Raw genomic sequence first — 144,179 nt, 5'->3', positions numbered from 1 at the left:
ATTTTCCAAACATACACTGACAATAATTTTTGAAGCAAACAACAAAAAGCAGTTTTTTGCATTATTTTGTATTATACATCTGGCTGGGGATATACCTGGGAAATCTCCGTAATTATTTCTGCTGGTTTCTGCAGTAATTTAAGTTACCAGAAGAATTGCCTTTCATCCGAAGAGGTTAACAAACTCGGTGTATTAAGTCAGACAATGTATGTAATTTAAACGCAGGATCTGAAAGCTATTGATTATCTTGTGTTTTTTTGTGTGGGTGGGTGGGTGCATTTATTGCTTTGTGTGTAGAGGAAGAGGAACAAGTACCCTTGGAACTAAAACACTCTTCTCTTTCCTATTTCTTCATTGCAAACCTCCCAGCTTTCTTAAATATCAAAAGAGCCCCAGAACCATACCTGAAATAAAAACTGTTTCCCTTTTTTGTAATTTTCAAGGGGATTTTAGAGTATCTTTCCCCAATGATTACAGGGTATTTCCATATAAGCTGTCATTTTAAGGTGAAAAATTTGCAAGGACAGTCACACCATCTGTCATCAACTGGGTTCCCTGACACCCAGAGCCGCTCTGAAATGGCCAGCGGCCGCCTGCATAACAAAGACCGTGCCCCTTGGCATTGTTCCTTCCTTGACCTGTGCTGAGAATCCTTCAAAGGGGGCTTTACTGCAACCTTTAAAGAGCTGCTTTTCAGGGGCAGTGTTTCCAAAAGAAAAAAAAAATTATTTATGCATATAGGAAATTTGAGATGCTCTGGCCTTACATTTGAGCTGCTAAGAATAAACCCTAGAAGTTTTGGCATTAGCTTTGTGTCTGTGATCCCTGAATGAAAACCTACTTAGCATTATTTTTTTCTGTTTCTGCTTTTAAAGTTTCTTTAAGATATAATTTGGGTGTTAAGCAATCCCTACATAAAGCTAGCATGCGCTGGTTAAATGTAACTAAACCACTCAAACACAGAAGCTCTGTCATACAAACTGAGAAACACACCTCCCAGCCAACAAAACCTCAGTGCCTCTCACAGTGGAAGGTACAGACAAGCTATTCTCATTGTCATGCCAAGCACCACTTATGACTTCTAAACACAATGCAGTACAATCACACTGTAGGTCACTTGTGCCCAGAAAAGGATTACAGCTGTAGCTCACAATATTTATAAAAGAAACATACAGAATGAGAGAGAGAGAGAAAATGCCAACTATTGTGAAACACTTTTACTAAGAAATGTATACTTTCATATGCCTGACATATAAAGACATATAGCTGAGGCTTCCCTTTTAAAAATGTACCATGGCAGTAAAATGTGTGTTCCTCAGTTTAGGGAAATCTAAGTTTTGAAAATTGGGCAGATCGTTGTTAAAAGAAGCTCTAGCCATTTTGAGGAATGAATGAATAAACACAAAAGGATATTCCCTCTGTCAGCATAATTAATGGCAAAATTTTATGAGCTTCATTTAGTCCCCAAGACATAGTTATACACAATACATGGAGTGTGTGTTTATGTGCACCACAGTATAAATATGTAAAAGTCACACCATTAAATCTTTCCTATGTCTGTATTCATAATACACAAAGCTGTTTTTAAATTATTTAAAAATCTATTCTCTCTTCCATATACATTAATACTAATAGGAGCTGCCGTCAACATCAAAAGCAAATTAGACCCCTAATTAGAGTTCTGATCTGCCCTGAGAATCACATTGCAGAGCCAAAAAATGTGGAATGAGTTGACCAGTCCTCCTTCTCAATTTCTGATTACTGGAAGATTCCAATATTTTCTTAACAATAAAATACAATCACTTTCCATCACAATTTATAAACATAAAATGTCACATGAACAATGTCCAAATTAAAACATAATAGAACAAAGCTCTCTTGTCTCCATATATTAGGCTATGGAATGGTTGTAAGATCTAGAAATTTTAAGTGGGTCTAAATTTTACAAATTATGTATGATACTGCCTAGTTTTCTTTTACTGTACCTTTTTATTATCATTTTGACCATACACATGTGGTTTTTCAAATGATAAATACCCTATTAAAAATCTGATTGCATAGGATGCTGGCATTAAAGATATAAGCCATTTATTTTTTAAAAATGTTAAGGAGAACTCCCTACATACCAGAAGTTTTGCTAGGTGCTAAAATACAAAAACAACAACAATAGCAAAAACATCTGTTCTCTTGTTGTTAAAGGGTTAAAATAAAACAACTAAACAGACATAGAATTAAGTATATGAAATATGATGAAAGCTATTTCTGAGTATCAGAGTAATATGTCCATATGCTTAAGGATCTCAAATTTAAAAAAATGTACTCTGACTTTGACTCCTACTGTAGTTTTCCTGTCCTGGATAGACTCTCAAAATTATCATTATGAAAAATTTCATGCATATACATAAAAGAAGTAATAGTATAATGAATTTGCTTTTACATCACCAGTTGTCCCAAAATCAACTCACCACCAGTCTTGTTTATCTATATCTTCTTCCATGTTATTTTTAAGAAAATCTCAGTTACCTTATTATTACATCCATAAATATTTCAGCATATATCTCTAAAGATAGCCACAATATTATATCACTCTTGAAATTAATAATAATTCATTAATATCATCAAATATTTTATTCAGGTCTAAATTGATCTTCAAATGTCATATTTAAAATTTATTGAGGTAATGACCAAAGAAGACTCTCACTGAGTTTGGTAGGTCAGCACCTAAATCTTTTTGTTCCCACTCCTGCTCTATTTTCTTTTTTACCTCTTTTAATTTAGTAGTTAAAAAACTGGAAATTTCATTTGACATATTTTTCCTATAGCCTGAATTTTGTTCATTTCACCCTTGTGGTCACTTTTTGAAATTGCTAGGGCACCGGTCGCTATTCTGAGAATTATTAAACACATAGAATATCATCAATTTATCTTGCCTTTCTGACAATAAACATTTTATCATGGAAAATTGTTTTTTAAAGAAGGATTGCAGTTAATGTATAAAAAGAGATAGCAGAAAAAAATGTTATTTTGAAACCTCTATTCAAATCTAAGTTGCAGTGATCAATGGCTATTAAAATCATTCCCTAAGAAGTTAATAGGGGACTTTATAATGGATAGATGAGACTGAACCCACTATTAATTTTAACATCACCAAACTGGGACGAGAGAGTCCATGCTTTATGACTTGAAGCAAAGAATTACACAGCATTATCCATGAAGTATTCTGTCGATAAATAATTAGCCAGATTGAATCAAGTCTCTAGGACCACAACCATTCTACAGAAATACAAGGGATAGTGGAGCATGTTAAATAGCATCATATAAAGATATCCTGAGCATCTCTAGAATGTGGAAGATGTTATAGAAAATAAAATAATTCAGTTTATTCAACTAAGAAATGCTTTGAAAGGTAAAAGGTGAGGAGTAACTGTTTGATCAAAACATACTTAAGAGACAGGTCAACCAAAATCAACGTAGGACCTTTGTGATTTCCTCATTCAAATATGATCTCACCTTTAACTGGAACATAATCAACAAAAGAAAAAAGCAAACAAAATATAACCAGAGACATTGAAATTAAGAACATTGTAACAATAGCCACAGGGGAGTGGGGAGGGGATAGTGGGGAGAGGGGTCTATAGGAGTTACTGTAAAGGACACAAGGACAAAATCAAGGGGGAGGCTGGAGGTGGGGGAGGCAGGTGGGACTGGCTGGGGTGGGGTGGAGGGAAGAGGAGAAAATGCAGACAATTGTAACTGAATACAAATAAATAAATAAATTTTTAAAAAATGAATTCACTGTGAAAATACATTTTTTAGACAGTTAGCAATTCCGACCTTATGATAATGGCCCTATTTTTTTTAATCTGTATTTGTTAGAGATATACATTGAAGTATTTATGGACAAAATTATAAATATGTGAAGATATCTTTAAAATACTCCAGTGATAGCAGTACAGTGAGGAGGTCAGCAATAGCTGATGAAACAAAATTGCAAAATATGATAATTATCAAAATTGGATGATGAGGAGAATATGAGGTTTCATCTTCATATTTGAACATTTTCATGTTAAATTATATTTTAAAAAGATAAAAATTCACTTTCTAATTAGAAGTATCTTTGAATGTTTATCTACCATGAAATTGAGAATGAAGTTGACCAGATTTTAAGCACAAGTTTTCTTTGAGAAATTCCTTCATGTTTTAGAGAAAGAGGTGCACACATCCCATTGAAAAGTCATATAATAGGGCCCCAATTTTGTGACTCAAAGTATAGTCAGTGGACCAACAGCACTACCGACAACTGAGTGCTTGTTAGAAGTGTAGAACGTCTGGCCCCACCTTTGCCCTAATGAATCAGAGTCTGGGTTTTATACAAGATCCCCAGGTAATTCCTGTGCTTGTTAAAGTTTAAGAAGCGGTGTTCGAAATCCCATGCATCTCATGGATTTTTTTCCCAATATTTATTATCTTAATTTATGTTCAATCCTTCTTTTTCAGTAGCTCCTTCTAAACTGCACATAAACAAGTTTGGTTTTTTCTCATTTTAAACAAAATAAAATAAATTAACAAATAAAACAAATTAATGAACCTACTTCCAGTTCATCATTAACCTAGAACTGTTGGCTTCCATGAAAAACATATGTACCCTTAACACAAATCCTCTTCTTTTTTACTTAAGCTTACTCTAGCAGGGTTCTGTTGTCTGCTACCAACGAAACTGAATTTATTATCTCCTTCATGAAACTTTTTTCTTAAAGCATGTTCACTATTAGTTTATAACAGCATCAACTACTCAGTCCCCCTAGTCTGAAAACTAAGTCATATTTGACCCAACACTTATATTATCACTGTAGTTCAAACCCTAACCATCTCTCACTCAGATTAATCAACTCATTCTGATGATGGTTAATTTTATGTGTCAACTTAAAGGGTATTTTTATATGAGAATAACATTTAAATCAGATTTAGGCAGATTGCTCTATATATTGTGAGTGAGCCTTATCCAGTTGATGCCCTGAATACAACCAAAGATCAGTAGACTGACTTTGAACTTCATTTGCACCATCAGCAATTCTGGGTCTTGAGCTGCAGATTTAGACCTGACAGCTGTCCTACATACAGAAGCCAAATCTCAATAAAAATATCTGTCTGTCTATCTATCTATCTATTTATCTATCATCTATCTATCCCATTGGCTGTTTCTTGGGATGACTCTGACTAATAAATATTTTAGTACCAAGAAGTGCTGTCAGTAACAAATATCTAAAAATGTGGAAGTGGCTCCGCATTTGGGTAATAAGTAGAGTCTGGAAGAGCTTGGGGGAACATGTTAGAAAAAGCCTAGATTGTTCTGAAGAGACTGTTGGTAGGCATATGGACGTAACATTGATTCTGCAGAAACATTACTTGGAAATGAGGAACATGTTGGAAAATGTAGGAAAGTTGATCCTTGTTATAAAGTGGCAGAGAATTTGGCTGAAGTGTGCTCCTGTGTTTTGTGGAAAGTAGAAGTTAAAAGTGATAAACTTAGACATGTAGCTAAGGAAATTCCTGAGCAAAATGTTAAAGGTATGGTCTGCTCCATCGTTACTGCTTGAAGAAATTGTTAAGCAAAAAGATACAAGAATTTGAAGATAGGAATGTTTTCAACTTATCTATATTGCAAAGAGAGAGAGAGAGAGAAGGTTTGTTCTGAAGAGAACATCAATGATGTGGCTGGGCAAACACTCCATAAAGAGATTGCCCATGGGTTTAATTGGTCATAGCAGCATAGCTAGGAATAGAAATACAATTATACCAGCAAAGAAGAGACGCTTCTGGGTTGGACTAAAGGGGATAGAGATGAAACAAAATAAAAGAAAGCTTTTGTACTTTTGAGATTCTATAAGACAAGGTGTTAGAGCCGTCTAGCTGCAAACATGTCACATCCTTCAAGAAAAGAAAGAATGACTCAGAGGGGACCACTGCCCATGGGGCAAGACTGTCACCTCTTCAGTTTCAAAGGGTGAGGCCATATTCTCCTAGGTTTTGCAGGGTGAAGCTATCTCCCCTCAGGTTTCAGTGCCTCAAAGCAAGTCTGCCACCCAGAACCAAGGAACAGAGCCACTTTCTGGGACTGTGGGGACATTGCTGCTGCCCCACTGGGCCACAAGAACAGAACATCAAGCCAAAGATTATTCTCAAACCTTAAAATCTAAGAGAATTTGCCCTGCTAGGTTTCAGACCCGCTTGGAACCTTTGACTTCTTTCTTCTTCCCAATTTCTCCATTTTGCAATGGAAATGCCTGTCCTATGCTTGTCCCGCCACCGTATTTGGGAAGCACACAAATTTATTGGTTTCACAAGTTCACACCGGAAAGGAATTCTGCCTTAGGTGTAATCAGTGACCTCAAGGATCACTGATACCTGATTTAGATATTTAGATAAGACCTTGTACTGAGGGTTGATGCTGAAATGAGTTAAGACTTTGGGATGTTTGGGATAAGGTAAACTTATTTTACATGTGAAAAAAAAACATGAATTTTGAAAGTCCAGAGAGTGTAATGTCATGGCATGAATTTCGCCCACCCCAAATTCATGTGTTGAAGCCCTAACCCCAATGTGACTGTATTTAGAGGTAGGATCTTTAAGGAAGTCATCAAGGTTACACGAGATCATAAGGGTGGTATGTTGTTGGCTGTCTATTTATCAATGGCAACTATTTACTGGTTGAAAATGGAAAGCAATATATTCATCTGGCCAGTTTTCTCTTAAAGCCATTTCCATGGTGATGGTAGGACACAATTCTATTTTTTATTTCAGGCATGCCTGATAAACAACAAATTTGAAGAAATAAAAAATATCTGAAATATATTTTAAAAAATAAGGATGGAGCTCTAGTCAAATAGGACTGGTGTCTTTATAAGAAGAAACAGCAGGGCTGTGAATACACAGAGAAAAGGCCATGTGAAGATACAGAGAAGGGGGCCATCTGTAAGCCAAGAAGAGAGGCCTCAGGAGAATCCAGACTTAATCTTGGACACCTTAATCTTGGACTTTTACCCTCTAGAATTATGAGAAATTAAATTATGCTGTTTACGTCACACTGTCTGTGGCATTCTGTCCTGGCAGGGCTCAGCAGACGAATACGATTTCCAAAGAGACTCCTTGATTTTCATCTCACCATTTGGATAACTAACCCCCAGTGTTTATAAGTCCGTCTTCCTGAAAGGTAAACTAGACAAATTTTCTGCGAGCTGCAAACATTTCAATGTCCATCCTGTCCACTGGATAACACTGAGTATCTGGCATGACACACCAGACACCGTGGTCCCTGCTTGACTCTCCAGTGTCATTCCCTGTCAAACGCTGGCAAACAGCCAACGTTCTAGAAAGACAAACCCCCCCACTTGCAATTCTCCGCAGTTGTCCTGCTGATTCATAGAGCATAAGGTTGCAGGTCATGGACTGTCCCCTTCCCCAGACCACCTGGCAAACTGCTACTCATCCTCAATAATCCACACGAAGGTATTCCCCTCAATGAGATGTCTGACCTCCCTGGACTATGCTGATTATACAGTTCTTTGTACTATTGCTGTTCGACCTCATTATACCTCTAAAACAACCCTTTAATTACTTGTTTACAACCGCTGCCTTTGGAGACTATGTACTCTTTGAAAACTACACCTGTATATCCTCTGTCCTTGTCCCATAGACTACTCAGTTACTAACTGAAAGATGCAAAGAACTAATTTATTGACTAATTAATAAGGCATATTAAGTAACCTTTACTGGGTACAGATAATCTCTAATCTAGATCTATAATAGATCAAATTGGAAAAAAATATTCTAAAAACAGAAAGAATGCTGAGATTTGAGAAGCCAAGGGAGCAAGGAATAAATTATTGATTATTGTAATTCAATATTGGTCTCTCCAGACTCTTAATATCTGTGTTATAACACATTCATACTAAAATTCACTTTATTATGCTTAATATAGTTATTTATTATCATATCAATCACTTTACACACTTCTAAAACAAGGTAGAAAGAAGAGTGAGGGGGAAAACCAAGAAAAAAATAATACCTAAACTGATTTCCCAGGTTTTGTAGCTTAAAAATAAATGCCTGCAGCTATACAGGTGTGATGCTGGGCATAATGAAGACAAAATGTCTATTTTATTGTTTTAAAATACTATTTATATATCATAATGGAGGTGACTATCACATATTTTCCGAAAGACTTATTTTCAGAGAATAGATTATTCAGCTTTAATTTTCTACCTATATTTCCCATCAATTTATTAGTCTGAATATTTAGGACTTACAGGTGCCTCCATCTAGGGAGAAACAAACAAATATTCAAGAGGCAAGATTCTCTTGAGACCTCCACAAGGTAAGGGAACTCGTGTCCAAGTGAAAGAAATTTATATGAAAACACTCCCTTTAGCAGTAAGATACACTAGTAAGGGTACTTTAAGATCTCAATGTCATTAATCATCAGAGAGATGCAAATTGAAACCACAATGAGGTATCACCTTATACCTGCCAGAATGACTACCATCAATAAATCAACATAGTTAAATGCTGAGAGGATGTGGAGAAAATGGACCCCTAGTGCACTTGGTAGGAATGCAGCCTGGTGCAGCCACCGTAAAATACAGTATGGGGTTTCCTTAAAAAATTAAAAATGAAACTGCCTTTTGACCCAGTGATCCCATTTTTGGGAATGTAACCTAAGCACCCCTATGTTCATAGCAGCATTATTTACAATAGCAAAGAACGATCTGGAAACATCCCCAGTGGCCATCAATAGAAAAAGCTGTGGTACATTTACACAATGGAATACTATATGGCCATAAAAAAGAAGGAAATCTTATTTTTTGCAACATCATGGATGGCCCTGGATAATATTATGTTAAGTAAAATAAGCCAGTCAGAGAAAAATAAATACCATACGATCTCACTTACATGTGGAATCTAATGAATAAACTGACAAAATACAAAAACAAAATAGAAACAGAGGCATGGACATATGGAACAGACTGACAGCTGTCAGAGTGGAGGGGATGGGGGAGTACAGGAAAGAAGGTGAAGGGATTAAGCAAAGAACATAATGCAAGGTCCATGGACATGAACAGTAGTGTGGCCATGCCCAGAGGGAAAGGGGGTGGGGGCTGGGTGTAGGTGAACAAATGGGGGAAAATGGGACATCTGTATTAGTGTCAACAATAAGAAAAATCTTGTTAAGAGCAGATAGAAAGCATAGCATCATTACTGTTCGTGGAACATATTCTAACATTGTAAATATAAAAATCTAGTGGAAATAAATTTTCCAAATTCAGTACAACAAATTATTGTTGGTGGAGTAGTGGAATTGATTGGGGACTATTTTTTCTGAAGGATAACTGCCTCTGCTTAAGTAAATAATTCGCTACCTAACAAATAAATAGGAGATACTTATGTTTGTTACTAAATATCTTCTGTAAAGTACGTGTCTCTTAATATAGCAGGTTATACTAAACAGTGATACATGTAAAAAGTGTTTTTGAAAGATTATTTATTATGTGTGGAGAGTATGAGAATGGAAGCACTTTAGAACATGCTGCAGCTTCCTTCCAAGTGAACTAATGCTTTCTCTTCAGTGGAAGGCTTAAACTACTTTTCTAATACAAGTGTGGAGTTAGGGTGCCACCTAAACCTCCCTGTTAGATTAGGTGAGAGGGGTTTTGGACTCCCAATTCTCCTGAAGACCAGAAACATTGTCTTATTCTTTAAAATGAAGTATTTTTACAGCTATTACTTATATCTTGGGAGTCTTGATTTGATCTAAAAATATTTGGCCAGAGACACAATAATCTGCAAATACAGAAGAAAATGAAAGAGTAAATTATGATAGTAGAGAAGCCAAATAATTGTTCCTGGCACAAATAAGTTTAAAAAGAAATGATTATTATGATTATTGGTGTTATTATTGGATAATTATGTAATATTCTAAGTAGAATAATTTCTTCAGATTATCATAGTTTGCTTACTATATTAAAATAATTTTAAATGTTTCTCTTCCTTTTAAGACATTTGAGAGTAAAATAAAGAATCACTCAAAAATTTTGACCGATTTTTGACAATTTTTTAAAAGAAACTAGGAAAAATATTATTTTCTAAAGTTCCAAATGTTAAGATAATGATCAAAATGGTATTACTTTTCTTTATTAATGTTTATTATTTATTTGATTGGTACTATGAATTATGGGTCAAATTATCAAGCATTAGAATTTATTTCTAATCTTATAGGTACATTTTATTGGGCATTAGAGCCCATTTTATAAATAATATGTACTGAAGATTTATGCCCTTTTTATTGAACTAGCAGTTATTTTTATGTTTTCGCATTATTATAGAGGTTTATAGTTGCATTATAGTTGCTTTTATGACATATTATGTATAAAATTTATGATTTGTTCGGTACTGATTAAGTATCTGATTAAGGATAAAACTATGCTTATAACCTTCTGATGAGGATGCATTATCCAGTTTTGGAGAAGCACCGCTCCCCGGCATGTATTATTGAGTGAAAAGGGATCAGTGTGTTTATTAAGTGAGGCACAAATTATGCCAAAACTCACATTCTACAGTACTTTTCCTGGTAACACAGGTATTTCATATAAACACCTGGCAACTAACAATGACTTTTGATGAGTCAAAATTGAACAAGATTATTTGAAATTTTATTCTCTTAAGTATCTTCCATGATTTCATAATGGGACAAGTTTTTCTTCCTAATCCCCTTACCTCACCACTATCATCTCCCCCCCCAACCCCACCATGTACTCCCACACAAACACACTCATAACTACATCTTTCTAGATCTGACATAACACAGGGAGTCTTATGTCATAAAACTCCACAGTGGGAGGGAGACAGAGAATTATTAGCCCAATCAGGTAGAGGAGCTTTACTATCAAAACAATAAATACAACAGTTTGCTTATTTTTAAAAACTTTCCCCATGGCTTAGACTGTTGAGAGGTCTCATCTTCCTGTACTCTTGACCTTGGGACCTCAATCTCCTCTTCTCTTCTTGGTCAGCAGTGCAACTAGCTAGAAGCTAGAATGACTAGGGGTGGGGATGGGGCAGATTAAGAGGGCTAGGGACTATGGAGTAGAAGAGAAGGCCTAAGGAAGACCCCCAGGAGAGAACACAGGATATACCTCTGGGACATAGCAGAAAAGCTGTATCTGTGCATTGAACTTGAAGAAAGATTGAGTGGAATTATGAAGCCGCCCCAGATCATGTCTACCCTATGAGTTCACTCTAAATTGGTCTACATTACTGAAGCTGAACTTAAAAAACATAAACAAAATTGACTGCAAAACCTTCAGAATTCCCTATGAATTTTTGTGTAGACAAAGATAAGCCATAAAAACAAATGAAGGATACCCAAAGTGAAATAAAGCAAAATATTCAGGGAACCAACAGTGACAGGAAGGAAATCAGGAGTCAAAGCAACAATTTGGAACAAAAGGGAAGAATAAACATCCAACCAGAATAATGAAGGAACAAGATTTCAAAAAAGTGAAGAGAGTCTTACAAAACTCTGGGACAACCTGAAATGTTCTAATATCCGAATTATAGGGCTGCCAGAAGGAAGACCAACAGTAAGAAATTGAAACCTTATTTGAAAAAAAAATGAAGGAAAAATTTCCTTCTCCCCAATCTGGATAAGGAAATAGACTTCCAGGACATCCAGGAAGCCCCAGATAGTCCTAAAGAAGTTGGACCCAAAGAGGAACACACCAAGGTACATCATCATTAAGTTACCCAAGATTAAATATAGAGAGAATCCTGAAAGAAGCTAGAGGAAAGGAGAGAGTTACCTACAAAGGAGTGTCCATAAGACTATCAGCTGATTTCTTAAAAGAAACCTTGCAAGCAAGAAGGGGCTAGAAAGAAGTATTTGAAGTCATGAAAGGCAAGGACCTATATCCAAGATTACTATATACAGAATAGCTTTCATTTAGAATGGAAGGGCAGATCAAGTGCTTCCCAGATAAGGTCAAGTTAAAGGAGTTCATCATTACCAAGCCATTATTACATGAAATGTTAAAGGGACTTATCTAAGAAAAAGAAGATAAAAAATATGAACAGTAAAATGACAACAAACTCACAACTATCAACAAATGAACCTAAAAGAAAAGAAAAACAATGAAAACAAAAGCTAAGCAAACAACTAGAACAGGAACAGAATCAGAGAAATGAACATCACATGGAGGGATTTCAGGGAAGGGAGGAATTGGGGGGAAGGTACAGGGAGGAAGAATCATAATTAGTAGGCATAAAATAGATGGGGAGAGATAAAAAGTGGTATAGGAAACAGAGGACTCAAAGAACTTATGTGTACAACCCATGGACATGAACTAAGGGCAGGGGGAAAGCTGGAGGGTTGGGGGGACGGGGAGGAGGGAGGATAAAGGGGGAGAGGTTGGGAAAACTGTAATAGCACAATCAATAAAAAATACTTAAAAAAATATAAGCCATACTTTCATTCTTCCCTCCCCTTCTTCTCTTGCAATTACCAATGGACATCTAGGTTTCTACATTGTGACTGGCAAGAAGAAAACAAAAAATCATAGGCTGGACCAACCAAAAAGCTTGTTATTGACTGTATTTTCCTTTAAATAATGGTGATCCACTTAAATGTATGAACTATCTAAAAATTGGACCTTAACAGACCATGAGACATCATCTTTGCTATTCAGTATTTATTTAGCAACTTAAGTTTGGTCATAGATTTAGTGTCTAATATATTTTTTAAAGATTTTATTTATTTATTTTTAGAGAGAGGGGAAGGAAGGGAGAAAGAGAGGGAGAGGAACAACGATGTGCTAAGGAAACATCAATGGGTCGCCTCTCACTCCCCCGCAACTGGGGGCCTGGCTCACAACCCAGGCGTGCGCCCTGACTGGGGATTGAACCACCAGCAAAGTTTTGGTTTGCGGGATGATCCTCAGCCCACTGAGCTACACCAGTAAAGGGTTTTGATACTTTTCTTAAAGATTTAAACTTCCTATGTACCTAGTCACTTTTTAAGGTTTACTAAATAGTAGATTCCACATTCTTGCTGGCATTTTCTGAAGTCCAACAATAAATTTTTCAAGAACTATTTAAATATGCTTATGTCCAGGAAAGTGTATAAGCAAATTCAAAAGTTACTAGCAGTGATTAGAGTTAGTAGATTTATTTGAGACCCTTTGAGTGTGTTACAATATATTGAGAGAGTTGCCATAAGCCAAGTTAGAGATAAGTACAGGTCAAACTATAAAGCAGCTTTTTGAAGAGAAATAAGTCATTAGCCAAAGTTAGAGCTACTTAATACTACCTTTTAAAACCTCCTCTCTAGACCCAGCTGTTGCCTTAATTACATAATCAGGTCAACTGTGATGCTTATTTGTAACTTTGTTATCAGGTATGGCCAGATGTTTCATTTAACCTCCAATGTACATAAAACACCTGATAAAGTTTTGCAATGCCTTTGTGAACAGCTGTTTGATCTGGAAACTTACTGCTGAAGCAGCTCCACTGATCTGGTCATTCTCTCTACATTATGTCAAAGTAATTGTCTTGATCCTTGGGAAAACTGCTGCCGTAGGTGTTAGGAAGCCTTTCATTAGAGCATGTTAGATCTCTCTCAAATGGCTAATGTCTAGTCAACACATGTTTAGTCTACCTGACAAGAATTTATGAGGTACATTTAAAATGTACAAAGAAATTGTCGGTCTATTTCTTGGAGTGTGACAATGCAAGTCGAGAGCATTGTTAAGGCAATTTTATTATACACTTAACATTATAAAATAATGTTTGAGTAGACCTTCCTCTATGGGCATTGAGTTAACAACACTTGTATTCTTTTTCTGGTTTATTAAATACATCTAAGAATAATACTCTTTAAATACTCATATTTTATTACTTGGTTAACATAGGCATATTTCCAATATTAGTAATTATTTCATGTGATTAAAATAATTAATAGGATGATAAAGAGTTGATGCTTAAGTTGGTTAAAATTAAATTAAGATAATGTTTTAGATATGTATAAAATATTCAACATTTCTAGAAGGACAAATATGTAATCTAAAATAAATAAGCTGGCATATACCAAAATCTTACTAGATGAGTATTTATGGTCTATTCTAATGAAAATTGACCAAGCCCTCTTGTTGTAGATTTCTTGTTTACTGACTTGAAGGTTGAGGTGTTATGCAAAATAAGCTGCATGCAAAAAGGAAAAATTATTATAATATTAAATAATTCAGATATTTTGCTCAGTATTTGAAAAATCAAGATATTTTGTTTAGATATTTGTTGGTTTGATGAATAATCCATATTTTTATCATGTAAATTTTCCAAATACACATTCCTGAAAATCTTTATATTTTGAGGTCTATAATTTTTTTCAACCTAAATTGGTAGCCTTTGTGCCCACATTTTTATTGTTTGTATGCACAACACTAAACAAAAAGCACTTGATTACAATGCTTTACAAGATACAATACTTAAATATACTTCGCTTCCTGTTTTGAAAACCGTTGAGCTATTATTCCTCCTGGGGGAAAGTTCATCCGTGCACCCTGTAAGGAAGCGGAATTTTCTAGGTGATGGCATAGCCAGGCCTCAACCTCCTGACAAACTTGCCTAGCTATCTCTTGATGTACAAGAGTTTCTGTACTGGGCCTTAATATTTAGAGACTTCTAGATTGTTATATCCAGGGACACAATGTTGCCTAAGTTATATTAAGCTATGGCACATGATTGAAGATGAATTTAAAGGCAATGGGGAACTGATGCATTATCCACCAGCAATGAGTCAGAGTGAGGGCACTCTCTAAAATGCAGATTTTGCTTGGATGACACTGGACGTGAATTAGATAAAGAGTAACATTATGGAGCAGCAGAAGCCAGAAGGACTGCTTAATCGTACTAGGCAAGAAGTGTGAAGTCATTAGAGCTCTATGTACATGCATGTATGCATGCATATATGTGTGAGCATGCGCTATATTTTAGCCAATGGGGAAAATCCATCTTTGGCTTAGATCTTATTTAGTAACTTACTCTTTTTACCAAAATAAGTAGATTAAAAACATTCCTTTCATCACTACCTCATAGGCCTACCATAACCCACGTGGGGTGAAAACAGACCCAGAGGTTAAAGCTACACAAACATAAACAACAGCCATTCCCTGAAAACAAGCACACAGCAGTAGGCATGTCAAAGAGTAGAAGTAAGCAAGGCCCCCCACATCATTCTATTTACATCATCCTGCACTTGAGATGAGCTTTGGAGAAGTCATAATTAGAAAAGAGCAAGGTTGAATGAAGGAACCAGACCAAAACAGCATGGCTGGGAACAGTCACCCAGAACACATTTAACAGGATGTGAACAATTGAAGAAAAATGTGAACCAGACCAGAATATTTCTCATAACTATCCTTGGCTAAGAAATATTTTTCACTGACTCTCAATGTGGGAATATTGGAAATACTTCAGAATCCTCAAGTATCATTATGGCTTGTTGTACATTATACTTAAATCAATTATGCCTGGTTATCTTTCCAGACTATGGATTCACTAGTTCAAACCTAATTATTTTGTTAATGTTTGGATACAAGAAGTCCTCCAGGTAAGGTTGTAAATAAACCACCGAAGCCAACATTTTGGTGCCCATTGTGATACCAAAGAAGTAGCCCCCCTGCCAAACCGAATGGGACAACATGCTGCCCACTACCCCTGCAGCTCTGTGGACGGACTGCAGAGCGATGACCTTGAGAAGACGTGCATGGTTTTGAAGAACTACGGCATTGCCCAGGCCATGCTGGGAGATCTCTTAAGGGTTTGCTTTCAGAGTTCCTGCTGTATGTTTTTGACTTTTATGAAGACATTATTTTCTTTTGAGAGTATGTTAAATTAGAGAAGGTAACTAAATGGCATTCGGAACCAATTCCAATGAAACCACTTTGATCATACTAGAAAAGGTACTAATTTGAATAGGAAAATTCTATCATGTTTGCAAAACATCAGTCATATTACCTTGCAGACACAATTGTGACCATGTCTGACTACAAAGAGTGTGGCCTAGCAAGAAAGATTAAAGTTATTAAAATCATAATATTCATTTCCATTTGATTAGTGGCTTTTTAGAATACAGCGGTACCTTGGTACTCATTGTTAATTTGTTCCAGAACTTGGGACAAGTGCCAAAACTGAGAGTACTGAACAAATTTTTCCCATAAGAAATAATAAAATTAGAAATAACTTATGAAATTTCCTCAGAATTTTCATGTTTTACTGGGCTAATATTAAGTAATGAGGTTGTTTTGTAATATAGAACCTTAAAACTAAACAGGCATGGATTTAAAAAAAAAACAATTAATTACACAAAACTAAAATAAAATTTAACCTCATGTTATCTGTACTGAGAAGAGTTCCTGACATAATGGGATGGTGGGGAGGCTAGAGGAAGAGGAAGGGAGGAGTTAACTGTTAGAAGAGGAATCCTCTTCCAGGACAATGTAAGGCAATTTCTCAGGGTTTTTTTCTGTTTTCTATCTCTTGGCTTCACTGAACACTGTTGGAGACTAAGATTTTGGGAGTTTCACTAAAAACCTATCAAAAGAAACTTGTTTCTGTCTATGTTTCTAAATTGTGATATTGTCTGTTCATTAAACAGGTCCACATTTCAGCTTGCTAAAGCTTTGTCTGGGTGATACTTTTTCCCTAAGGTTTGAACTTCAACCCATTTTCCACAAATTTCTTTTATCAGCGCAATAGGTGCTTCCTCCCTTCCCTCCTCCTCTCCGAAGAAATTTCCTCAAACACTCTCTGTTGCTGCTCCTTTTGAAGTTCCTGCAGCTCCTCAGTGCTGAGCCCTGCTCTGTGCTCCTCCACTCACCCTTCAACATCTTCATCACTGACCTCCAGGCCCATGGACTTGCCCAGAGACAAACTATGCTCCCCTATTGGGCTACCAGGATCACCCTCAAAGCCTTCAAAGTCCCTTGGAGTTATAGGTTCTGGCCACAGCTTCTTCCAGGCAGAGTTCATGGTCTTGTAAGAGATCTCACACCAGGCCTCATCTATGAGAGTAACATAGTGGAGGATATTAAAATGGTCCTTCCAGAACTCTCTGAGTGTCAACTGTGCATCTGAGGTTACTTCAAAACACCCCTGGAAGAGGACCTTCTTATACAGGTTTTTGAAGTTAGAAATGACCTGCTGGTCCAGGGGCTGGAGCAGAGGAGTTGTGTTAGGGAGGAAGAACTTCACGGTTATGAAGCTGAACTCCTCCAGTAAGTCATCTGCTGACCCTGGAGGGTGAGCAGGAGCACTGTCCATAACTAACAAAGCCCTCAGAGGCAGTTTGTTTCCTGCAAATATTTTTTCACACTGGGGCCAAACACTTTGTTCATCCACTCTATAAAGAATTGCCTCATCACCCAAGCTTTAGCATAGGCCCTCCACATCACACTTAACTTGCTTGTTATCACATCCTCTCTCTTGAAAACTCATGGTTTTTCACTGTGATGCACCAGTAGAGGCTTAAGTTTTAAATCCCCGGTAGCATTCCCGTTCAGCAACAGAGTTAGCCTGTTCTTCATCAGCCTATGCCCTGGCAATGCCTTCTCCTCTTGAGAGATGTAGGTTCTGTTAGGCATTTTCTTCAGAACAAACCAGTCTTGTAGCAGTTAAACACTTGTTGGGGGACCAAACCCTCAGTCTCTACATTCTCCCTAAACCTGGTAACATAGGCTTCAGTAGGTTTAGGGAGAATGTAGAGGCTTTGTTGGCACTGGCTGCCTCTCTGAACCTCACCACACAAGGAATGCCAGTTCTCTTTTAAAATCTCTCAAACCATCCATGACTGGCTTTCAGCAACTCAGTGCTCTCACCACGTGTTCCAGGCTTGTCTTTTAACAGACCAGCATGCAATTGCCTAGCTTTCTTGCAAATTTTTGCCTCAGATATACTATCACATGTTATTTTTCATTAATCCAGATGTAAAGCAATTTTCCAGCTTGTTCCAATGTCTGTGAACGTTGCTTACTCACAGACTTACACCTTACCAACATTTGATGCTTTAATTACTTCCTTATTTCTCACTTTCATCAAGATCGTCGTTCTCCTATGTTGAACATAAGAGTGATATCAGTCACACCTATAGAAATCTCATTCTTAGCTACAATCTCTTTTTTCCTTTTCAATTGTGGTTCTTATTAACTGTCTTTTAGGCTTAGTGGTATCACTCTCAACCTTTTTTGTGACCCATGATTAGCATTTAAGATGCACAAAAGTACAAGGCAGTAATGATGAATATGTGGGGATTCTGCCTGTTCCTGAGCTACCGTGAGACTGTTTCATTGAGAGAGAGGGTCGCTGACTGGGGCCCAAGGGATGAGTGAGGAAGCATTTTTTCTTGCAGGAGGCAGCATCGTGCCTCATACAAATATTAATGATCAGTCCCAAGCAAGCACCACGTGTTGAGATATTTTTTTTTCTCACCAAAATGTGACGAGTACAGGGTTTGACGAATTCTGAAGCTGATGAGTAGTACCAAAGTTTGACTGTATTAATAATCAAAGTATATCCAAAAAACAAAACAAGAAGTGTTCCCAAAACAAAGCTTAATAACAGAGAGAAGTCATTTAAAATTCAGAATGAGGATTTCACAATAAAAGCACTGGCAGGCGCCTCAAACCCTCAGCCCCATAATCTACCCAACTGTATTTTATAATAAATGCATTTGAATCCTCCTGAAGGACTTTGGCTCTAAAATGTTTTTCAGAACTGCCTAGAGAGTGAACCTGCACTGTGGAGCCAGAGTTCAAACCACATCTCTGCATCTTCCTAGCTATGTGACTTGGAGTACCTTATTTAACTTCTGTGCCTCAGTTCTCTCATTTTAAAATGAGGGAATAATGGCATCTCATTGTTATAAGAATTAAATACATTAATAAATGTACAAGCACTTAGAAGATGGCTTGGCACTAATAATAATAATGTCTTATTATTATTAGATAATAAAAACCAGCCTCATTTCTTTGTAGCAGTAGTTATTTGTTTCTTTTTGTTAAAATCCAAAATGTTCATTGGAAGCAACCATTGTGTTCAATAGTTTGGGGCTCCATAGGTCGTAAGTATTACATAAATACATTTTATTTTTGGAAGATTAAGATCTGTGAAGAATACCTTCTATTCTTGAATAGCAGTTGCCAAGTAGACATCTTAGAAAGTTTGAGCCATGGTGGACACATCATCATAGCTGTCACATTAATTAGTATGATTGCTTAAAAATTATAATATTACTATATAGACACCCTGCACAGTAGAAATTCTCTATGTATTTTATTGTTAATATATACATTTCCATTAATAACATGTGTAGTAGGCAGGATAATAGCTCCCTAAAGTTGCCCACATCCTTATCCCCAGTACTTGGCAAAGGGACTTTGAAGATGTGATTGAGTTGAAGATCTCAAGGTGGAAAGATTATACCTTATTATCTGGATTGGTCAAATATAATCACATGGGTCCTTATAAGAAGGAGGCAGGTATTTCAAAGTCAGAGGAGATGTGATGACAGAAGCAGAGGTTGGAGTGATATGACCATAAATCAAGCTAAGAAATGGCAGCAGCTTCTAGAAGTTGGAGGGGCAACAAATGGATTCTCTCCTAACACTTCCAGAAAGAACACACACCCACTGACAGACTTCAGCCCATTGATGATGAAGTTAAGACCACAAGTTGGAATTTCATTTGTCCATTTGTTTCTGTGAGGTTCTATGACATGGACTGCTCTCCAAATTCCCAACAATCAAGAAGCCTCTTGATTATTTAAGATCTATTATTCTTCCTGCATGTGTTCCCTTAGTATAGTGCTTTGCACAAAACAGACAGTGAATGAGCATTTGTGGAATGAATAAATGTACCTCATATATGTGAAACCCTTGACCTAAGGCAGGGATGTCAAACTCATTTTCACTGGGGCCACATCAGCCTCGTGGTTGCCTTCAAAGGGTTGAATGTCATTTTAGGACTGTGTAAATGTAACTACTCCTAACAGTTAAGTGAGAGCTCAGCACTGCCACTGGGTAGAAACAAGGTGCCAGACCAGATAAAACAAGGTGGAGGGCCGGATTCAGCCCACGGGCCTTGTATTTACCACCTGTGCCATAAAGGAATGACTAAGAGGCTCAAATCAACCATATCTATTTTACCCAGTAGTCAATAAATGCATGAATGTGTTATCAATATATTTATAGAGCCTACTACAACATAGGAGACTAAAGTAATGAAATCATTCAACATAAAGTTGTAAATTAGAAGATTAAAAATCATTTAGTACCAGTCCCTCCTTTCATAAACATTGTAACTGAGGCCTAGACACGTGAAAGTAATTCTTTCTGAATGGGCTGTGTATCTGAGAGGACCGTGAATTCTAGATTGTGGCTGCTTTCATGCATCTTTGGTTAAAAAAAAGTCTTCACAGACTTTGTTATTTTGATGACCAAGTAATATTGAAACAATTGAAACATCTTCAAAGGAAAACTTTGAAGATGTCTTCTGACCCTCAGAAATTAACTAACAGAATTCAGCATAGAAATCAGTATTCCATAGAAATGTATCTCCATCTCTCAAGAAGTAATAAAGTCAGAATAGGTGGCCCACACCTTCTCTGTATTTGATGATAACAGCATCAGTGGTACAGCCCAGTATCACCTCAAACCAAAATTGGGAGCCTTCACAAAAAGCATTATTTAAACCTCTGTAAACAACTAGGAATCTGAGTAAGAATAGAAATCACATTTTGCTCTCCTTTCACAAAGCAGCTGAAGAATATTATGTTGCTATTTCAATAAGAATAACACTACACTGATAACAGATTCTATTCAAAATTTAATAAAGCATTAGTCCCTTAATCAAAACACAGCTATGAAGCTCGGACTGAAGCTGGAAAGCAGAGTAACATGAACAAAAGGGAAATGGAATTGTGTCTGAGTACCAGCTCTGCAAACAAATAACGTTTCATTACACATGCAGCAATTAAAGACGGAACTTCAAAGCCGTTCACAATTTATCTTTGTCAAGCTCATGACCAAGGAAAAGTTTGAATCATGAAATCAAAGCAGGTATGAGGTAAATATCAATCAATCAAATGCCATACACATATGTGACTATGTATGTGTATTTTTTTGCTTAGGCTGAAGACATTATCTACATTATATAAAATTATGTCCAAAGCACACAGATTATAAATATATATGTATGAAATAGTTACCAAACCTTGCAATTACAAGTGTAAGTAAAATAAGCACTGATTTTAAATTGTATATGTATCTGGTAGAAAACAACTTTTTCCTCTAATTCTACGTATGTCATGGCTATAGAAACTTTTTCTGGAGTCAGACTTCCTAGGTCTAATTCATGACACTACCACTTATGGATTCAGGGCAAGATATTCAAACAGATTTCTCATGGATAAAATTGAAATAATTATAGTGACTACCTCACAGAGTTGTAAATATTTAATGAAGTAATACTTAAAACTTTTGCTATTCATAAAATGGAATTAACTGAAAACTTAAAAATTAAACCCACCTGAGAAAGCTTTATTCCCTTGATAAATATATCACAATAGTTCCCCAAACTGAACTTGGTTATTTTGATTTATTTTAATCCCTGAATAATGATTTGTAAAAGCCATTTACAACTTGAGTCCTGAAATCTGTGAGCGTATTTATACAGGTTCAATCAGGTTTTAATAATACCATGATAGCCTTCAGTTTAAAAATACAAATATATAGTTGTAATGTAGAGTTGTGTTTTGATAGTTATACAATATCAAAGAGGTGATTTTGAAATGTTTTTGGCTTTGATTTTTTTCTAAAATTAAGTTTCTTTTAATTTCTGGGGCCGTTCCCCTTAGATGTCAATGTGCTGGTTAGTGGCTTTATGATTTCCCTGTCCTCTGGACTTTCCTTAGGACCTGGGCAAAGACCGGAAGACCTAATACCAAAAGCTGGAATTTCAGCCTTTGATATTAGGGCCAATGAAAAGCAGGGTTTGAATTACATTAGGCAAGGATCAGATAGCAAGGAGTCAAAGTGGAAAAATACAAACACCAGCAGAGCAAATCCTGCCAGGTATATAGGATACATAAAGTTTGTGAGGCAAGTGGGCCTAAGAGGTCAGATTTAAGCAAGGATTGGGGCATTCTCACTTCATAAAAGAAAGAGGGCCTGAGCATCTGAATGTGACAGATGGATAGGCTGCATTCAAAAGGGAGATCTGGCCCTCAGAGCAGCCAGAATTGAAGGGTATTTTGCAGGAGATATCTGTGGAGTCTTCCTTCTCCTTCCTGCCAGTTTCCCTAATTGAACAGACTGTCCCTTACTTGCTTCAATCTCACAGGAAGACAACCACATTATATTTTCAACTCTGTGGTCATAGTTGTTCAATGATATGGTGATAGTTGTTCTGTCTCCACGTCTCCTCACTAGACTTTTCAAATTCCATTAACCATTTGACCCAATAGCATCCCTTCTCTGGATTTCACTGTTCTTTCCTAGGCAGAGTTCTATAAAGTTCCTTTTTTCAAAGTTAACCCTGTCCATGTTCTACTTTTTCTGGGTTTGTTGTTTGTAAGATGATTCATCCATTTAACCATTCAGTCAGTCAGTCCTTCATCCACCCATTTATTCAATAAAAAATGCATAGCCCTATAGGCCAGTCACTTCTTTGAGTGCTGAAGATGTACAGAGAACAACACAACATCCCTACTCTGTCATGGTTGCTTTCCAGTGACAAGACAACACAACAGAGAAAGTGAAGGGCTGCTTACCTTGAGTGATTAGGAAAGGCCACATTGCGGAGGCTTATTCTTTTGCTAGGGCTATCATGACAAAATACAGCACATTGGGTGGCACAAACAACAGAAGTACTTTTTCTCACAATTCTGGAGGTAAAAAGTCTAAGGTCAAGGTGTTTGGCAGGGTTGGTTCTTCTGAGGTTTCTCTCCTTGGCTTGTAGACAGCTGTCTTCTCAGTGTCTCCCCTCCGTGTATGTCTGTGTCCTAATCTTCTCTTCTTATAAGCACACCAATCCTATTTGATTAGGACCCACCATAATGACCTCCTTTTAACTTAATAACCTTTCAAAGACCCCTATCTACAATATATTCAATGTTATAGATTAAATTGTCCCCTCAAAATTTAAACATCAAAGTCCTAACCCACAATGTGACTATTTGTGAAGATAGGGTTTTTAAGAAGACAATTAAGATTAAATAAATCATAAGATTAGGACCCTAATCCAATAGGCTGGTGTGCTTATAAAAAGAGGAAGGACACTAAGGATGTGCACACACAGAGGAAAGCCACGTGAGGACACAGTAAGAATATGGTTGTCTTCAAGCCGAAGGTGTCAGGAGAAACCAAACTTACTTACCATGTTTTTCGGACTATAAAACATACCAGACTATAAGACATACCTAGGTTTTAGAGGAGGAAAATAGGGGAAAAAATGCCTGCTCCACCACCACACCTCCCCCAAGCAAGCCAAGTAAGCTACATTCAGACTATAAGATGCACCCTTCTTTTCCTCCCAAATTTGGGGGGGGTGTCTTATAGTCCAAAAAATACAGTACATCTTGATCTTGGACTTCTAGCTTTCATAACTGTGAAAAAACAAATTCATGTTGTTTAAACCACCCAGTCCATGGAATTTTATTAAGGAACTCCTAACAAAGTAACACAGTTAGTTCTAAGGTACTGGGGATTAGGATTTCAACACATGAATTTGAGGGAAGCAAAATTCAGACCCTAACAGGTAGTTATATGTAAACTAATGAGGAAGCAAAACCAGCCTGACAAAGAATTCCAAAACCAGTCTGACAAATATCACACAGTACATAAAGGTTCTGAAGGCAGGTGTGAGTACCCCTCAAAAGCAAGATGGTCCAACTAGAAATCTAGTGTTTCTAGAGCTAAATAAATAAGGGGGGAATGGCAAGTAAGAGGGTCAAGTTGGAAGGCAAAGCCAGATCATAAAGAACCATACACAGCATGGCAATAAGTTTGAATCTCATTGAAACGGTGGGCCATCTTAGATGGCTTTCAATAGATGAGTGACTCTGAGTGACTTACCTGATTTGTTCCTCGTTTGTACTTTTTGTGCATAGCATGGAATGTAGATAGTCTAAATAGAAAATGCCAAGAATAGTTAGGAAGGAATGGGAAAAAAACTACATGACATATAATGTATTATGAGAAAGAATAGAGATAAAAAGAAATAGATGGACTTAAGATATCTTTTGGAGAAAGAACCCTAAGAATTTGCCCACCAGTTTTCCTGGGTTTCAGCTTTCAGATACATTTTGTGAGGCTCCTCAACCTTTATAATCATGTGAGACTATATATATGTTTGCATCTATATATCTGGAGAACCCTGACTAATAGATGGGAGTGAAAGTAATTAATTATTTTGAACAAGATGAGCTTGAAGTGTTTGTGGATGTCCAAGAGGAGATGATGCTAGAATCTTATGAAAGAGGTCAAAACTAGAGAAACAAACTTAGGATTCACTGGCCATAATCAGTAGCTGAATCCCTATCAATGTGAGATTGTCAGGAGAGGTCAAGAAGAGTTAGAAGAACACAGGGCTAAAGAATGTGGGAAAACATCAACATTTAAGTGGTGAGCCAGAAACAGCAAAACATCTGGAGCTACTTTTTTGTCTATAAATATGACACATATAATATAGAATTTCAATGAATGAACTTTCATAATAGAAGATTTATAAAATAGAGAGGGGGAAAACTTTGCAATACAAAACCTGAAGATTCTAGAAGCATGATTTAGCAGAAATTGCTATTGTTTTCAAGGAAATTTTATTCTATCTTGGTTCGAACATCAGCCCGAAAATCCATAGTATTCTAATGCTGCTGGAGTAAAAGAACACACACACACACACACACACACACACACACACTGCCGGAGCAGGGTCAACAAGTATCTAAAACTCTGCAGCAAGGGTTTACCTTCACTAATATCATTATGGTCATTTTTAAAATGTGGTTCAGTGCAAAATTCTTCAAGGTGCTTTGTGCATAGACCATTAGTAATCGAATCACCTAGAGTATACAGGAATCTGCAAGTTTCCGGACAAGAAACAATTAAGCAGTTTTGTTAACATATAGTTAACAATTTGGAATGTAAGACTATGATGTCTACAAAAATTGCCAAATGTATTTAATAATCATTCATTATTAAGTGTTGTGCATGCACTTTCAAAGACTGTGCTGGTATTTATTTTTAATCTTGGAAAACATGTTTTTTTCTCACTATTTACATGACATATTAGTTGGTTTTTTATTTTTCTTCCTATTACTAGGTTTCTTTAAATTCTTGATTCCCAAAACTAAAGTAATGCTTCAAAACTGATTCACTGAAACATTAAAAAGTATTCATGAAATAATAATGTAATATAATTACTCAGGTTAATGTTTTACAAGTAATTGTAAACAGAACTCTAACAAAAATATAAAATGTGAATATGCAAATATGATTATTTCATACAGGCATCCAAAAATAAGAGTGCAATAAGAAAATTAAGATAATAAATACCTGAGACTTTCTTGTTTTACTTCTGGCATGTAGATCATTGTCCGTTATAAAACTGTGACAATTGTGGCATGAAGCTATTAGAGCTTCATGCTATTTTCGGAGGAAGCATTGTTACTCTTCTAGTAAATCAGGTTTTTTTAAATAAATGAGTATGAAACAATGCTAATATTTGGAACTATTGTATAAAAAACAAGTGTAAGTCATTAATTTTGATAAATTTGTAAGAACAGTCACAAAGATTGCAACAAGTGATATGTTCAAGAAAATGTATAAGAATCTGTTGTCATGGGAGGAGCTGGGGGACAAACTGCTCGAAGTCCCAGTTTGTGAGCAGAGGCTTGGCTCACGCAGATGGAGCACAATGGGAAGGATCACAACAGAAGAACAAGCCCAGTATTCAGTTTTAAGTGGAAGCAATTGTTCCCACCTGGGGACTTTCTTCTGAATCCAGGTCCTGCAGATTAACACTTGATGAAGAAACCAGGAAGATGGACTTCCATTTGCATTACCTTAAACAGAAGCAACTTATCGTAAAGACTGAATGACAACATGTGTCAAATGACTTCAGGGAATAGGGAACTCCAAAACACTGTCCCCTCCACACAAGTAGGAAATAAACTGGTAATAACAGTTAAAATTAAACATATGAGAAATCTGTAAGCTAATCAAAAGTTTACACCAACCAGGTGAATGATTAAACGAGAACAAAAGAGTTGAATCTCTGTTTTAAAGTGAAATTCTGTCAAATCATTAGCTGTTTATCAAGCTAACAGGAAAGAAATGTAAATGGCCATACAAAACAAACAATATAGACTTTAGAAAATTAGTTCATAAAAACTACTAAACAAATAAACAGCAACTACTCCAACAACCAGTAACATAAAAGATCTAGGAAGGAGTAAAAATTTAATCTCTAGATTTACCACATTATAATATTCAAAATGTTTAATGTTAGAAAAATATAATGCATACAAAAATATGGCTCACACACAGGAAAAAATAAATAGAAAATGTCCCTGAGGAATCCCAGATATTGGACTTAATAAACAAAGACTTAGAATGAAGTATTTTAAGTGTACTCAAAGAGTTAGAAGAGACCGTGTACAAATAACTAAAGAAAACCATGTAAATTCTGTGTCAGCAAATAAAGAATATCAATAGATATATATGATAAGAAAGAATGAAATACAGATCCTAGAGCTAAAAAGTATAATAACTGAAATAAGAATTTCACTAGAGAGGTTCACTCTTGAATTTGAGCAGGCAAAAAATAATCAGTATACTTGAACTAGGTCAATTGAGGTTAGTCAGTCTGAGAAACAAAAAGATAAAAGCATGAGTAAAATCAACAGGACCTAAGAGACAGGCAGGACCTCATAAAGTGTGTCATCATAAGAATAATGGAGACCTTAGTGGAAGAGATAAGGGAAAATACATTTGAAGAATAATTGCTGAAAACTTCCTAAATATGATGAACTATATAAACCTATACACCTAATAAGGTCAATGAATCCAAATATGAGAAACTTAAAAATATCCATAATAAGACAAATTTTAATCAAACCATCAAATCCAAACACAAAGAAAGAATCTGGAAAGAAGCAAGAAAAAAAAATTCATCATGTGCAAGGGATCTTTGATTAGAATAACAGCTGACTTCCAATCAGAAACCATGGAGGATAGGAGGCTGTGTGATGACATATTCAAAGTCATGAAAGAAAAAAAAAACCTGTTAATTAATAATTCTATATCCAGCAAAACTATCCTTTAAAAACTGAAGAGATATCCCCAAGTAAACAAAAAAAAATGGAAAAGTTCACCACTAGTAGCCTTTCCTCAGGAGAAATACTAATATAAGTCTTTCAGGCTGACAAAGCTTGAATCCTTTTGAAGAAATAAAGAAAGTCATAAAGATAACTATATAAGTAAATATAAAATCACTAGTGATTTTCATATCTTCTAAGATAACATTCCATAGTCTATGTGTCAAGGAGTAATTCCAACTTTTGAGTCTTATTACTTAAAAATCCATTTTATAAGGCTATAGCTGCTATAGATAGTGATTCCTCTGAGGGGCCAGGGCAAAGTCAGTTGAAAACCTCTGGAGTGCTTGCTTTGACAGCACATATACTAAAATTGGAACGATGCAGAGAAGATTAGCATGGCCCCTGCACAAGGATGACACCCAAATTCGTGAAGTGTTCCATATTAAAAAAAAAAACAAACAACAACAACAACAACAAAACCACACTTTTGGAAAGGATTCACCATTCTAGATGACATTAAGAATACTTGTGATTCATGGGAAGAGGTCAAAATCTCAAAGTTAACAGGAGTTTGGAAGAAGTTGATTCGAGCCCTCATGGATAACTGAGCATCTCAAGACTTCAGTGTAGGAAGTAACTGCAGATGTTGTGGGAAGAGCAAGAGAACTAGAATTAAAAGTGGATCCCAGCCCTGGCTGGTGTAGTTCAGTGAATTGAGTGTGGCCTGTGAACCAAAGTGTCACCAGTTCAATTCCCAGTCAGGGCACAGGGCGAGGTTCCCAGTGGAGGGCATGCAGGAGGCAACCACACACTGATGTTTCTCTCCCTCTCTTTCTCCTTCCCTTCCCCTCTCTCTAAAACTAAATAAATAAAATCTTTAAAGAAAAGAAAAAAAGAATACATAAGAGTATTAAAAAAAAGCGGAGCCTGAAGATGTGACTGAATTGCTACAATGTTATGATAAAACTTGTACAGATGAGAAATTTCTTATGGATGAGCGAAAGAAGTGGTTTCTTATGATGGAATCCATACCTGGTGATGATGCTGTGAAGATCATTGTAATGACAACAAGGGACTTAGAATATTACACAAATTCAGTTGATACAGCAGTGGCAGGGTTTAAGAGGATTGGCTTCAATTTTGAAATCAGTTTTACTGTGGGTAAAATGCTATGAAAGAGCATCACAAGCTACAGAGAAATCTGTCCTGAAAGGAAGTGTCGATCAGTGCAGCAAACTTTATTATCTTAACTGTAAGAGATTGCCACAGCCATCCAACCTTCAGCAACCACCATGGACCATCAGCAACCATCAACATCCAGGCAAGACCCTACTCCAGCAAAGATATTACAGCTCACTGAAGGTTCAGATAATGGTTAACATTTTTTAGAAATGAAATATTTTTTACTTTAGGTATGTTCATTTTTTAGACATAATACGATTACATGCTTAATAAACTACAGTTTAAATATAACTTTTCTGTGTACTGAGAAACAAAAAAACTTGTGTGATTTGTTTTATTGCAATATTTGATTTATGCCAGTAGTCTAAAACCCAGCCCAATATATCTCCAAGGTATGCCTGTATTTGCTTATTCTAAATATATGCTAAAGATATATCTTCAATAATGAAATTAGAGTTCAGGTAAAAACTTTAATTTCTTAATAAGCTTACTTAATTTCATGGGTGTGTGTGTCTAGTGGTATCATAAATTTGCTACTAATTCCTCTATTCACATCTGCTCCAACCATGTCCATATCCTCTACTGTCTCTTTCTAGTTAAGAAATCATCATAAAATAGATGGGGAGAAGTTAAGAATGGTATAGGAAACAAAGAAGTCAAAGAACTAATATGTACAACCCATGGACATGCACTAAGGAGGGGGAGAATGCTAGAGAGTTGGAGGGTGCAGGGCAGAGGGTGAGTAAAGGGGAAAAATTGGGAAAACTAATAGCATAATAATAAAATATACTTTTTTAAAAAGTCCCAAACTGGAAACCATGCAAATGCCCATCGGCACTGGAGTGGATAAATACGGTGTAGCCTATTCCCATAGCTGAAGAGTCTGCAGTCATGAGAATGATCAGCCACACCCAACAACAACAACAAAAGAAATAGTCATTCAAAACAAACATATAACTTTCTTCACTATCTTTTGTGATGATCTTTTACCATCCCAGACTCCTACTAACTTCCAATTTCTGTTTTCATTCTTAGATGCTGTCTCAAACTATATTATTTACCATTCTCCATATTTTAATTTTTTAGATATTATCTTTTCTTTCTTTTACCCATTTTCCTTTTTTACCATCAAATGCTTTAACCACTAAACTGATGTTTTTAAAAGCTTAACTTTGATTAAGATATAAATCATTTTTTCAAGTAATAATAATCTTTTAGTTTTGCACAATGCCTTACAGTTAATAAAATGTTACCATACATTGTACCATTTATGACTTAAAACAAACCTGTGAAATACAGAGAAAAGATACTTGACTTGAATAACAGCTTAAGAGCCACGATACAGTTTATTTCATTAGAGAAAGGGGCAAATACAGATCATCAGCCATAAAAAGAGAAAACACAACTGCCAACCATGCACTTTGGAAATGCTATCAAATAGTACCAATTAAGGGAGGGACAATGCAATTATTAACAAGTTTATTTTAAAAACTTAACCTCAATAAAAAGTATTCAAACATAAAGCATTGAGAACTCTGCATTGAGAACTCAAGATTAAAACTTTGCTTGAAGACTGGAAAATCAAAACGTCAAAGAGAACATATATAGCAAACAATAAAAAGAATGCTAAAACACCAAACATACCATTCGAGATAACTAAGGGTTTGTCCCAAGATGAAGGAATTGCAAATCAATAACAATTCCTGGAGATTCAACAAAGCGGTACATTTCCACAAAGGGATGACTTTACAAAAACCTTGCAAAATGATGCAAAAAGATCTAAAAGTCAGAAACTAGATAAAAGCACTAGAAAAAAGAAAGACGCTCAGATACTCTGAACTAATAGCTCAATTTATACCCTTCAAAACAACCCCTAAGAATTGGAACTGTTATTACTGTGAACTTACGGCCTTAAATAGATATTCCTTCACTGTTGTATTTTGATTATGATTAGAAATTGTGACTAGAAAGGGAAAGATGAAATAAAGAAGGGGGAGTAAATGAAAGAAAAGAAGGAAGGAAGGGAGGGAGGGAAACAGGAAGGGAAGGAAAGAAAGCAAAGGGAAAGGGCAAAAAGAGAACACTTTAACAATAAGGAAATAAATGACACCAAACCAACTTTCCTTGAAAAAGAATGAGGTAAAAGTAAATCACAGAAGTCAGAATTTATGTGAGAAGAACACAGTGGGAACAGTAACGGGTTTTCATAATGACATCAAAACTAGAAATCACTCTTGAAAAAAAGAATGTCTAAGTAACTCAATTTGTAGTCTCATGGTGTCCTGTTGAGACTTCTTACAGGGTACAGCACAAAAATGCCCTCAGCAGTTGAGATGGCCCTTAGCCTTGTGGGGGTCAGTCCCAGGTACTCCTTGGAACCCCCATTATCAAAGTAATTCTAGGCTATGTGTCTTTTCAGTGGCCATTATGGTATATCACTGGCATGTTGAGAAGATTTAGGATTTGTTTTCTAACAGCTCATACACTTTCACTCAGTTCAAGTAAACCCTTGATGATGTCAAAAAGATCTAATAACATTCAACTAAGATTCCAAAGCAACTTCTACATGCAATCCATAATTTATCAAAGAATCAAGTACTTGACAAATCAAAGAATTCTCCTTTTCAGTAAAGCTAAATAAATAATATTCAGTGACCAGTGCTCCGTTTGTCCAAAAAAAAAATGTGAACTGAAAGAACTAGTCAAAAATATAATTGTTTGTTTGTTTATTTGTTTGTACTTCAGTTTTCCAGCTTTCTTTAGTCATGCAAATAAAACCATGTTGTTATTTCAGTAAAAGTGTCTACAGTAAAGGCGTTAGGAAATTTGCAAACTTTATAAGAAGAAATTGTTCTATTTGGAAGTAGAGCTTTGGTCGAAATTGTAACATTAAATAAAAGTTTGACTTTTTAAGAACCAGAATTAAAATTAACTCAGATTTATTATTATGAAGATATTAAAAGCAAAATTTTACCCAGGTGATGTCTGAATTGAAATTTTACCCTTATATTCAAAAGCTTATCTGAGTACCATTTATATTTCTCTGAGAATCATTCACATTTCTATCTGAAAATCTTTTTTTCATATACATACATTCCATAAATACATTTTCATATACATTCCATTAATTTTGATCATCCCACACAAAGCTTTCAGTTTACCTTTCATTAGCCTATAGTTCTCTTAGCGATTACAGATACTGAGAACTCCATTTTGGTTTTGTTGCTGTTCACGTTTTTCATAAAAGACTGTGTACAGGCTGATGTTATGCCTGATTGCAAACATGGACTTAAAGTTCTCAACCCTGGTGCACACCAGAGTCATCTGGGAACTTTGTAACACATCACCCCCAGATCCCATGCCAAACTTCCTGTAATTATAATTGGTCTGCAGTAAAATCTGAGCATCGATAGTACTTGAACTTCTTCAAATGATATTATATTGCATCTAAGACTGAGAAACACTGGTTAAGAAAATCCAGGTCTACAAGTCCCTTTTTTTCCAGGATGATAATTACCAAAAGAAAAAAGGAATATTTTAGTTTGGAAAAAAGTAGAACTCAGGGCTTTAAATTGTGTAAGTCTTAAGAAGCACACAACTAAAAAGCAGGACACTATTGTAAGTAGGTAACTACTCACACATAAAATTTTCCATATGTAAAACAACTCTTGGTGGATTCAGATGCTTTGGTTTAGACTTCATCTACAGAGACCAATGACAGCTAGCTCTGAACAAAATTGTGAAATGGACAAAGTAAGTCTTTAATGCCCTACTCTTCACTTTCTTCAATTTACATTTACATTTTTTTCTGAATTTTCAATGCCTGCTTTATCACACAGACTTCTCTATGGAACTAAGGTCAAAGAAAAAATTTTCAGTAAAAAACACAAATTATTCCTTATTTGGAGTCAGTTTCTTTTGTTGTAGTTTAAGTACTTCTGATGACATAATAACAATAACCATGCAAACAAGTAGGAATGTAATGAACAAGAACATGTTAGTACATAAAATAGCTGTGCTTACTTTTAAATGTGGACACATCTCTCTTGTGGCACCATGTCCATGAGTTTCCTTGCAGGCACTTTTTGGCTACAAAAGAAAAAAAAATCTTTTTAGTTTTTCTGTGAGGCAATAACATTGTTTGAGATTTGACCGTGTCACTTTATGACTCTAGGAAAGACACTTAACCTTTCTAGCCCTCAAATGTACAATGGGAAGTAATAAAATATAAATATTAGATAGAATAAGGCATGCAGTGTGAATAGTATATGGAACATTTCAATAAATATTAGCTGTTATGATAAAATTGTAATTTTTAGTTCCATCATTTTCTTAAGAAATCATTCTTTTATCTTAAGATTACATGGAAAGTTGTTTTATATGCTTCTTTGTTTTTCCAAAGCACTTCTACCCATATAATTTTATATTATACTTGGAGAAGACAGTCATCGGAAACAATAGCAATTTGCTTACAGCATAATCATTTTATCCTCTATAGTACATAGTGATCAAAATAAGACATGTGAGGGGAAGTTTTAAAATGTTTATTAAAGAATCACCTCATCAGAATCACTTAGAAAACGCTTTAAATCACAAATTCCTTTCCTGCCCATAAATCAACCCAACACCAATCTCATGGGGACCTTAAGCCGCTGAAGTTCTCATGAAAATAGATGCTTTAGGAAGACACTTGACACAGTGTACTGAAAATTGCTTACATTCATGATTGTCCAATATGAGTAGAATAGCTATGGTGCAGAAACTGGGGAGCATCTTTAAGCATAGAAAGGATGACTGAGCTGGGATGAACTAAGATCAAGTCCCCTTTTAACACAGAGATTCAATTTCAAACAAAGTTTTAAGCACCACCTTTGGATTAGGAATTTCCATAAATATTACACATAATTCATTTAAACAGTCTGCCTGAGATATATTTATCTGAGAAAAATAAATTCATACAGGATACTTTTTTGTCCAAGATGGTATCCCACCCTTAGCTTCTCACTCCAAATAAAGTGTTGTTTCTGCCACTCCACAGCACCCTGCTGGGCACAAAAGCACTTCCTTCTCTTGATGTGTCTATTTCTCATTAGTAATCTCATCTACTGAGTCTCAAAGGCACGTGTTATTATCTAGCACTTCTTGAGATAGAATTACATCATTGCTGCCCCTTCTTTGGCCCCGTTTTTAATCAGTCATAATAGCCTATTGATTTCACTTCCAAAATTGCTCTCTCATATTTCTTTCTCCTTGCCTTCCTAATTCCATAACTCCAGACCAAGTTCTATTAACTAATGCATAAACCTCTTCCCCAGCCAATCCATTATATCCATAACCACCAAATTAACCTTCGTAATGAAAAATCTAGAGTATGCTACTTCCTTGATTAAATATGCTAAATACTCTCTCACTACTTATCAAAAACAAACAAACAAACAAAAAAAAACCCTAGTCTGGCACTTTTAGCATTCAAGGATTTTGTGCCAATGCTTTCATCTGTTTGGGGGGCGGGGCGGGGGGGGGGGTTTCTTTCACACTAAGCCTTTTCTTCAAGTGTGATTTCCAACCAAAATGGAACAATGGTTTTCCCATGAGCATAGCTCTCATTTCTTGGCTTCTTTTTGATTCCCCAGATTTATGTCCTCTTGTCTGACTACATGTGCTAGGCACATGGAAGTTGAGAACTGTGGTGTCCCAGGTGCTCAGAAGCAAAAGCAGAAGCAGAAGCAGGAGCAAGTGGGGGTGGCAAAGTTTTGAAAAGAAAGGTCACCAAAAGTTTAGAGGGAATATTATCAATCTAAATGGGTTAAATAGAAACAGAGCACTCTTGTAGAGAGAAACGGGATAGCTACCTGGCCAGAAGAGAATAAATGTCTACAGTGCAGTGTAGAGGATAAAAACTGGAGAAATTCCCCAAGTCATACCCTAGGATTTTCACTGGCTATTTTGACCTCAAACTGGGTGGGAAGAAGGAGCTATATGACATTGATATTATCATACAGCTATCCAGAAGCAGATAGAACCAGTATGTGGAATCTAACGAGGCTGTTCGAACATCCAGCCTCCCTTCTTTAATTCACCAAAACAGTTCAAGAATAGGTGAGGCCAAAAAAGTTATTTGATGAAGAGTGAGTCTGAGTAAAATGCTTCTGGAACATAATGGATATAGACAGGTCTGCTGTCCAGCTAAGCAGTTATGCATCACTAGGCAACTTCTAAGCCTTTCTTTTTTGTTTAAAAATTAAATGAGATACTGCATTAAAAGTGTTCAGTTTTTTAGAGGGCATCTAATTGATAAACAAATGTTTAAAGTTACTGTTATTGGATTCTACCCATTCCGCTCCTGCACAACACAAAATATCCTTTTTCACCATGGTTTTGTATTTATTTTAAATGATCTTAAATTAATATCTAATTATATGCCATATAGATCACTTAATGTGCTACACAATTTACTACTATCTTCATTCATTCCATTTGTCAAAGTCCTGCATATCCTGGAGAGCCAATGGCAAGTCCCAAGTCTTTCTCGTGACTTTCTTAAATTTCACCAGTTGGCATTGATCTCTCTCCCTCTCCTTGTCTCTCTCCTTGCCCCTCTCCCTCTTTTTCCCCCTCTCCCCGTCTATGTCTTCCCCTCTCTCTCTCAGAGAATTCCATAGCATTTATGTCAGGCTTTATTGTGAGGTAGCTTTCTCTTTCATTAGATTCTGAGATCATATAACCCTGAAGAACAATGCCAGTATACTATTATTCCCTACAGTACTTCATATACTAGTTATGTAATAAAAGTTTGTTGAATTGCATATAAATTGTGCATAATTTGTATATAAAAAGAGCATTAACATGCTGTGCATCAATAATATCTCATTTTCACAAATAAATTATTGTTTTCTGATGAGAAAGTACCATATTTTATAATGTTTTTGTGTCTGATAGTAGCTGGCATCATAAGAAGAAATAAATATTAACTGGGTGATACAATAATTTGATATTTATTACATCCATGAGTACCTAAAAGGCTCTTATCATTGGCTTGTAATTATATTCTTTTTCCCAAGTTATTTGGCTTCCCCACATAATAATTTTACACTTTCTCCTCTTAAATCTTCAGCAGAACCTTTATTCTTCTTATGCTCAGCACCTGTCCTCACTCCCTCTTTCTCTCAGAAAATAGAAGCATTCCAAATGTTCATGAATGCATCCTTCATCTCCCTATAATTGCACCCTCCATTCTGCCTTCTGTCTTGTTACTGGGGATGAGCTATCTGCACCCCCAAACAATCCCCTTCGCCATGAATTAGAACCTATGCTCTTGTCTACTCAAGAACATTGTTCCAGAAATTATTTCTCTCTCTTTGGTAAAAACATCTTTCCCTTCCTATTGGATATAAACATGCTATATTTCTTTCCCCTTCAGAAAAAAACTACTTAGCCCCATTTCTCTTACTACCTAAGACCTATTTCTACACCCTACTAAACTGAATTTTTTTTAATTTATGTATTTTTCTCTTGAACAAACTCCAATGAGGATTTTATCTCTAACCTTCTTCTGAAAGTCTATAATGTGACATCAGAACTCATTACACTTGATTTCTCCTCCTTGAAACACTTTCATCCCTTGGCTTCATGTGCTCCAACCTCACCTTCTAACTTGCTGACACTTCTCGTCCACCTCCTTCTCAGATTCCTCACCATCTCTGACCATTGGAGTAGATCAAGTTCAGTTCTTGGTTGTTTTTACTTCACTATCTAGAGTCATAACATAGCTTCTTCCACCTAATGTCAAGACTTCATGTAGCATTCAGGGTCTGCACCACACTCTAATAACTGCCAAATTTATGTATTCAGTCCAGCCTCTCCTGAATTCCAGACTCTTATATCCAAACTGCTCACATATTTTTTTCTTGATGGCCAAATGACATCTCAAACTAAACATGGCAAAAATAATCTCCCTCTACTCCCAAACCTGCTTTTCCCACAGTCTATATCAGTTGAGGGCAATCTAATATTATGATGTAGTTGCTAAGTCCAAACATCTTGGAGAGTTATTTTTTATTTATTATTTTTTCTTACGCCACACATCGAATCCATTAGTTCTGTCAGTGGTACATTTAAAATATATCAATCTCTTACCATCTTCATGCTACAACCCTTATCCATGCTGTCATCATTTCTCACCTGGATTATTCCCATACTGTCAAACAGGTATTTTTGTCTCCATTATATCCCCTAAAATTTACTATCAAATCAGCAGCAACTAATCCTGAAGGATGCAATAAATTGTGTCACTCTTCTGCTCAAAGTCCTCCCATGACTTACTATGTCAATGAAAGTAAAAGCCACAGATCTTACAATGGCCTATAAGGTCCATGTGATTTCTGCCACCTTGCCCCCCACCTCTGTCCTCTGACCCAATCATTTACCACCCACACCCCTCTGCTTCAATTATCCTGACCTTCTCATGTCCCTCCCACCCCACAGGCTGCCCTACTCCAGAGCTTCACCTGTCACTCACACAACAGCTTGGCCAGCTCCTTCACATGTTTTAAGTATTTAGTAAACACCATGTTGTAAGTTAGGCCATCTTTGGCCACTCTGCCCTAGAGCATGCTTCCCATGATGCTCCTGCTTATTTCTCCATGCCATTTAACACCTGATAACATATCGTACCATTGCCTTATTTATTGTGTTTATTGAACCTCTCCCCATCTACAATGCAAGTTTCAAGAGAGCAAACTTGGAATTTAGGGAGATGGTGGCCAAGTAAGTAGAAGCTGAGTCCACTTGCTCTAGCCTCCAACTCAGATTCTCGGCTGATCTTCCAACAAAAAACCTGAATGATCAATGGAATCCTAGCTGATATGAAGTTTTGAGCCAAGGAGTACAGAAGACCCTTCACAATGGGCAGTAAGGAGATTTTAAAAGTTGAAGGGGAAATACTCCATGTGCGGTTCCTGTAGATGTGGAAAGATTGATCAGAAATCACAGCTTTATGGCTCCCATCCCTCCCAGGGCAGGGGGCCCCAGTCCCCAGTAAGGAGCCCACAAACCCAGGCCAGGAGTGACTTGGGAGGTTGTGCAAGGTCACACACAGTGAACAGCTCATCATCCATAGCTTCAGTGCCAAACACCAACTGGGAGAGTGCCAGAGAGAGAGAGGGAGGGACTCCATCTGCACCTGAGTCAGGTGGAGGCAGACTGCAGCCAGTCGAGCCATGAAAGAATTCCGGCTTTGTGGAGAGGTGGTGTGGGCAGAAAGCCACACAGTCACTTGGTGCTGCAGAAGATGTGCCACAGAAAGGCTTTTTAAAAGGGGAGCTGAAGCGTGCTGGGCAGGGACCCCTTATGAAGCTGCCTTGCCAACAGAGGGACAAGGTTGAAAGTGCGGTTTGCTCCCACTGAATACAGCTGGGCAGGGAGATCAGAAAATTGCACAGCAAAGGGATTTCTGGTCCCAGCCCAACATGACCAGCAAGCAGGGGGCTATGCAAAATGGAGAGTTCAGGACTGTGTCTACTATGAGGGCAGTGGACTGGGAATTAAGTGGGCAAGAGTGGACTGCCTGAGATTATCTGCAGCCAGGCAGAACCCGTTCCCTGGCAGGAATCAAACCCCTGGAAAGGAAAGGACTACCCAGCCACCACATCCTGCAGGATTGGTAGGACAGGCTAAAGAACCCCCTGCAGAGTGCATATCTGTAGGAGAAATGCAGGAAGAATATCTCCTAAAGGACCCATTTTTAACTTTTCTCAGGGAGACAAAATACACTGGTTCCTACAGCCCTGTTCCACTGAGGCAGGCAAAGCAGGGAGATCAGAAATCACTACAGCAAGGGGGAATCAGGACCCTGCTCAGACTCCGCTTTCACACAGAGCTGCCAACAACACCAAGCAGGAAAGATCTGACCTTCTTACACAGACTGGCCCCTCCCTTGAAACAGACGGCTAGTTCACCAGAAACTACGCATTATTGGAAATAAGCTGGGACGGACCAAGATGAGTGGTGCAGGGGCAAGGGGAACACACACACAATTTTCCCAGAGGACTGAACAGTGCCTCCCAGGTGAGGCCCAGGGGTCCCACCCTCACAATAACAATAGAAGTCCCCCGCAGAGGCAGGTCAAGGTGTTAGATGTGGTGGCTAGAAATCGAACGGCCTACCCTGGGACCTCGAACTGATAAAAAGCCAGAGGCAGATCTAGAAGAAGACAGAAGGCAAACATCGAAGTCTACGGAGACAAATTCCACCTTGCTCTTCTTCAGAATTTGTGTTACTTTTTTCTCTCGCATAGCCCTTTAACATTACTTTGTTTTTTCAAGAGTATTCCAACTATTCACTATTTTTTGTCTTTTATTTTTCATCCTTTTTATTTATATTTCTATGTTTTTTATTTTATTTTTATTTAAAATCTCTCATAGTAGCTTTCCTTGTTTTCACTCCATTTTGCCTTCTTCCGGCCTTTTCTTATTTTCTTTGTAAATTTTATTTTCCCTCTCTTTATGCCTTGTTCCTCTTCCTTATCTTACTATTTCTCCTCCTTCTAGCCTCTCAAAATCATTCTTCCTGCCTTTAGTCAGCTCCCAGTCTTTTTCCGTTTCCTATAATATTCTTATTTTCTTTCCATCTCTATTCATTGTGATTTGTTTGGCATAGATATTGTGGTTATTGCTGTTTTTCTTCAGTTGTATTCCTATTTGTTCACTATTTTTTTATTTCAAATTTCAGGTTGTTTCCCCATGTTTTACTCCATTTTGCTTTCCTCTGGCTCTTGCTTATTGGAGTCTGGAATTTTTTTCCCCTTCTTAGCTTGTATTCTATTCTTTACCCTTATTATTTATCCTCCCTCTATCCTCTCGAAATCATTTTTCTTCACTGTAGATATCTCATATTCTCTTTTTAATAATATTATTATTTTCTTTCCGTCTTTATTAATCTTTGCTCATCTGTCATTATTATTCACCCTGTTGTAGTTTATCTTCAAGATTTTGTCCCTTTTGGTTCACTACTTTTTAATTAAAACCTCATATTATACTCTTCCTTTTCCTTACTCCATTTTGTGATCACCCTTCCTTTTTTACTTATGATTTTATTTTCTCCCTTTCTTCACCTTGTTTCTATTCCCTACTCTTATTATTTCTCTTCCCTCCTCTCTCTCAAAATCAATTTTCTCTCCTTTATGAATCTAATTTGTTTTTTCTATCTTACAATATTCTTAATCTCTTTCCACCTTTATTAATCTTCGCTTGTTTGCTGTTGATATTGCTGATGTGGTAGGGGGTATTTTTGCTGGCCTGGATTTGGTTTTCTGGGTAGTATTGTAGGTTAACCAGCACCTGTACAACAGCATACCAGATGTGGCAGGGGTTAGGACTCCCAGTCAGGAGCTGGAGGGGAGAACCCACCAACGACTGAGCCACCAATAATCAAAGCCCAAGTACAACAACATAACCCACATACGCTGAATAAAGGGCATCCTTAGGGCATCCAGAGCAAGAGATCAAAGAGACTATACCACTGAGTTCCACAGAATTCCTACCACAGAAGACCATCCCATTAAGACAGGCAGGCAAATCAGGATAAACTGAGATGCAGAAACAAACTAAAAGAGTCATCTAAAATGGAGAGACAAGGAAATTATCCTCAATCAAAAGGTCTCAAATAAGACGAACCCAAAGAGGCCTACTCTGAGACACATAATCAAAATGGCAAAATTTAAAGACAAAGAGAGAATCTTAAAAGGAGCCAGGAGAAACAACTAGTGACATACTAGGGAGCTCTGATAAGGCTATCCCCTGATTCCTCAACAGAAACACTGCAAGGGATTGACACGAAATAACACAAGTAGTGAAAAGCAGAGACCTACAACCAAGACCACTCTATCTGTCAAGGCCCTCATTTAAAATGGAAGGTGAAATAAAGAGCTTCCCAGACAAAAGAAAGCTAAAAGAGTACATCTCCACCAAGCCAGCACTGCAAGAGCTGCTAAAGGGACTGCTATAAGGAGGAGAAGAAATAGAGGGGAGTGTGGGGAACACAGGTATAGAATAAATTGCAATGAATAAATACTTATCAATAATAACCTTAAATGTAAATAGATTAAGTGCTGTAATCAAAAGACATAGGGTAGCTGAATAGATAAGAAAACATGGCCCATATATATGCTGTTTACATGAGACCCACCTCAGAACAAAACATCTACACAGACTGAAAGTGAAGGGTTGGAAAAAAACGTTCCAAGAAAACAGACATGAAAAAAAAATCAGGGGTAGCTATACTTATATCAGAAAAACTAGACTTAAAAACAAAGTCCATTAAAAGAGACAAAGAAGGTCACTACATAATACTTAAGGGAGTAGTCCATCAAGAGGATATAACCCTTGTAAACATATATGCACCCAACATAGGAACACCCATATATAAAAAGCTTCTATAGAGCTAAAGAAACCATTATAAAAATGAAAAGGGAACTGACCATATGGGAGAACATATTTGCCAATGATACATTGGACAAAGGTTTGATCTCCAAAATATATAAAGAACTTATACAACTCAACACAAGGAAGACAATCCAATTAAAAAATGGGCAAAGGACCCATCCAAGGAGGACATACAGAGGGCACATAAACATATGAAAAGATGCTCAGCATCACTAGTCATCAGAGAAATGCAAATTAAAACTAGAATGAGATATCACCTACCAGTCAGAATGGCCATCATTATTAAATCTAAAAACAATAAGTGCTAGTGAGGATGTGTAGAAAAGGGAACCCTAGTGCACTCTTGGTGGGAATGCAGACTGTGTAGCCACTATGGAAAACAGTATGGAATTTCCTCAAAAAAATAAAAATGGACTGCCTTTTGACCCAGTGATTTTGGTGCTGAGAATATACCAATTCAAAAGAAGTTATGCACCACTATACTCATAGCAGCACTATTTACAACAGCCAAGTTCTAGAAATAGCTTAAGTGCCTGTCAGGATTAAAAGCTGTGGTATATTTACACAATGGAATACTACACAGCAGAAAAAAGAAAGAACTCCTACAATTTGCAACAGCATGGATAGAACTGGAGATTATTACACTAAGTGAAGTAAACCAGGAGGTGAAAGCAAATACCATATCGTCTCACCCATAAGAGGAATCTAATGAACAAAATAAAGTAATGAACGAAATAGAACCACAGGCATGAAAACATGGAACAAACTAACAGTGACTGGAGAGAGGGGAGAGGAGGATAATCGTGGAAAGAAGGGGAAGAGAGTAGCTAAAGAACATGTACGAATGACCCATGGACATGCACAACAGTGTGGGAATTGACTATCAGAGTGGGGAGTGGGGTGGGTGGAGGGGACAACTGTAATAGAATAATGATTTTAAAAATCTTTAAAAGAAAAGAAAAGAAAGCAAAACTGGTGCCTGTCTTGTTCAGTGCCTGGCAAGTTTGTTGAAAGTTTACTTGCCTTTTAGTAAAATGGGTATTCCCACAAATTTAAAATGTTCAACAGTGAGATTTGTATTGTAATAATGTCTAGGATAGAAAATAATAGCCAAGATGGAGTTCCAATTTATCTTATTAATTAAAAATGTAGAGCAAATAGAACTGGATTGGGGATAAATTATCCTGGTGTTTAGATTCAGTTCTGCCAGTAAAAACTCTATGATTTCTGAACTTCAGTTTCCTGTTGTGAAATATAGGACTGAAAAACTGAATTTCTCAGAGAATAAAATGAGACAATTCTTTCATATTCTTATTCAAGTGCAACCGACATTGTTCAAGTCATTCATATGAAAGCATTTTGTAAACATGGCAAATCCAATGAAAATATTTTTTCAATTTTTTATTGTATTTATTTCCATTACCATTTAGTACCCTGTCCTCTTATACCCCCTTTTTCTTGCAATCACCACGCCATCGTCCATGTCCATGTATCCTTTTTCCTTTTTGCTCCATCCTTCTACCCTTTACCCTCCACCCCCCTTGCTGTTATCCTGCTCTCTATGTATGAGTCTGTCTCTATTTTCCTTGTTAGTTCAGTTTGTTCATCAGATTCTACATATGAGTGAAATTATGTGGTATTTGTCTTTCTCAGACTGGCTTTTTCACTTAACATAATGTTCTCCAGTTCCATCCATACTGTTGCAAAGGGTAAAACTTTCTTCTTTTTTATAGCTCAGTAGCATTCCATTGTTTAAATGTCCCATGGTTGTTTTTTCCTCTCATCTACTGATGGACACTTGAGCTGCTTCCATATCTTGGTAATTGTAAATAGCACTGCAATGAACATAGGGCTGGTGCTTATGTTCTTTCAAATTACCATTTTGGATTCTTTTAGGTATATTCCCAGAAATGGAACCATTGGTCAAAAGGCAGAACCATTTTTGTGGGATTTATTCCAGGAATGCAAAGTCAGTACAACACTCAAAAATTTAAAAAAATGTGATTCATCACATAAACAAAAGAAAGATAAAAACCACATGATCATATTAACAGATTAGGAAAAAGTATTTTATAAAATCTAGTACCCAATTATGATTAAAACTCTTAGCAAAGTGGGAATAGAGGAAACATAACTAAACAAAATAAAGGCCATAGGTGACAAACCTACTGCCAACATCAAACTCAATGTGCAAAAACTACAAGCATTCCTCTTAAGATAGGGAACAACACAGGGACATCCACTCTCACCTCCCTTATTCAACACAGTACTGGAAGTCCTAGCTACAGCAATGAGACAAGAAGAAGAAATAAAAGGCATCCAAATTGGAAAGGCAGAAGTAAACCTGTCTTTATTTGCAGGTGACATGAGACTGTACATAAAGAACCCCAAAGATTCCACCAAGAACCTACTAGAACTGATCAATGAATTCAGCAAAGTAGCAGGATACAAAATTAATACCCAGAAATCAGTTTCATTTTTATGCAAATGAACTAACAGAAAGGGAAATTAAGAAAACAATCCCATTCACAATTGCCTCAAAAAAAAAAAAAACCCTAGAAATAAACCTTACCAAAGATATAAAAGACTTGTACTAAGAAAATTATAAGACACTGAAGAAATTGGAGAAGACACAAAGAAGTGGAAGCACTATCATGTTCATGGATAAGAAGAATTAACATCGTTGAAATGTCCATACCGTCTAAAGGAATCTGTAGATTCAACACAATTCCTATCAAGATTCCAATGACATATTTCACAGAACTAGAACAAATATTTCAAAAATGTACATGGAACTACAAAAGGCCCCACATAGCAACAGTGATGCTGAGAACGAAGAACATAATTGGAAGATTCACACTACCTCATATCAGACTATACTATAAGGCCATAGTAATCAAAACAGCATCACACTGGCTTTAAAACAGACAGATAGATCAATGGAACAGAATAGAGAGCCCAGAAATAAGCCCATACCTTTATTTTACAGAGGAAGCAAGTACATAGAATGGGCTAAAGATAGTTTATTCAATAAATAGTACTGGATAAATTAGACAGATATGTGCAGAAAAATGAAACTACATTGCCTTCTTATACCACATGCAAGAATAAATTTAAAATGGAGCAAAGACTTAAATGTTAGACCTGAAACCATACAAATCCTAGAAGAAAACAGCAAAATCTCAGACATTGCTTGTAGCAATATTTTATCAGATCTATCTCTGCAGGCAAGGGAAACAGAAGAAAAAAAATAAACAAATGGGACTACATCAAACTAAAAAGTTTTCACAGCAAAGGAACCAATCAACAAAATAAAAAGACAGTCCACAGAATGGGAGAATATATTTGCCATTACATCTGATAAGGGGTTAATATCCAATACCTATAAAGAACTTACAAAACTCAACACCACCCCAAAAAACAAAATTAAAAAATTTGCAAAGTACCTGAATAGACACTTCTCCAAACAGGACATACTGATGACCAGTAGACATATGAAAAGATGCTCAATGTCACTAATCATCAGAGAAATGCAGATTAAAGCCACAATGAGATATCATCTTACATCTGTCAGAATGGCTATCATCAATAAATCTACAAATAACAGGTGCTGGCAAGAGTGTGGAGAAAGGGGAACCTCTGGGACCACTATTGGTAGGAATGCAGATTGGTGCAGCCACTGTGGGAAGCAGCATGGAGATACCCGGAGTAAGTTAAAAAATGTTATTTTCAATAGATAAAGTTTTCTTTTGAGTAATTCTGAATAGCAATGAATATACAAAAATTTTACAAATATATATACAGCATGACTCCAACTGTACAAGTTGAATCTAAAGCTTTTATTAATGAAATCTTATTCAACTTTTGAAAATATTCTATAAAACTATGAGAACAAGTGATTTAAGGGGTGTTTTACTCACTAAAATAAAGCTTTATTAAATTGGCAACTTTTTTTACTTAGCTAAATTATCAACTAAACTTAAAAGCCAACACACATTATTAATGTGACATAAAACAACAAAATAAACTGATGGTTCTCTTAAACAGAAAAATCTGAATTGTGTGTAAATCTATTTTTTTAAAGGATCAGATGTATGCCCTTGATCATACAACTGTGGGAAGAATCCTATAGTACGTGAATCTGGCCCATTATTTTCCAACCCCACACTGAATCTGAAAGACTTACAAGACCATCCCGAGCCCCTTTCGCACTTTTGTATTATTTGGTTCAAACAGGATGGATGTCAGAAGTATGCGATCTTTTAAGTTTGTCTAAAAATCAACTCAATTGAACCTATTTTGCTTTCCTACCTTCCATTATTGTTATGACTTGAAATAACCTTTGTGGATTTGAAACAATTCCTTAAGTGATTATATTAAAATTGAATTTTTACAATGATATTTCTACACTAGTGATATGTCTGCTTATGATGCTGTTTCATTTATTATTTACATAGAGAAATAGAAAATGTTAAGGCCTTTAACTAAAACATTAAGTTCTGGAATTGAATTTAAAAAAAAAAAGAATGAGGGAAAACTTTAAAAAAATCCCTCTGTGAAATTCACACATGATTTCAAGGAAATAAAATTTTCACCATTTTTTTAAGTTTATATCATATAGGTATACTAGATCCATTGCCTTCTTTTTTACATGTAACATTATATGAGGCAATGTTTATTAATCTTTAAACATTTATAAATGTTTCTATTCAAGTTATTAAACAAAATGAAAAAGAATACAGCAAAACTGAATAACCTTGAACATTATTTTGAATAGTTGCCAATTAGCAGGTAACAAAATTTTCATTAAAGGAGCCACCTATAAATCAGATGAAGAGAAGTTTAAAGTGCTTTGTTATGTAGTTAGAAAAAAGATAACACTTCGTAAGAGAAGGAGTAATTTTTGAGTCCCTGTTCATACTTAAGGTACTAAGAAGGCTTAAAACGGGGCAGCAACAGTTGGTCACATTCCCTAGACGTTGGGTATTGATAGGTCCTAGTACGGTGCCATGTGACCCTGTAGGTACTCAGTAAAAAGTAATTGAATTGAGCTGAATTTTATGGCTTCTTGAAAAAACAGGTCTTTGATTATAGACAATAAAGTGCTATTTTCTAAACAGGACAGATTTCCTGTCCTTTCCTCCATTTTGGTGACTGTTGTGAGAAAAATAAATAAATATGTAAATATATTACAGTAGTTTGACCAAATACAAGCATCCTTTTGACTGACCAGCAGGAGTGACAGGCTCCCCAGCTTCTGTAACAAAGTAAGTGGAATAAATTCAGAAGTCAGCTTTGCTGACACTCTTGAAAGGACAATACAGTTAGGGACTGATTTTTCAGGAAGTTCATTAACTCTAATAACTAAACCAAGAGCATAATTCAAATATCACCTGACTGAAGGATATATGTGTGTGTGTGTGTGTGTGTGTGTGAATAAATAAAGTAATCCAAAAATAATGGACTCAGGTAAACCCATGAGATATTCTTGTAGATCACCTTGTAGGCGGGGCCTCAGCATCTCACAAGCTCTATCCTGGATGGAGACGTGGAGGTGGAGACACAGGTATTTGTAAAAGGGGAACAAGTAGAATCTCATATGAAACCACATCATCTTTTATAAATTCTTTTATGTCCCACAAAGAAGCATTTTTTTTTACTTTTGTTTCACTAAGAAGAACTTGAGTGTAAAAGGCTTAAAACTAGTTCTACCTGTTGAAGAACAAAGAATATCATAACTTTGACATTGTGGGATCCAAAGTAATTAAAACAATAGTGCCTTCCCTTTTACTTTGACCTTTCTTTTGCCATCCCTGAAGTCTGACAAAATTCCCAGATACCCAGGAGAAAATGGTAATTCCTCTTGCATAGGCCATTTATATACACCAAGGACTTATTTCAGGTTAAACAGAATACTACAGGAAAAATTTTAAGGAGGAGTTAATTCCACCCATTGCGCCATCCATCCATACAAACACTTGCCCCTCCTTTACTGCAGGAGCAATAAAGTCAGTCTACTCATAGCTTTTCCATGTGAGTGAGAAAAATAGACATTGCTGAGTAAGAAAAAGAAATGATTCCTAGAGTCACAGATAAAGGCAGGAGTAAAAGGCCTCTGCTCCCTTGGGGTAAGTGCCACCAGGTGACAGGAAGCTTCTCACTCTGTGGCATTCCAAATGATTTGGTCTCTGCCTGAAAATAACAGCTGCTACGACCCAACTGTATCCTTCCGTGTCTGGTGAGCACCGATACACAACTAATTTCCATTCACTTCGTAACCTGCATGATTCTAGACAGTGAATATAGAAATGGTTTCAATACATTAGATGGTGCTTTGTCAGACAGCCACATATTAATGAACTATATACGTATATGAATATGCATACACATGTCTACATATCTATATGCACACATATAAATATATCAGATGTTATTCTAGAAATGGTTTAAGGCAGCTAAAGTAGCGGTGAATTTCTATTTTCACTTTCATAAGTCTAATTCACCTACAGACAAAGCTCAGACACATTTCCATGAAAAAGTTCCTGTGAATCGCAGAAATAGGAAATATGACTATTCTTTTATCTGTTTTCTCTCTCAAGTAAGAAAAGTAGCAAGTGTTTCTGCTATCAAATCTCTATCTTAATAAATAAGGGAGTTGTGTTTTTGTTAGTTTGTTTGCTTGCTTTTTAAAATCTTAAGTCCATAGAGGAAGACCAAATCCTTTCCAAGAACTGGATCCTGGTTTTCTCTGCCAAATAATCCTAAATTCAAATCCTTCCTTCCTAAAACTGCAAACACTCTCTGCCTAGCCCAGGCCCTTTCTCTCACTCTCGTGTGCACTGCAGTGACATGTCCTCCCTGCTGTGCGTCATGCTAGCCTGCTGGCTCCTATCACTGTCACTGCCGAGTACCGTGTGGAAGCTCCTGGCCACTCACAGGCTCGGGTGTCTCCACGGAGCTCAAGCAGGTTGTTAAGATCTAGGTTGCTGGGAGCCGGATGATGTCACATTGGCACCTGAAGTCAGCCATGGTGGGGGCATTTCCACCATGGAAATCAGCATATGCTACAAATCAGAATTTTATGTTTCTTTTTAGACAGCCAATTTACCAATTCTTAACTGACAAATCTTTCTTCCCAACTGTGACTGTATCAGATTATACTGCCTGTTCTTGAATCAGATTACCTGGGTCTAAAGACCCATTTTACTATGTAACATTGACTAAGGTACTCAACTTTCCCCAACAGTTTTATTGTAAGGAGGTAATACTGGCACCCATCTCATAGGGGTCTCGTGGAGATGAAATGAGATAATATATATGAATGAACATAGTACCCAATAAATGCTAGTAGCTATTATTGTTAATGTTATTAGTATTATTTTAATTTTAATTTTTAATAAAATTGATTTCTGTATTCATTCCCCTTCTCACTTGCACACAAATTCCCACATTTGTCATTCAATACATGTAAAAATGGTACTTTTATGCAACTTAATAATAAATCAACCCGGTAGCGTGGAATCAATTCATGAACACCAGTAAAATTATTGATTTTAGGAAGCAAGAGAGCAAGAGGCTATTTCATGTGCGGTTCTGACCTCTCTCTTCCATCCCAGTGAAAGGCCCTGAGTGCTACATAGATATATACCATTTCTCCACATACTTCTACTCCAGCAGCAGCAGAAGAAAAAAAATCACAGAACTCAGTTCAATCTAGAAGAAAGTGTTTAACATGGGGTCATTCATTTGTTCATTTACATGTTTAGCATTTATTACATTTATAAATGCTCACAATCTTGAGGAAATAAAAGAATAACAACTAAAATGAATTAAATACTCACAATGTGCCAGGCACAATTTTAAGTATTGTACAGTGTGTCATTAGGTACAACTATTTTAATAGTCCTATCCCTTTCTTTTGAGAGAAAAGAAAGTAAATACAGAGGAATTTCTTTCAAAATACACCGGAGAAGAAGGAATACAGTCTATACAACATGTAATATACACTAGAGTATCATTTCAAGTACTCCTACTAAAATTCTAAAGAGCTATGTGTAAAAGAGAAGGTCAGGATTACATGCCGATTAACTCACCCATGTTCGTCTCTTCAACGAAAGTGATGGGGGCGGGGGCAAGTTATCTGCCAGCCTTCCAGTCAAGTGTTTGGTGAGGAGGACCAGACAAATTCAATCCCTGCCTTCAGAGGACTTACAGGTTGAGTGTTCGAGTAGCCACACAAATAAACAACAAAATATTGAAGTGAGGCTTCAGAGCCTTGTTACGCCAAGTGTGGTCCCAGGATAGTTGAAGTCAACAAATGTTCCTTATGTACCAGTCACAAAAAATTAATGCAATATATCAATGTTATAAAGGAGGTCATGTAATATAATAGGATTACAAGCACTGAAAATCAGCAAAGCATATGATAATTGGGCAGAGGTACTTTTTAGCAAGAAGAATAAAAACAGCAACATGTGAGACTTTTAGAAGTTGTTGGAGGAGCTGTCTAGGAAGAGGTATCATTGACACCAGACTGTATTTGACCCCAAATGGGCAATCTACTTCTGGGCTGCTGGAAACAAATACAGTGCTCTAAGAACCTAGATGTCCATTTGGACACGGTCCTGGAGGTACTCAGCATGTTCACCCAAATCTATCCCCCACTGGACCCTATGGATCAAGCAAACACCTGGGTTAGACCAAACTTTCCTAAACCAGGCAAAGGCAGGATGTAACTAAATTCACCTGGGAGCACATGAGCCTTCTTTCAAGGTTTCTAAGTTTTAAGTAGGCATCATAAAGATATAACAGAACAGGGATATTCCATCACTTTTATTTAACTATGTGGCAAGAACATTCAAATTTTGGACTTAATTTCACTGCATTTCAGTTACATTGTGACAATAGGCTGAAATTAAATAGATCCTGAAGTTCTTTGACTTTGAAGATTTTTATCATTGACCAAAAAAACAGAAAATGCTAATAGATAAATGAATGAGCAAATGAATGAATATGTGGCTCAGGTACTTCTGAGATGAGTCAAAGTTCTGAAAGCCTTTTCTGAGGTACATGCCAAGGCTCAACTCCAAAATGGGCATGGACCTTGTTCTCTCCTTCCACCCCTCCTTAGCTTCATCTATTCTTTCTTATTATGTCCTTCCCCTGACCATAGGCTTCGGTGTATTTAGGTTTTAAGGATTATCTTCAGTCTGACTTAAATACACTAGATATTCCTGAAACTAAATGAATTACCAAAAGGTTAGTGGCCCGATTTAGAAAATTTGGTTCATCTTCCACACTCCCAGATTCAGATTTTTCCCTTTCATTTTCCATTAAAGAAAGAAGGGAATTGGGGATTCTATCACTTAGAGATCTGTGTATTTAGTTTTTATTTGTGTCCCTCATTATCATGTTATCACCATGAGAGTGGGACTCAGTCTATCTTCACAGCTGTGCTACCTGCAACGTCTACCACATTGCATGGCACATAGTAAATGATATTTACTAGAAAATACGTCAGTGTCTATCCTACCCACTCATAATCTCAACAAAATACCCTTAAATATTTCTAATTCCATAAAAAAAGGAAGGAAAAAAGAAAAACTACGTAAGCATTAAGTGGACACTAAAAAGCTTCAGCTAGTATACAAGCCTTCAAGATGGCCACTGGAATTCCACTTACTACCCTGGAATACTGTAGTGTGGGACTAAGGATGGAAGACTCCAGAACAGTGCTAGCTGTAAGTTTTTACAGTTCTTCGAAATGTTCTCTATCTGCACTGTCCAATAGCCTAGACACTGAGGACATGTGGCTATTGATCACTTAACAAAGCTCAATTAAGTAATCCAGTTTATATCATTTCCATTCACCTAGATGAGGATTAAATTGCTCCATGTGATTAGAGATGACCATATTAGCCAGAAAGGCTCCACCTTAAAAACTGGCACTGGACCACACACTGACACGGAGGGAGGCCGCGGGTGCCAGAGAGGTTCTGCAGTCATCCCAAACTAACAGTGCTATTGCTAAGGGAAAACCATGCTAACTAACATTTTAACAAAAGTATTCTTAATCTCTTGTGACTAGAGGATAGAATATTATCTTCTGAAAAGTAATTCTTTTGAATTCAAGTCTTTAATTCGTGTAAACAATAACCTTCAAGCTAAATTATTTAAACCTCTTTAAAATTTCTCAAAGGCCCTTACAGTCCCACCTTCTTGTCATGTCAGTGATGGGGTTCAGCACACACTTTCCCAAAATATGGTGCCTTGGCATACTGGATATTTTCAGCTGAAGGATTGAGAAATGACACATATTGGAAGGACTCTCTGACCTTCCACACCTCCCCTGAAGCAGGTCAAAGGCCCTTCTATGAGAAGTACCTACCTCACACCTGGAGGAAAGAAGCATCCTTGTCTCTAAGACAGAGAGGGGTCCAAACACACAGGCCTTGGTATGTTCCCCCAGTTTACTACCCTCAGCTCATACCCTTGTGTCTTATCACATTTTTCAATGACTTTCTCCTCTTTATCAAACCTAGTACAAAAATGCTGAGCTTGAATCGTTTCTTTGGGGATTTATTTTATTATAAAGGCTCCCATGTCATGTACAACTTATATTAAATAAATGTAAATGCTCTTCTATTGTTAATCTGTCTTTGTCAGTTTAATTTTCAGGACAAGCCAGGGACCCAACAAGGGGTCCAGGAAAATTATTTCCTCCCCTCACCAGCAGTACAGGACACGGATGAAAGAAGGGTGGTGTGGTCTATGACAATGGCATGGAAGTGACAGCCAGAGTTGTACCAATGATCAGGAAATGTTGAGAGGAAGTGAGAAAATGCAGTGACAAATGGGAGCATGAGACATAAAAGTGTATAAAACAGATGTTTGGGCGACCATAGCAGATATAACAACATGAATGACGTGCAGTGTTGACAAATCAGAAGTAAAATTTTTAAACTTCTTCTCACGCTTGGATAAGTTTATTAACATTAAGCCCTACTGCTATCATACTAGTCTTCTTACCATCATTACACAGGGCTGGTGATGGGTCAGCACAAATTGTAGGGATAGAAGATCCCGTGGAGGTAAAAGAGCCTTAGGGCTTCCTGGCAAGCCTGCCTGGAGGAAAGGCAACTCTACAGCCCATTGTCATTAGCTAAGCGGTGTGGGTGTTTGAATGTGAAGTAGTCACTCTAATTTAAAACTGCATTTGCTCCCTATTTCCTGTTTTTTAGTAGGAGGTTTGCAGCCTGTTCAAAGGTAACAATACTCCAAACACAAAGAGGTATTTCCAAGTCTCTCCTGAAAGTGGCAGAGCCAGAGCCCTCCCGCAGGGCTGGGCTCCCCGTGCCTACCATTATTCATGGGCAGGCTGCTGGGGACCACTCGCACCATCTGCCTCCAGCTGTGTTGGCATAACAGTAAGTCCACCGTGCCGCAACAAGCTCCAACCCTAAATTTAGTGTAAAAGCCACCATTTCTGTTTCATTTGGCTAGTAAACAACCTCACACTATTAGGATGGTTAATTATAAATGACAGTCTAGCCTTTTTTAATTGAAATCTACATTTATTTAGAGCCTTTTCATGAGTCTAGAATTAACAAACAAGAAGCATTAGGAATGAATAGAAATGGACTACACTATTGAAATAAAAAAAATCTCAAACACTAAGCATTGAAGTACCTCTAAAAAATAATAATACTTTCCACTTTAGCAGAAATTTTCCTCTCCTGTTCTCAGGCAGCATTGTTAATGTTAAAACTTCCACTGTTCTGAACTGAAGCAGGTTCAATGTCATTTTGACACTAAAGTCTACCTGCAGAAATATGTACACCTGATGGCGCATGGGGGTGTTTTAAAACAAATGAGGAAATTCCCTGAATGCCAGTCTTTCATTAAAAGTATTTATTTATTGCTTATTTATGTACAAATAACTGAGCTAAATGCTATAGGGCAATGATTTTTGGAATTTTGATTGTAAGAAACATATTTTATGACACAGTATATGCTTACAAATATGTTTATGTGACTTAATATTTTATGAAATAATATTTAACCTTAATATGTGTGATATATCCTGATATTTTCTACCTATTCTAATTAATCATTTATAGTAATGATCTATTTCATAAAAATAATTAAACCACTGAATTAACTTTAAAACCCACTAATGGGTTGAAATCTGCAGTTTGAAACAAGAATGAAAAAGATATCAAGATAAGCAATATTCTACTTCCTGCCATTAAGGTCAAACAGCAAAGATAAAACAAAATAAATGAATAAATAAATAAGAATAAAAGGAAGAGATAAAGAAGCAGCCCGAGAATTTACTTGAAGGAAAGATTATAATAAAAGAATATTAGAGGCATCATGAAAATTGTAAAAGGAGATGACAAGAGGAAGGTTTAATGGAGAAGCTGATGTTAATGATGGAACTTGAAAGCTGGTAGAATTTTGAGAGACAAATGCAAAGAGGAGAAAGAACATTCCAGATGAAGTTCGAAGCATGGGACAAGGTGCAGACAAACAGGGAGGGGAGGGGTGGGCTTAGGAAACAGTGAATTATCTATTTGGCTGGAGAATAATGTGTAATCTTAAGTAATAGAAGAGAATGTTGGCGGGGGAAGGACCTTGGCTGTCAGAGTAAACATTATTTTAAATTCAGTAGGCAGTGAGGAAAAATTTAAAATTGTCCATCTATCCATCCAGACAGACAGACAGACAGCAGCAATTTATTAAGCAGCAACAGGCATGTTCTTCTACAAGGTACAGGAGAAAATGGTTAAGAAACAACTCCTGCCCCTTTACTTCTTATACTCTTCCAAAAAGAAGAAAAAAAAACACACAAAACTATTAAACAATTAGTAATAACACAAAACAAAGCCTTTTTAGAAAATTAATCTGGCAACCTCTTGAAGAACTTCAAGCTGTAAGAGACTGAAAATAGGGAAGGCCAATTTATGAAATGGAAAATACTAATTGTCTAGTAAGTTCAAAGGTGAAATGCAACCGTTTCTGTAGGTTTGCATGTTCTAGCTCTGCCAGTCAGACCTCCTTTCACTGAGAAATTTGTATAACGTTGGCAGCGAAACATAGTCCAGGCCAGTTCAGCATCCCTCAGCCGTGAAGCACTTACAGAACTGTCTTCCTTCCTCTTCCACTTATTTATGCAGGCAGCATGCGTGATACAGTTACAGAGGCCTCTTTTGCCTGACAGGTTTCATTTTCATATCATTATTAGCATCATTTTTGCCAATCTTGAGTTCAGCCTCAGCTAAAGGTAACACACTCTCCCTCTTGTCTGTATTTATCTTGTTTCATTTTTTCTGTCATGATGGATTTTATTACACAAAAGGAAGGGTATGAAATTGTTATTAATCAGATTCTTTTAGGCTCGCTTCCCCATTACATACAGCCAACATGTGCCTTGTATTTCTAAAGGCTATAGATGTTACCGTTACCCATGTTCTTCTAGCACTAAGGAAAGGTAACCTTAGTTTTTAGCTGCATGATGTATGTATGTGATGAATATCTAATTTTATCTCTTTTTTCAAATCTAATATATGATTTTTCTCTTTTTTAACTTAAAACAAATACTTTCATCCCTTTTTACTTAGGGTAGTTGCATTCAGTTATAAAAGGAGCCACTTAATATCAGAACCCCCTCACATAGTTGCCTAATAATCCCCTTTAAGTAATCTGGACGTTGTTAATGGCTTTTTTTTTTTAAACCAGTCATACACTTAGAATCAAAATTAGCATCTAAATGAGGATGTTTTAAAACGCATGCCTAGGGGTTGCTGGCTTCACCTTTTTTATAGTTTGCCATGTTAAATTATGTAAAATAGAAATGGTATTTTAGTATTTAATGAGCTAATGCAGAACCTATTGAGACTGCCTCCCATCCCCACCTTTTCCCTTATACAGCCCACAAAATGCTTTTGAAGGTATGAGAAATAGCCGTGAATTTTAAAGCACGCGTCAGAATGCAGAGGACAGTTACCTTCGCAACAACTACCCTACATCCAAAGCAAGGTATTACTAGGGAACATGCTAGGTGTTGAAAATCTTGCTTTAAAATCAAACATTTATATCTGATGTTGCCATGCACAATGCAGTCAATTGTTAGCAATGATTTTTTTTTGAGAAACGTACCATGGTTTACATAATATAGTGCCAATTCGATTAGCAGAAAAGTATTTCATTCGTTAAATCAAGAAATAATGACAAAAGCAGAAGAAAATGAAATATCCATTCAAAGAATATCAAAAATATGTTTAAAGATACAAATATTATGAAGAAAGGTATAACAAAGTCAGGAGTTGTAATTAAAGACCAGTGTATTTCAGCTGGACATCACAAACATTTCCAGAAAATTAGATCTATTGTCTGGTTGGATCTCAACTGTTTAAGTCATTTAGAAATAGATGACATAGATGACACCAAATGATAAGGACGGAGGTATAGAAGCGGAAAGGAGGGAATGACTGGATGAGCTCAAAAATTGGTTCTTTCCATAATTCCAAAGATCCAGTTTTGTAGTGTAGAAAATTTAGGTAGAAGAATTTCTATGTGGGGTTTGCTAAAGATGATGATGATGATGATGATTTCTGCTTAAATAATAAAGGAATCTTAAGTGGAAAGATCCTAGGGAAAAATACATATACCCAAACCACAAGAGGTCTGCAAGTGATAAATGCTAAACTATCAACAGCACTCTGGCCTTTCCAAGCACTGGGATCTGAGGTGACTCTTGTCTCCTATTTCTCTTTTGTTTCCTGGGTGGTTTTTGTCTCCCTCCCACCAGCCACTCCCTCAACTCCAACACCATCTCTTCACTTACGTTTAAACCAACTTCTTCTTCACTTTGCAAGGCTACATTCACTCTCATTTAATGTTTTTGTTTTTTGCTAATGCCATCTTCTTAGGAAAATCACATTTTGACTAATTTTTGTTTAAAATATATTTCTTTTTATGGTATTTCAATATGTGATTATGTCACACTCATTTTTTTTTAAATGGACAAAAATATGCAGCTGTTTCTAAGTAGAAACTAAGATTTCCATTCTGCCTATATCACTAACCACTCCTTAGAACTGGCTATTAACAACATTTTGATACATATTGGATGTTCCTACAAATATTACCATTATACATGAGTGTGTATACTATTTGTTATCTTTATAGAGTCAAATTTATTGCCCCCTTTGCATTTATGATTTTTATTTTTCATGTCATGCCCACAAAGATTTTCCTTGACATAATGTTTTAATTTACAAGAGAATCACTTTGTTCCCATTGCTCCTGTAGTACTACCTTCTACAGGACCAGCAGGTTGTGCTGTAATTAACTGTTTCCATCACTACACTGTGGGCTTTAACAGGGCAGTGACCATTGGTTTTTATATTCCTGTCAGTAGAGAAGCCAAAATACAGCATGACATATAAATAATAGCCGGTAAATGAATATAAATATAAAGGAATTAGTGAATGAATTAATAAGATTTGAAGTTTAGCATCAGCATGATTACCATAAAATTAACTCATAACTGTGTTATGGAATTAAACACTTTCATGTAAAAAATCATAAAGTTTCAATTTCTAAATTAACCATTATTTAATAATGTTCTACAGTACAGTTTTTTTAATTTTTCACTAATTTTTTTCTATATTGTCAACTGCAATATCTTTTTGCTCATTTCTTTTATATTGTAATTATTTTTCTCATTTTTTAAGTTATATAGTCTTATACTCATCTTCTTTTGGTTTTAGCAGTCATAGTATTTTATTAGTCAAAATGCTTTGCTAGCAAGTTGAACTAGCTTTAAAAAAAATGATGAATGCTGTGTCTAACTAAATTTAGTCCTACCCAAAGTAGTTAAAAGAGGACACAGTTACCTTAGGAGCAACAGAAATCAATTATGGGAACCCAGTAGTACTCAGTCTGCTCCACCTCCTCAGCTGTCAGTTCATTCCCACACTTGCTTGTCCCCAGCACTGAAAACATAGCCATGTACAGCTTTGGGATTCAGTATTAGCATCCAGAGTTTTAGCATATTATTAGCATAAAGATTATTGCCTTCCAGCTCTGTATTAAAGTAATAATAATAATAATAATAATAAAATAAGAGAATTATTACTTGGCCACGCACAGGTCAGATAGACAACTCTTGGAATAATTGCTGTAGCTGTAGTGATGATATTCAGTGATTGGGAGATTATGGCCCTTTGACTAATTAAGAATAGATTCTGTTATCCAAAAAAGGTAAATGAAAATCACAAATGTCTCAGCAAGTATACTGGTTATAACCTACGGACCTGAAGTCAGACAGACCTGCATCTTGCAATGCCTTGTGACTTAACCTTTCTGAGCTTCAGTTTTTTCATCTGTAAATTCAGATAACAAAAGGATGTACTATAAAGAAGTGTTATAAGAGGTCACTGACCTAAGTAAAGTGTTTTGCAGGTTACTTTTCAATAAATCTTAGTTATCATCGTCATCCTCAGCTTCCTTTGTATCATCACTGCTGAATACTCTGAAAGAATTTTTAAAAACAGGGGAACATTTCTTAAAGGAAAAATAATTGAGAAAATAAAAACGAGAGTGGTGGATTATATTGGCAAAAATAATGTAAAGTATAAAATGTAAATGCTCAAATACTTTAGATACCGCAGAGCCTAACTACAGCAGCTATGAATCATTAGTCCACAGCATCGTGCTAAGAGCTTTATAGATACGACCTCATTTAATCTCACAATTCTGGGAGGCTCTTCTTTTACAAATAAAAAAAATGAAGCTCATAAAGATGAATAACTTATTAGAAGCACTTATATTACCAAGTTAAACCAAGTAGTTGTACGACCATGGGATGCAATATTCAGGAAAACTGTGCTCTGATTCTGAGCCTGCCTCCAGTAACTGTATGGATATAAATGTTTAACTTTTCTGAGATTTTCATTCTGTATTTGTCATATCAAAATAATACCAGGCTCTAATGGGGGAGAAAAGTGCAATACTCTGAGTGCTTGATGTACCCACAACACCCTTCTGCACAGGAGCTGGAAACAAATTCTTCTTCCTGCTATCTCTGTGTTAGGAATTCATGCCTCACGTGAAGTCAACACAAAAAGGCTGATCCAATGTTCATGGACATAGAGAACTCACAGGTATTAGGACAGACTGAATTCAAAAGAAACACAGAGAGAAGACAATGAGCAAACCCTACAAATTGGATGGAAATCATGAGTCAGCAGGAACATGAAGTTCAAAGTATTGTGGAAAAGAGTAAATCCAGAGGCAGAGAGACACTGGGAAAGTGTAAATAGAAGACTATACCTTCCATCAAGACTATCAAGAAGAAAAAAAACCCCTGCTTTAAACATACTGTCCAAAGTACATTAAATAAACTACGTAAATTTTGAAATCTAAGATCTCTGACTTTTGCCTACAAGCTTGTTGGAATGGTTTCTTTTTCATTTCCCTATTGATCCCTACCACGCCCATTAGTTTAAGTAATCTGATCATGCTTCGTGAATTGAAACCAAAAAGTCTGACAAGCAGCCCTATGAGTATCAAATGAGGATAAAAATTAAATATGAAAATACTTTAAAATATAAAAAACTATACAAAAGAGGGTATTTTATTGTAGAGAGATATGACTGCATGTGTCTTAAAGAGATCAAATTTCAGTAAAGATCATTACTTACAGTGAATAGAAAAAAATAATTATGTTGTTTATATTTATAAAAGGATGAATATAAAATGTATTAGAAAGGAATTTTTAAGGCTCTGATTTTCTTCAGAGTTCCAATGAGGACAACTGTCAGGATATGTTCTCCCTCTCAAAAAAAAAATTAGCCAGAACATTTTTCATTTAAAATATCTCAATTTCTCCATACTGTTCCTTGAGAAACGATTGTGATTGAGAAATGATTCCAAACTCCTTCACTTGGACTACAGACTGGAAAACATCATTAAAAGATGCTGGAGGGAACTAGCCTATACTTCTACCCTGGGGATGGAAGAGTTGAATAGAAGTTCTTTCATCTTTATTTTAGACTCTTCTGTAATATATTTCCTCTCTGGGAAGGAATTTATCTCCGTTCAACAACATGCTGGGAAAATGGCAATACCAAACTATATCGTAACGCAATAATCTATGTAATTAAATTATTTCATGGATCAATAGGAATGTGCAAATTGTGAAAAACTGTGAAATGTAATAATGTAACTGACATTATAATTTCCAATGGCTTATTTATTCTTCAAGAGCTTTATACATTGATGCTCATTTGATTTCCCTGAACAAAGAAATGTTTCCAGGTCTGCTTTGGTTCTTCATTACTTAGACAAATATATGTAGAGAGCACATTCTGTGTAAGGCATTGTGTGTTAAGTGCTGTAGGGGACAAGATGAGAAAATAGCGTCTCTCTCTTTAAGGAGTCTACATTTTAGTACAGACAGGCTGCATGTTACAGTGGAGAGCAGACGCTGGGAACACACACACATGGGGTTCAGATTCCATCTCTGCCCCTCGCCAGCTGGGTCACTGGCTCTTTATGTGTTAAATCGGAATAAAAGTGCCTTTCTGAGGTGACTGTCACGAGAATGGGGAGATAAGGCACAGAAAGTACCTAGTAAAATATTGGTATTCAATGTGGCTTTCCTTACTCTTTAAAGCAAAGAACTATCATCAGGGTAATATACGCTGAAGGTATAAACCAATTACCAGAGAATTTGGAGCTTTTCTACATCTATTTCAGTATAGTGGCTGTGAACTAGGAGAATGAGATATCAGAAACATCTGGGAAGCTTTTTAACAGCCCCCTCATCACCACCATCCAAACTACCCCTCAACTACCCCCACTTCCAACAACACACATACATCTTAAGATGTTTCAGAATCAGGTGGAGAGTAGATCAAGAAAACAGAGTAATACTGACTTTTGCCACTTACTGCTTTTGGCTGATTCATTCAACCTCTCTACGTTTTAGTTTAGGGACAATACCATGATTGAAAAGGCTTTCCATCCCCAGTAACCAACCTTATGTTAGTGTCCCAGCATGTTCCCCAGTTGACTAAATAAACTGAGAAATTAGGAGAGTCATAACTATATTACAGTATTACTGTGAGAATACACCTCACAAGACAACCTCAGTGTTGACATATGTAACAGCAGTAATCACGGGGTGTGGGGCATTGAAGAAAAACACCTCAGAAGAAACAATATTGAAGAGAGAGGATTCTGACAGGCCAGGGAGTAGAACAGGCTAACTTGGAGAGCTTGGTGGAAGGGTTGCATCGTGTTCAGGAACAGTGGAAAAGCTAGTTTGGCTGTGAGCCGTATGAGCAGAGAGTGGCAGAGGCTGCTCCAAAGTAGATTGTGGTCAATTTGATGTTGTGCAGATTTTATTATGTCTATAGTGCAAGGAGAAGAAAGTGAAGGTTGCTAGACAAAAGAGTGGCATGATCAGAATATCATCTTCCGAGGATTCATTTGGCACTTCTGTTTAGGATGGGAAGGAACCCAGTGAGAGCTCTGAACTGCAGCCCAGGGCACTGGTAGCAAGAGCCTTTAAATAATTGCTGAGGCTTTAAGGAAGGGACGCATCAAGAGACGTTTCAGAAAGAGAATCAACAGAACTTGATAAAATGGTGTGGTGAAGAAAGGAGAGACTGCTCTAGAATTAAGTCACGGTTTGTTCATTATGATGATGACCATTTCATTTACAAAAGCAGCACTCTCAACAGGAGAAACTGTTGGAAAGGGAGAATATTTGTTTAACAAAAAACCATTAAGCATTATAATTTAGTTCTGAACTTGCTGCATTTCAGGTATCAGGGAGGTATCTAGGAAAAATTTGGAGACTAGAGCAAAGATACTTTTTAATAATGATTCCAACAGAAATAAAGAGACCTCTTCAAGAAGGCTTAAGGATAGAGCATCAGAAAACATTCATCTTTCAGGGACAAGGGAGAAAAATAAGCTTGTCTATTTTGCTAAAATAAAATTGTTACAGTACCATAATCAGTTAAGACTTTGCCTTGGACTTGATTTAAATATCCATTTAGGACATTACAGTTCTATTATGGGAGATTAAAAAACTACTGATTACTTCTATTCTCAATAAAACTTTTTATTAATTGTCTAAAACTTATTTTTCAGGAAGCTGACTTAATTTGTGTAGGAATGAGTCTCTAAATGGTCCTAGACAGGTTTCCAGTTTACATACCTCCAGGAACCCTGCATTTATTTTCTTTATTTTAGTGGGGGTTTTTGGGGGGGTTGCCACCCATATGGGTTCTTGGAAGAGGAACAATTCATAACAATTAAAACTCAGTTTGCGATGGAATTATAGACCTTGGAGACAGAAAGGGACCTGCATAATCTATCATAAAGCCAGGTTTCTTTTATCCATTAGAAGTTTGACTTCAATATTAAATTTAGCATTTAGTTAATAAAGATTGCCTTACACAGAATCACACATAAATGATGCATATTAATCCCAACATTTCAGTAAGTTATGATAACAGGTACTTTGTGGTATATTTGAAAGCACAGCCACGCCTGGTGGTGACTCAGTCCAACTTCTCCAGATATTTTATTTCCGGGATAAGCTGAAAAAGAGTGCTTAAGGAATTTGGAGGATGAAAGTTGAATAATGAGATTGGTGTGTGATTTGAATTAATTAATTAAGCAAATATCAGTTAAGCCCTAGAGTGGCAATGCTGAGCAATATTTCTGCCTTCACAGAGCTTTCCGAGGAGAAGAAAGGCTGACATACCCAAATCAGGCACAGGGATGAAGACGTGTGCTCCTGATGGGGGAGGACAAAGGTGTCACAGGGCCTGCCTGGGAACAGCTACTTAGCTCAGAGGTATTCGTAAATGTTCCCTGTAGCGAAGGGAGCTTTCAACTGTGGCTAAAAGAATAAATAGGTGTTGTTTAGAGGAAAGAGGGGAAAGGAAGTGTAGCAAAGCACTTTGCCCCCCTCTGACAAGTTCATCATCTATGAATTAGAGAATGCAGACCTAATGGTCTGTAAAACCTTTTCTAGGTATAAAACCCAATGCCCCGTTTTAATAGGCTCTTCTCTGTACCCAAATGCTCTTTTCTCACAGACCCTTCTTTGCCTGGACTGCCTGGTTAATTCTATATGTCCTTAGAGATGCCAACTCAAGGCATCTTTAAGCTTCTTCTTGAGTCTTAAGAATCCCTTTACTATCACAGGCGGAGCTGGTTTTTCCTCCCTAGTGTCACCTCTGTCACTTTTCTTTTGTCCATTTCCCCGTCTAGATGGGGAGCTCACTGGGGGCAATGACTGAGTCCTACTTACCTAATACCCCAGCATCTGTCAGCATCTAGCATATAATAGGGGTTCGGTAAATCTTGGACGAGCAAATACATGATTTAAGAACTCTCAAAAAACTTTTTCCAGAAAGCATGTGTACTTTAAAATCTTTTCTAAGTCCTATACACATGAAGAACTCAGTGGAAAGCAATAATAATATTCTTTTGACAATTGATAATTATGTCAAGACAGTCTTTCAATATTAGGGCAAAATTTAGAGTTTGACAAGAAGCCACTGGTGCTTTGGTAAAATCCAAATCTTTATCAGACCCCACAGTGGTCACTTTTTAAGGATTACTGTGCTTAAAAGCATAATTATCTGTTTGGGATAAATTACTTTTCCTTATCTTTATACTGCACCTTTATTTTTGTCATGGAACCACCTTATTATTCATAATGGTTTTAAAATCAAACATGCTGATATAGCAACAATCGATCATTAATTAAATGGACAAACAAAACTGATTAGAGCCCATATAGCTAAAAATAAACATTTAATTGTGATGTTAAATCATACATTGATAATGAAAATAATATGCCAATGTTTTATGTGACTAATGAAGGATTAAAACTTTGATTATCTAATTTGCTTTGTGAAAATTAAAAATGTTATCTCTCCTAAAATGAAGGTTGAGAGTTTTATGAACTGAATTAACAGGTAATTTTTATCAAGTATTGATTTAATATGCTGATTTTCCATTTTTCAGCCCCATGATATGCCTAGTATGATTTCTGAAATTCCTTTATCAACAATGTGCAGGATTTAACATTTACAGGAGTCCTTCAAATACCTTGTCAGACTAGCTTTCCCATTAAGGCCAATGAAAAATACAGTTGTAAAGAAAATCACACCCTTGTAGTTTTAGTTCATTTAGAGACCCTTGAGTGTTCAATGACGTGAAAAGTGACATATCTGTGAATTAAGAAACTTTAATTATACCAAGAGTGCACTTCATTATATAATACATAATTCAAGAGACGATTCCCTATGTTGAAAATTCAATTCAACTTCAGTATTCAAATGTGTCCCCTGCTTTCAGGTATATCCAAATTAGTATAAAATGAAGATGAAAAACTTTGAGTCTCCATACTGAATGGAGTCAAAGCACAAGAAAGAGGACCACTGTGATGGATTGTGCAAAAGTGATTTAAGGTTCATCAGACACAAATATAGGGGTGTCTTTTATTTTAGCACCTCAGTGGACCAAGGCGTAGCGTTTTAGAGGGATGCTGATTTCTCGGCCAGGCCTTTTCATCATTAATCTACCTTGTATCTTTTCCATCATGATAAGTACCTCAGGAAGTCTTTCCCCCTTCACCATCTTAGAAGCAAAGAAAGGATGGTTTTAAGTTAAACTGGTGGCTCAGTAGGGAATTATTAGTGTTAAGGACTTCTGCAATTTGTGGTGAGTACTCACCGCTCAAGTCCAATCACAGAAATAACCATACAATTCTTCCCAGACTAAAAGGTGCCCAGATCAAAAAGAAAAGGTGAGAAATGACTGACCATTCAGAAAGAACAAGGCACTTAGTTCTCTCTTGTTCCACTTCTTCACTACAGGTTTGTGCGAATCATTTAGCTTTGAGCAAAGCTGCTCAGTGCACATGATTCATACTTCATTCTTTTACTTTTTGATTTATTCATTCACTAGCTGCTTCTATGAGTGTTGTTGATATAAATCCCTGGGAAATAATAAACTTTACTGTAACCAGTAGTAAGCACTGAGATTTCCAGCACCTTCTGCCTCAAGAGGTTCTGAGAGGCCACCTTCTTCCTGCCACATTTATGAGGCAGCCAGGAGCCCTCTTTTCTTTTTTTATAGTAAAAGGCATCTAACTGTTCTCAGCTCAGGTGAAGACAGAACATCCCCTTCTAAGGGGTCACTTTAGTACACTTTAAAAGACCCATCTCAATTACACACAGCACAGGTGTAGCCCTGGAAAAGGAGATAGGAAAAGCAGTCCCCTTGCAATATAACTCAGATCAAGTCTTTCCTCACCTTCAAACCACCAGGCAGCTCCCCAACTCTCTCAGAGAGCCACGTTTAGAAGAGAACCAGGTTCCTAAGTCAACAAACCAGGCACTGCGGACTATGGAAGCTGCTGCCTCTCTCACTGGTCTCCCACACAGCTCCCAGGTCCTTTCCATTTCTCTCTCCTCCCCGGACACACCAGCTACCCTCCTGCCCCAGACTTGTGCACCTGCCTCCTCATGAAGCACTTTCTCCTCAGGTGGCTACATTTCTTTCAAGTCTTTTGGAAAGTTACCTTTGTAAAGAATCCTGTTCTGGTCCTCTTCTGGTTACCCTTTGTAATATTTAACCCCTCCCCTTGAATCTTCATATACTTTACCTTCCACTTTTCTCCTTCTTACCACTTTTTACTATCTAGAAGACTGCACATTTTCTTTATCTTGTCTACTTTCTTTCCTAGGAAAATGTAAGTTCCTTGAAGGCAGGGATTTTTATCTGTTTTGTTCACTCCCATACCCCATCACCTGGAATGATTGTCTCAGCTGGCTCAGCACATAAAGAGTGCTTAGTAAATATTTGCTAAACAGTATTTCAGAGTAGTATATCTTAGCCAGGTCAACTGTCCTAAGTAGAGCATGAACCAAGTCTTCTAAGAAGCCTAGGAAATCTTTGTGACAAGAGATCGGTGCTAACCCTTTCAATAAGAGCTGCAAAGCTGGGTACATCAAGGCCCTCGTTTATTGAACAACTTGATTTGGGGTTTGGGAATTTGCAAGTAGATGATGATTCTGCCTTCAGTTCTTCAATTTCTTTGAGTTCCCTCCTACACAGGGCTTGTGTGTGGCTGTTCCATAGCCCTGAAAAGGTGCGTCCTATCCCATGAAGCCTTTACCTACTCACCCCTTGCTTTTCAGCTCAGATGTCCCCAGGAAAACTTTCTCTGACCCCTCTTATAGCACAGTGCCTCTTGCCTTAGCAATGTTTTCATTTATGATAATCTGTATATCTGTAGGACTATTTGGTTAAACTCTCTTCTTCACAGACTGAAACTCCAGAAGGGCAGAAATCGGTATTTTATTAACCATTCTATGCTCAGCACAGATCACAAGGCCCAGCACTGAGAGAAGCTCAACAAATGTTTGTTGGAAGAATTGTAAATTGAGGGAGATAATTCACTCTGAATAAGAGAGTGCGAAATCGTTGCACCACTTCTGGAACAATCAGGACATCAGGAATGAGGAGCAGTGATGGGAAGGAGAGAAGAGGAGTCGTAAAGGGGTTAAAATCTGGGTACTAAGTGACGGCATCCTTTAAAAAGACTTGAATTAAGCTCATAAAACCTGTGAACACTTGGTCTGAGAACAATTTGCCCATGAAATCTAGATAGGTAAGAGCATGTACGACTCCTCTCCATCCCCTACCCCCTGAAATCTTGGGGCAGGATTTGGATTTCCACCAATGGTAAAAATGGGAGTGGGCTGTGGAACAAGGTAATTTCAGTTCAACTCTAAGGCAAAAAGGCCCAGATGAAATGCAGGCTATATATCTTTCTAGGCTCCCTAATTCAGACTCTACCCTATGTCATCTGGATCATTACCACAGGTCTCTCAAACACCAGTGTCCACCCTTTCTAGTCTTTCCTCCCTATGATGTAGAGAATGAATACAGCCCAAGCCCCAAATTGTATTCAGAACTCTTCATCACTGAGCTCTTGCCCAACACTCTAGACTCATGTCTTAAATCCCTTTAATGTGCAGGGACTTCAGAGTGCAACCGCAGCCCTTTCTCTGTAATGGCTCTATTTCTTCAGTGTTCCGTGGAGACACAGAGAGTATGCAGTATTTCCCAGGATCTCTGGGGTAATGTTATTCAGTCCACAGGCTCATCCATACTTCATCAGTGGAAGAGTACTTGGATCTTCTCTCAAAATGCATGTAGAGACCTTGTATAGAGTTCCTCTCAGTGACAGATCAAAGTGATAGATCCAAAGAGAGACATGTTATTCTTCCAGGCTCTGTAGGCATCGTTCTCTGTGATGACACCTCAGTCATATGACACATGTCCAGCACCATGCTGGACACTTAGGTTTTCAGTAAGTTTTGGTTACATGAAAGAAATCACAGGTCTGGTTGTGGTATGGGTAAGATATGTACATACTGAATCATTACAAACATGGAAACTTATTTGTTTCCTATCAGGCAATGGTTCCCAGATACACCATCATCAACACGCTCCTTCTCACCAACATGAGGTGAGCGCTGACTTTGCGTCAGGTGTATAATCTCATTTAATCTCCACAGCAGCCCTTCCAGGTAGATAGTTTTATTCTGATGGAAACAGATAAGAAAATACATTTGAGAGTTTCAACAGCTTCCACAAGTTCACTCAGCCAGGAGAGGTACAGGCAGTTATTGATCTTAAGTCTCCTGCCTCCAAGGACCATGCTCTTCAACACCGGGCTGCAGTGCCTCTTGCTGATTTCCCGCTCTGCCTGCTTCACTGAATGGTCAATTGATTGAAGACATGAAGCATACATCACTCAATTGAAGAACTTCATAACAGGTGCTTAATATGTGTCTGGTGAATTATCAGAAACCTATTTCCAAGCTTATCTTCTTTGCTAAATTTGCTATGCAAAATTAAGAGACTCTTTTAACCATTACAAGCTTTCAAGAGCAAATGGCACAATTGAAATTTTAAATATGACCCGGTGTTAAGTAGAGAAGGAAGAAGGTAAGCATTTCTAGAAGAGAGTGTGTCACGATATATTCAGCAAACAGCCTGTAAATAGGTAAGACGGAATCCGGGGACAGTGTGGGTAGTTGGAGGAAAATGACATCAGAGCTGTGAATGGAAGGCAGATCATTTTCTACTGTGCTAAGCCAAAATGTCTTCATTTTTTTTCCCAAATTGTCTAAGAAACAAATGAAGGGCTCAAGCAGAGAGTAAAATAGGCCTGTTTTGCATGTTAGATTACTCCTGTGGCAATATAGGAAAAAAATGGATCAGAAACCTTGGCTGGTGTGGCTCAGTGGATTGAGCACTGGCCTGCAAACCAAAGGGTTGCCAGTTTGATTCCCAGTCAGAGCACATGCCTGGGTTGCAGGCCAGGTCCCTGGCATGGGGTACGTGAGAAGCAACCACACATTGATGTTTCTGTCCCTCTCTTTCTTACTTCCCCTCTCCAAAAATAAATAAATAAAATCTTTAAAAAATGGATCAGAGGACAATATTGGAAAAACTGAGGCAAGGAATTAATTATTAGAGCCAGAACTAAGGCGGTGGCGATGCGCATGAAAAATAGAGGTTGGGGGTGGACATCAAGAAGCTGGAATCTAAAAAGCACCATGACCGTTCAGATGAGGAGAAGAGGAAACAATACAAAATGATGCCTAGATTTCTGGCTTGGGTGGCAGGGCAGTTTTTGTGAGATATTCATGAAAAGAAGAAAGCTTATAGAAAAAGTGGGTTTCTGGAACAAAACAATTAATTTTAAGTTTTGGGTACTAAGCTTTATAAATAAATCATCGCTGAATAGAGAGATTTGGGCCGGACACATAGCCCACCTTAGGGAGGACTGGAAAGGGTCACCAGAGAGAATAAAAAGAGCAGAGGGCCAGGGGACGTAGCCTTTGGGGATAACTTGAATGCACAGTTAAGCAGAAGGGTAGGACCTCAAAGTGTAAACAACTGAAGAGAAAAAAGTTTTCAAAAAAAAGCATGATTAAAAGTGCTGGATTTGGCCAAAAGACCAAAATTAAAACCAAAAGGACTCTGACTATTTTTCCATGTCACTCTGTCCTCCAAGAAAATTTGAGCATGTGGCTTCTTTCTACTGAATGGGACATGGTAAAGGTTATTGTTTTCTGTGGACTGAGATGGTTAGAGGTAGGAGCACATGGAGCAAATCATACTCTGTGCTTTTCTCCTTACCTCCCTTCCCCAAGGGCTAAACATTTTTACACAAATAAAATCTTATCAAAATGATCAACATCTTGACAGGAGACAGAATTGCAGAAAGAAAGTGTATCTGAGGGAATAGATGAGGCTACAGGAGTGGAGATATTCATTGATATTCATAAGATAATTATAAGCAAGTATATATATAATTATAAGCAAAATGATACATGTGTGTATGCATATATATACATATATACATATAAATATACAAAATTTTATATATACATATATATGTGTCTGTATGTATCCACGTGAACTTCAACGTCTTTCAGCATTTCCTGACACCTTCTCTCTTGCTTGCTTTCCATCTAATTGCATCCCCCCAAAAGGGATGATAACCCTGACATATCAAACATAACTGCCTGTTCAGCTTTCTTCTTTCCTTCCTTTCTTCTCCTTTCAGATATTTAAATGCCGTTAAAAGTCTGAATGTCCATTAAGAACGTAATTAGTCTCAAGTTAACTTTAACAAAACACATGTAGGAAAAAATACTAATTCTACTAATTTGCACTGAGATCTGTTTATTATTCTCCTTCAAACCCTCCTGCCAGTGCAGATGTCATCCCAGCTGCCTTATCACTTAAAACTGACAGCTGTACAGGAGTGGAATTTTTCACATCTGTTTACAATGTATTTATATAATATTAACACATTAAAATTAATTGGGAGAAATAATAAATGGATAAAATATACTGGATTATCCTTATACCTTAGTTCAAAAAATTTCAGCAGGTATAGGAAAATAATAGTATAATTATGTGCCTCCACTCAGGAAATATTAAGTAACTTGGCCAAGGTCACACAGATGAGAAATGGTGGAATTAGAATTAAAAGCACAACTGTCAGTTCTTGGGTAAAGAAAGAAATCCACATGTAAAAGACACTTGAAAAGTACAAGAACTGCCTCATTCTCCAACTCTCAGGGCAGTCATGTGTGCGCAATAACTGAAAACAGCAGGGGAGCTGAGGGGGACAAGCAGGGATAGAAATATGTATGAGAAATAGCCACAAAGTATTTGGGTTTGCATCCTTTCTGAAAGGAGATTAGGTAAGAAATTGAGGGCGCATGGGGAGTGGGAAGCTGGCAAACCTAAACACTTGGAAAGAATTAGATGTCTAAATACCCTGGATAATATTTTCAGTAGTGGTTCATAATGGGATCCAGGGTGTGGACGATGTGTGTGTATGTGCATTCAAGTATATTTTAAAATGCAGGCTCAAATTAGTACTTTATCTTTCTGTTCTAGTTAGAAACAAAGGTGCCTTTTTAGCAGCAAGATGGACTGCAATGTCAGTAAGAAAACAGAAACTGGAAGCCATCCCATGAATTTCTCATTCAGTCCCAATAAAAGCTGAAATGAAATAAGAAAACTAGAGCCAGAAAGAAAATGAACTTGGATGACACTATTTCCAGTTGATTAGGCAATTACCATTTGTCTGATAAAGATGTAAAAGTAATAGAAGAAAACTGGACTAACTATTAAAATCCAAGTTTCCAGCTTGCTTCTATACCCAGTAAAAATCCGTCCACCTCAAACTTTTACTTGAGTTAATAGAATTTCTTGCTTAAGCTATACTTTCTTATTAGTGCACCTGAATGTGACATTAACAAGCTCTGACACCTTTGGCAGGTTGCTTCACCCTTCCGGGCTTCAGTCTCCTCATCGCTAAAGCAGGGTTAATGATAGTACATACTGTATTGTTACATAGTGGATCTAAGCTACATTGAAATTACCCAATAAATGCTAACTACATTATCATCACTCCTATGCCCATTATTATTCCCAGCTTTAATTCCCATTGAATCTCCCCATCAGAAATTTCTGTCAAAAAAAGGGAAGTTCAGGACAAATCAGAAATATTCATCTCTCAACTTACCAAGGTTAAATTGGTTCTATTCATATACGTTCCCCAAACTAGAAATACTGGCAAACTCTTCAACTACTTCTTCATCCCCTTCTACCTGCAAGAAGTCACCAAGTCTTACTGAGTCTATTTTCAAATGACTCCTGAATCTTACTACACTATTTTGTCTCTACTTTGGATGTCACATAATAAATATTCCCAGTCTTAAAATAAATAAATAGATAAATGACAAAAAAAAACTTCACCCTTGAACTTTTAGCTGTCAGACCATGTATCTGCTTCTCTTTACAATAAATGCCCTCAAATGTCATCCATAGTTGCCAATTCTACAATCAACCTTCAAATTTCTCTTGAACAAGGGAATCGCATGCACTTGTCTACCGCTCTACCAAAATGTTCTTATCGAGGTCACCTCTCTGGTGCTAAATGTAATGGCCAATTTTCAGGCCTAATCCTTCTTAGCCCATCTGTGACTTTGTACCCCTGTTTTTCCAAACACTGTCTGCATTTGGCTTCCATGACACCATGCTCTAGGGCCACTCCTTCTCAATCTCCTGTACTCATTGCTACTAATCTCTCCAACTTTTAAAAGATTGATGGCTCTGACTCTGCATCCTGGGACCATTTGGCTTTTCTCACCTGGTAACACCATCTAGACTCATGTTTTAAAATACTATCTATATGCAAATGACTTCTAAATTTCCATTTCCAACCCAAACCTCCCTCATCGCTTCCTCACCTGCAGACTTCTATGTCAAACCACTTATTTCTCCATTTAGGTATCTAATGGGCTTCTCAAATTTACCATATCTAAAGCAGAATCCCTGATTTTGCTGAAGACCTAGTCTTCCACGGGTGTCCATCAAGTAAATTCCATTGTTCAAATGGAAATTCTAATTCTCAGCTAAAAAACCCCCACAAACTTGGAACTACCCCGAATTTCATCCTTTCACCTCAATCAAACAGCACACCTTATGCAGGCACATCGCACTGTACCCAGAATCTGACTGCCTGGTTCCAGTCACCACCATCTTTCACTGCAATTACACTGACCTCCTAATTTCCCCTCTTCTACAATCTAGTCTATATTGTGTATCCAGGGAAGTTTTAAGACATATTACTCCTCTGGTAAAATATCTCCAGTGGCTTCCCTTCCTGCTCTGACTTAAAGCCAAAGTCCTTACTCCGGCTTGCAAGGCCAGAGATAATCTGCCATCTTCTACATCACTCTTTTCTCTAGCTACAGTATCCTGCTTGCTCCTCCTCCAAATTGCCAAGCATGTTCCTATGTTATCATGGCTTTTGCTTTTTTTTTTATTTCTTTAATGGGCCACGCTCTCTCCAGACACCGTGACGAATTACGTCAGGTCTCCGCTAAAAGTCACCTTATCTATAAGCCATCCCTGTCTCCTTTTATAAAGTAACAAACTGCTACCCTACCCCAGCCCCAACATTTCTAGCCCCTCATCCTGCTTTATTATTTTCCTGGTATTTATCACAGTCTGATGATACATTTACTTATTTATGTTTATTTCTGTATGCTATTCTCCCTCAGCTAGAATGTATGTTCCCAGAGGATAAGGAATGTGTTTTGTTCACTGTTGAGTTCCCGTATCTAGAAGAGTTGCCAGGATAAGTATTTGTTGAATGAAGAAAGAATTTTAAAATGATGGCGTCAATATTTCCACTGCTCTGTTTCAAGCCCTTGTCTCCCCCTTAGGCCAGTGCCCTAACCCCACCAGACTTTTCTCCATCCCCAGTTTACTTTTATGCTGTTAGAATTACCTCCCTAAGGGTATATTTCAGTGTATCCTGATTAATATACTTGAAAATGAGTCACAGGTCTTCAGGGACCATCTCACTCCTCCAAATGTCACCTCAGATAGCACTGGCCCCCCTGGCTTCAACCCTGTGGCAATTTCATACACGCCATATGTATGGCCAGTACCACTTATCAGATTCACAAACTAACCCGATCATACTCTGATTACATTTAACCGTGTCTTCTTGCCACGCTGCCTTTTCTACTTTGGCTCATCTGTCAGGATGTAGAAAGAAAAGTACATGAGGTTAAAAATAGGAGACCAGGGAGCTGCTTTTTGTCCTGCAGTGCTCAACTTTTCTATCTGTATATTCCAAGTGGGGCTCAAGAAAAGAAAGCAAACAAACAAACAACAACAAAACCAGTCACTTCTCTGCTGGAACCTGTGATCAGTCCCTACTGTCCCCATTTATCTCCTGAGATTGGGAAGAACAGGAGGACTGTCATGATAAAACAGAATCCAGGAGCCTAGCTAGGACTATAAAAGGAAGGACCACGAGGAATGTAAACTGGAACAGGACAAGGGAAGACGCATCATTGACAAAGCCAGCCCTTGGTGAATCCTCACTTTTTTCCTATGAACAATAGCTTTCTTTGAAATTAGGGTCTATAATCATGCTAGAAAGCCTTTAATTTACAACAAACTAGTGAAAAAGAAAAATAAACTCTAACGATAATTAAAGGATTCAGGCATATCAAAAGAATCTTTCCTTCTATAATACTCACATTTTCTGCAATAAATCTGTATTCACAGAGTTGCTCTAAAGTAGTTCAGTGTTTAATTTCATTTTAAATTACTGAACAAAGACATTTTAGGCGATAGAAACCCAGCACATTGCCACAGCAAAATAGTAATTAAATATAAATGCACATGTAAGATGTAACTGTCCTCCTCCCCCTTCTTTCTGGCAGAAACAGCACCTAGTATGGAGACTGACAGGCCAGAAACTCACTTTCTCTGTCTCCCTTGCAGCGAGAGCCTGGGTGTGTAACCCATTCTGGCTCAAGGGACCTGCAGGGAAGTCTGTTGGGTGAGGAAGATGGAGAAGAGAATGCAGAGTTCTGAAAGAAGCTTAGCTCCACATCTGGCATGGCTGTTAGGATGTGATGCCAGGAGCTGCTGCAGCCACAATGGCCATATCGCTGTCACACTGAGAATGCTGGACCTGAAGGAGAGCAACAGCCTGAGCCCTCACTGACTTCCGTGAAGGACTGACTCACTCCACAGCTCGCGTTTTATTATGCGGAGAGCAATGCATCCTTACACTTTAAGTGCCTTGAAGTTTGGACGTTCTGTCATGCAAAGGAGCCAAAACAGCCTACCTGCTAATTAACTGAACTATGAACTTAAGCCAGATTCTCAAACTGTCAAATTCTAATCAGCAAGGGCATTTTATTTCCTGTTAATATATTTAGTTTTGTTTGAAGATAAACAATGATTTCTACCTATTTTAGATTAAATATTATGTGGATCTTAAGTAGTTACAGACATAAAACTAAGTGATAGTGTGATGAATAAGTTTATCATGGCTCCTGTTAGGACACAGCCATTGGAATAGATTAGTGTTTTCCAAAGTGTTTCTTGGAAGATTAATTCCTAAAGATATTCCCAAAGAAAGCAGGCCTCATGGCCATGTCAATTTAGAAAATGTTTTTTATTATTAACCTGTTATAAAGGTTTAAGTGCATATTGACATTTAAGACACTGAGAAGCTTGACGGTTCAATAACAAACAAGAAAAACCAAATGAAGTTTATTTATCCCATGGTTTCCCCCAATTTTTCAGATGACATCTGTTAACATCTTCAAAATCTGGCTGGAGGAATCTATCTAGATGATTATTACCATCTCTCTTAGCTCCAAACTTCTACAATGAGAGAGTCTTGCTGTGTCAGCCAGTTGTGCGATTTTTACTGGGACATAATACCATGCGCCTACACCTCTGTTCTCTGAAAGGTTTTTAAGGGCAGATATTGAACAGTGGATGCCCCATAACGTTTATTCCCAACACATAAGTATACATTCTCATTTCACCCAGGACAATGGCCTCCCAAATCTCTCATCATATCTGTCTACAAGGATATAGAAAATCATAGCTCAGTAAGGCTTCACTGGTGAGTAGGCTACTTTGCAAAGGCCCTTCTAATGTTTTCTACCATCTAGGCTCTGTCTCCAACACAGTACTTTGTAAACTGTAACCACCTATTGGGTTTTTTTAGTTCTACATTTGAATTATAGATATGACACTTAGCTGTGTTGCTTAATTAACTATCAAATTGTGGTCAGTCACTCCAGCTCTCTGAGCCTTGGTTTCTCTATCCCTATAAAACCAGACTCTGATGTCTAGTATTTATTATCTGGCCCTGGCAAATTTTCCAGTTTGTGGCTTATTGATTCAACTGATTAGTTTCTGATCCCAATGATGCCAAGTTTGAGAATGAAGTTCCATATATCAGATAACCCCTCAAATTAATAACATTCTTAGGATAAAATTCTTGTCTCTTCTTTTTTTAAGAAGATTAATTATATCACATTCTGGGTAATGACATGTTAAATGATTGTTAGGAAAATACTAAAACAGAATATAAATACTTTCAAATGTACTTTTCTTTGAAAGTGAATGGGTTTTGGATATAGGGTTTCAGTTTGAGAAGATAACTGAATTCTGGAGGTGGATGGTGGAGATGGATGCACAACAATGTGAATGTACTTAATACCACCAAACCACACCAAAAATAGTTAAAATGGTAAATTTCTTATATATTTTTACCCAAACTTAATTAAGTAAGTAGAACACTACAGTGAAAATTGTTTTATTTTCCCCAGTCTCTTAAATGATAAGATAATGACATGAAAAAATTTTGCTAACTTTAAAGTTTTGGTAGAATTTATTTTTAAAAAAACATCTACACAATATTCATTCAACAAATATTCATTAAGCAAATTAATGAATGAAAGGAGATACCATCTGAACACAGAAATTAAAATGTGTTTGTTTCATTTCAATCTGGGATGTTTCACATGGACACCTTAAACTATTTGAAAAATATGTTTATTACATCTCAAATAGTATCTCCATTGAGAAAGTAGAGTAGTAATCAGGAATATAGACTCTAGAGTTAAGAAGATTTGGGGACTCATACTAATTGTACAACCTTGGGCTTGTCACATAGCTCTTCCAAACACCAGTGTTCCCTCTGGTGAAATGAACATCACAAAATCTTCCATAAATGTTGTTGTAAAAATTATATTAGACACCCAAGGAACACATTGGTACCTGGCCCTTGGTAAACATTCAATAAATGTCACTGTGACTATTATTACTACTACACTTCTTGTTAACATTTATATTTTATTGCCATAAGGACATTTGGCAACTTTTTAGTGTCAAATACAAATCATTAACTACAGGCACAGTGTTGTTAAACAGATCTTTAGAACTAATTCATCTGGCATTACCGAAACTTACACCCATTGATCAAACACTCCCGTTTCTTCCTACCCTCTGCCCTTCAAAACCACCTTTGACTATTTCAGATAATATAATTGGAATTATGCAGTATTTTTCACTTAGGATGATATCCTCAAGTTTCATCCATGTTGTTGCATACCAAAAGATTTCCTCCCTTTTAACAGCCAACTAATTATATATTTCTCATATTTCTTTACTCATTAATTCATTGATAGATATTTAGGCTATTTTCCCATCCTGACTATTGTAAATAGTGCTTCAAAAATATGAGAGAGTTAATATCTCTCTGAAAAACAAATTTCAATTATTTTGTTTAAATACCCAGAGGTGGGATTGCTGAATCAAATGGTAGCTATATATTTAATTTTTTGAGGAACCTCCATACTGCTTTCTATAGTGGCTGCACCATTTTCCACTCTGAAGAGTTCCAGTTTCTCTACATACTTGCCAACACTTGTCCTTTTTTATTTATAATAACCATCCAAACAGGTATAACATCATAGCTCATATGGTTTTGATTTGCATTTCCCTGATGAATAGTGATGTTGAGCATCTTTCTATATACCTGTTCTCAATCTGTGTATCTTCTTTGGAGAAAATGTTATTAAAGTCTTTTATGCATTTTTAATTCAGTTGTTGGATGTTTCTGTTTGGTTTCTGGGGGTTTTTTTCCTGTTTTTCTATTGAGTTGTAGTTCTTTTTGTATGTTTAAAATTTACCCCTTGCCTGATATATGGCTTGCAAATGTTTTTCTATTCCGCAGGTTGTCAACATCCATTTTCCTGAGTGCTCCCTTGGCTATGGTGAAGACTTTTAGTTTGATTTGGTCACAGTTGTTTAGTTTTGCTGTTGGTGCCTGTGGTTCTGGCATTACACCCATGAATTCATTGCCATAACCAATGTCATGAAGTTTTTCTTCTATGTTTTGTTCTAGGAGTTTTATAGTTTCAAGTCTTACATTTAAGTCTTCAACTTATTTTGAGTTGCTCTTCATGCATGGTGTCACAAAAGGCCCTGAGTAACCAAAATAACCTTAGAAGAATGAACAAACTGGAGGCATCAAACTTCTGATTCAAACATAATACAAAGCTACAGTAATTTTAAAAAGTATACTGACACTGTAGACCAATGGAACAGAATAGGGAGCCCAGAAATAACCCCCTGTGTGTATGGTGAAACAGTCATCAATAAGGGTGCCAACACAATATAACGGGGAAAAGACATTCTCTTAAATAAATGGTGCTCAGAAAACTAAATACCCACATACAAAAAACTAAAATTGAATTCTTATCTTCTACCATACACAACAATCAACTCAAATGTATTAAAGGCTTAGCCATAAGACCTGGAACTGTAAAACTTCAAGAAAAATGTACATTAAAAATGTTTTTAAAAATCTATAGAGATCACTGAATGTATCATTTGTTCCTCGAGGATAGAGACCATATTTATTATTTCTGCACTTAATAAAACTTAGAACAATGCCAAGAGCATCACAGGCATTCGTAGAGAAGTGGTTACAAAATTCACAAGAAACTGGTCTGGGTTTAAACTGGACCACCGGACTTTAATGAAGGAACAGTTAGTGGGGTTCTTAGTCATTCACCCAGTTATAGAAAAACCGTGGTGGTGGTTGTGTTCCTTTCTTTTTCTAACCAATATGTTGCCTAGTTCACCTCGACAAATACTAGAAAAACCTAGTATTTGTATTTCATGGTAATTTTCAAGAGAAAATTCCCTCTAAAATCTCAGTTCCAGAGGTTTTAATAACAATAGTACCAATTCATTGCTTTCACATTATTGGTGAACAAAATTCTTTTTTGATTATCCTTCCCCCCTCAAATTTTATGTTGGTCCTTCAAAAAGAATGATTGCTGGCCAAGCCAGCCACTTAAAAGTCATTGGCTGTTTTTTATAATACCCAGGAGACCTTTAATTAATGTGCTATATCACATAACAAAAAAATCACCAATTAAGAAACACTTTAGACGTGGCTAGGATGTTTTTTTACCTGCCTTTAAGAACCTTTGGGACTCCTAGAGGGCACCATGGTTCTGACATCCACCTCATTATCCTTCCTCCTTGGCTTACACTTGTAGCAGCAAAATTTATAACAATGCCCCAGCTTCATTGACAAGTATATAAGACAATAAAAGAACCGAGACTATTCAAATTTAGTGGAGTGAAAATTGTTAACAAGACCAAGCTCCTCAGTTACAGTATGAAAAACCAGGTAGCAGCCACGGCCCTCTCCTGGACGTCTGCCCCCACCCACCACTGGAAATATGTTTGCTGGTCAATTTGTCAGTATTGTCCTCAAACAATGAGCCCCTTTTTATTGGCAAGTGCAGACAAAGCTTGAAAAAGCTACACAAAAAGGACTCAATAAAAAAAGAGAGATGGCCTTGCTGAGAAGGTAGTTCTTTCTGATTTTCTGTAATAGACTTCACTTTGCCATGAAATTAAATTTATAATATATCTGCTAGACGCCAGGACTCCAGCAAAGCTTTGCTATTCCCCGACTTGACATTAAAACAGGCATTTTCATGGGGAGGCCATTTCAAGCCAAATAACTGGTTATGTGAAGTGTTTGCAGAAGAAAGCCTTTATTTAAAAAGAAAATGGATAGGCCCTGCCACTTCCACAAACTGTTAGTATACAGGCACACATTCAAATTTTGTTTGCCTTTGAGAATACTCCTCAAAAAACAAATGTAACATTAGACAATGGAAAGCTTTTGGTCTACTACCACACCTCCATGTTTATTATTCCGACTCGTAATCTAGCATTTATCGGGTGGCAAGCTGCAAATGGAACAGCAAAATCCTATTTCAACATCAAGTGATCCCATCATAATAAAAACCCGGCCTGTGATTCCTGCTCTGGAGTGAGTATTGCATCAGGTGGTGCACAGTTCTGAACTTAATCCATGAAGGGAACTACATCAAGAAAGTACTCTTGCGCCTAAGACATACACGGCCCACATACACACTGCTCTCGTAAAATGAATTGCTGTTGACCTACTGTGTGTGGGGCTTATACTGTGGCTTCCATTTCCACTTGTGCATCCAACTTAAAAATTAGAATAAATAGGAGAATCAAAAAATCAAACAAATCTAGAGGAAAACTTTTGTGAGTCAAGTTGGGAAAAGATGGGGAGGAGCAGTTAATGTATACATGGTAGCATGTAATTATCAGAGAAAACTCTATGTCATAATTAAAGCTCATAGGTGACAACATCAGGAGGTTAATCATGCTACCAAATGTGAGAATGAGAAGAAATAGCTTGTTAAAGATGACTAATTAAACTGTTCAAAAAGCAGGCAACTTCCTATTGAAATGGGTCTTTGAAATCACCTGGTGCAACGTTTTGTTGATAAATGACAAGGCCATGGTTCAAATGAGTGACTTGTCCAATGACAACTCTATACCAGGGAGGCTCAACTCAATGTCTTCCCATTAGGACATGCAGCTTCCATGACAGATTTGACAATAATAATACTTAGACTCAAGTCTTCTAAGGGTCTGGAAATTTTTAATCAAATTAATTTCTGATGTTGTTTCTTAAACAGAATTTTTTTGTTCTGAAGCTTAATATCACCCAAGCATCACACTATGAACATTTATTTACCTACTCTGCATCACATGATAACAAAAAAACTAAAATATCCTAGAACATCGTCAACTTAGGAAAACTAAAGCAATAATTAGCACAATTCCTCTATGCGAGACTTAGGTGAAGAGAAGATAAATGAAAGCCAGCCACAGCAAACTTAATTTTTGTAATCTTAATTTTTGTAAGATTAACTTAAGGTGGGGCCCTCACAACAGGAAGAAAACCTATCAGGGTTGCCAGTGCAAAGCCTGCACACTGGGACCCGTGACGTAAGTACGGTGGTGAAAATAGCCCAACTCACCTGGTATGCACACATATTGAATGGACATGCTCTTCTGAGAAGAAGCTTTGAACCCAACTCTGACAAAGACACACGGAATGCAGGAGCTGGAAGGTATCTTCAGTGTGCCTTGCGTTTGTTACTTCATTCTACATACAAGAAAACTGAGGCCCCGAGAGGATGCATGGTTTCCCTGAGTCCATTCATGGTGCAGACAGTTCGCTTTTGACAGAACAAGTCTAAGCCCTAGGCCCTCTCAATTTAGATATAGAACACAAAAACTAATCAAAAGTTAATAAATATTTGCTATAAAAAGAGTATTTAGGCCTGAACAGCAGATCTAAGTTCATGTTCTATGAGATCTGAGCTTTGTATATTTGAATTCCATTTGTTCTTTTTGTGAAATGGAGGTAATATTTTTTTCATAACATTTTGAGAATTAAATGATGGATTACATTTGAAAGTATTTTGAGACAATAAAGTGATGCATAAACACGACCTTTATTACCTAATCCCTTCTGGGAGAATCCATTTTTAAAGTCATATATAATGCTGCTTACAGCAGGAGTGACAGGGGTCATGAAGGACATAAAGTATAAAGCGTACTCATGACTTTGGGAACATTGCCATTTGGGGTATTCGCATGAATTTCTAGCATGAAGGATCTACCGCAGGGATTTGCAAACATTTACAGGTCCAGAGCCTCTTGCATGTTTCATTAATTCTCTGGACAATATTCCCAGAAAAAAAATTCACAAAACATGCTCAGAAACACAGGACTTTACATAAGATTCCAAGTATTTTTCAAAAAGCCCAAGTTAACAACACTGTACAAAGCAAAGCTCTCTGTGCAAAGAGAACCATCTGTCTAATTTAGAAGCACTTTCTTTTTTTCTTTTGTTTATAGATAAGACACACCCATCCATAAATCAAGTAGCATTCCGAAAGTCACCCTGCACTCAGGTCCCAAATACTAAGCCACCTTCAGCTACTTAACATGAAAGAAATAATAGAACGTTATGTAATTATTTCAGTTTGATTTCACAAAACCAGACAATGTAAATCTCTGTAAACTTCTGAGCTAGAAATCATAGATCAAAGCATAAAGAAAAGTAACTATAATTAAAAGAAATCAATGTAACTAAAAGCATCTGAAAATTTTTAAACATTGAACATGAGTAATGTTCATTTATATAATAAATATAAATACAAATTAAAATTCAGAAATTTCTTCTATTGGGTAGACAAATATCATTATTAACTTATTTCCGAGAGCCAATGAATCACATTACTGTTTACAAATTACAAGATTACATTTGCACACTCAAATACATATTCTTATCTGTGCACAGATAATCCAGGATTGACTGATCCTTTACCACTTATTTCTATTTAAAACCACCTTGTAGCTGAATCCTAATTATTGCCATACTTACTACAACTGAATGCCTCGGAACAGCCACCTCATATAAGAAAGCAATTTGTAAGATCTCTTCAACCTTTGCTTGAAGAGTCTTTTATTATGATGATAAAGAGCCTTGAAACTACCTCATATGATGAACAGCTCAAAGTACTCTACTCACATAATGCTATTGTGAGTAGTTCTATTAGCACTTCTTCCTCTACTCTAATTATTTGTTTATATGTCTTTCTTCCCACCTAGACTGTGAGATTTTCTGGAAAAGGGACTGTGTTTTACTCATTTTTTTTGTATCCATATGGCAAAACCTATGACCTAATATATGGTGGGTGCTCAAAAAGTTTTATGACCGAAGGAAGAAAACTGGTTAAATAATAGAATTGCAAGGTAGTAGATTTTGACTCAACAAAGGGAAGAACACTAAAAATTTGCAGCATCATTAAGAACAGAAGTCCAGCAAATCCTGGGTTTTGTCAGTAGCTACATAATGAAGATGGTACAGACAGAAAATCCTGGTTCATATATAGTGTTATGTAAGAGCTTCCTGGAATATACAACTTATTAGTCCTAACATTTTTACAAACACTATGTGTTAACAGTGTATTACATTTCCCTCCTTATGACTTAAAACACTTAAATATTCTGAATGCTCTTTATATATTTTTTTCACATCTTTGTAAATGATTTATTCTTTCACAAATAAGTGTTTAATATCTCAAGAGAAAAAAATGCAAAGCATTCTTGAACTACCTAAGAATAAAAAAAGCATAGCAATGCAAATCTATATCCAATGATAACAAATAAACATTTACTAAATTATAACTGTGAAAAATTTGCTTCCCTCAATACCTGAATTTGATTTCTTAATAATATGAGCAACTTAAATGTGCTTGATAACAATTTGAAAAACTCAACAGATATTAAATGTTCAGCCTGAAAGCTTGATTTTGTTTAGAAAGAATTTTTAACTGTGCTCTTTGTCTTTTTGATCAAAGAATTAGTAACTTTGAGAAGTTTAGATAAATGAGGCATTACCCCACTGATATTGTGTGTAGGACACTAGGCTAGAAGCTAAAAGATAGTTTTTTCATATAAAGATTCTGTCCACTTGAATTGTAAACTAGACATACTCTTAACTTAGAAAGATCTTTTCCCTTCAACCCATGGTATGTGAACAAAGAAATAAATATAGCAGTTAAATCTGAAGCAGAGTGAAAAAAAATGGCCTAAATAGAAGCATAACAATTAAGACAAAGTTGGGAGCAAGACAAACACCTGTTTCAGAAAACAGACATGAAGCTCCAAACAGGAGGATATGTACAGAATTTTTTTGACTCTCTGAGATGAGAAAAGCAATAGCTAAGTGTTGTCACCATGAAGAGCCAGAGTAAGAGATCAGAGAATCAAAAGGGTTCTGCAGATGCGTGGCCGGAGCACATTGGGGACAATCCCAAGAGGTGAATTAAAACACAGAAGACTGGACTGACACTAAGTTTAAGTAGGATCTGGAAGCCCAGAGGTAAGCTGGCCTTACACAAGGCACACTCAGAAATAAGGCTTTCTCTCCCGTTTCCTACAGCAAGCAACATAGATGTTGGGCATAATTTGTTTCATTCCTGTCGATGGATGCTGTTCTTTACCAAAGTGGGTGGGGAGATGCTATGATCAACTCAAAGGCTGTCTATGCTACAGGCTCCACACTTGGGCAGGAAAGAGTAGAGTATGTTCTCTCCTGCTGATTTGGGGCTCCGGGGTAGAAGGTGTGATATAAGGTGGCACTAAAAATGGTCTCAGATGTACACAACTAGTCAAGAATGGTATTCAAAATACTCAACACAAGCATCTAACCAATTAGAATAAACACTCCAAACTCAGGACACTAGCTATGATACACAGTACCAAGGTAAAGTGCATACCTTTGGAATACCATCCCTGCACCAGATCATGAAACAGCTCAGGATAAAAGGGGGCTCCTTGCTTTGACTCAGGCTCCCACTGCCAAAAGACTGAGTACGTCCTGAACTTCTTTGATGTTTCCAGAGTTCCAGTGAAGCTTACTTTATTTTGATTTCGGGAAGGGAGCAAGGCAGATAATACATGGTAGGAGGAATATGGAACATCATTTGCCTCAAGTTCTGAAAATGTGTAGAACTATACATAAGACAGGACAACAATTATGAAAAAGAGTAAATGTAATACAAAGGGAAATATTGAAGTTTTATCAGAATACCTAGTGGAAGTGGCGGAAGGAAATTGACTTATTTGCTTGGTAATTTATGTTTTTCTCACTGGACTACCCTTTAAATTAGTGAATTTGAGAGAACGAGAATCATATCTATTTTATTTAAGCAGCATCATATCCCTCATGCTTTGAATATATTAAAAGCTTGTTACATTTTTAAATCAGTTTTTAACCAGTAAACACAAACACATATATCCCACACACATTTTGAAGAACTTCTATTTATGGCAGTCTGAAAGATTAAATACTTTGTTTAACCCTTCCATTGGAAATAACAACAAAAATATGAATAAAACACTTTAGAAATTTGTTAAATGCATTGATAAGATAGCAAGAATATAAAGCATAATCAATCATAAGAAGTAAACAAAAATTAGTATAAGTAGGAACCCAGAAAATAAAGGCAGTTTAATAATAAAATATTGTTAAATTCAATTTTGTTTTTAAGATTTCTCAGGGCTCTCGTGACAAGGAACAAAGCACAGGATTCACTCAAGAACCAAAATGTAATGGAAGCATGTCCATCTCCTTTATAAACTTGGCCTCCAAAAGTTACAATCTTAAGATAAAGGTAACCTAGAAATATCCCTTCACTGTCATCCTGTAAGCAATCATGTCTTAACAATTGAAACCAGGTCTATGTGTGGAAAAATATATATTTTCCTCAAGAATTTGTAATCACAAGACATCCATCTTGGTTCTGCAACCATACTTCTCACTAACTAGGGAATTAAAACAAAACACAGCAACCATCAAGTAAAGGATTAAGTTTAAAGCAATGCTGGGTTGATAGTGTCCACAAATACCTAGTAAAAAAATAAATAAATTTTCTCTCAAGAAATTAGCCTTCAATCCAGGTTTCAAAGAATTCTCAGAATCTCAAGGAATATGAGCATTTGGTTTTTAAAAAATCATAATTACAAATGCATACAGAAAAAAGGCACCAAAAGAGAGGACTAGCAGGAAAAGAGAGAGAGAAGAGAGGAATAGAGGGGTGCAGAGAGAGAGAGAGAGAGAGAGAGAGAGAGAATGAAAGTGTGCAAAGTTTTAAGTATAAATACATTAGTTTGGAGTTACCAGACACACACACAAAAAAAACAACTGACTAGAAATTAAAAGTTTATTAATTGAAATTAGAAACTCAATGGACAGGTATAATAACAGATTAGACATAGGCAAAGAGGGAAATAAGTGTTGGGATACAGAACAGAAAACATTAACTGGAATGTGTCACAGGAAATGATAAGAAAGAGAATATGAAAGAGAGACTAAGAGATAGGGAGGATAGAGAACAGGCCTTCCACAGGTGTCATCAGAGACTCAAATGGAGATAATAAAGGGAATGAGAGAGAGGTAATATTTGACCAGATAATGACAGAGCATTTTCCCCAGCTGGAAAGACATGAAGTTATAGACCCAGAAAACCCACCAAATTCCAAACCGTACAAATGATAAAAAAAGAATTCATAGCTAGACAAAGCGAGTGGCAAAGCAAAGGTAAGATCTTCACAACAGAGAATGAAGAGAGATCAACTTTAGAGGATCAAGAATTAGACTGAAAATTGACTTTCTTACAATAATAATGGAAACTAGAAGTCTGTGGAATAAGGTAGTAGCCTGAATTCTAATATTCCCTGCCTCTGGTAGACACACTCCTTCCCCCAGCTAATCAATTACACACTGCTGTGAGTATGAATTACATTTTTGCAAATGTAATTGAGATGTCAAATTATGTGATCTTAAGATAGGGAGGTTCCTCAGGTCTGTGTCATCTAATGGTATGAGCCCTTCATGGTCCAGAGATCAAAGACAGGGTAAGTTGGAGATTTAAAGCATGAGATTCCATATACTTTGCTGATTTAAAGGTAGAAAAGGTCCCATGACAAGGACGACGAGCAGCCTCTAAGCACTGACAGCAGCCTCCCACAAACAGCCTGGAAGGAAACATAGAGGACCTTAGTCCTGCAGCCACAAGGAACTGAATTCTGCCACTAAGAATGAGCATGGAAGCAGAACTTTCCCCAGATCATTGAGAAGAAAAGTCAGACTGGTCAACACCTTGATTTCAGGCCTTACAAATCCTGATTGAAGAAACCAGCCATACCATGCCAGGCTTCTCATCTACAGAACCGGAGCTAACAAATAGCTGTTATGTTTGTGGTAATTTGTTACACAGCAATAGAAAATTGATACAAACGATAACTTCAATGTGCTATGATAAAATTACTATAAACCTAGAATTTTGCACTAATCAAAAATATATTTCAAAAATTAGGGCCAATAAGCATTTTTAAACAACCAACCAAACAAAAAAAGATATCCCTAAAAGAGTTTTTAACAAACCTACCCTAGCTAATAGAAATTGTAAGATATACTTTCCATCTATCGGTGGAGAGAGACCCAGAGGATGGTGTGGGATGCAAAAAGGAATAAGAACTAAAAAAGTGGTAAGTTTGCAAATATATTTAAGCTGTCATTAGCTGTACAAAATAAAATAATGAAATTAAAAATTATAGAATTAAAACATATAACATTAGTATGTAAAAGTCAGAAAAGTGATATACTAAAAGAGTAGGAATTTTATAATTTGATTTGAAAAAATAAATATATTGCCCCAGCTGGTGTGGTTCAGTAGATTGAGTGCCAGGTTGTGAACCAAAAGGTCACCAGTTTGACTCCCAGTCGGGGCACATGCTTGGGCTACAGGCATGGAGGTCACGTGAGAGGCAACCACACACTGATGTTTCCCTCTCTTTCTCCCTTCCTTCCCCTCTCTCTGAAAATAAAAAAAATAAAATCTTTTTTTAAAAAATGAAAAATATAAAATTTCTAGGGGAATCCCTTAAAAATACAAATAGAATATATGTAAGTAATTTAGAATTAATAACAGAAGAAGATTTTTGGATGAGAAAAGAGTAATAAAGTTAAAATAAGGCAAAATAAGAGGAAAAAGAACACAGAGAAAGATCAAGTTGAAAGCAGAAAAGAAAGAAAGAAAACCAAATAAATATTAATCTAAGAAAACAGACTAAATATCTTGGTTAAAGGACAAAGATAGTAAGACTGAGTTTTTAAAATTTTAGCCACATGTTATTTTTAAGACATATATCTACAATATGGATACAAAACATTAAAAGTAAACTGTTAATAAAATAATTACTTATCTAAAGGATCAAATAAAGCTACCAGACATAAAAGAAAAAAAAGATGAGTGAATTTTACTTCATAAGAAGATATAATGATCCTCAACTTATATTACCTACTAAAATAACCTTAAAATAATATAACAAAGTAAAAATTATGACAATTTCAGTAAGTGGATGAATCCACCATCATACTGAAAAGTGTTAATACAACTTTTGAAGTAGCTAACTGGCTAAGGGGAAAATATCATAAGAAGGATATAAAAGCTCTGAATGAAATTATTAACATGCATTATCTAATGGCCGTTTAGAGAACATGTATTCTAAAACTAGAGAATATACAGGTTAATCACATATATCACATTTATGAAAGCTTGTCACAAGCTGGACCATAAAACAAATCTTAAAATAGTTCAAAAAATTAATATATAAACTATATTCTCCATTTACAGAGCATAAAAGTTAGGAATCAATAACCAAAGATAACTATAAAAAGTATTTTTTTTTAAAAAGAGCTTGGAAATTAAAGAACATGCTTCTAATTAATGAATACATTAAATAATTAAAATTTATAAATTACTTTAAACAATAATGAAAATTTTCTTCATATCTGTAGAATACTGCTAAGGTGGTACCTCAAGGCATATCTACCTATAGCTTCAAATATTTATAGAAAAAAGTGAATATTAATTAGCTAAGCACCTCACTTAGGTTACAGAAAAAATAAAACAAAAGAATGAAGAAGGAAGGAAATGTGAAAATATGAACAAAAATAACAAGATGAAAAGTGAGCACAAAATAGACATATAAAAATGTATCATTACAATGCTGTTTCTCCCAGCAAAAAAAAGCTATTTAATATTAGAAATGCCAATTGATATAATTCATCATATTAATGGCTTAAGAGAGGTAATTTATATGCTTGCCTCAATAGATACATAAAAGCCATTTGATCAAATTTAACACTCATTTCAAGAAAAAAATGCTTTAAAAAAAAAGGAATAAAAGAAAACTTCTTAGCTCGATAAACATTATCTACACAAAAGAAAAAAGAGAATAAAAGAAAACTTCCTTGGCTTGATATACATTATCTACACAAAACTTGCTTCAAATATTATGCTTAATAGTGAAAATTGAGTAGTGAATGGGGATCAGGTAAAATCGCCCACTTCTACCACTTCTATTCCATGACACAGTGGCAATCCTAAACAGTGCAGTAGGACAAGAAAAGAAATGAAATACAGGGTCCAGTACAAATAACGCCCCTTTTTATTACAAAATCTTTTATTACAAAAGCATAAGCATGTAATTATGTAACAACAATATCGCACTCAAGCATACCATATGACATTTTAGATGAAATGTTCAAATTAAAACCATAAAATCTTACACCCATATTATTACCCTACCAACCACATTCAAGCAGTCCTTACTTCTGCTGGACCCTGCATATGAAAATCAGAAAGAAAAAGCCAAGACTCTTTTTTGTTATATCCAGATTATGTGATTCACTAGAAAATTATTTAGAATCAACAGAAACAATTCAGCCTTCCTAGATTTTAAAAAAATAGTCAATATGTAAAAGTCAATTGCATTTTCATATGTCAGGATCATATATTGGGTGAATGTCATTTTAAAAAATGCATCAGTTACAATAGAATCAAAGTTATGAAGTATCGAGAAAGATGTTTAATAGAATCTGTGCAATAAATTATTAGAGAATTAAAAATTTTTGATAAGCATTAAAGAAGACTTAAGAAGATAAATACTCATCATATTTATTTTTTGAAAGATTATAATTTAAAGATTCAAAACTGGTTTAGAAATTAAATGGTATTTTCAATATTTTTTTAAATTTTTTTAATTAAAATTGACTTTTAACTCATATCTTACACAAAAAATCAATTACAGACACATTAAAAATTTAAGTGTAATAAGGCAATGAAACTTATAGAAAACAATAAAAAAAAGAGCATTATGCTAAGTGAAATAAGCCAGGAAGTAAAAGACAAATACCATGTGATCTCACCTATAAGTGGAACCTAATCAATAAAACAAACAAGCAAAATATAACCAGAATGTAACAAGAACTCAGTAATGACTCAATATCTGCTTTCCCAAGTGTGTACATGGTAATTCATAGTTGTGTACACTTGTGTGAGATTCTGGAGGAATAGATCCTCCCCTGCTGCTCTAGGACTAGGCCAGCATGAGGATGTCAGTTAATAAAATGGATCAAACCTGAGCATGTGTCTTTCGATGTGCTCTCCTATGCAGTACACAACCAGCATGTATGTGCACATGTATTACGTTTGCTGACCCTGAAAATTCTCCTATAAATCAATGTGAAAAACTCAAACAACATAATAGAAAATAAGTGAAAAATATAAGCAGGAACTTCACAGAACGGGAAAATGCCAATAAACATACAAAAGGGCACTTAATCTCATTAGGAATTAAAGAAAAAACAAAACCATTACAGGAGTCTATTTCACACCTATCAACCTGGCAAAATTCAAGCCTGACAAGTATTTGTGAGGCTGTAGCGTAATGGCAGCATTACAGTAGGAGTGATCACTAACTCATCCACTTTGGAAAACAATTCTGCCCTATAAGGTAAAGTCAAATACAGTCATTCCTTAAGACTCAGCAATTCTATTATTACATATAAACCCTTGCACATCATCATTAAGACATATGTTCAGGAATGTTCATAGCCATACAAATTATAATATCAAATAACTAAAAATTGGAAAATGATGTCATTCAACAGTAGGAAAATTAGAAGTCTGAAGATGATGCTACCAAGTGCCATCCTTCTATCTGGGCAAGCCTTTACAAGACCCCACTCTGACCCTCCTCCACAGGGAGACCCGTCCATGGGCCAAAGGAGTACACCAACCCAAAGAAGGCGCTGCACCCTGAATCACGCTCGAGAGAATTGGCACTCCACACATCCCCAGTCTGCTTCCATGGCCCATGCCGGTATTTGTCTGAACAAAGGAAATTGTGTCATTTATAAGCCTGAGGAATGGTCAAGGAATGGCTTTTGGTGGGGGACAGGAGAGTGGGGGGTATTGACAGAGCTTGGAAGTTCAGCTGGGATACACACATATGTGCATGGGGGATGCAATGAGGATGTAAAGGGGTCAGGCTGTGGGGGGACTGAGGGCCAGTATGTCCACGTTTCGGTGCATGCAGTGAGGAAGTCTGGGAATTCTACATTTAAACCTGGCCTTATAGGTTCCTATGAAGGTATATTTTCCCTGAAATTAGGGTAGAAAGTTTTATATAAAGTTTGTTTATTTGACATATAAATCTCAAATATTCTATCATACGGTATATAGGCTTCCATTTGAACCCTGTGAAGATGGCAATATACCTAACTGTAGAAACCAAAAAGGGACACTTCAGTGGAGAATTATAAGAAAGTTTATTTTAATCTTTCTGTATAATATAAACTACACAGTGACCACATTATTAAAATGAATAGAAATGTAGAAATAATAGAAAATAATAAGTTAAGAAATAAATTACTCACAATGTTATCATCCCATAAAATTCAAATGTTTTCATCTCCATGGGTAAGTCTACAAATCTTTTTTTAAGATGTTGAGCAATGAGACATAGCTGAGTAATTACACATGAAAATAAGTGTTGTGCATTGTGTCACTTTTATTGTATAGTAGACATTATGTTGAAATCTCTTTATATTCAATACAAACTGTTAAAAATGTGAGCCACTAAGCCAAAGAATGTAGAATAGAGTTAGAACAAAAACCCTTTTTTCAATTTTCAAAATCATGTAGTCTATAAAGATTCTATTTGGCTTAGAAAGGATGAACATTTCTTTCTATTCAACATTCCCATTACTTTTTGTAGAAAAAGTAACTTTTCCACTATATACTTTGGATTCATAGCCTATTTTTAAGGGGTCACAAGATGACTCTATTTAACATGAATTTGTTTCATTGTCCCCAGTGTCCATCCTAAATTTTGGTTTGTGAGACAGAAAAACATTACTGCATAATGGTTCATCCAATGTTAAGAATACACCCTAGCTGGTGTGGCTCAGTGGACTCAGTGGCCGCCTGCGAACCAAAAGTCACCAGTTTGATTCCCAGTCTAGGTCACATGCCTGGGTTGCCGGCCAGGTCCCCAGTAGGGGGTATGCAAGAGGCAACAACTCATTGATGTTTCTCTCCCTCTCTTTTTCCCTCCTTCCCCCTCTCTAAAAATAAATAAATAAAATCTTTTTAAAAAAAGAATATGAAAGTCATCAATCTAAAAGCTATGAGGTCCAAGTATAAATGCATAGAAAAATATGGCAAATATGGCAGAGCTTTGACCAAAACAAACCCAAAAGAAAACACATGGGAAATAACCAGATGTTTCAGCATTAGAACAGATTTATAAAAATCATCTATTTACAGCCCAGACCTGACATCCACTCATCATCTATTGTTTCAGCCAGACTAGAAGCTTTATTATTGTTGAGACCTGCATGAAAAAAAGTCCTGACACTTGGTACATGCTCAATGGTAAATATGTATCAAATGAATGAACAAATAGATTTTATTTCCTACTAAGTTTACTTGCTGGTCTTTATTTGGTATCCTTTTATGCTAGGCTCCGAGCACATTAACTACTGCTTCTTAGAGCTGCCAAATTTCCTCCCTTACTTCCTGCTTTCAGAGCATCCCTTTCTTTTTCCACTTAGAACACTTTGGTATATAAAATTTTAGACAGTTTTAAAAAATTAAATAACAATACAAATAGCATAGTCATGGGCACCACCACATTTTTAAAATATAAAACCAATGAAATATAATACATTATGTTCCATTCATACCATCTTAAATACATCTCTTTTAGAATTCTCTTGCTTGACTTCTTGTTCCCAATGGTTTAAACAAGCAGGCCAAATCTGTATTAAGTTTTATCTTGAAAGACAAATCACAATCTTTAAACACTTTCAATAAAGTTACAGACTACTGTATCTGGAAGTGAATCACATAACATCTAGCTTGTTTTACTTTTTAATTTTTTCATATTCTGAGCTAAGTGTTATTCATAAGTGTTATAGTGTTTGCCAAGAACCGAAGATGAAGAGAAAAAATACTAAGAGCTGCCTTGAAAAAGAACAGAGAAGAAAATTAACTGAAAAGAAAATCAAAACTAAGAATTTCATAGGAAAAAAATTACAAAGCCATTAGTGTTGCATTACAGTGAGTCAAAGTCACAAAAGTACTCTGGTTTCTCTTCAGATCATATTCATATAAATCTTTAGCATTTTACTAAAGTTACAAAAAACAGTGACTATTCCAGACTTTGGTAAATAAATGCATAGCAGAATCCTCTTCTGGCTGACCCGAAATATGGGGTAAGTAATTAACCTTCAGGCTGTCAGAAGTGATACTAAGTCATCAGCATTGTGCTATAAACCCCAAAGGAAAACATAATTCTTGTTGCTGTCACTCTCATTTGTGGTACCAAATCACACAGAGAAAGTTTTTTTCTGATTCTTTTTCAAAACAGAATGTTGCCTATAAAACTGATTTTTGCAGAATAACAAGCCAGCTGAAATGTCTTCTGAATGATAACATTTCAGATTCTAGATTTAGGTATCACGTCATTGCATGCAAAATCCAACTCATGTATTTTACTGATCAGTCGAGACATTTTCTGAGTTCTTGTGGTTGGTTGACATGTATGCAAAATAATTATCATGGGATTCTTAGTAATACCAAACTGATAACTGACCTCCAGCATATAAGAGTTATGAATTTTAAGCATCAACTCTCATCATATGTATTTCTCAGCTTTAAGTGATAAAAATATTATGAATCCCCCATTATCTTCATACACTTGCTCTCTACCCTAGTTATGTATAGGGCTGAATAAATGAAATCTACTGCTTAATGGGAACAAATCATCAGTTGTCTAGGCAAGAAATATAAAATGTTTATGTCTGTTTCTTAACATATACAATCAAACTATGAGATGAATATTTTGCTGTATAAACTTTATTATTTTCCTCAGTGCTTTTAAAAATAATTTTAACTAACTTCTTGATCCAATTGTGATCCTTTCATATGCATGCATACAAACCCGCTACGATTAGTTACGTGAAGATTACTAGTATGATCCTTATGGCTTTGTCTTACACGTTAATATATTCATAGTGATTAAGCTAAAATAAATCAGCATGAAAAAGATTTACTTCTTAAGACAAATGTGTCTACCATGCAGAATCAATAATGTATTATTAGTACATTTAACATTTTCTGCCCAAAAGCTGGTTCTACTACCTTTTTTCCAAAGTAGCATATGAAAAGTTTGTTTATCATTTTTCATGAAAATATTTAAGTCTAGTACTACTTCTCTTATTAAGTTGCATTCCCATTTTAAGAGGCTTCAGGCACAATGACCCCACCAAAGTGTATAGAACCACAATAGGGAGTGAACATTTAGTAATAAATGCAATATGGAAAATTTTTTAAGATTTTAGATAAGAGGCAATGTTTAAAAAAATTATTTCTTCTTTGGAAAATAACAAGAGCCACATATTTGATTCAAAAAAATGATTTGAGGGTAAGAAAAGGCTTGTTTTATCTTGCCTGGTAATAGATTTTTTTTCTTTTGCTGAATTCTCTGCGTGAATAACAAGAGTGGCAGCCATTTTCTCCCAGCTCAACATCAAAACCCCTTTCATCTGCTGTCTAAATGCAAACAAAGCAAACCTTCCACCAGGCCTTTCTTTCCAGATAAATTAAAACTCTCATGTCCTGGGGCCTAAATCAAGCCTACAGGCCTTCCCTAGATAAATCCGCTCTCAACCTGAAATCTTCTTGCCACACGTGCTCCTTGTAAGATAATTTTGCAGTAGCTAATCAATAATGCAACAGTAAATTGCATTTAAATAAACATTACCAGCTCCACTTAATGAATAAAACCTCATCTGCAATTTGTCAAAGTCAGAAATACTGGACTCTTTTGATATTCATTGGAATATTGGAAATTGGAGCTTTGACAGGTTTTATGTACATTGCAATTGCCATTGTGTGTGTGTGCACGCACTAAAAAGGGCTTATTTTTATACATTCTGGCCTGAATATAGTGGAACATACAGCAGGTTTCTAGACTAAAATTCATATGTCTGCTACCGCCCTGTTTAAAAATATATTGAGATAATCCTGCTTTCCATTGCAAATTATGAGGCAACCAAGTTGTATGTACCTTATTTGAATTTTCTGACTTTAGATGAAAAAAGGTAGAAATCTCCATTCTGAAATGATGATGAGGAGGAAAACTACTTGATTTGATGTTACAAATTCACTAATTTTGTATTTCACTGAAGAAAGTCATTATTATTAAGGAATTCTGAAATAATTATAGAAATTAAGAAGGATCATTGACTTGCAGATCCTCCAATATTTTAAATTTATGAAAATACTTTCTAAAAACATAAATTTTTATGTAGATAAAGAATATTATAACAGGCTTAACCCGTATAATTCCCTGGTGTTCATGTCTATTATTCTAGACAATGCTTACTTTAGAAAAGTAAATGGCTATTATTTTTTAAGTGACTAAACAAAAATTTAAGACATATCCTTGGCTATATAATGTGAAAGAAAGAATGTAAAACAGTATTCATGTGTTGTCATATTTTGAGGTACCTCTAATTTTTTTAAATCCAAATTTAATATTATTTTCTGGATTCTAAATGTATTATGTTTTAGAGGTGCAGACTAGAAACTCATTTGTAGTCAAAAGCAATGCTATTTTAACACTATAAAAATAGTTCATGCTTTGTATTTTATAGAAATTTTGAAAAGTTTAGTGCAGGGATAAAATGGAGTAATATTATGATATAAAGATTTTTCTCAATAAAGAAAGCTATCCTTTAAGAATATCACTAGAACTAAAGCCACTTTGAATTTATATATTCCCTAAATGATGTCATTAAAGTCCAAAAAGGAATTATCCTATTTTGTAGATGGAAATTTTGGATGTCAAATACCTATCATTCAATTGGTCAGGGCTACACCAAAGAACTAGTGTTCAAAGTACCCAATGAGGTCCTATGCCATTTCCCAAGTTCACATACCAAACTATCCAAGATGTGACCATAATAGGCTGGCAAAGAAAAATTAAGGCTGAGAATGCAGAGATAATCAACAGAATCATTTTGACCTCTTAAAAACACCCTTTGAAATGTTCAAATGTTCACACTTTTATAGAGCTAATCATTGGTAAGGAGAGCTCTTAATGACATGCTCAAAAAGATTTAATTTAAACATGAGAAAATGATTAGTGTTCTAATTTGCTATCCTTTCTATCTGCCTCAGCTCACAGTGACAGGTATTCTAATATTCACCACAGAGACCCCATTTGCACTCGATGTGCCAGGCATCGGGAGGCACGCCTACTGCAAGCACCAGGCGCCAGGGGGATGGGTGCTAATGTTTATCTCACTCAAAGTTTAAGAGTACATGGAAATGCAGAACCAAGAGAACCTTACAATAGGAAAATTATAAGCCAAAGAGAAGTTTTGGCATTGCTCTGATTTTGTCCTTACCTTTTAAAGAGGAGAAAGGAATGGAACAATATTTAAAACCCAAAACTTTAAAGCTCCATTCAAAAATACATGAAAATAACTTAGGAAGGCACTGTAACCCTAACAAGAGACAAAGTAGTTGTCAGAAATCTTCTGATCCTTGATTACTGAGAATGGAAGTAACTTCAAATGTGTACTTTTATCAAAATTTTTAAATGTAACATTGTTTTTAAAAATGACAGACTTTAAATGTAAAAGCTAGAACTATAAAGTTCTTAGAAACATACATAAATTTTTGTGACCTCTACTTAGGTAATAGTTTCTTAGATATGACAACACAACAAAAGCATAGACAAAAGCATAGATAAATTTGACTTTATCAAATTAAAAACTTTTGAGTGTCAAAGGATACCTTTAAGAAAATAAAAAGACAACCAATAGAATGGAAGACAATATTTATAAACTCTGTCTGATAACCAGAATGCATGAAGAATTCTTAGAATTCAACAGTAAAAAGGCCAATCACTCAGTTAAAACATGGGTAAAATACTTGAATAGACACTTCAAAGAAGATACACAGTTCACTAATAAACACATGAAGGGATCCTGAACATCACTTGTCATCAGAGAAATGCCCAACAAAACCACAGTGCAATATCCCTTCACCAGTTCGGCTACAATCAAAAAGATAAATAATGACAAGTGTTGACAAGAACGTAGAGAAACGGGAACCCTTGTACACTGCTGGTGGAAGTGCAGCTTCTGCACTTTTTGAAAATTTCTCAAGAAATTAAACACGGAATTACCATATGACACAGTACTTCTACTCCTATGTGTATACCGAAGAGAAATGAAAACACGTGTCCACACAAAAACCTGTGTACAAGTGCTCAAGCAGCATTATTTAACACAGTTAAAAAGTGGAAACAGGCCAAGTAAGTGTCCATCAAGTGATGAATGAACTCAGTATTGTATATCCACGTTATGAAATATTATTATATAGTAAAAAGGAATGAAATACTGATACATGCCAAAATATGGATGAACCTTCAATACATTATGTTAAATTGAATACAACCAGTCATACACAAACACAAACATATTGTACAATTCCATTTATATGAAACTTCCAGACTTCCGAAGTAGGCAAATCCATATAGACAGAAAGTAGATTACTGTTTTCCAAGGGATAGACGGAGGGGAAATAGGAGTAACTACTAATGAGTAGAGTTTCTTTTGGGATGATAAAATATTCTAAAATTACATTGGTGTAATGGTTGAACACCTGTGAATATCCTATAAAACTACTGAATTGTAGATTTGTAAAAGGGTGCAATTTTATGGTATGTGAAGAATATCTCAATAGAGCTGTTACGGAGGCTTAATTGGAGGCAGAAACTGACTCTCACCTCTTCCATTTATCAGCTGGGTTACTTCATATGTGGTGGATTTTTAAATTTTTTTAAACTTAATTAAATCATTTTTTGTTGGTGTTCTATTATAGTTGTCCTAATTTCTCCACCTTTGCCCTCCTCCATCCTTCCCAACCCCCCCCCCCCCGCCCCTACAGTCAATTCCCACACTGTTGTCCATCTCAGTAGGTCATTCATACATGTTCTCTTTCTATTCCCTTTCCCTTCTTTCCACCATTATCCCCCTCCTCCCTTCTCCCTCCCCTCTGGTCATTGTCAGTCTGTTCCATGTTTCCACACCTGTGATTCTATTTTGTTCATTAGTTTATTTTGTTCACTAGATTCCTCTTATAGGTGAGATCATATGATATTTTTCTTTCACCAACTGGCTTATTTCACTGAACATAATATTCTCCAGTTCCATAGATTGTGGATTTTTGTCAGTAGTGAATCTAGAGCCCCCGGGATCTGGCCAATTACAAGTACTCAATAAATAAGAACATTGCAGTTAAGAGGATGGACTCAGTGGACAAATTGAGCAAAACCCTGACTGTACCACTTAGAAGTGGTCTGCACTTCGCCAAGTTACGAATGGAATGGGTCTGTGCTGAAGTTCCCTCATCTGTATGAGGAGAGATAATAGTAGTACGTACCTAGTACTACTGGGTTGTCACGAGTTCCAACTGAGTTAATGTAAGTAAGGTGCTGACAGCATTTGAGATATTTAAGGCATCAGTATCTGAACGCCAGAGGACTAATACTTTCTTAGTTTTCTGCATCGATTGTCCCAGCACTGTGAATTCCAAGCAAAAAATTATTTCATTACACTGTATATATTCAGATTTGAAAAATTTTAAAGAGAGACATTAGAAAGTCATGTTTACTACACATAAACAAATATAAATAAGTTATATTGATGTTTAGATATGTTATTGACAATATCTGGCCCTTCTGTGGATGGCATGTTCCTATGCAAAATAACAAGAGATCCCTCTGCAAAACTAGGGGAAAGTTTGATTCAGGCATTAAAAATATATTTGAATAGGAAATATCATTTTGTAATTATGTTTAAAATGCTAGAATTTCCTTAAAGTTATACTTTAGTCCACAAAGCTAACTGCCTAGTTCATGGTGAGTACTCAGTAAAAAATGTCTTCAAAATGTTAAAGAATTATACCCAAGTAATTTTTCAAAACCACTTAACTGGTTCAATTTCTCAATCCCAAATAACGCTTGTTGCTGTACTTGGGTAAAATCATTTTGATAATTTACTTGTAGACTACAAAACATTCTCATATACTACAGATATTAATGATATGAATAAAAAGCTTTTATTTAGTTATCCCCCTAATGAGGAAAAGGTACAGGAAGGGAAAGAAAGTTGATGAGGGTCATGTGATTTACAAGTGGCAGGGTCAGGGCTCAAACCAGCATCTCTTAAATCCTAGGCCAAACTTCTCTCTATTGTACCGGAGGATCCCATATCTTCTCAATAAAAAGAAACAAAAACAAAACAATATAAACAAACCCTAACAATGCCATGGATCATCCACCACGTGATGGTAATTTTCCTTCTAGTGTGCACTGAGATAAAACAGACAAAATGCTATAGAAAATTAGTAGCACTTTTAAATGAATTACATTTTCTTAAGAACCTCAGTATCTACATATATTTGAAAGACAACAGCTCACACCATGAATCCATCCAAGTAGGCTAGCATGGCTCCGGACCACTCAACAGTCTTCAGAATTCCCTCCTGAGTTTCACCATCTACTCTTCGCATCACCCAACTGAGAGTCTGCTGTTTGGGGCTTGGTCTGTTTCATTTAAGGCATTGTAAGCAATTACCTTTGAAACAGACCAAGCAGGGAGGTCGCTTGTAATCCTGTTTTAACCACCAGATATCAATTTTTAATGCATCAGGAGGGGATTTAAAAGTTCCTAGGCCAGTTAGGTTCACTGGGTGAAGCCTAAAATTAGGCCAGAGTATGGCATTTACCCTGGGATTTGGGTAAAACAATTTCATTTGTGGCCCCCAAATGACTCCCAGCCTAGAAAATACCTAAGGATTGACTGAGGGGTTCGAAAGGGAAGAAAGAAACATTTCAATTAAACATTCACCAGATCAGATGAATTATATCCTTTCACGATAGGAGTTAGACATGGCTAGGGTGACACAATCAACAGATTTCAGTAGTTTGTCCTCAGTGATACCAGTCATAAAACACAGAACCAGGATTCTAACCAGCCCAACTCTGACTCGCTCTGAATCTTATGGTCTTTGTACTCTACCATGCTAAACCTCATCAAACCCACCTATAAGGCTCTTCAGGGAAACATTAGGGTAACTTTCTAAGCCTACCCACACTTGTCCAAAATCGAGGCCAACAGGAAGTCACAGTTGGGTGACTCTAATAAGGGTATATAACTAATCCTTCCTAGAGCAAGTAAAAGAATCCCCCAAGGATTGTTAAGGATAGATTGCAAACTTCTGCTGAGGTAAAAGACTTGGCCTCCTGTACCAAGTGCAGTAATTGAATGTCTGGGATGAACTCACTTAACTTGGGTGCTGCAGCATTCCCAACTATGAAATGAGAATTACCAGATGAAAAACGCGGACCTTCAAACCTTCACTAGGTTATTTTAAAAAGCTTCTCTGTATGAAAATTTTATAAATCTTTGTAACAACTATAAAGAGGAATACAAGGCACCAAAAAGCAGATTAAAATGATCTAAATATTGGAAAAGCATAGCACTTTTTAAAATTTGACTTAAAGGTGAGGACTTTCTGTTCCAGGGTGTTATATTAATTTTTCCTTTTGTCTAAGCTGCTTTGTTCCTCTAATCCAAATTAACACAATGATGTATTTTATACAGTTAAATTAGCAATAAAAAATGAAAAATTTACCAACATTAGTACCTATTTATCACCCCTTAACCAAAAGAGCAATTATTTCAGGAAATGTTATATTATACCTAGAGAGATAAATTTTGAAGTTTAAAATAGGCAGTAGAAGCAACTGTAAACATAAGGTATAAAAAATAATAGTAAATAGTATTCAATTCCTGATGATCTCAGCACTTTATATTATTGGTTTCTGTAGAAATTGAATTAATAATAAATAATCTCAGAATTAACAAAAGGACTACTAATGTGAAGGTGCCCCAGAAGGGCAGTCCATATACGCTTACCCTTATTAATTAACATCTTAATCCTTCCAAGTGTTTTTTGGGGGAAATAAGAGTTCTTCTACCTGATTTCCCCACCATGGGCATATTCACCAAATGCTTTTGTCTAGAAATTACTAGATAAAGTGATTTTAGTTGTACTTTGGGCTACCTATTAACAAATCGACACTGCCACTGAGTAATGAGACAAATAGGAATGTTCCATTTTCAAGTATAACATTTGTATGTTTATTGTAAAATAGTTCTGTGCACAGTCACAAGAAATTATTGAGATTCAGGTAATTTTCCAAACACACCAAGTTTCCAAGGGCACTGGGCATGCCCATAGCTCTCCATTCATTTCACTCTCCCAAACACCTTGGTGACTCTACCTACTTCCCTCCTAGAGCACATGGTATGTTCTCTTGTTCAAGTTTCCTTATTCATCTATCCAGCAAAGCTGTCATTTAGAAGGGAAGGGCAGATAAAGTGCTTCCCAGATAAGGTCAAGTTAAAGGAGTTCATCATTACTAAGCCCTTATTATATGAAATGTTAAAGGAACTTATCTAAGAAAAAGAAGAAGATCAAAAACTATGAACAGTAAGATGACAACAAACTCACAACTAGCAACAATGGAACCTAAAAAACAGAAACAAAAGCTAAGCAAACAACTAGAACAGGAACAGAATCACAGAAATGGAGATACATGGAGGGTTATCAGTGGGGAGGGAGAAAAAGGAGAATGGGAGAAAAAGGGTCAGGGAATAAGAAGCATATTATGTAGGCACAAAATAGACAGGGTTAGAATAGTATAGGAAATGGAGAAGCCAAAGAACTTATATGTGTGAACCATGGACATGAACTGTGGGAGTGGGGGTGGGGGCGTGCAGGGAGGCATGAGGGAGAGGGGGGCAGTGCAGGGAGGATGGGGATAAAGGGGAGGAAAAAATTGGGACAACTGTAATAGCATAATCAATAAAATATACTTTAAAAAAATGTTTCCTTATTCCAAACGTTATCCCTTTTCATGAGAAGGAGGCACTTGGTGACCAGTGTCCTTGGAAGAGAGCAAAACAGTGTCTGGGGATTCTCATTGGAGGCTTCAGGGAACAGCTGGGGAGGCTCTCAATTGGAGTGGGCAGCTGGCAGGCTCCCTCATCCTCTTTGTTGATTTTTTTTTTCTATGCAGGGTGACTATCCCCTCCCCCACATCATTCTTGCAATCCTTTCTAATCCTCTTTTACAATTCTGGTTTCTTTGGTGGGACAGAACTTTCTATCCTATCATAAGCACCAGCAGGAGCCAGGAACTCTGCTTCTACCTTGTTAAAGGATCTAAACACTGAAGTGTATGCACCCCAAATACCATGGACTATCCAGGCCATTCTGACGGCTTTTCTATAGGTTCTACAGGTTGGTTTCACACTGTCCCTTCCTCCATTCCACCTGCCCTTTACATTTCCCCATAGATACATATGGCATTTAGAAAGTAAAAATGATGAATAAAATGTTTTTAATAAAAAAATCAAATCCTTTTCTTCTTGAGAAACATTCTAAATTAATTCAATAATCAGTTTTTAAAAAGGCAGGCCACTTAGAAAATTTATTTGAAAATAATTGCCTTTATTTTCTATTTTCTAATACAGTCACCCCGAAAACTTTTGAATATGTAGTATTGTGAATCATTCTTATTTTACATGAGACAGAGTCACACTTCATCATTGAGGTCAGGCACGAATAATTTCCTAGTCAATATTTTGTTAAGAAATTGATACTTATTAAATATATCTTTGTAATAGTATGCATTTTCCTTTAGGGTTAGGGCTGTTTACTTATTTATGCAGATGTGACATCCCTTTTCAAGGGTGCCCTTGCATAATAATGATGAAAAAAAAAAAAAACTAAAAACAACCAACACAGAATGATGGCCTTTCTTTCTTTAAACAACACTAGGCAAAGCTTTCAGAGCTTTTAAATTTTTTTTTATTAAAAAGTATTTTGCATATAAGGAAAACTACTATCAAAAAGAATATTCAATAGGAAAAGCTTGGCCTTTGATCAAATTGGTTCACCTCCCTGGACCTGGTTTCCTCAAATGAGGGGGTTGGATAAAATGATGTCGATTGCCCATTTCTCAATCGGAGACAGCTCATCCTGATTAACAGAAATGATTCTTTTTGTTTTCTGGCCTCAGCTCAATATGAATAAGGAAATGTGTGTCTCTATATGTAATTAATATAACATTTAAAATGGTCTTTCACACACACTTGAATGATAATACACTAAAATCTTAAAGGCATTTGCAATTTGGGAGAGTTCAAATATTTCTTGGAGGAAATCAGGATGACGGGTGTGTTTCCTTCTCTGGCTGTTGAAGGCAGGGGTCTGCGCTCTTCGGGAGCAGTGGAGTCTCACGCCTGCGTGAGATATGGATTTGAAGATCTGCATTACAATGCCTTACATGTGACCTTTGACATTCTATTAGGATGTCTTTAGAATTAGGCTCTTAGAACAAAGACATTGTTCCTAATTTATTCATTGCTTTTTCAAAAGAGAAATGAAAGAAAGAAAGAAAAGAAAAAAACCTTCAGATGATAGAGAGGTCTAGAAATTATTTCAAATCAGATACTCCTTTTCATCTTGAATAATGGTTTCTCCTTGACCGTAGGCTTTAGTGTAGCCAGTGTGTCCTGAGGTTACCAGGATACAAAATTTCCTCTAAGCCAATTAGAATTCCCAATCCTGATTAGCTGAAAGAGGTCACATACTAACACCCTTCTTTACCTAGTTCTATAAACACCTTAAAATGAACAAATATATGTGTTTACCCTCATAGAACCATGAATTTACTTATTTTATTAAGTAAGTGGATTAAAATTCCCATAGGAAGAGGACTGGAAAAAAGAGGTTTTACTTCACCAAGATAGAATAAAAATGTAAAGTGTCAGAGAAATGTTTCTTTGTTCTAAGACTTCATGTGTTAGTTCTTAATATAAAGGTGTAAGTGAGAAATTTTTTTAACAAGGCTTAAATAAGGTTTTTACTCTGAAATAAATACATGATATACTTGCATAATTTTATATAAATTATCAGAAATAAGATATTTTATATGGTAAACAATGTAAATGTAAGTTATTAACCGAGTTAAAAACCTGCCATGCTTCAGAGTACACCTTTACTAACAGGCAAGATCAGGAAATCGCAACAGGAAGGATTGCCTCTAACAGGGAGCCTGCGTTTTTGAGCCTTGCATGGGAGGGTCTTAGCTTAAGGGCTTCCCAAGGTGTGTCGGTTACTTGACATTGCTTCCTTTTTTCTCCTTTCCATATCACCAGTTTCTAAGAGGATGAGCCAGTTCTGATTGGGCACCCAGAATTCTATTGGTACCAGTACCTAGCAAGGACCAGGGAATGTATCAATGAAGGAAAAAAAAGAAAATGCTGAAATACACAAACTGAACTTTTTAAAATAAAGCCCTTTCCATGAACCAACTAAGAATAACATGACTGGTATTACAGATTACCTGTTCAGGTCAGGCTAATAAAAAATAAAACAAACAAACAAAAACCAAGGTGATGAAATCCATTCCCATCTGTGGTATTGCCCTGATGTCACATAGAAGGAAAAGAAGCTCCAGCAGTTTCAGGGTTCCTGACGTCAGCAGAAGGCCTCGAGTAACTTACAGCATTTTGTTCGCTCTGGAGCCATTTGAGACGTATTAATACGCGCAGCGGCAGCTGTCTTTTTTGCAAGAGAAGTGCGCTCGACGAGCTTTCTCCCCAAACTGAGAACATAAGCACACTCTCATAGCAAAAGAGGCAGCTGCTGGCACATGAATTAATATAATATAACTCACTCCCTCATTTGTTATTCTTTTTAAAACCCCACTTTATTTTAAAAATATAAATACTCAAGGTGTTAAAAGAAATAAAAATTCTATAGAGAATTCATATTTTGGTTGATACCATGAAGAAAATTATGTCAAGTTTATTATATTTTGAGGGACCAATTTATTTGTATTTCAAAATTTAAATTTCATTTTATTATTTTTAGAATTGAGGGGTCTAGTGACTTTGAAATGCTCAGAGCAGTGAAAGAGAAGAAAAGGGGTTTCCGGCTCCTAATTCTGAAACAATGTTATTTATTCAACAGCTTATATGTAATACCAGAAACAGAAATTAGTATTAGTATTTTATTTACTGCAATCACTTTCTCAAGATAAAAAATCCTATGTTACAGATAAATGATAAAGTTAATTTTTCATTTACCCATAAGTTACAAAGTTAAATTTAATATCCATCCTTGGAAATATTCTAAGAACATAACTAATTTAGGGATTTCTGCTCAGATTATAACATAGTGCAGCCAAAAGGATTGAAGAGTTGTTTTTTATATTATAGCTCAGATATAACTATATCTACACATATGTATACATATATGTTTATGTATTATATATACACACATATATTCTACATAATGGCACACAAAATTACTAACAGCAGAAGTAATTAATGCAATGAAAATCCAACATAGCTACATAATAGAGATACGATGATCAGAAATTTTTGTTGTAATTGGTTTGGTTTAGTTTAGCTTACTGTCTGTTCACTTGTTGTTTTAATAAACTGGTTTTTAGAAAGCTGAAAGAGAAATTCTTTTTAGACAAATGGAGAGTTGATTCCATTTCCTTGATTCCTTTTAGTTCCATTTTATAATTTCCTGTTCTTCTCAGTGCTAAGGTTACATTTCATTTTGTAAATATTGTACTGTGTAAATCTTATACTTCTAATTTTACGCATTATTTTACCATTGTAAAATATCTGCAAATGAGTTTTCTGTTTATCTACTAATCTTAAGTGTTTAATATCTTTTTTATGTTATGTTAGCTCTGTTAACAATATGGCTCATTATTTAATTCAGAAAGAATTTAACAGGTGTGAGGTTTGTAACAGAAAATGCTATACTGATTTGCATTGACCTAGTTAGTTCATTTGCATGTTGACCTTTAAAACCAGTGAAGTTTTGTAAACCCAGCTTGGAGTTATAACTACTCCAAAAAAAAAAAATCTAGGAAATGGAATAAAAAACAGGGTAATGTTGATAAAGAAATATTGATGATAAACTAAGGAGAAAATAATATATAAATCATGTACTACCATCCCAATGAATTCTAGAAAATAACTTTAGTAGTGAGATATTTTTCTATAAATATTTTGGAGCAGCCAGTCAACCAACAGGAACTTTGTAACTGCTTCTCTTTAAGTAATGACAGAAAAATAAGTAAGCATTCAAGTCCTAGGTCTCTAAAATCACATTTCAAAAACTTTGATTATAAAGGAGCACTGTGAATCTACTATATGCTCATAGATTTTTGCAATGACATTATGCAAGCCTCAAAAACTTAAAAATTTAAATATGCACACTTTTTGAAAAATGATGTAAGCGTTTGAAAAACACAAAATAAATTCTGCAGTGAATCTAGCAGAAAAACGATATTGACAAATGAGTTTAAATGAGTTCACATGTCAGAATTACCAGGAATGGTTATATTAAGTCACCCTTCAAAATGTGTGCTACTCACTCACCTCTCCTTTACACTCTTTCATTTAAATACTGGATTTATCCTCCCTAATCCAACCGCCCACCCCTGCACTTTTGCCTACTCTTTCACTGAAACACTATCCCAAGGAATCTCCCCTATATCTCCAGCCATGGGCTTTTCACCAAATGCCCTTCTTCTGGCATATCTAGGTTGTTGGGTCATCCACACGGACTCTCAATCTTGTGTCTCATGTTCCACAGCATTTGAGGAAGAAGGGCAGCCTGGGAAAGCCTGGGAACAGTAAGAATTGTTCTTGTTGCCTCCAGCCCTGCCTTCCTCTATAAAAATATTCTCATTTGATGTTCACAGTCTTGTGAATTTATGGTATTCTATTTTGCCATGTTACTTTCATATGTTGTCTCCCTGGCCCCTTTCCAGAGTTCACCAAAAACTTGAACAATTCCCTCAACCTTTCTCTTTAGCATTCTTCCTGGGCAAGTTTAGTGTCTATAGAAATAACTCAAAACCTAGATTGCACTCCTTGACCTCTTCCATTTAATGTCTTTTTGTCTCATTCCATCTCAGTCATACACTCCCATGCCCTTCTCCTGGAACTCGTCAACACCTGCAACTGCTTCTACCTGAAATCTTAAGCTTTGTTGTACAGCTCTACAAACCCATAATACTGCAAGCTCTTCAGAATGAGGCCTAATTTCTCCCTATTTCAACTATCTTGGGGACATTTTAATCTGGATGCCCCACAGTACTTCAAACATAGCAAGGCCCCAGTGAAATTCTACATGATATAACAGTTCCAAGAATAAATTCTCTCCAGAACTCAGCTCTGCCTTGTTATGTCTATGCTTCTGTTAATGGCATAACAATTCCCTCGATTAGGAACCTTTACATTCATCTTTGATTCACCCCTCCTTCTTTTAAAAAAGTTTAAACTCACCTTATTTCGCCATGGCACTGTCACAGCCATGGTTTCTACCGCCATTGACTTAGAAACTACTGTAATGCCCTCCTACAAGTTTTCCCTATCTAGTGCTATGATTTCTGTGTTATTCAATACCTTTTTGTAAGTTCACACACGCATGAAAGAAGGAACCCTTCCTAGTACTAACAAACAAAATTTCCAAGAGTAAAATTGGAATCATATTATTGTTCAAAAACTTTATTTCCACTTTTTAAGGAATAAAAATGGCCTTTCAGTAAATATTCAAGCTCCTCCATCATCTGAGCCCCAACTTTTTTTCTAGACTCTTCGCTTACTACTTCTTTATGCAAAACTCCTTTGCACTCAAACAGTTTCCTAAGTTAATGGTTCTCAGAGTATGATCTGCCGACCAACGGTATCTGCATCACCTGGGAAACTTGTTAGAAATGAAATTTCTGGGTGCTCACCCCAGACCTGCTGAATCAAAATATGCTGAGTATGTTTTAACAAGCCCTTGGGTGATTTGGAAGCATGCCAAAGTTCAAGATTATGTTTTCAGAATTACATGCATGTCATTCTTTAAACTTGTAATATCCTCTTTACTTTCCTTCCTATCAATCTTACTCCTTTATTTCAAAGCTCAAATCAAATGCTATCATTTCTCTGAAACCATCCTTGTCCTTCTAATAACATCTAGTTATAATTCTGCTCACTAGTTCCTTCTCTGAACTCCCATATATAGGTGAAATATGTAAGATGGGAATGGCACTCATAGCACAATATCAGTGAATTTATATCAACTGTGCTTACCTACTCTCCCTTTATTCATTCCTTACTTCATCAGAATCTTAACTGAGTACCTATAATCTCACTGAAATGGTTCCTCCAAGGTCACCAACAATTATCCAGTTTTACCAAATCCCATAGTAAAACACATTTTTTTAAACCCTGACTTCCCTGGCGGCACTGTGCATTGTTGACCACCCTCTCCTTCATAAATGTTTTTTCTCCTTGACTCCTATGACCTCTTCTGCTCCTGGTTCTCCTCTTACATCAATAGCCATTCCTTTCTGTTCTCTTTTGCAGGTTCTAACTACTCTACTTTCCTATGAAATGTGGCTTCTCCCAATAAATTTATTTTTAGTCCTTTCCTTCTATCACTAAGTGTACTTTCTCACTTACCTTGGTTTAAAAAACATTCATGACTACAAAGTCTTTATCTCCAGTGTAGCATTCTCAGGCACCTGATATAAACATCGAACTATCCACTGGATGTCTCCATCTTGATATCCCACAAGCATCTCAAATTTAATATATCAAATGTATAGTTTTCATCATCCTCTCCTGTATTCCAGAAACCTTGGATTTATCATAAATGTCTCCCTCTAACTCATCACAGACCCTCAATTTGAATCATCTTTTAAGCTATAAAAATTGATAAACAGAAACCTCATTTAACGTAAAGATGGGAGGCCAGAAGGGGGAGCTCTCACACCCTTTGTTGATCCTGGGAACTCAACAGGAAGAACTCTTTGTTTATTGTAGCTCTCCCAAATTCCTCTTCTCTATAAAAAGACTTTCCCTTTTGTTTCTCAGGACTTGTATGTAGTTCACCATTAGATTGCATGTCCCAAATTGCATTTTTTTCTTTTTTGTTATTGTTGTTCCTTGATTAAACCCATTTTGCTGGAGAAGTATCTGGCTATTTGTTTAAAGTAAACAAATCCTAAGAAATGAACATTTTGTATGTCTACGTGAATATTTTTCAAAAATTCAGTTTCCATGTCTCATTCAGCTTTGAAAACTCTTCACTTCATAAAGGGTCTCTCTCTCTCTCTCTCTCTCTCTCTCTCTCTCTCTCTCTCTCTCTCTCTCTCTCTCTCCTGCAGTCTTAAGTTCCCTCCCTGTAGTCTTACTTTCACAATGTTGGAAAGAGGTTTTTCAAAACTACAAGTCTGATCATGACATCTCCTTTCTTAAAACCCATTGGAAGCATCCAATATCATTTAGAATACCATGCCTTAGTATAATGTTAGGTCCAAAATGGACTATCTTCCACTGATCTGTTTAGCCTTATTGCAAATCTTTGCTGAAAGATGTTATTCTCTTTCTAATCTCCATTTGTCTTTTTGTCCCATTTTCTGTCTAACTCACTTGAGAAGTCCTTCTAAATATTTCTTCAGTGACTTGTTTTATTGCCCTTTGTCTGGGCTCTATGGCACTTAAATTATAATTTTATCACAATATTCATGTATTCTAATTTCCTTTTCTACTCCTAGAATGAGATCTCTGCAGGGCAGGTAATGTATTTTATTAGTCTTTGTAGACCCAGCTCCTAGCAGAGTGGCTGCTTCCTACAAAGCCTCCACCAGATATTTATTGAATGAATAAACACATGGGTACAGCTATAGTATCTTAAGATATCAATATAAAGCTCTCTAAAAGATAATTAACTCTGAGTACACTACATTCACCAAAGTAATTAATCAGTACCCATATCAATGATTGATGTCTAATTCATGAAATACATTTATGATCCCAAAACTATAAATTTCTAATTTATAACTTTGAAATTTATAATTTCAAAATTATAATGTGCTGATTATCTGTATTTTGAGATGTGGATTAGAATAAAGATACTCTAAGATTTATTTAAGATGCTTTAATTTTACATTTAATCACGTTGTTTCAACAAAAATATACCACTTTAACAACAGGTAACAGTTTTTATCTATAAGTAGGTGACCAACACTGAGGCCAAAGCTTTAATGTATCAAGGTTAAGGCAAACTCTAATTCAAAAGAAACCATGACCTCATTGTTTATCTACAATGAAGCTGAAACTTAAGTGTTCTAAGAAAATCCATCTAAGAAAAAATAGAGATAAAGCATTCATAAAACACCGGTGGTTGCCACTGAGTGGTGAAGTCTGTGAGGCCTACCAGGAGCTACCTTCCTAACTGTGCTGCCTGGAAAACTAATTTTAGGAAGAAGCTCATGGTTAAAGTTTGTCCCCCACCCAACTGCCAACAATAAGTACATTTGAAGTTCTCACCTGTACCTACAACAGGGCTACAGATTAAGTAGATACAATTCAGCTAATATCTACAAAGCACACGCTATGTGCCAGGCATTTTTTGGCTACTGAAAATTTAATAAGGAATATTATGTTAAGAACACAATTCTCATTGTATAAGGGAAAACAGGACTTAATCAAATACTCGAGGTTTACATCATATCTGATCATTTAGGGCTACTGTATTTCTAGAAGCACTGTTACATCACCTACCTATACTCTAGGATGATCATTTCACTCCCATCCTCCTGGAGGTGGTCAAACATGTAAATCTTCAGCTGCTTAAGTTGTAACAAAATATTGCTCTATTTCAGCTATTTATAGGTATTTACCCACAACTTCTACTATCTCAGCAAGACCTAAACTTGTGATTTCTTATTTTATTAAACAAACTATAAATTAATAGACATTCTCTTATCATTTAGTGTCATTACTTTAATAGTGGCAGAAATAGTTAGCAAAGAGCAATGATTCCAGTATTGGGAACTAGGAAATGTATAAAGAAGAAGAGATTCAGTAGAGCTAATATGCATCCACATTAACTTCTTTTTACTTTGCACAAATTGGTACGCTTGGGCCAGTCTGGGTAATTCATTCCCTAACTTGGGTCTACTCCATTTTATGGGTTCATGAGTCCCAGAATACACGTGAGTACAGAGGAGCATCTTGTATATATGTCCCAATAGTTCCCCCAAAATATAGGTCTCTGTATGAGTAATTGTAGAAATTCAAATAGAATTTTTAAAAAGTCAGCCCTTCTCTGAGGAAGAGGGAGGCTCTCTCAAAGGTCAACTAATATTTCTTCATGTTAAAGTTTGTAAAGACCTCTTCATTACAGTCTCTGGCTATATTTAGTATGTCTATCCACTAATATTAAACCCAACAAGAGGACTTCCAGGCAAGATGGAGGTGTACATAGACACACTTTGCTTCCTTGCACAGCCCTAAGAAGGATCACAACTAACCTCAAAACCAAAACACCCAGGACTGCCAGAAAATCAAACTGTATGAAAGTCCGACAACTAAGGATTTAAAGAAGCCATATTCTTCCAGATGCATAGGAGGGGTGGAGAGGACTTTGTATGGTGGCAGCAAGGTGGTGGTGGACCAGTGGTCCACATCCACGTGTGGTGGAAAAAATTGGAAAGGATACCTAGGATGTGAGCAATCCCAGCTCCTGGCCAGACATCACAGCACAGGGTTCCAGTGCTGGGAAATAAAGCCTCATATCCTCTAGCTGTAAAAACCAGTGGGTAATAGAGTGGTGGAAGAAACTGCTGATCTCTCAGGACAGTACATTTAAAGGGCCTACCAGTCCTAGAATATGCACAAACCCACCCACTCTGGGAACCAAAACCAGGGCAACAGCTAGAGGGGTGCCAGTTGCATACTGGCCAGGAAGTGGGTAAAGTGACTGGAAGCAAGGCTAGTGCCAAGCAAGCCTCCAGCAGCCAGGCAAGAGCATTGTCCCCTCTCCCACCCATCCCACACATACAGAACTACAAAGTGGTGAAGCTGGTTGCCCCACCCTGGCAAATACCTAAGGCTCCGTCCTATATGACTTAACAGGTGTGCTAAGACAGGAAGTCAAAGCAGCTCTACCTAATACACAGAAACAAACACAGGAAGGTGGGCAAATTGAGGAGACAAAGAAATATGACCCAAATGAAAGAACAGAACAAAACTCCAGAAAAAGAACTAAATGAAACAGGTAGCTGACCTGTCAGATGCAGAGTTCAAAACACTGGTGATCAGGATGTTCAGAGAACTCATTGAGTACAACAAAAACATAAGGGGAGAAATGAAGGTTACACTAAGTGAAACAAAGAAAAATCCACAGGGAACCAATAGGGAAGGGAAGGAAGCCAGGGCTCAAAGCAACAATTTGGTACATAAGGAAGAAATAAACATTCAACCAGAACAGAATGAAGGAACAAAAATGCTTTTAAAAAATGAGGAGAGAATAAGAAGACTCTGGGATATCTCCAAAAGTGCCAACATCTGAATCATAGAAATGCCAGAAGTAGAAGAGGAAGAGCAGGAAATTTAAAACTTATTTGAAAAAAACACTGAAAGAAAACTTCCCTAATTTAGTGAAGGAAATAGACATATAAGTCCAGGAAACACAGAGAATCCCAAACAAGTTGGAACCAAAGATGGTCACTCCAAGACACATCACAATTAAAATGCCAAAGGTTAAATGCCAAAGAGAGAATCTTAAAAGCAGCAAGAGAAAAGCAGAGAGTTACCTACAAAGAAGTTCCTATAAGACTATCAGCTGATTTATCAAAAGAAACCTTGCAGACAAGAAGGGACTGACAATAACTATTCAAAGTGATAAAAAGTAATCCTATATCCAGGATTACTCTATCCAGCAAAGCTATCATTTAGAATGATAGTTTGGGCAGCCTGGGCAAGTAACTCAGTTGTTTAGAGCATCAACGCATGCACCAAGGCTGTGGGTTTGATCCCTGATCAGAGCAAATATAAGAAACAGCCAATGGATACATAAATAAATGGAACAAGATGTCAATGTTTCTCTCTACCTTCCTCTCTCTCTACTGTCAATGAATAAATTTAAAAATATATATATTTGAATAGAGGGGCAGATAAAGTGCTTCCCAGACAAGGTAAACCTAAAGGAGTTCATCATCACCAAGCCCTTATTATATGAAATGTTAAAGGGACTTACTTAAGAAAAAGAGGAAGGCCAAAAGTATGAATATTAAAATGACAACAAACTCACAACTATCAACTGAATCTAAAAAACAAAAACACAAACAAAAACAAACTAAGCAAACAACTAGAACAGGAACAGAATCACATAAATGGAGATCATTTGTAGGGTTATCAGTGGGGAGGGGGAAGAGGGAGAATGGGGGAAAAGGTACAGGGGAATGGTCCTTATCCCCTGTACCTTTTAGGGAACAAAATAGACAGGGGAATGTTAAAAATAGTATAGGAAATGGAGAAGCCAAAGAATGTATATGTATGACCTATGGACATGAACTAAGCGGGGGATTGTTGGAGGGAAGGGGGATACTGGGCAGAGAGGGGCAAAGGGGGAAAATTGGAACAACTGTAATGACATAATCAATAAAATATACTTAAAAAAACCAACAAGACAAAATGAAATTTCAAATGTAAAATCTTTAGAGTCAGAATCATCAATTTTATACTCAAAGCTATAAAACAAAACTGGCCATTAATTTGTCTCTTTGATTTTAGATTGTGAAGACTAAATGAAAGCAATAAAGTAAGTGCGGAATATTACGGCATTTGATTCAAAATATACAATATCACTAAAAATACATAGTCACATATTAACAATGGTACAACATTGAACTCTTTCTAATATCCTAACAGTAATGTCCTTTCTGATCTCTGTAAAAAGGAGACCATTCTAATAGCTAATGGTGACTGCCGAATTCCTATATAACACACCATCATAACTAGTCTTCAAGGAAAATAAATGCTGGGAAAAGGATTCCACAATTGGAAGGTCCAGATTTCTCAGGGTTTTAACTCTAAAATCAATACATGGCATTTCCTTCTGAGACATAAAGCTAGAAATAGTTATATCCACTGGAGATGTAGGCAAGTAAACCAACAAGACTTCATTTAGGGATAATCCAGTCAAATTAACTATAGGAGATCAATGCAATCTGTTATCTTCCTTTTGAGCCTATAGAATCAATTCTTCACTAGTTATTCTTCCACTTATCTGTTTATCTTTCACAGACTTTCTTAGGACTGCTCTCTTTTTACTTGGATATACTACCAGAGAGTGTGCAAGGAAAAAATTTGAGATGAAATTAAACCCAGTCAGATTTTTAATTGGTTACTAGTCCGGATTTCAATGAGGAATGAGATTAAAATTACTTGCCTTAAAATGAGCAATGGCATTTACTTCTAAAATTTAACTGTCCATGTGTGTTACAAAGTCTAAACAAAATTTTTTGTAATTTTTTGATTATTCATTTCTTCCTATTGAGGGAGGAGAAGAGATAGGAACATTTGCATTTAAACTTCAAAAAAATTAATAATCTTTTAAACCAGTGGTCCCCAGCCTTTTTGACACCAGGGACCAGTTTAATGGAAAACAATTTTTCCATGGATGGGATGGGGATGGCTTTATAGCCTGCCACCAGATGCAGCATAATTGTCACTTGCCACTCTCTGATAAGGTTTTGATAAGAGTCTGTAAGCAATTGATATATTATGGTCTCGGTGCAGTCAAACCTCTCTGCTGATGATAATTTGTATTTTCAGCCACTCCCCAGTGCTGGCATCACCACCTCAGATCATCAGGCATTAGAAAAGCACAACCTAGATCCCTCGTGTGTGCAGTTCACAGTAGGGTTCTCGCTACTACGAGAATCCAATGCCACTGCAGATCTGACAGGAGGCTAAGCTCAGGCGGTAATATGAGTGATGGGGAGAGGCTGTAAGTGCAGATGAAGCTTTGCTCACTCTCTGCTCACCCCTTGCTGTGCAACCTGGCTCCTAACAGGCTGTGGACCAGTACTGCTCCATAGCCCGGGAGTTAAGGACCTTTGCTTTAAAACTTTAGAAGAATCTTTTAAAATATAGCGTTCTAGTAGCTATAAACACAAAATAATATGAATAAAACTTTTTACCCCAAACCACTGTTCTTATCATTTTTCATTCATGTACAATAAATATTGATTTTAGTTACTTTATATTGCTAAAAATTTAACCTACTAAAGTCGTACTTAACCTAGGAAAAAAATTTATTTAGGTACCAATTTTATCTTCTGGACATCTTATATAATACTTAAAATATCATAATTTAATATTTAGAAAATATTATTAAATTAATTTAAATATTCATTCAATGATCCATTGTTAATTTACATAAGCCACTGACCACTTTTTTAAAAAAATCTGCTGACTCAAAACACACAGAGACACAGTCAACAGTGTGGTGACAGCCAGAGGGAAAGGGGGCTGAGGGTAGCTGGAGGTGGGCAAAGGAGGGGGCAGTGGGGACCGAAAGAGAATTTACTAGGGGCGATGAGCACACAATGCAGTGTGCAGATGATGTTTTGTTGAGTTGTATACTAAAAACATGGAGGTTTTGTGAACTAATATCACTCCAATAAATTCAACAAAATTTTAAAAGCTTCTAACTTTTTATTTCATATTTTATTAATGGTTACATTTGTTTATATTATTAAGTACTATCAACTAAATATTTGTTTATAAATAAGGACAAATAAACATTAAATCACTTATCATCTGGAACTCAAATACATACCCTTCTAACATCATGTAAATGAGAACAAGCAAGCAATTGAGTTTTAAATCTTGCAAACTGCTAGAAGCCAAGGGAACATAAAAAGTAAAGAATATTCCCAAAGGAGGAAAAATCTGGAACTGTAATATAATAACAATAAAAATTTTAAAAGGACTATGTCAAAGGAAAAAAAAGGGAAGACTATTCCATTCTGCCCTTGTAGAAGCTGGTTCAGAGAAGCATTGGAATCACTGGATGGCACTAGCTTGGTTCAGTCCCATTTCATCCTAGTCTCTGCATCTGCACCACCTGCTGTTGCAGGGGCCATGATGGTGGGCTACAGATGATGTTCAGAAATCCAGATTTGGCGAAGACTTTAAAATCAGACAGCCCCTTGACCTTTAAGTTGCATTCCAAGGCAGTGTCTGAAGAGCCCTGAGAGAGGTGAGGTGACAAGGAAGCTGGACCCAGGGGGTTCTGCATACGCTTTCTTCCCTGATCATTAGGCGATGCTTTGTTTTTCTGGTTTATATATTGTAGTACCAGATCAGACTTCAATTTTTTAATGTTTTTGTTACTAAAAAATGGTGAATAAATCTAGAATTTATCCTATTTCCTAAAATTTACAGATGAGAAAACTCAGAGTGACAGAGGTAAGTCACTGCTTAGGTCCTCTAAACACATAGGGCGAATCAGAAGCTCCATTTCAACACTCAGTTTTCAAGTCACAGCAGTCATTTAAGTCACAGAACCTAGATCAGGGCCTAGTAAGTGGTAAGAGTTTTAAAAAGGCTGGTAGTGATGATGCAGGCTTGTTTAAAAATATTGTAATACCTACGGTATATCCAAGAGATTATATCTTTTACTTTCTTGTAGCACATTGCCAGGTTCTCATTTAAAGAAAACACATAATGGAGAATTATTACACCAAATGCATATGTTTTTAGGCTCACTACAAGGAGAAGTAAAAAGAAAAATGTACAACAAATATGGAATATGAGATCCAAAGTTTAAATTTAATAGGAAAGTAAAGAGAAAGCCTCCAGAAGAAAATAAATGGTGTGAGCATTGGCTGTATTGCGAATAGAACGGAGACCTGAAAGCCAAAACGAGGGTGGAGATGGGGATCAGAATGAGGAAAAGAATTTATCTTTAAGATGGAAATAATAATAATAGACATAATAATAATAACGACCAGGCTAAGTCTGTAAGACTAAGATGTGCACATGTCAACACATACGTAGGAAGTTTCCTTCTAATTTATCAACTTTTAGCCAGATGTTCAATCCGATTCAAAACCTATTTAGCATCTACTATCTTACTGTGGTTGCTTTGTTAGGAAAATAAATAAATGAATAGGAAACTCACATTCAAATTTTTGTCTTTATTTACCATTGTATTTCAGATGTTTTGTAACCAGATCACTTTAATGACTTACTGCCTGTAAAACATGGACGTTCTGCTGTTTTTCCCATTGAAATGGACATGCACAACCTCCTCTTTATGTCAGCACCTGACTCACCTCGTCATGGACCTTTGTGATGAATTTGGGTGGATGACAGATGTACTTGGTTCCTACCAAACAAAGAAAAGCTATATGACTCATGCTGAGATATTGGACCCGAGACTTTAATTGCATTAGCCTGAGCTAAGTAGCTTCATTTCCCCAAGTAAATAAGACCTACAGAGAAATTAAAAATTTACCCTAAATATTTTGTGCGCTTTACAGAACAAGAACACCATCATAAACATGCATAACTTAAAATAACCTAAAATAAATTAGATATACTAGTCACAGAACATCTCAGATTTTAAAATAATCATGAAGTAACAAATAAGAAGGTAAATAAATATGGTTTATTATCTATTCCTACATATTTTTTCTAGCCTTACATCAGCTATAACTTCCATCTATCTGTCCTGTGTCTCTCAGGAAGATGTTTCTATGGTTAATAATAAAATTAATTATTCTCAGTTCCTTGAACCAGTTACCCCCCTTTCACCTTGAGAAGGTCATGTTCTGAACTACATAGAGGTAAATAAGATGGCAACATAACATTAAACCATGAGAGGTGGTACCAAAACAATGATGTAAAGTACATGAAAATGTTTTTTTAATGAAAAGAAATGATAGCTCTGATTCTAGATTTATATAATCTGAAATTGTAGATAAACATTAAAATGAAATGTTATGCCTAATGAACATTATGTAGCATAGGGAATTCAAATACACATTGCAATATATTACTTTACACCATAGGGGAAAAAAGCAAAAGAAGAATTATGAGCATCACAAAGATGCAAAGCTCACTTTAAGTAACTGAGAGCAATTGACAAAAGTTATTCATAATATTTGTAACACTATTTCTCAGTTGGTGAGCATGTCTTGGTGGCCTATTTTGTTTAACGACAGATTGACATTTAATACCACTGTGGTGACATATTGTTAATATTGAGTATAATGGGATTGTCCAAAAAGTTTCTCCAAATTACAAACCTTTGTTTTGATCTGAGGCATTCTATTAAACCGCACCTTCTCAAGGGAATAGCGCTATTTAAATACATGATATGTCACGTCAGCGTGATCCTTGACTGTAAAAAATGTGTATTAAGTCTATTGGAAAGGAATTCTTTATGAAAATATTTGTAATTTCCACACCCATCCCTACCTCAAACTTTTAAATAAGAGCTCAATAAATCCTCTTTTAAGTCAAGAAACATTTTTCTAATATCTTTTAGGAAATTTTTAATTTCCTCTATTTCCACAGTTCTCTAACCCACCAGATAATAAACATATGTTCATTAAATTCAAGGCACCAAGGTGAGCGTACTCTCTCATACTTTGAGAGACAGTATTATCACTTCAAATGATCTCAACATCTTGTAGCAATCTGGAACAAAAAGAGAGAGAGAGAGAAAGGAAGGTCATCCTCAAAAGACAAGCCCAGCGCCACAGAACCAAGTGCTGGCATGAAAGTATAAGTAAGCAAGTAATGATTGTGGTAGAACTTAATCTATGGTATCAGAGAATTATAAACTGAATGATTAGGATAAAGGATGCAAAAATCATTGAGCAGTCCTCTTATTACAGCTGGTAAAGATTGAGGCTCTTTATACCAAGATGATTTGAAAAGTCTATCCATTAGAAAGAGAAATGTCCAGACCAAGGGTTGGCAAACTGCAGCCTGCAGACCAGATCCAGTCTGCACCCTTCTTTTGTAAGTAAATAAAATTTTATTGCAATACAGCCACACTCATTCATTTCTGTATTGTCTTTCACTACTTTCATGTCAAAACAGCAGAGTTGAGCTTTGTGACTAACTGTATGGCTTGCAAAGCACTTATTTACAACTGTCCCCGTACAGAAACCATTTACTGACACCTGGTCTAGACCGTGACTACACATCATTATCTTTGCAACAACAGAATTAGTAAATCTTCCAAATTATTCCAATGACAATATTTTGACTACAGAAGCACTTCATTATTCATTTTGCTACTGCATTCTTTTCTTCAGATTTTCATTTCCCACGTAACCACAAAAGTGATATGTCATACTGAGCCAGAGCATTCACTCTGTGATGAGTTCTGCTATTTACTAGTTGAATGTCTTTAGGTGGATTCTCTCTACTCTAATTCTTGTCATTATCATGGTCAACGCTAGCACTCAAGTAGATGACACATTCAGCATTATAGCTTCAAAATTGCTTGACTTATCACCAAAACTCTGGCTCACTTTCTTTGTTTTACTCACAAATGGAAATCATGGTATCTGCCCCCTAAGATTGTTATGAGGATCAATGATATAAGGTATGGTAATAGTTTTTGTCACATGGTGATTTTTTAGTATATTTTATTGATTATGCTATTACAGTTGTCCCAATTTTCCCATTTGCCCCCTCCACCCAGTACCCCCATTCCCTCCAGCATTCTCCCCGCTTAGTTCATGTCCATGGGTCCTACATATAAGCTCTTTGGTTTCTCCATTTTCTTAACTTCACCCTGTCTTTTTGTACTGAGAAATTATGCATCTTATTCCTTGTACCTTTTCCTCCATTGTCCCCCTTCCCCCTCCCACTGATAACCCTCCACGTGATCTTCATTTCTGTGATTCTGTTCTTGTTCTAGTTGTTTGCTTAGTTTGTTCGTTTTTAGGTTCAGTTATTGATAAGTTGGGAGTTTGTTGTCATATCACTGTTCATAGTTTTGATCTTCTTTTTCTTAGATAACTTCCTTTAACATTTCATATAATAAGGGCTTGGTGATGATGAACTCTTTTTTTTTTTAATTTTTATTGTTATTCAATTACAGTGGTATGCCTTTTCTCCCCATCCCTCCACCCCACCCCAGCTGAACCCACCTCCCTCCCCCACCTCCACCCTCCCCCTTGGTTTTGTCCATGTGTCCTTTATAGTAGTTCCTGTAATCCCCTCTTCCCACTGTCCCTGCCGCCCCCCCCCCACCCTGGCTATTTTTAGATTGTTCTTAACTTCAATGTCTCTGGTTATATTTTGTTTGTTTTTTTCTTCTATTGATTATGTTCCAGTTAAAGGTGAGATCATATGGTATTTATCCCTCACCGCCTGGCTTATTTCACTTAGCATAATGCTCTCCAGTTGATGATGAACTCTTTTAACTTTACCTTGTCTGGGAAGCACTTTATCTGCCCTTTCATTCTAAATTATAGCTTTACTAGATAGAATAACCTTAGATCTAGGTCCTTGCTTTTCATGACTTTGAATATTTCTTGCTAGTCTCTTCTTGCCTGAAAGGTTTCTTTTAAGAAATCCACTGATAGTCTCATGGGAAAACCTTTGTAGGTAAATGACTGCTTTTCTCTTGCTACTTTTAAGATTCTCTTTATCTTTAATCTTTGGCATTTTAATTATGATGTGTCTTGGAGTGGTCCTCTTTGGGTCCAATTTGTTTGGGACTCTCTGAGCTTCCAGGGCTTGTATGTCTATTTCCTTCACCAGATTGCAGAAGTTTTCTTTCATTATTTTTCAAATAAGTTTTATATTTTTTGCTCTTCCTCTTCTCCTTCTGACACCCCTAGGATTTGGATGTTGGAATGTTTAAAGTTGTCCCAGAGGTTCCTAAGCCTCTCTCATTTTCTTGAATTCTTATTTTTTCATTTTATTCCAGCTGAATATTTATTTCTTCCTTTTGATCCAAATCATTAATTTGAGTCCCGATTTCCTTCCCTTCATTTTTGGTTCCCTGTATATTTTTCTTTGTTTCACTTTGCATAGCCTTCACTTCTTCCTTTATTTTTTGACTATACTCAGTCATTTCTCTGAGCATCCTGATTACCAGTGTTTTGAACTCTGCATCTGATAGGTTGGCCTCCTCTGTTTCATTTAGTTATTTTTTTGGAGTTTTGATCTGTTCTCTCATTGAGTCATATTTCTTTGTCTCTGTGCACCTGTTACATTGTAAGGGGCAGAGCCTTAGGTATTCTCACCAGGGCAGGGCAACCGGCTTTGCTGCTTGTAGCACTGTATGTGGGGGAGGGGTCAGAGAGGGAACAATGCTGTTTGATGGCTCTTGTGCCTTCAGTCACTTCTCCCACTTCCTGCATTCAATTGGTGCCCTTCCAGTTGCTGCCCTGGTGCTGATTCCCCAAGCGGGTGGGCTTGTGTACATTCTCCCTCCTGAGAGACTCTCAGTTTCTACCACTGCTGCAACTGCCACAGGTTTCTACAGCCAAAGGTTATGAGGAGTGGTCAGAGAGGGAACCATGCTACTTGCTTGGCTCTTGTTCCACTTTCAGTCACTTCCCCTTCTTCCCACAAGCAAATGACACCCTTCCAGATGCTGTCCTGGTGCTGATTCCCAGGTGGGTGGGCTTATGTATGTTCTAGGATCCCTTGGGGGCCTCCAACTAACTCTCCTGAGAGACTAGCAGTTTATTCCACTGCCACAACCCCCATACGTTTTTACAGCCAGAGGTTATGAAGCTTTAATTTTCCCAGAGCTGGAACCCTAGGTTGTGCAGTCTGTCCTGGGCTGGGATTGCTTGTTCCTCAATTGTGCCTCCCGGTTTTTATATCCACACAAATGTAGGACTGCCCAGTCTGCCAGTCGCCGCCTTGCTGGGTGTGCTCTCTGCCCTGGCTGCCTGTCTCCACCCCTGCAGCCAGTCTGGATGAATGTTTCTTCTTTAACTCCTTAGTTGTCAGATTTCCATACAAGTTGATTTTCTGGCAGTTCCTGGTTGTTTTTTGTTTTTAAATTCATTGCTATCCTTATTTTGGTTGTGCAAGGAGGTGAAGCATATCTACCTATGCCTCCATCTTGGCTGAAAGTTCTTATCACATGGTCATTTAAAAGCTTTGAATTTGGGGAGGGCCCAAGGTGCCAGGGTGGAGTACAATGTCTCCTCTGGCTTCTACCACTACCATTCCACCTTGTCGTGGTGCCTCTTATATGCTTTTATACAAATGTTGTCTGTTTACAGTGCATACTTTTGACTTTCTTACCTCAATGAAACCTAGTTTCCTTCTATCCATCTCCTACTCAGGCTCCATTTGGTTGTTAAATTTCTTTTTGATGCAGAGTTATCATTCACCCACTCTTTTGCCATTTCTCCATCCCTAACCCCCACAAAAAACTAAATAAATAAATATGTGTACATGAAAGAAGAAGTTGTATTGGAATTCTCTAAATCCCATCATCATTTTCAAATTTCTATTTTTACAGCCTTATCCAAATTCTCTTCCCCTTTAAGTCTAATGCCATCCTGCTATACCATTTTCTTCTTTCTCCCAAAATCCTACCAATCCTCAAGTCTGGTATTGGCTCACATTCTCTATATCCCATCTTCTAACATCAACCTAATAGATTTTATTATCCATGCAAGTAATACATTTAATAATTTCTTATCAAAATTTCTGGAGCTTCTGAACTCAAAAGGCCTTATTCGATCATCCCACTTCAGCCACACACTGCTGTGGTAACTTTGGATTTTGTTATCACTTATGCCTGTCACACCTCTGAAATATTTTATTCCAATATTCTACTCTGGTCATTACTTGTCTCTTCCAATTTTCTCAATTCCTTACTTTCCCTTCACCTGCTCACAATTCACTGCTCACAAGACATAAAATAAACTTTGATCCTCTATTTTCTTCTTAGTCTCCCACCCTTCACAACCTCTAGTTTCATGTGTTTTCCTCTCTAGCATAGACATCCCATTCTATCATAAAACCTTTATCACCAAATGTTATGTTGCCGCCTCTGTCGCAAAACCTCACTCTCGAATCAATCCAGATATTTACTTGTTGGGGATGGGCGCCAACAACAGTCTCTGTGAGAATGAAACCCAGTAATGAGAGGCCTGGGATTTGGGGAACAAATGATATAATGAGCATATTATTTTTTCTCTTACCAATTATTTCTTCATTCCCCAGGTTTGTCAATGGTAGCACCATTTTACTAATAACGTAGGTGGTAAATTCAGATTCACTATGGACTCCATACTTTTTCCTATTAAATTAAGTGGTTTCGCATGGCAATCAATATTAACATTTGTTGATTCCTTTGTGTTTTTCCTGTTATCATTGAAATTTGTTTTATCATTTAATATCTAAATCACCCCAAAATATACTAATTCATTGTTTTTTCTTGCCTCTTGCTGGATTAAATCTCTTAAAGAAATACCTTATTCATAGTGCTATAAAATTCCAAAGTCTCTGATGGATTTCTTTTACATTTAGAATAAATTTTATAATCCTTAGCCTCACATTGAGGAGCTCCATAGTCTACTGAATATCTACATTCCAGGCTGTAATACCCATTATGCTCTTACATATTACCTATAGCTTTATTATCATAAGTTTGTAATCATTCCACAACATGCTTTGCATTTATTTTTCTGACCTTCACATCCTTACTTTTGCCTTTCTTCTACTTGAAGTTCTCACTTCACCTCCTCCTCCTCATTTCTGACTTGTAAATTCTACCTATCATTCAAGGGCTTTTCCAAATGTCACTTCTTTTTTACGGTCCTCCCACACCCGAACTGTTCCTCTCACCTCTGTATCCCTATAGCTCCTGCTACCCAAACTGTGGTCCTTGAACCAGCAGCATCAACATCATCCTGGAGCTTGTTAGATTGCAATATCTCAGAGCCCATCCCAGAACTACTGAATCATATTTTGAATTAAAAGAAAATTCCACTCTGACCAGTATGAGATGGTACCTCATTGTGGTTTTAGTTTGCATCTCTCTGATGGCTAGTGATGCTGAGCATCTTTTCATATGTCTCTTGGCCCTCTGTCTTCCTTGAAGAAGTGTCCGTTCAAGTCCTTTGCCCATTTTTTAATTGGGTTGCCTGTCTTCCTAGAGTGGAGTCATGTGAGTTCTTTATATATTTTGGAGATCAGACCCTTGTCTGAGGTATCATTGGCAAATATGTTTTCCCATAGTGTTGGTTCTCTTTGCATTTTAATGCTGTTTTCTTTAGCCATGCAGAAGCTTTTTGTTTAGACGAGGTCCCATTTGTTTATTCTTTCCTTTATGTCCCTTGCTTTAGTGGACATGTCTGTGAGGATGTTGCTCCATGGAATTTCTGAGATTTTCCTGCCAATGTTAACTGGAACATAATCAACAGAAGAAAAAAGCAAACAAAATATAACCAGAGACACTGAAGTTAAGAACAATTTAACAATAACCAGAGGGGAGGGAGGAAGGGACAGTGGAGAGAAAGGTTTTCAGGAACTACTATAAAGGACACATGGAGAAAACCAAGGGGGAGGGTGGAAGCAGGGGAGGGAGGTGGGTTCAGCTGGGGTGGGGTGGAGTGGTGGGGAGAAAATGCAAACAACTGTAATTGAACAATAATAAAATGATTTAAAAATAAAGATTAAAAAAAGAAAAGAAAATTCCTGGGTGATTCATAGGCACACTAAAGTGTGAGAGGCACTGATATAGTACAACTCCTATGTGCCAGCAATTACAATGGTGACTTGCATTGTTTTGCATATATAATTTTATAAAAATTGTTAGGGCCTTGATATCCCAAAATACTTCAACTGGCCTGACTCTACCTACCTGTGTTATCTTTGGAAAATTGCTTAATTTTACGAAATCTCATTTTCTACTATAAAAATGAAGGAAATAATACATAACTGAAAAAGATATTTGAGAGTTGAATGACATTACCATTGTAAAAGCACATTGCACCGGCTCTGGTACATAAGTTTAATCAAAGTTGATTTTACGTCTTCCTTTCCTTCTTGGTAGTGTAAAATTTCTTGGGGAGGGAGAACTGTGTCTTATACATTCTTCAGTTTCCCTAGTGACTCGGGACAGTGTCAGGGCCCTATCAGAAAGCCACCTCCAGGAAGGCAAGAAGCTTGTCTGTTTGTTTGCTATTTATTTCCCACCTACAATATTCTTTAAAAATAAATGAATATATATGTATTCATTTATGCACACATGTAATATATATGTACACATGAACACATGTGTACATACATGTGTGTGTGTGTGTACACAGACACACAATAATAGTCTGTCCAGGAAAAAAGTCCAGCCATTGTTAATATAACAAGAATGGTTTGTGCAACATTAATATAACCTGGCAGCCAAGGAGAGTGGACTGGAATGCACATGCATGAACAATGACAACTTCACTGTACTAGTCAGTGGGGGCGGTAGACACCATTGAGTGAGCATATGTACTGTGTGGCTGTCACATTCACAATGACTGAGTGAGTAGAGCAATAAATCTGCATCAAATTTTGTGTTAGGCTTGAACATTCTTCTGCAGAAACTATTCAGGTGATTCAGAAGGCCACAGTTATAGGCAACTGGTGATCGGCAGCTCCATCACAACAATGCTCCCACTCATGCATAACATCTCCTGCAGTTTGGGGAAAAACATCAAATCACCCAGGTGACTCAGCCCCGCTACAGCCCAGATTTGGTGCCCTACAGCTTCTGAATTTTCCCAAAACTGAAATCACCTTTGAAAGGGAAGAGATTTCAGAGTGTCAATGAGATTCAGGAAAACACAACAGGGCAGCTGAGAGTGATTGGGAGAACTGTGTGAGGTCCCAAGGTGTCTAATTTGAATGGGACTGAGGCATCATTGTCCTAATGTTTCCTGTACCTTGTTTCTTCTTCAGCAAATGTCCCTATTTTTCATATTACATGGCTGGATACCTTCTGGACAGACATATATTACAGAGAGAGGGACAGGGGTGCTTAATAGTAAGTGATTTTTATTGGAGAAAGTCATTGCAATATAAACCTACTTAAAAAGTTTAGAATCATAGATTAGTTAGTCTGCAAAAGAAAAGCATAGGACAGCTTGAATAAATGAATTCTAACATAGTTATTAAATAAAGAAGAATTGTTATTTGTTATGAAGTATATAATAAAACTACACATTTTTGAACTGTTATACCCATAATATCAGCACTTATTTTTTTAAAAAAGAGGATACACACAAAAGTATACTAACAGGTTAAAAGTATGGCATTGCTTATGTGGCACTTTCTGTTACCTAAATGTAACTCTGGAGATGGAGCTGAGTTGAAGTTACCCATGAGGTCAAGAGAAGATGGCGGGGGGGGTGTTTCTCTAAGGAACTTCCTTAGAAGAGTTAAGTAATTTCCTACACATTAAACTTTTCCATTGAAAGAATTGTTCAATGTCTCCTAATTTTGACCAAGTAATTCTTCAAAGTAAAATCAAAATAGCTGCATGATGATAAAGCCCTATTACACATAAAACTAATGTTAATAAGTGTTGTTTAAAAATAGGTCACAGTAAGAAGTTGTAGTGTTTTCTTTCCTGAGGACATTTGTTGCCAGGACTTTGGCAGATCCAGAATTGCTGTTAAGAGTTAAATCCAGCAGGACCGTGCTGCAGGCATTTTAAAACATACAAGTAAATAAGTCGGTTCCCTTATTTCCATGCTCCCACTCAACAGACATCAGCAATCAACTTCATTCTTATTCTCTAAAAGTTTACTAAATTTCACATCTGTGAGAGTTCACATCACATCCACTGTCCTAAGTACATCCTTAATCCCAAATCAGTCTATTTTCTCCTTTAGTCCATTGGGGTTTGATATGTCATTTTACACAATGTAATTTTACATAAACCATAAATGACCTTTAATGCTCCAGTGACTGCATTGAATGTTATGGTAAGTTTTTTAATGAATTAATAATTTGGGGACTATTGTAGAAATATAAGATAATAAAATGATGTGAGAGGGAAAAATGAGTTAAAAGGCTTTTTTCTCCTTGTGGCTGTGAAGCCTGTCTGTACCTTTCTAACCTCAATTTCACCTGTCTTTTCAGCATTTACTATTACATAATATACAAAAAGCAAACTCCCTGGATGTCTGTATCTTCTCATTATCACCCACTCCTCAGATTCCATGAATTCAATTCTAAAACTTGAAGAATGCTGTAGAGTTTTATCGTGGTTTTTCCTGGAGGGAAAAGCAGGGTTTACAGAAAGAACTGAGCCTTTTTAAACCAAATGTGCTGAGCACATCATCAGTCCAACCTCCAGAGCCCCACAAGGCTGCTCCGAAGTCACTGCCCACTCAAAAGCGAAGCTTGTCCTGCAGCCTCTGTGTGGTCTTTCTCTTCCTCTTCCACCATGCCCTGCCCCCACACACAGAGGGTCCTCTTTGGCAACACAACCTTCTGTGAATGTAGCCATGCCTACACTCTGATTCTTTCCTATCAAGGACCAGCCTCCTAAAGAGCAGGAAAATACCTTTTTGGTACATTTCAGTTTACTTCAAAAAACTAGAAACATTTACATGTAATCTGCATTCAAGGGTGGGGGCTAAGTGTTAGGAAAATCGGTTGAGGAACAAAGAATATCTGTAAAATGTTGGCCCTCTAAGAGTATTAAGGATTACATGTTTATGGTCCCCCAAAATTCACATGTTGAACCTCTAATCCCGAAATGGCATTGTTTTAGGAGTTTGGGCCTTATAAGAAGGCCTACCTGATAGGTTTCCATGAGGTCATGAGGGCACAGCCCCAATGATGAGATTCCTGCCCTCGTAAAAAGAGAAAGTGACTAAAGTTCTCTGTCTCCATCCTGTAAAGATACAGTGAAAAAGCAGCTGTCTGTAAACCAGGAACAATAAGAAACAAATGTTTGTTGTTTAAGTTCCTCAGTCCTCAATTTTTTGTTACAGCAGCCCAAAGACAAAGCCCACTGACAAAGACAAAGAACATGCAATATGGTTAAAGTAAAAGAAGAAAAAAGAAAAAAGTGCTAAAGATACAATTAAATCTGTAGAAGTGCTGTGAAAGAAACAATAAATGCTTAGTAGGGGAGCTAGGAAATGAATATCTGGGACCAAGGTATTTAAGCTATGGGCATAATTTCAACATGCATCAAATGCATTTCAGGCTGAAGAGAGATGGCAAATGTAGGCAGATAAATGTGAAAGCACATTACATGTTTGAGGAATATCATATTGACATTAAGATCATTGGAAAATAAAGAGCATAGGGAAATGGAAGGATGGTAGAAAATAAAACTGGAAATAGACTTTGAGCCCATTCAGTCTTTAAACAAAAAATATTTGGGCACCTTCGGTATGCCAAGCATGCAATGCTCGGTGCTGGGGTAGATGGTAAGTAAAGATACTCACATAGTCCCTACTCTCATGTGATTCTATTGTAACACAGTACCATAAATAAATAAGAATTATAAACTGTAACTTGAAAATGAGGGAGTAGTTAACAGTGTGAAGGCATATTTCCATGGGGGCCTATCTGAATGGTTAGTGAAGGCTTCCTTGAAGAGGGATGCCAGGGTGAAGAGCCAAAGGATTATGTTGCACTTGGAAAAGAGGTGACAGGACAAGAACATTCTAGATAAAAGAAATGACACCTTCAAAGGACACACTGTGAGGATCAAAATTGAAAGCCAAATCTGGAGAGGTAAACAAGACGCGAACTATGCATGGCCCAACATCAGAAGGTTAGGGAATCATTAGAGGTAAGGGGTAGTATTGATGTGAAAAAGAAACTTTTCCTGGACCAGGGAAGTCTATTAGGCTAAGATCTTGGCATGTGAAGGATATCCTCTTGCGCACACTGGATGCAGTTCTAGAGACGGGACAACCGAATCAGCAATAACACAATAGGCCTTACAGAGATGCATGCTTTCAGCATCATCTAGATAAACAGAGAGATAAAGTCATTCTCTCGTCCTCTCCAAATTTCCTGAAATCATGGCATGCCTCCAGCTATATGTGTTTGCAACTGCAGTTCATACAATGGGTGGTCAATACTTCCATGCTGTGCTGATGCTTTTGATGGCCTTTATAAAATCAAAGCACCAGTCCTTAATTGCCTATCATCTCAATCTGGTACTCCCTACCATTTCATTAACTTCCTTCAGCAACTTGCAAAAATTAATCTTTATGTTTGGAAATACAGTCTTTGCTGGATTTGGGGGTAGGCAGATCCATCACATTTTCTGGCAGCCATCCTGAGTCAAAATTATTCACAGGAGTTATATAATAATGGCAAAAAAGAGACACTGAAATTGAGAGTATTTGCAGTATGGTACCCTGACACTGATTGGCTGAGACAGCAAGTCTAGCACAGAATGTTGCACTAGCGCTTATTGGCTGCGAGACTCTGCTGCACACAAAGCATAGACAGCTGTATCCAGACAGCTGACGGTTGATTACATACGAATAAGTGTGGATCTAGGCTATTTTTAGAAAATATATTTAAAGATAAATAGCATTATAACATGTTAAGCCCTTATAACAAATCGGGACACTAAATTGAGCTTACCTCTATTTGGATGGATAGTTTGTGATGATACAATCATTTAGGGTTTTTTATGATTGGCAATATTTTGTGTAATGTTAGTAGAACTATAGTAACTAACAGTGCATTTAAGAGAACATTTTCATGCACAAAATATATTTAGTAAGGTAAGCTAGAAAAGGAAGATACTGTATTCTACAACCACAAAAATGACAGCTCCATGTTGAGAAAGGTCCTTGCTGAAAAGAACTGCACGGTGTCACTCCTGGTAACTTCTGGTACAAGGTCTGTTCCTCGAGCTAATAACACCGTAATGAGCAAACACATATGCAAATGTGGTAACTAATAATCAGAGGAAGAGTAACATGTGGTCTTATGAGATTCATATTGCAGGAGGGAGGGTGGTTAAGATGTAAGGGCTTTGGATAAAAAGAGCACAAAAAGTAAGATTGCAAAACAGGGAATGCTTTGAGTGATAAATATAGATGAATTCACAGAACCTGGGTTCTTGAGAACTTTGGGGCGGGAGGGGGGAGTTTGCACAGAATACTTGCTTGATCACTTTCAGTAAATGAACAAACGCTAGGCAGAAAGACAATGAAATTCACTTGATCAGTTGCTTTTTGTTAACTGGCTTAAATTATAGCAACTGTGGCATTTTCTCTTTTGAATGTTCCCCTTGCTCACTGATATCTCCAGAGAAGACTGATCTAGGCCAGGAGACCTAGGATAAGAAAGTGAAGGAGAGGACATTAATACAGTGATATGTGTTTTGAAAAAAAAAAAATCCAGCTTTAGTGTAGAAGGGATTTAAGAGAAGGCAAGAATGGATTAAAGTAGATCAGTAAAAAGATAAATTCAGCCACAAAACCACCCCACAAAAAGCATGGTTTCTTAGACTAGATCATTTCCTGTCATTAGAATTGGTTCTAGGCTTATTCTGTTTTCCCCGATCAGTCTGTTGAAGTTCTACTGCACAGCAAACACAGAACAATTTCTTTCTGACTCAGCATACGGCCATGAGAAACATCTGCCTCTTTTCCCCTCTCCACACTATCCCAACCTATCGCCCTCGGATGTTCCCGGCAGCTTGTAGAATCATACTCTCTACCGCCACTTGACTACATACTTCCGGATCTGCCTGGCCGATCTCTGGCTCCAAAACCAGTCACGGGCAGCTTTCAGGGCTCAGGTTCATGACCGATCTTACACTAGGTGTCAAGCAACAAGCGATTACAAAATGCTTGTGTGTACCTTGCATTGCAGAGTGCTATTTAAGGCATTCTCTTAGTAACTCTTCAAAGAAAGCCGTATGTCCACTCCCTACATGGAAAAAAAGAAGACCCTTGAGGGAGTGAAAAGACTGCTGCCAAGTCACACACAGCTAGTCACTGATGAGGCTCATTTGAACCCAGGTCTTCGCTGACCTCAAAGTCCTGGACCTTGTCAAGACATTGTGCTGCCTCCTAGTGGAACATAGGCCTTTGGCCGACTTCTCTACTGTCACTCACAGTACCAAATGGGTTAATAGTATTTTTGAACTGTTTTAAAAATAAAAAGAATATTGATATCCAGCTCTCTGTATAGGATATGCTGTAGAGCTTAAAAGATGATTTACTTTCTCCGTAGATTTTCAGTCATTTATCATTGTCAAGGGAGGCTTGATCTATAAGCTGTCTACCTCATGTCTCATGGTTAGTTTTTGTGGGAAATAGCACATAATTTTTTACAGTTCTAAAAGACTGTGTTACCACTGGTGATCACAGCAGCAAATATAATCTATCATATGGAGATCACTGGACACAGCTTTAAAAAATGAGCATAGGACAGTGGCTAGTCAATAAACACAGGATGAAGGAAGGAACAGGAGCTCGAAATAGCAATGCTACTGAAATAACGGTACCAGTACCACCTACTCTCTGCCAGCAGTGTTCAAGTCGCCTTTCAGAGCTGAGTCCTTTAATCTCCTACGGGAAGGAGGCATTTCTATTTTATAAGCGAGAAAACTGAGGCTTAGAGACGTCGAGTACCCCATCCACGGACACACTGCTCCTGAGTAGAGAAGCTAGATTTACGATTCAGGGTTGACTTACCTCCAAACCCTCGCTTCTTCTACTGTGTAATCCTATCTCCCTGCTTAGAAATCTGTATGTAATAAATTAAAGAAGAATTTTAATTTATTTATGTAAAGCACTATGAGGAAAAACGAAGATACACAAGACAAAAATAAATGATGGTGTCTCCCCTCCAAAAGCTCACCATCCAGTAAGAAACCTCTAAAATATTTATTCAGCCTTTCTGATAGTTTAGTGGTCTAACCATACCTTCAAAAATCTATTTCCCGTATGCCAGTGAAGTGTACTTTTCTCCTTACGTACTTTCCATTTTAAGTTGAGCAAGCCACCTCTTCCAAATAGTGATCAATATTTTAACTTAACCTTTCTAGCCATGTATCTATGTATAGATACCTAGGTGTATCTATAAGTACTGAGTATATATAAATATATACATTAGACAAAATCTAAAACCTTTTTAAAATGTATTATTTACAAAATAGGGAAAGTGGGGTACGCAGCTTCTTTTGTTTTGATATAGTCAGATGAATGGATTCAATGCTGTTACCATATAAAGCATTTTCAGTATTTTCTTGCCTTTCTTTTAATTTTCTAGTCATTGAATCATATTTCACTCAGAAATATGCACAAGTTCATCGGATATATCCTATTTTTCAAAAAATTAACAAAATGCTAGAAAGTTCTCACACATGATTCCATCAGAGACTAGATCCTTTAGTCAAAGTGATTAGGAAGAAAACAAAAGTAATGGCTTCTATGTCCCGATTATGCTGCACATACAGGTAGGAATTTTGATTACTAAAGACATATGGGAACTGAAAACAAGACCAAGGTGATTAATTCATTGAACCTTGACCACCAAATGTCAGCCAAAGGCACTGACCAGCACTCATCAGTGACTAGTCCTGGATTTGAACTGGTGACCTGAAAGTAACAGGCATTTACTTCCCTTTCCTCAAACCAGTCCCCAAATACATACAGTCCCCCTAGTATGACATCCTCAGATTAGTAACAGAACACATAAGAAAGCAACAGATGGCCTTTAGACTTCTAAAGATGTAAAGTTGAAATGTTTGGTGTTTTCATTTGGGTCTTCTTTTGCTTTGTAGTTTGACAATTTTGAAAAAAATATTTCTATAGCATTCTGTTTAGATGTTCTAAGTTGACTTTTGCACAACCGGCCATCAAACGTGTTTCAGATGGAGGAGAAATGAACCCTTGCTGGAGAGTCTTTGCTGAGTAATGCAATCCCCAGAGAGCCAGAGCAGCTCGCAGAGACAGATGCTCAGTGAACGAACTGTCTCCTAACTGCAGGGGTGGCCTACCTCCGGTATAAATGTAAAGCTCCATGAAAGCTAAAAATAAATGGGAACATAGGGAAGCAATGTAATGCGCTCACCATTTTGGGCTTCAGAAATGCACGGCAAGATTTCCCCTTGGGATCACTTGACTTTTTAGTTTGTTTCCCTCTATGTCCTACGTCATTACCTTCTTGCAGACACCTGAACTATTCATGTTTCCTTAACTGGGGCTCTGCTCTTAAAAGCAACCCCCCAAATCCTTCATTGCCAAGAAGGTCATTACACAGTAGATAGAAATCTTAAGAGGAAAAATCCTATATCAACTGGTGGTATAATCCCCAAGGGGAAACAGACTTTAGTTGAACAATCAGAAACCTGGCCTGCTTTATGGTGTTTACACTGCTGCTTGCTAATGGATCACCATAAAGGAAGCAAAAGGGCTCTTACACCATTGAGTAGGCTATCATGGGAGTCTTCTGAGTGTGCCTTTTTTATTTGCTGCAGTCAGGTTAATGAGCTCACCAGCCCACTTGATGTTGAGGACTTTGTAACAAAGCAATCTCTCATTAAATGCTGCCTGGCACCACTCTCTTGAAGCAAAGGGACATTCAGATTATTGAATGCCTTTGTACTCCTCATTCCTACCAGGCTGTGGAGTCCAGCAGTGGCATCAGTCCCACACACTTCCTGGCAGGCATCCAGTCATCTGCCTGCCCTCTTCAAACGGCATGGGCATTTGCCAATCTAAGCAGCACTGGTAGGCAAACAAGCATGGCACACGACTCCTTTGGCTGAGAGCCAAATATGCAGCTGAACAATCTAATTTGTTTCCACTCTAGAGGGAAACATTCTTGCCCATTCTTTCCTATTCAGTTGAATTTACATGTAAAAGTTTTGTTATGGTACAAAGGAATGTGCATTTATCTACATTTCCTTTCTGCTTTTACACCTTTTTAGTCTCAACAGTGCAGGTCATGATTTTGTCTGTGGCTTTATTTTAAGTACCTCCTGGCTGACAGTTTCTTCAATGAAATGACCCCAGAGTGTTATCAGCTAGCTAGCAGGTGTGTCTCTATTCAGAATCTTGCAGACACAAGTGCATCCTGGGTAAAGAGCAATCTATGCACAATCCAGCTTTTTGCAACATTACTCATGAGATTTAATGGTTCACTGCCATATAAAAAATGAAAAAGTTTTTTTTAATTTGATTTTTTAGAATGTTGATAATGCCCTAAGATACTGACCTAAATTGGATCACATAATTATTTTTAAAATATATCTTATTATAATTTTATAAACAGTTAACTTTTGCTATTAATAAATTGTCTTTCCAAGCTATAACATGCTCCCTTGAAAATTTCTGGAGACCACAAGGAACCAATGCTCAAAAAGTAAGTGTAATCTTGGCCTTGGTATTACATGTAGGCATGGATACACATGTACTGGTATCTTTAGATAAACAGAGCCATTGTAATAGTTACACACTCTAATTCTATTCAATTTTTAAATAAAATCTCCACACAACTTTTCTCACTATTTTAGGATGGCTCTTTGAAAAACCAATTTAAATTATAATAACCTGAAAAAGCCAGAACACTTTGCAGATTTTCACATATGTCGAAAGAAGCTTATGTATCAAATCAAGTAAAAATAGTCCACCTACATTCTTAAATTTGTTGGAGAACATAAATAAGACAATTAAATGCAAATTCAAAACTGCTTTTGAAAAAATTGAAAATTAATTCAAGTTTAAAACCAGAGTATAATCAAATAAAAATGTGCAGGTTGAATACAGCACATAGCTCTAATAAAGAAGTCTTAAAACTAGCACATTCTTCTCTCGTGATTTCAAGTACTGCAGTGGGAGGGAGGAGGGTGATACGACAATACTAATGTGCTTTTTTTCCCACTCGCACACTATATCATATTTCCATTTACATCATAAGATACGCGGCTTAAGAAATAGTAGTGTGGAGTATAAATTTACAACCTTGTCCTATAAATAAATCATTTATGCAGTTTATTGTATAGTTTGCTTGTACGTGTTCATAGTTTGCTTAAATAATGTCACTTCAAACACTTTTAAAAGTACTAGCTATGTTTGGGTAACTGTTTCAAATCTACTGGTTATTAAATTTTTTCATATTTAATTTTATAATGATCTTTCAAAAACCATTGTCACTTTAGGCCTCTATATATAGATGAATTTTATGTCTGGTTCTAGGTATTATCTGCTTATGTAATAAAGTAAATCTTAGTAAAAGCAAATCTAGCTCTCATTTCAGTTATTAATTTAATTTAGTGCCATTTGCTATAAAGTCTTTATAAATTGTCAATTAAAGAGAAATATGGAACCGGAAAAACATATTAATTGTCTAGGACATCTGTATTTATTATTGTAAGAAAAGAATAGATTTAGATGAAAGCTATATTTTCTACTATAATTTTTCTTAAAGAAGGTGATAAAGGCTTTTAAAAACACAAACTGCTGCCAGCAAAACAAAACAAAAAAACTAAAAACAGTAAAATGAGCTGATGCATAGATTGAGCTTTTCTTCCTAGATGCATGTTCTTTATTGTTCTTAAGGCCGGTTCAAACTGATAGAAGCGTATTCTATTTCTTAGGTATCAATATATATTCATCCTTAGCTCACTCTGGATATTTAAAGTATTGGAAACAAAGTGTCCATTTGATCCTCTAACTAGATGGAATGAGCTAACCACATATTTTGGTACTCTGGACACAGTCTTCCTACAAAATTTCCAGGAAGTCTATATTACTGATTTGAAATTCTTTATTACTATGATCCAAATAACTTGCTATTGTCTTTACTAGTACAAAATCTATGGAAAACTGAGAAATGCATTAAACACAAAAATTACAATTTTAACATTAGTATAAACACTTTGCAGTTTCAAAGTATTTGTAGAGAAACTAATTCATTTGAAAATATAACATAACTATCTTTGAGAAGATGGCACAGCAAAATGTTAGAATGATTGATTAATTTGAAATGATTTTAAAAATGTACTTGAATTCTTTATTCTTTTCAAATATCCATCTCTTTGTTATTGCCCCAGCAGATTTTTAAAACCTTACAATATTATATATAATTTGGTGATAGTCATCTTGTCTGATATATCATTTGTTTACTGAATTTTTGTTCCTAAAATAATAAATAAATAGGAAATCTATAGATATGTGAGTGTGTATGATCAGATGTTAGGACACAGCCTATATCACTAGATGCTGACCAATGTCTACTCAATTTTTACAAAGGGTCACCTTTTAAAATAGTCAAGATATAATAAAGGCATATAAAAGCATATTGTATATGAATGCCAAAAAGATTCTGCTATTAAAATAGGAAATTACAATGCAAAACATAAATAATAACAAGATTTTATAAACCAGAATCGTAACCCATCTTAACTGATGCGGATAAGCAGCTTGGCTGGCTAAATGCTCTGCAAGTAGTCTTCAATTTTTTATCTAGCTATTTATAGAAAGCTGCAGAAACAGCTGAGCTGACTGAAGTGATGTCACATTTGCTGATGGAATGGTTTCTTCCAGAGCACGCTCAGAGGCTGCATGAGTCTACTTACGGCTTGGTACGCAACCCTAAGCATAGCGAAGGTGTAAACATGGGCATTTTTCAGCCCCACCAATCAATATTGCATTGATGACTTTCTCCTGACCTTTAACCTCTCACGGAATACCAATAGCACCATACTGAATCCTCCTATCTTCAAGGGCTGCCTAGCATAAGCTACCAATTTTACAATCGATCAGAAGTCATCTCTCTGAATAAAGCTTGAGATTTCAGGCAACAGCAAGCAATTTTTGAAAGGTCAGGGCTGGGTTTTTATTTGCTTGACCTGTGCTTTCAACTTGTATCATAGTTCTTTATAACCAGTAAAAGTAGTAAGAAAATTTCAGATTTTTTTTTCCCCATGTATTTTTAGTAAGCCTTTGGGCATTTTCACTGTCCCTAAAAGAATATGGTTGCATGGCAACCTTCACAGTTGCTATGGAGACTCCATGTGTAAGCAGCTGCTGCAATCAGCATTAACTCCAGGCTTGCAGGTTTGTCATTCCAATACATAGGGAGGAGGAAACAAATAGGACAGCACATTGCCGTAAAGGGGAAGTCACCTAGATAATGTCACTCACAAACATATGTTCCACAATTATTCTTTCCACTGTTTTATTGCTGCAATTATAGCTAAACTAAGATTACAAAATTATATGGTTTTAATTTGCCTCTATTGACTATGTTTCACTTCCATTAAAACTAAGTCTGAACCCATTTATGCAGAAAACTGTGGGCTTTCTAGAAAAAAATTTTTTTTTGCTTCCTCATTTAATGTCAACAGGAAAAAAGAAAATGAATGCCCGTAGAAACCTTTGTATGAAGCAAGCAACTTAGCCAAAATATAAGTTAGCCTAACACAAAACACATGGCCCCTACCCCAGAGTTCCATCTGTATTTTTAATATTTTCAGTTGTGCAGGAATAGACCACAGAGGTGCCTCAGATGACACTGATCCAAGTCTTGAAAAAGTAAGCAGAAATGCCAGTTAAGCCGTCTTAAGCCTCTCTCCTTAACCCATCCCATCAAGCTTAAGTATTGCAGCAGGTGACCCAGTATCAAAGTCCTTAAAAAGGAAAGCACACTGAAGAACAGAGATGGTGGGAAAATCATCACTGATACTTCTTTCAAACTAATTTTTAATCTAACCCTCATGAGCCTGGGTATTGCAATATTCTTTCATACCATGATATCTGATCATTTTTTTCCATAAAAGACAGGATCTCTTAATGCACAGGCTTACTAGCATAAACATAGAAATCATTTACAATATAGCACTCATTGAACATACTTGTGCAATTAAAGGTTTAGTATCACCAAAAATAATAATCATTTACTATTTTTATTGTAGTATTTTAATGTCTTATTTGGAGATACAATACTTCTTCGTGGAATGCTAAGAACTATCACTAATAATCAGTGTTTTACTTAAGGGCAATGCAACCCTTTGCCTTCTAATTTATACGATGTAATACTAGCAGACAAGCAAATGAGTCAGTTTTATTGTATTTAATTACACTCGAATGGCAGCACAGTATTTTTGCTTTACAATATAGAATGACTACCTTTTTATTGCTTTTAAACTTTTAAAAGTAATCATGAACCACAAAATACAAAACTTATCAAATGCATCACTGCTTTTATATATAAACTTCTACAATGGAGCTATTAAAATGAAGGGCTTCATTTTAACTTTAACAGAGACCTAGGTGGTATCAAGTGTTAAAGACAGTTACTAAGTTTCAATATTTATATAGAAAGCAATCATTGTTTTTATTATGTATCACTTGGAAATTTATATCCAGACATGACAGGAAAGATATTTCTTGAATGAAATGGTAGTGTAGAAAATCTCTATGTGTGTATCTATCTGTATATATATACAATATACACATATAAAAATATTAGTGGTATTATCTTTATATTAGGACAATAGTACATGATAGTAAAACATAATTACCCATTCTTAAAAGCTTTACTTAGACACATATAAAAGGTGAAATTTAACAATAGCTAAAAGGTAGCACTTTAATATGTTCATGATTAAAATATAACACACAAAAATTTCAGAAACTTATAGTTATCATTTTAATGGATCTTTAAGTAGATATCTAATTGCAGAATTCATATAACCTTTTTCAAAAGAACTAAATGTTGACTTGTCCAATGTTAGGACAATTTTGTTAATCGGATGTTTTCATTTTTTATCTCTTAGCATATATTAAAGCAAACATTTATTTTTAATTGCAGTACACTATGAAACTATGCATCCTCCCACAAACCTCATTCACCACTGTTTGGACAGAAGCTTGTTTAGGTTTAGAGAAGCAAGATACAGTCTACAAACCCTGAAAATGAAAACACTGCTGGACCCTTAAGCATAGCAGTGTTAGCAGGTGCTGCTGCAATACACAAATCCAGATGCCATTAAGTGACCTATTTTTAAAGCCTGTCCAAGAAAAGTGACATCGAGAAATTGAATTCTTTGCCCTTTACTTTAATAGTTCCTTGTCATGCAATCTTCAAATCAAGAAGTGTGATCACCATGAAACAAATCCCCAACCTGATACACAACAGGGACACCTTTTGCAGATCTGTAGACTGGTACTTATGGCCTATTCATTACAGCCTGCACTTTACTGGAATGTAGGGCAGAGAATTCACCCTCAAGTAAATACAAAGTTACCAACCAGGATTTAAAACCAGGTCTTCTAGATACTAAGTAATATAACAGTCATATTGGGTTGTTTTAAATATTGGTCATTGCTAAAGACATTCTATATTAAAGATACAACATTTCAATTTGTATACTAAGGACACTTGAACATTGAAAATTTTAGTTTGTACAATGTAAAATAAGATTAAATTTGCCATTGCAAAACTAATCAAAGTATGATGATAATAACAGAATACACCCCAATTAATACAGTAAAGGATATGCCTGTGATTGAAGATACAAAATACACTTTAAAAAGGTTTTCTGATGAATGAGCCATAAGAGCTATTTTCTGTAAAAATGACATGAATCCATGAAGCAATTATTTGGATAATTTGAGTACGACTCCCCGTGACTGAGAATAAGATTTTATTTGGCTTGAATAATAGGAATTAGCTGTGTGCATTAAATATAGTATACCAGTTTCAACTATATTATTTTTATAGCTCACTAAAATAAGACAAAAGTGTAATCTTTTTTCTAACTTACTGGAGAATTTTCATAGCTATAGAAAATTTGCAATAGCATAATAAATCCACTCAATGAAACAATTGTTAACATATTCGCCACATTTGCTTTTTCTTGGTCCAAAATTGTTGAATATTGGAAGTATCATGTTTCAACCTAAAACGTATAATCTTAAACTGAACTGATTTCACTTGAGCTACAGCATCATGACGTTTCTCTCCCACACACTTTAGCATGTGCTTCCAAAGAGCAAGGGCATTCTGCTACCGAAACCACAACGTCACTTTCGTACCCAGTTTAACACTGTTTCAGTAGTACTGTCTATTATAAAATCCCTAGGTAAAATTTCTCCAGTTCTCTTAGTAATGTCCTTTATAGCTTGTTTGAGTTGAGGGGGCCTGGAATCCAATCAAGAATTATGTACTGTATATTTTAGTTATATTATTTTTTAGTCACTTTTAATCTAGAACCGTTCCTCAACACTCTTCTTTCATTGACATTTTTGAAACATCTATGTCAGTCCTTTAAATGTCTCACAATTTAAATTTCTTCTCATTGTTTTTTTAATTAGATCGAGGTAAAGCATTTTTGGCAAAAGTGCCACTAAGGTAATGTTATGTCTGGCCATAGAAGATTACCGCTTATGAAGAACTATACCCAGCCTTTATCCTGGGTGTGTTCATTTTTCTATTACTAATTTGAATGAATTGCTAGGAAAGCACAGTCATTTGCTACTGTCACTGAAAGTATGAAAACCTACGATTCATTTAAAATAACTTGGTTTATTATAGCGTGGGTCTGGATCCCTCAGCCACCTTACTCATGTGACTTATAATGAAAATTTGGGGTGCCTGAACACCTTGTGATTAAATTTCCTTCCCCCAAACCTCCACCTCCTGACAGCTGATAGAATGTCCAGATTAGAAATAGAGGAGTTTCATAGCACTATATGTTCTAAGACTAGCACAACGGATTGTTCTCCCGGCATTGTTAAATATATATTATATTTAATATACCAGCACTGCGTCTTCGGAATACCCAGCACAAAAGCAAAAAATAAAAAATATTTGCAAAAAAATAACTCCATAGACCATATCAAAAGACTAAATATAATTGTTCACATTTAAAATTTTTAAATAATTCTATAGTTTTAAAATACTATTAAATAAACCAATATCAAAATATTTCATTGATTAGAAAAATTCAGGGAAAAATGTATTTGATAGAAATTAAAGAAATTCCAAGAACTATCAACAACATACAGTATCTATCTGTTTTCAATCCATCTGGCAATTTACATGTATAAATGGAGTTTTGTCATTTTTTTAGAACAAGAAATCTTGGGATCCTTATTATTTCCTCCATCACCCCACTCAGTCATACAAAATCTAGTGCTTGGTTCTGATTTGAAAATAAAAGACTACATTTGAAACACTTGTGTCCAATAGGCCACTTATTTAGATAAAGATAGGGGTCTTAGGGCCTGTTTAAAGCCTCTCTATGAAAAGCTTGTGAACCTATCAAGTTTGGAAATACCCCAAATGTGATATAAGTTATTTGCTTCTTAAACATTTTAGAATTTTTGTTTGTTTGTTTTCTTAGAATCCGTGAGCTTGGAATCCTTTATGGCAGGATCCTTTGCAAACTTTAAATCTTTTTACAAATACCAGGGTAGAGAGACCAAGTGGATTCCCACGGACAGGGGTAAAAAGACATCTACTAGTGGCACACATTCGGCAAGTCACTTAACCTCTCTGAGCCTTAATTTCCCTTATAAAATGAGGATAATAATAGCTACCATTTAGGAGTAAATGTGTGGAAAGTATATGACATGGAGTAGGTGCTAAGTGTTAACTATTTGTAATCTCTTAAAAATCATGAGCATAGTTGTAATTTCATATACTATGCTACTAATAATAGACTTGCTAGGTATGCAACATACATCTATTGTAGCCTTTCTTAGATAAAGGTCTTCCTCCTTGGAAACCTATGACTAATTTAGGTACATATATGTGTGTCACATATATATGTATACATATACACACAATTACACATGTGTCAATGGGAAAATTTGGTGTAACGAAAGTTTTGCAATGAAATAGGGATGTAATTGACCTCAGGGGAAAAGAAATAGCCATCTGCTTTGTTTTCCAGAATCCCAGCATACCTGGGTTTGACGACCCATACAAAAATAGACGATGAATGTTGGAAAATGTAGTATATCCCTACAGTCAAAAATTCCACCCAAGAACACATGTATTATTTGTGCTCTTAACATGCTCATCAAACCAAAGGGGAATTATCTAGAATGCAGCAAAGCCTGCCATTAATTCTGCATAAGTAATTCACAGCAACCATCTATACTGTTTAAGAAGAGCATTCTTGTACTGTTAATTTTTTTATTAATATTGCTGTGTCTTCTTATTTTTAATTCAATTTTTAGTTTTACTTGCATCATTCAGAATAGTCAGGCAGTGATATGTTTGCCTTCTAATTTGGTTTAATATTCTTCTTTTAAACAGAAACCATCATATTTTCCACTAAAGGGAAAAAAATGTTTTTAAAGGCTCCCTTTCCTAGCAGACCTATGTTTAACAAATAAAAAGTAAGTTATATAAAAGTTACCTAGTGCAACCTATATAATAAGCACACATTTTCTAAAATAAAAGACAGGAAAAAAGAAATTCACAGCAATTAAGAAAAAATAGAAACTGAAATTATTTGTAGGCATTTGTGTGCATTCTCATAATTTCTATACAGTTAACTGAAATACCAGTGTGTAATAAAATGAAAATACACAGTATTCTTACATAAAGCAATCAAAAATTCTTATTTAATAAATGTTAATGAAAAGCTAAACCACTTATAAGGCTTAGCTCTCTGAATATAAATGTATGACTCTCACTGGTTTAGTCTATATTTGGAAAGAAAATTGCTCATCTGAGAGCCTCCTTTTATAATCTTTAATGTCAGATTTTCTAAAGTTACCACTAAGAGTGCAATGTTATAAACTAAATAAATTTAGTGTGATTTTTAGCAATAGGAAAACATAAGCCAATTTATAATGGCACAAAATCTCCATATTTTAGGGGAAATATACAGTGTTTTATATTAGATTTCTAAATCAAAATAAATATTTGTTTATGTATAGTTGCAAAGAAGCAAGCATTTAAAAGCTGCAATTTCTTTAAACAAAATTATAAACATCCTCCTACAATTGATATCACCTCTGAGGTCTGAGTGAAGCTTATTAGGACTCACAGTGTATATTCTAACCCAATGCCATTGTAATCGACTCTGTGGATGATTAGACAAAATATGATTTGTTATTGGCAAACCTACATTTATGGCTGTGAAACACAATAGTATTTGCATTTAAAAATATATTATTTGTTTATTCTAATGGTCAACTTGCAGGCCCTATTCACATTCTATCTTCTTTCTTAATAAAACAAACAGGTTTGGACATAGATAATTCAAATGATTTAACAAATTTTTTAAGTAGAATAGCCTAAAATAAGGACTTAGGAAGGTTTTTTCAAAAAATATATTTTTTTCTCTTCTACTTTCTTTTACAGCTAAATTTTTCCAAGATGGGGAGGAAGATGTTTACTTTATCATCTACCATAACTGTAAAAATTTACCAAACTCTCATAGCCTTTTCTAATAACATAGTTTCCCATTACTGTCCTTTTGGCCCTTTTGTGTTTTACGGAGGAAAACCTCTCTAGTCCTAAAGACTATAATGCCCACTTCCTTTCATGTGCAATTCCTTTATTATAGAGACTGGTGCAAATTAAATCAGTGAACAGAGGTGTAATACTGACCCAAAACCGTCAAAATTTTCATGGAAAGAGGATAATCACATTTCAGACTACTTTTATGGGCTTTCATGGGAAATTCCTTTCAACAAAAAGTGATATAAAAATAATATTCACACAGCAAGGATAAAAACAGCAACTAAAGGTTTGAAAAGCCCACCAGGAGAGAAAATTCAACCCACTTATGATAAATCAACTGCTATATATTTCTCTAGGTTTAGTACCAAAAAAAGATGGTATGAATTCATTTCTCTGTTCAGATTCTCTCTAATCCTACAGATGAAAACTGCCCTACTGTTTCCAAGTGCTTTTTCATTCTAATGGTTAAAATAGCTGGCAAAGAGATGGGATTTCACTGTGCGCCTCACACCGAATCTATGCTCCTGCAAGGTACAAAGTATTGAATGTATACACCTCCTTCTTGTCATCACTAATTACTGACTTGTATTGGGATGCCTGAGACATTTTCATAATGCCATTAGTTATATTATCAATATCCTCTCAATAGTAAAACCTCAAATACCAATACAGCATCCAAGAATTACACTTTAAATAGGTTTTGTGCACACGGCACTTTTAAAGCAATATAGTTCTCACAACGAATACCAGGAAACTGAATTTGTTTGGCAAACTATTAACCTGGCTAATTTCAAATTCTTACTCCTTAAAAGCCTGATATAGAGTATTCATACCCTTAGTAAAACGCAACAAAGAAAGAGTCTTTTGACAGACTAATCAAATTGACTTATAATAATCCCTCTATTTGGGAGGATAAGAAAATTATGATAAAAGATTTTAAAACAAAGTACTGATATTAAATGCCATAGTCTACTTGTATTAATTGCTCTAACCAGGAATTTGGAAAAAATGAAATTGTATCATCCATCCAATATCCCATAACTGTCAAAGCATCACTCTATTTTGTAGCTCACATTTTTTTCTTGAATATACTTGATTTTTAAATAATTGTTCATAAATGTAACTAACAAAATTTATTCTCTTTATGGGCTTATTTTATTTATTATTCTGTAAAAGAATGACTCATGCTGACACTTTAGAAAGATTACTATTTTGACAAACACGATACACATAGAAATCTTACGAAACATATTTTTCCTTAAGGTGTTGAAGGTGGTACTTGTAAAGCTCGTTGTCTAACATGTGAATTTCTTCTTTTACTTAAACTCATGTAACCATTTTCTTTTGACTCTCACATTGACTCAGGTTCTTACTCACAAGCACATTTATCATTTCTAAATTATGAGGATGTACTTTTGAAATTTTGCGTAATTGCCATGGAATTAAAAGCTATATATGGGAAAGTAGAATTCCTCCTTCATAATATTTTTAAATACTTCATGATAATCTAAATTGGCAACTCCTAATATTGACCATTTTTTACCTTTTGATTCTTAATTCAATCAACTATGATAGACTTTAATCTATTTTTTAAAAGTAAAATGATTACATCACCATTTGATACCCCAAATTATAATTATTAATAGTCAGGTATTACTTTCTTTTCATAATTTACCTTATCAGCCAGCTGCAGCTGTTTTTCTAAATTGGAAGAAAATACTGATTATTAATTATACCATTGTGCATCACTCATATACATGGTCTTTCTGACTATGTTGCATTCTGAATAGGTTAAAATAGGTAATGGTTTTCAATATAATTTTAAATATATGTACTCTAAAAGTTAAAATCGGAAGGCGGCTATGGGATTATAGTATTTTAACCATTCTCTAAGCATAAAGCCAAATCTCCCTTCATAATTAGCCAATGTTTGTATTCAGGTTTTTTTTTACTCCTAAAGTGCAGGAGGAAATTTGGATAATTGAAAACATGAGACAAAACTTTCAGGTTAAGTCTTTTAAAAAATGTGGACATAGTGAACCATGTCACTTACTGCCCAGGAACATTAGGTATCTTTCTCTCCTGGTGTGTCAGCAAAGCCACACACATTCCCTCTTGCTACAAATCTGTAAAACTGAAAAGAAGTAAAGAACATGAATAGAAAATCTCTTTATGGAATAAAAAAGCATGGGGCTGTTATTAAGGAGAACTGTAAACCCTGTGCTATTCATAGTAATTATAGGATCAGCTCAGGTTAATGTGGAGACCTAGGTCAATAAAGTACTGTGGGTTCCCTGCTTTCATCTCTCTCACTCTATGGTCTGCAGTGCCAACTGCTCTGCTTGACTCACCAAATCACTGAAGGTAACGTGGATGTCAGGGGAATTTTTGGCAGAATGGAGATTTATATATTCAGT

The 144,179-nt window shown here is 36.3% G+C and overlaps 1 non-coding gene across 1 annotated transcript; it reads left to right on the top strand.

Annotated features, from left to right (window-relative positions):
• Positions 1-27,758: 27,758 nt before the first annotated feature.
• LOC112315790 (U6 spliceosomal RNA) lies at positions 27,759-27,865 on the top strand. Its single transcript, XR_002975931.2, has one exon. It is a non-coding gene; the product is annotated as a U6 spliceosomal RNA (small nuclear RNA).
• The last annotated feature ends 116,314 nt before the right edge of the window (positions 27,866-144,179 follow it).

The sequence above is a fragment of the Desmodus rotundus genome, chromosome 8, assembly GCF_022682495.2.
Source record: "Desmodus rotundus isolate HL8 chromosome 8, HLdesRot8A.1, whole genome shotgun sequence".
NCBI classification, from domain to species: domain Eukaryota; kingdom Metazoa; phylum Chordata; class Mammalia; order Chiroptera; family Phyllostomidae; genus Desmodus; species Desmodus rotundus.
Note: the sequence above shows the minus strand (reverse complement) of the source record. Positions and strands in the feature narration are given on the sequence as shown.